Consider the following 144179-nt stretch of genomic DNA (forward strand, 5'->3'; position numbering starts at 1 on the left):
CAGCTTGGATCTACTCGACACTACTAATGAGTATTAAAGTCCGACGTGATCTGTATGTGACACCAACACTACAAGAGCAGAAAAACAATCTGCACCTTCAATCACAGTCTATGGTGGCATTTTCAATGTTCCCATTTTCCTTAAAGTTGTGAGTCTTCACAAATGGCAGGTCTGATTATTGGAAGGAAATCACTCTTGTAATGCAAACAGTGACTCCCCAGGGTTTCACCCAGTGTATTGTAGGCTAACAGGTTCACAGTTGATGTATTGAACTTGTGTTAAAGCCAGGAGCGCGGACCAATTGCATGGTTCCCGCTCCCTGTGGCTTGGCCTCCTGCTTAAAGTTTTTGTGCGGATCACGTGCGCCACCTTTCAATCAGAGGGCAACAGTCTTCTGATGTGTTTTTAGCGCGACTTCACACGCTTCGCATCCACAGCAAAGTAACTATTGAAAACAGGGTTGGTATCACGTAACCATTACCAGTGAAAAACCTAGTAGAACCGAGTTGAGTGTCACTGAGAAAGTGCTAGTGGAAAATGACCATTAGACTTCATTTTGATCCAGTAACCCTCCTAATTTGTTCTATGATGCATGCTCTGTGTCTGGTGACCTTCCATTGCTGTTTTGAACAGACATTCTGGTGACTAGAATAGTGATGCCACTCATCGCTTTTCTGCCTGTGCACCAAATTATGCCCAATAGGACCATCCCTTCAGAGCATTAAACAGCTAAAAACTCAACAATGGCAGCTACACAGTTCCTATGTTTAGTTATAGCAGTACAGTGTAGTGGCAGTGTAATGAGGCAGTAGTATCACTACTTCAGTAATAAGTTAAAGAAACCTCAATAGAAATGCACACACACAAAAAAAACACCCTACTTCAGTTTGTTAATACAAGGAAATCCCTCCAGATATGTTGTTTTCTGTTAGGAAAGGCACTATGATCCCAAGCTGACTACTTCTTTATTTTAACTTCATTTTGAAGTCGAGAACATGTTTAACTTTCCTCAGCATGAAGGCAGTGACCAGTGCACATCCAACCAGTGTGAGCACATACAATCCCACAAAGAGAGCAGCATCGCCGCTTTCATGCAGACGTAAATAAAGTTGCCTGCGGTGCACATAGTCCAAGTAGGAGGCGTGGATTTGACAGAAGGTGCAGCAAGAGAGCAAAACATGGAACACCTGGTGACTTTGGCCCACAAAATCACACCGTCCAGGGAGGAGGCGCTCCAGCAGCGGGAAGGTGAAGAAGAAAGAGCAGCTGAGAAAGAACGCCACCTGACCGAAGTGGTAGGCGACTGCCAGATCATCGATGGACCACAGCAAGAGTCTCTTAGCCACAGGGCTGCTATCCCACATATAGGCCAGCGCTGAGGGGATTACCTGGCACACTTTACGCACCCAACAAGGTCGGGTATGGTTGCAGTATTTCCCATAGCAACATCCTAGACAAGACAGACAGCTAAGGATGGTGACAGTAGGCATGAAGAGTCCTTGCATGCTTCTGTGCATGGTCTCATCTACTGCATAGTAAAAGTGAACCACAGCACTGCCGTACTGGTACTGTGCTACCCCAACATAGTCCAGAAAGTAGAACAAATAGTGACACAGCTCAGATTTTCCACCCAGCAGGTGAGCTAATACGCTGAATCCTGAGTAAGTTAGGGAAGACAGCACGAGGATGAGCAAGGGCCACGAATGATGGTCGCTGACAAAGTCCACCGTGACTGCAAGTTGGCGAAGCTTAACTAGAAGCAATAAAAAGGCAAGCAGGTGAGTCCAGACATTTAGGGTCTCGTTGTGGCGCTGGAACAGGGACAGGAAGTAGTAGCGCCAGCTCTGCTCGAGCGGTCTGTAACCCGTGGAGACGTAGCGTTCCCTGAAGTAGGCAGGAACCTCGGAGTCTGTTACGGTGCCGGGCATGGAGGGCGCCGCCTCGGTCAGCAGTCGGGGTACCTGCCGGATCTGCTGCCGGCTGATGAACACTCGCCCAATGCTTTCCATCACCATGGTGGCCATGGCTGCCTGTGCTGATCACAAAGGGTGAACCCTGCAGAAAAGGGAGTCAATGTCATTTAAATAAACACGCTGACGTCTGCAACTGGTGGCTCCGGAGTCACAAGTGGCTCTGAATAACTGGTTTAAAATGATAATCAGTTCTTGTTTTTAATCAAACTTTAATAACAAATACTGGTAAAAGGATATTTTTTTCACTTAAATGTGGAATGTTGGTATTTTTGTTTTGTTATTCAGTTAGAAACTCTGTCCTTTTTTTCATTTTTGGTTTTAATACATTTCAACATCCCACAGAAGGAAATGTACCCATCTTAAATTCTGCACATTTTTTAACTTTGCTTTATCTTATAATTTAAATCTAGAAATAAAATGGGGTACTATAGAAAGGACAAATTCCCTGAAGTAGACATTTATCAAGTAAAAATTAGGTTGTCTTTTAAAAACAAGTCTTATTTAGCTGCACCAAAGTCAAACATGGCTTCTGGAGTTGTAAAGGTGGCTGAGCCCTGCCCTAGAATTTATTTCCTGCCTCATATATTTCAAAAAGCTAATTACAATTTATGCTATTTATGACTTTATATTTGAAAGCTATTCTACCCTTTCAACTTAATCCAAATTATAATCACAGCCTTTTTATTGTAATTCTTGGTGATCGGCCAACACATGTTTGTGCAGTGGAATGGAAACGAGACATGGTTTTCAAATTTACTTACAGAGAAAAAAGTGAAACATGTGGCAAAAGTTTATCTTCAGTCCCGAGTCAACCCTTTGCCAAAGATTCTTGGTCTGGACTCTGGACACTGTTAGTGTCGATTTATCACATCAAGTTCCATTCAACGACAAACTGCAAAGTTTGTGGTTTGTGGTCAGAAAAAGGATGGTGTGAAAACTTTGGCGTAGCACTGCAATTGTCCAGCTTGAGTGCATAACGATAACACCATTGATGAATGCTGTCTAATGAGTATGCCAAGCATCCTGCGTATCTTCTGACGTCATTCCCCATTTCCCCCATCAGACACTCCGGAAACTGCCTGATAACCAGGTTACCTCTAATGCCACCACTTAACCCCTCCTAGAGACCCCAGCTGATGGAAGTCGATCACTTGCTTTCCCATCACTGCGGTCTCCATGGTTAGCGCTTCAGGTCAGACTTTCCTTCTGGGTGTTTGGTTATTTTTTTTTCTCATAGGATGATTTCGAGCATTTTGACAGAATTGTCTGTGGTAATAGCGGTTTTAGGGGTTGCTACTGTTGCACGCAAACACTTAGGTGTCACGGACTCCATATTTCTCAAAACTGGAACAGAAAATTGTTACATTTTTCAGCCTTGACAACCCGGCTGCCAACCGCTTCCAACTTTAAGCAAAAAAGAGAGTCGCATTCTCTTAGGAAATGTTGAAAATATAATAATTTCAGTTAAAGGAACAAGGCAATTGCAAACAAGCCCCTCCTTGTGGCCACCACTTCGCTTTTTGCCCATTTGTTTTCTTACTTTTCAGTCGGGAACAGGCTCGTGCGTGATATAACAGACCAAGTGAGAGCCATTAACCCGTGCGAGGTGTGCCATCACGTTAATGGCACTTTAATGACAGTCGAGTAAAGACCCGTGAAGTTCAGTCATAACCCACTCGGTAAATTATAACAGCTCCTGAAACGGCAGGTCCTGTTTAACAGAGCTCATTTAATAACGATGTTTTTACCTGGTTGCGCTTGTTTCCGCAGCAGACTCCTTTTTGCCGTCTTCGCCCAGCCGAGGACAGAAGACATTCAACAGATTAGGTCGTTAATGTGAGAATTGTGCGTCAAGCTGCTTTCAACCTACTCCCGGAAGTTTCGCGACCTTTCTGCAACAATAAAAGCACCCATTTCTCCCGTGGTTTTCTGTCATCGGTTCTCGGTCTGTTTGTGAAACAAGCTCGTCTTTTGGCGTTGTTATGCCACTTTAGCGTTTTTAAAACGGCGGAAGAGTAAATTTAGTTCAGCTGAGGATACTATGACACCCTCCTATATTTTTTTTCGAGAAAAGTTCGTTTGATTTTGAAAAACACACCGGAAAACGTAATCTACTTGAGTAGCGGGAGAAGCAGGAAGAAGGATACAAAATTAAATCACAACTTAAAAAACTCCAACTCAAGATAAAACGACCTCCTTCATTCATAAAAAAATATACATATACCAAAACATTCTACCTCTGAATTGACTATTTAGTGCTGTTTCTGAAGCTTAAAAATGATTTTGTTAGCATTTAAATGTTACCTAACCAACTAATTCAAGTTTTTAAATCTTCAGTAATATTACAATTAACATTCAAACTCAAAGTCCCAGCTAATGTCTGTGGTTCAGGGCATTTCTCCAAAGCAAGTGAAAACATCCAGTCTGTGTGGGTGTGGAGAGCTGCTAACATTCTTTGCAAGTGACTGTGTGCTGTGCTGTTGTTTACACATACATGAAATAGAGTACATCATACAGGCAGCAACACACAGACCTCTAAGACCACATTGCATAAACAGAATATGATATTGGTTTTGTTTATGTTTCTGAAGTCAGGAAATGGCTCAGAATTTTTCAGAATTTTGTGTGATATTGTTCCACCCCAGCACAGGTTTGATTTCCTCTCTGATGACATAATTCCAGTAGTTTGGAATCTCTCCAAACTACAAGAAAGGCTTGGTGGGTAAATATTTATGGCTGATGTAATTCTGAAATGAGGATCTACTGATTGAAGACAAGTGGAGGCATCCACTTGATAATTTACACAATAATGTTATGGCTATATATGTTGAGAGAGGACAGAGTAGGCTCTGATGGGATGCAACAATTATTTATTTAAAAATGCTTAGCTTTTGATGGTTTGGAACTTTTATGACTTGGCATAAAAGTCATAAAAGTACCAGTTTCCTACCTGGTACATTTTGTTTTCAAGGTTGACATTCCACCTGAAGAGACGAATTAGCTTGAACATGCCCTGGAGAGAGATCCAGACACTCGCTCTGAGCATGTGACTCACATATAAAGTTCTTCTAATGACATAAAAAAGTTGGCTGAAAAAGTAACAAATATACCTATGAATCAAAACACGATGGGCGTTTCAGTGGTTAACAAGTAATGGCAATCTCTGTAAAAGATTATTTCACGCCCTCCAGAAAATTCTACGCTTTCTGTTCAACAAGAAAACTTCTGAAGTAATAATTTTTTTTTTTTTTTTTTTAGCAGAAACACATTTTTAAGTTTAGGAAATCATTTCTGCTGTAACAATAATTCGTGGAAGGTGATCAACCAAGCTCCAACGTTAATTTTTGCAGTGTTCTCTTACTTAAATCACTCCACTTCATGCTCAAGTTGTTGTTGGTTTTTGCACAGAATGACATCAGATTGAAGTAATGGTTTTCAACCCTCAAAAACTTCTCAAAGACTCTTTAAAATAAGCTTTGTCCAGCCTCCCGACCCATTGGAAGGCTGGACAACTGGACATGACAAGTGTAATAGCATAAACTATGAGCTCACTGTAAAAACCATCATTGGTCTCTGTTTTAACCCGGAGCTTTAAGGTTTCAGTTCATCACTTCTTCCCTGTTTATGTCACTTAAACAGTTTGACACTTCCTGTCTTCAACTGCGCTTGCATAGCAAGATTGCACATTCACTAAAAATAGAGAAATGCATAGATGGAGCAGAAGTATTGAAATCACAGTAGTTGGAGTTCAGTATTTTCATTAGTTCATTACCTTAACTGATTCTGCTGAACCGTCTTCCAAAAGCAACGACTGATTTTCGCTGGTTCATTTTCAGCTGTTTTTGATTTGGATTGGTCCTTTTGTCAGTTTCAAGACTTTTCAGTGATCGTTGTCAGTTTTGTGGTCAATAGCAGAATGATACCAACAGTTATGTCCACAGCTTAGATCAGTAGTGTTCAAACATATTGCCACTTTGGCCAACATCTAAAGTGTTAGTTACTTCAGTGGCACAACTCTTAAATATTTTAATTGTGATTCTATGTTATTTTATTATATGTTCGTGCATAAAAAAGAACAAAATATGGAATATTTTAATCTGATTTTTGTAAAAAATGGGTCTGCAGCTCATGTTTGATCCAAAATGAAAGAAGGATCTCACACGTTTTGCTTTTTAGAAGAAAAGCTCACAATTTCTGTCAGTTTGAGTCGGTTAATATCAGCCACAAAAACAGGAAATGGGTGTTTGCTGCAGCTTATCAGCCATCCGTACTCGTTGGTCAAATTTGAACCTTTCTGAACAGCATTTCCAAAATGAGTGAATCTATCCTGAACCAAACACATACATACAGACTGAGAACATGCAGAACAGAAAGGTGGACATGTCAGAACAGGGAAATTGCATGAAGGTCTACATCCTATACTTGCTTAACCTGTTTTAAGGTCAATCTAATGTCATCTTCAGAGTGTCCACACAGGGGCAGTGCTTCCTCTTGCAAAAGCCTCAGTTTTAGTTGGACTCCATTTAACATAGTAATTGTGATAGCCGTAACTGGTATGTAGCAGTTTTTAATGATATATTTTTCTCTCGTGCTAAAGAATAGCACATGTTCACCTGGAGGGTAAAGATTCTTCTGGGATTGTCTTTGTTGCAAAACTTGTTTATTGCCAGGAGATGATTTAAGCAAACCATGGTGACAGTTTTGACAAATACAGTACAGACCTAAAGTTTGGACATACCTTTTCATTCAATGAGTTTCCTTTATTTTCATGACTATTGACATTGTAGATTCACACTGAAGGCATCAAACTACAAATTAACACATGTGGAAATATGTACTAAAATAAAAAAGTGTAAAACAACTGAAAATATGCCTTATATTGTAGTTTCTTCAAAATAGCAACCTTTTGCTGTGATTACTGCTTTGCACACACTGCATTCTCTTGATGAGCTTCAAGAGGTCGTCACCTGAAATGGTTTTTACTTCACAGGTGTGCCCTGTCAGATTAATAAGTGGGCTTTCTTGCCTTATAAATAGTCATGAAAATAAAGGAAACCCCATTGAATGAGAAGGTTGTGCCCAAACTTTTGGTCTGCACTGTATGTCAAACACATTTTGTTTTAAGTAAAAGTGTCATTCTGCAGTTTTAAAGCTGACACTGTCTTATTTAAATTTACACAGACTTTTTCTAATCTTTGCTTCCCAGCAGACACTCAGCAGATAAAAGACAAAAATAAATAAATAAATAAATAAATAAAAATGAAATAATAAAAAAAACAACTAAAGTGTTTTGCAAAGTGAAGATTGTGGTTGAGATGTTATTGATGTAAATTCACGACAAATACAAATCGCTAGCACAGAATGCCCGGCCTGGTCCACCACTCCTGAGATGGCTCCAAGAAACAGGGAAGAACTGCAAAGTGTTTTCAAATAGAGAAGAATCTGGTCAGACTGACTGGGGAAGAACTAATTAAACCCACTCCCATTGAGAATAGGCTATTGCCTACCCCTAAATACCTCACATAACCCCGTCTTTTAAATCAAGACTTAACATAAACCTCTTATTTTTTTCCAGATGGTCATATCATTAACTGGGTATAAATAACTGTAAAAATAAGTATTTGATACAATTCTATTTTTTTAAGTTATGAATTAATTATTTAACAACTATACAAAGTGATTCTTAGGATTCGTTCTTGATCTTACAGGTGAGGCGTACCTGTGATAAAAGTACCTCTGCATACTGCATAAGTGGTGAAGCGTGAAAAACTGATTGTGAGTTAAATTGTTTTATGACTGAGTCTTTAAAAGCCATAATGTTTTAAAATACCCAAGTGAATTTAATTCATTGACCATTTCTGTAAAAAAAATTATTGAACTGATATCAACAAAAAGATCTCCACATTTAAACAGATGAAGATTTTGTAATGCACTCCATTGTTTCTCTATTTCAGTTAAAACTTGTCCTCATCATTACAAAGGTGAGGATAAGGTTGGATCGGGAAGAAAATATGTAAATTCATTGGACATTATTGTATAAATTCTGTAAATATCTCAGCATATTTGTTCCTGTAGAAACGTTTGGCAGTGAAAGCTCTGCTCAGCTTTAAAGCAGTACTTCTGTTGGCTCCTTCTAACAACACAAACTGTAACTTTTCGACAATTAGGTTCGAGATATGTTTGCGAAAGTTCAGAATTCGACCCCTGTTCCACTCGCGAGGCTCAGTAACAACGGCGCCAAACCGGGGGCCCTACAGACACTTGGCATTTTGCTTTTCAAACCCCATTTGACTGAAAAGAAGAAGCTGTATCTAAGTTAGACTCCACAAAGCAGCCCATCCTCTGGCCTAATTGGTTTGGATGGCTCAGCAAGATATCGAGGTGGCATTTTGCCGGAGAATTCCCCCAGGTTCCTCGCCTGATGAGCTCGCCCCGACTTCGTTTATCAATGTCTCCCAACTTTTGCTGAGTGGTTTGTTTTTGCTCTTTGCACACTTTATCACCTGTCACATCTAATGGGGCCCACTGTGGAGTACATGGGGGCCACAGCAGATCCCACGGGTTCATCTCTGCTTCCAGTTTCCATTTGCCACAGATAGCTCGATAGCTGGAGATCCTCCACTTCGCTGCAGACTGCTCACTGTGCTGGCGTGAAAACACACTTTTGTGCCTTGCTGGGTGGGGATCCTGCTGGAGCTCTCCATGTTGAGGTTTTGATGGTAAAAATAGATCTGTGCAAACTCCAGCTAAAACGTTGGCAGAGACAGGTGGAAAAAAACCCGAGATGAATTGTTAAAATTTACTGTGGACTTGAGTTCTGACTTTCATCTAAAACCTATTATTTATTTTAATCAAGATAGTTTAAAAAGTCATCAGTAAATGATTATAAAATCTCCTGGGGGCGGGGGCATGTTACAGACAACCTTGGTGAAGATGGCACCGCAGCGCTGGTACTTTCTGCATCGGATGAGAAGGGCTTTCCTCCGTCCTCCACCTTCTTCACTGTTAAAAAGTCACTGTAGAATTTACAATAAATTACTGGCAGCAGGGTTGCTAGCCAGTTATTTAAAAAAATTTTTTTTACAGTAACCTTGCTGTAAATTTCCTACAGTTTCACTGTAATTTTATTGCTGTACATTTTTACGGTGCTTTTTATTACAATCTTACTGTCATTTTATTAGTTTTCCCGTAATTTCATTACAAGGGGACAGTAATTAAATTACACGGTTACCGCAATTTCATTATATTTTGAATATAATGGAATTACAGTAATCTTGTGGTAGGACTACAACAAGTTCTGCTATTTTACAGTACTTTAAGAGGCTCTGCATACTTTGCTAGCTGCTAAAGTTAAAATGTGAATGTGCAACTTAATTATCCAACTCTCAAAAATGCTATTATTTAACAAATATATATATATATATATAATATATATATATATATATATATATATATATATATATATATATAGTGATGTATTTAGAGGAGTGTTTTTTCTGCCTGAATTTGTACATTTATGCTTATAGATTTTGTCTATCTGATTACATCATTTTAAAATATTAAATCAGTTGCTCAGTACTTAAAAAGCACTTTAACAAATATTTTCATTGTTTTACTTAAGGTTTTTTTTTTTGGATGGCTATTTTTTACTTTAATTTGAGTGAGAACACATGTAAGTAACGCTACTCTTCTTAGAGTAAAATAACTATCCGCCTTTTGTTCTGTGCATTTAACAAAATGCGTGTTTCCTTTGGAATACACTTGCTAAATTAAATTTATATTATTTTAATTCCTCTTTTTTAAAAAACTCTTAAGCAAAAGAATAAATAGGGTGTGTTTACAGTGTAATGATATTGTTTAGTTGTCTGATGAATTGCTCGTGCGTCAAGCTTCGCTGAGTGAATGAAAGTATTCGGTCATTAGCTAACCTGACTGCGCCTTTCAGAATAAAACATTTTTGTACTTATTGTCATAGAAATATTAAAATACTTTCATGTAGACAATTGAAAATAAGCGAAATGTTATTTAAACTATTTAAGCTGTTAAAACATTTTAAAAAAATCAGCTCAAGCTGTGCTGTTTGCTTATGTGAACTATGGAAAACTTTTGTTGTGAAATCTTGAATGCCGTGTATTCCGGTCTCTGACCTGGACTTGGGCGGTAACTTGACACAGTTACTATGACACAAATGAAGTTCGTAGTCCACAGCTGGCTATGGCGGATGTTGTTGAAAATGACAGCATGAAGAATTATCAAATAGCGTCAGAAAAAGTCAGCCCGGAGATCAGCCGCTTTCCCTACTGCATTGTGTGGACGCCCATCCCCATGCTATCGTGAGTTCCGGTCGTCAGCGTCTGTGTCTGTTTTAACTGAAGGAAACCTCTGCACCTTGTAGGAAAGTGACGGCTTCATTAGCTTAGCCTGCTAACAAAACGGACAACAGCACCATCCTGTTGCTGTTTGTTGCACTTTTCTAATAAAGAAAGTCTCATTCCTGCCGCTTTGACCCTCCCTGCTGCCATGGGTGATGTGATGGGTCCAGCACATGAATAATTAAACGGTAAATTAGAAGTATGATATACAGGAAGCGAGCAACTTGGAAACCCGAAAGGCTTAAGCGGATTTTATGCTACTTTCTATTTGTACTCAGAAACGGCAGTTTGGAAGTTCTGGGTTGAAAAGGAAAAAAAAAATTAATTTCGGAAAATAAACTGTTTAAAGTTGGGCTCGGGGCCCCACCAAGGGCCACAAATATGTAAGTGTGTGGTCTTGAGAGAACCTCACACTTCACTGCACAGTTACTGTTTACACTGTTTACACTGGTATTCAGTTTATACCAAAAATGGCAACGGTAAAGCAGATGGGCTTTATAAAACAATAGCGTTTAAAGAAGAAGAAGAAAAGGCAGGACTTGAATAGATAAAAGCAAAATATGGTCTCTTGATCATTTTTGCTGGTCTAAAGCAAAAAGACATCATAGACATCAGTCCATCCATTTTCTGTACCCCTCTGAACCTTGAGGTATACTGGTGCCTATATCCAACTAACGTCATCATTCACATATTTCCAGTAAAGTTTATGTTTCACAAATTGGCTAAAATGGGATTGTTAACTCTGGAAATTAGAGTCTGGAATATGAAAAATGTATAGGAACCATGTAAGCTGTTGTTTTCCTCATCTAATGGCTTTTATTTTGCTAAAGAGTGTTGATACTGTCTCATCTGAAAATGTCCAAAAGCTTATTTTAATTGAAAGAGTTCAGGTTTTCATTATTATTGAATAAAGTATGGAAAGGTTTTCGGTATATGTTCTTTATTTCCTATTATTGTTAATTGCATTCCCAATATTGAGTCACTCAGACAATAATGTTTAAGCCGATTTTGTATAAATGTTGGACAAACCTGCTATAAAGCCACCATATCCATATTTTGTACGTTTCAGGCATAGCTCTGATGAGCATTTTAAGTTAATATTGTCTAATAAAGCTACAATGGCGTATTGCGGTCGTTGTAAATCAAGGGATAAAGAAAACTGCTACGTAGGAGTAAATCTCATGCTGAAAAAATATCTAGATTAATTTTACATATTTACAAGAAAGACAATGTGGATATTTTTGGTTGAATGGTCATAAATTTGCAACAAAAAAAAACCCTGATCATTTTCTATGACGAAAGAAAATTAGTCATAGAGGTTATTTAGAATCACCTCTGGATGTTTTTCCAAAGTGTAAGTGGAGCATCCGGGTTCTTTTCCTGTGTCAGAACAACATCCAGCTTCTTCCTCGGTGTCTCAGGCGTGTATTCCAGATCCGCTCTGTAAAATATCCATCCACAAATATCAATCTGCAAATAAATATACCTGTGGCTTTCTTTCCCCCACCCCCTGTTTCTCATCCAGATGGCTGTTTCCTTTCATTGGTCACATGGGAATCTGCACTTCCACCGGAGTGATCCGAGACTTTGCTGGACCGTACTTCGTCTCAGTGAGTAATGAAACAAAGATATATTTGTTTCAGGCAAAGATGCACCGATCTGATAATAAATAACTGTATCGGCTCCGATGTCAAAAAAAAAATCCAGATAGGTGTTCATGACAACGTGTCTGATCCATAAAGGCAGATCTACTGAGTCTAATTCTATGCTTGTTTTATAATTGATTTTATATTATATTTATAATCCCTAAAATCCTCCATCTGAACAATTTGATAGAAGGTTGGTTGCAGGGTTTTTTTTTTTTTTTACATGTTTGACCAAGTTAGTCTTATCTTTTGTCAGTTTCAGTTTCTTTATCATAGACTGTTATACTCCTATTTGCAATAACTGAACAAATAGGTGCATTTTGTGTATTTAAGTGTGCTGTACTGCAGTATAATTCACTACATTTATGTCTGCATTTAAAGAAAGAAAACCTTCAGCTGTTTTTCTGTATCGGATTGGTATTGACCGATACTAAACCTCAGATATCTCAGAAGTGACAGAGGTGGATTGGTGCATCTCTAATGTTAAGAGAGATAATGGACTTCTTCAACCTGTATTAAAATATTTGCATTTGTGAAATAAATACAACTGGAACCAGATTTGTACATGGACAGAATAAAAAGACACATACATGTTTCTTTTCCTCCTTGCCTGAAATCAAATCAAATCTTGTTTTATGTTCATTAGAATGACAAAAATTACTTTCATTTTCTAAATGCCTCAACACTTTTTTATTTTTTAAGATCGGTAAAAAGGGTAAAAGATGAATAATATTTATGTTTTGCAGGAAGACAACATGGCTTTTGGGAGACCTACAAAGTAAGTTGCCCTTCAGCAATATCTAACGCCTAATGGGAACGATGAAATCCAAACTCGCCTCTTTGCAGGTACTGGATGCTTGACGTGAGTAAAGTCTACGCCAGTGGCTCCAACGCTTGGGACACGGCCGTCCACGACGCCTCAGAGGAGTACAAGCACAGGATGGTAACTAAAGGCTGCTTTGCTGGCTCTAAGCTAATTTATGGATCGTTGGCAGGAATTTAAAATGGTGAAATGTTTTTCTTTCTCTAAAGCACAACCTGTGCTGTGACAACTGTCACTCCCATGTGGCCATGGCTCTGAATCTGATGCGATACGAGAACAGCACCTCATGGAACATGGTGAACCTCTGCCTTCTCTCATTCATCCACGGAAAATATGTCGGGTAAGGCGGAGGAACAAATAAACTCATCAGACAAATGCATATTAATCACAATCAATATCGTCATTGCAATTTACAGCAACTGAATCGTACCCTGAAATGTCACTAAATTAATTAAGGATTCCTGTCGTAACAGAAACTGATAATTGACAGAACAAAAGGAATATGAAGATATGATCTGCGTATAAGGCGATTGTTAAACACTTTGCATCTCTGTGCTGTCAAACTGGTTCCAACACTAAGGCAAAGAGGAGTGGGCTGAGAGGGCGTCCTTGGGGGACACCTCTTGCAATTGGGATCTCATTGGTGTCCATTTATTGGCGAATTGTTCAATGTTTGAATCATTCTAAGGAAAATTGTCCCCCAAATTAAATTTCCCTCGAACTACAAACAGGTCTCTGTAAATAAAGCCTGTCTGGTGATTAAACTCACCGGACAGCAATTGAATCTCAATCACGCTTTTGGATGTTGCGCAGCCCCATTTCCGTGCATCAAACTATCAACCAACATTTAAGTCAGAAGTCTGTGTTGGTTCACATGACAGACTAAAAACACCAGAACCTTTTTTTTTTCCACCCAAGAAGCCCACAATGTCCAGCTGGCATCTTTACATCCAGTAAGAAAAAATAAACGCTGTTCCTCAGTGGGATCCCGAGGGCCCAGGCATGATTTCACTGGGTCTGAACCTGCCGGGTCCCACGATACAAAGAGGAGAGGAAGGCGCCCTGATTCTATGGATGCATAATGAGTTATATAGGGCAAACCTTCGGAAGGCCGTTGAGTATTTCTACGAGAAACTGCTACACCTCTAGTAGAGTTCTGGTTTTAAAAAGAACTATGGTTCATAGCAACTTTTCCATACTGCAGCAACGCTAACAACCGAACAGCAAAGCTGTTTTTACTGCATATAATGGAGATGGAAGAAGATCTAAAAAGTAACATGAAGGGCAGTAATGTGCCTTATTAAAGGTGCGACCAAACAGAATGCATGACAACATCATCTAAAAACGATTTTCTGTTCATGCAACCTCCTTTTGTGTTTTTGAGTCAAAAGGTTATGTTTTGTTTTTGATTTTTAAGGTAAAATGTGTAACTTTACTTCCAAAATTCCAGATTATATTCGACTGTAGAGGACTCCGAAACCTTTTTCATTAATATCTAAAATTATAGCAGCATAAATATATATATATATATATATATATTTTTTTCAATGTACAAACTTAGCACAAATATTTGACAAATTTTGTTAGATTTGGCTAATTTGAGGGGGGGCTGACTGACCTTTTGACCCTGTCAGCTTCCAATCTTCAAAGCAAAAGCAAAATAATTTGCTTGTGCAGCAAGCACAATTCGATTGGAAGATCGAGTTGATCTTCCAATTTTTGTCTAATTGGAAGAAGGTGGAGGGGTTGTTTGACCTTTCATGACCTCTGGAAACATTTGCACATTTTCACATTTTAAAATGACAGCAGCACAAACAAAAATTTTGTAATACGTGGGTTCGAACAAGTTGACCTTCTAGCTTTGATTAACGTCTTCAAAGTAAAGCAGTAAAAATGGACAGTTTTGCTGCACAAATGTTTGACACCAATTTGTTTAGATTTGGAGAAGGCAGTGTGAAGACAACTTCACTCAGGTAACGGCGGAAGGCTTCATGATATCGACTCGTTAACATGAGAATTGAAACGAAAGCGCAGCGTGTCTATCAATCCTGGAAGCTTGTTATTGTTATAACTCTGTGTGATCTTTCGGCAGCAGCATAAACTCTGCTGTCCTCAGCTTGTTTTCTGTTCTCTGTCCAGCTGCGCGGGCGTGCTGAAGACCTGGCTGCCGTTCTTTTTGCTCGTGAGCGTCGTGCTCGCAGTTGCTCTCGCCATCAACATCCGATGACCGGGGTGGGGCCAGGTGAGGCGGCCGCCACGACCAAACACGAACCACCTTTTTGAAGAACGCCATCGCCGTGTCGAGCAACAGTAACTGAGGACTTAAAGCCTGCCTACCTCTCAGAGAGGACTTCCACAATGGAAACGTGTTTATTTTTTTCTCACTGCAGTGCCGAAGTTGTTATACCTCAACGCTTCATATCCATTCACACATATGCATTTTTATGAATTCCAGCTATTGTGCATCCGAAAATAACAGCTTCACACTAATTGCAAAGATGCTCTGGTGTAGTAAAATTCATGCCTTGCTTTCAGACTGATGGGGTTGTTTACCTGATATCTTCAGTGCTTCCGAAAGCCATTTTTATACATGGAGCACAAACGTCATTAGCTGCCTTATCGCGACTTTCTAGCATTTCATACTTGATCTATTGTAGCTCTTCCACAGCAATGTGAGCGCATTTTAACAACTGTACATGACACAGCGAGCAGTCGGCATCTTCTGAGAAAGATATTTTCTTAAAGATTCCTTGAACACGTCTAACCTCACGGTGCTGTTAGCAACAGCTCATCGTTGCGACGATTGTAGCGACCTTGGTGAATGTGGTTGTGATGGATATCCACGATCCCACTCGGATGTTTTCTTTCTGCTCATTACTGATTTTTCACACAGAAGTCAGAGTCGGTGCCTGATTCATGACCTGTATCGCAGATCTCTTCTGCGATACAGAAGAGATCACGTTGTGGCATTTTCAGCATTCTGCTTTTTTTTCTTTCTTTTTTTATATTAAATGTTCAATCCTCATGATGGTTGGCACTACAAATGGCTGTCGGAGTAGAGGGGGCAGACTCAAATCCTGCCATTGTTTGCAAGCAGAAACAAAGGAGCGTGGAGCTCTCTCTCTCTCTCTTCCAGCAGCAGCAGGGAGCCAGGATTCTCAGGTTTTTCACGCTCGCCAACCATCGCTCAGTGTTTCAGCGAGCGCCGCTGCTTCCTGCTGCTTTCCCGGCTCAGCGGTCCAGAGCCGAAAGTCGCTGGGATATATCCGCGCCGCCTGTTTTGAAGTTTAAATTCAACCCCACCGACATCCTGCACAGGTCGTCGGCAGACGTCGATAGAGGATCTTTGATTCATATGACAGAGTATTAGGGCCAGAAAACGTTTTTTTTTTTTTCATAACATTCTGACGATGAAGTCATAATAGTAGAATAAAGAGGCAATATTATCAGAAGGAAATCTTAAAATGACATGAAAAATGTAGTTTTTGGTTTCTTTGAAATGGACTCTGTTTACACAATTGTTTCAAAGTCCTGCTCCTGATGATGTTTAATGCTGATGTGTTCAGACATTAAGTATGTCGTCTTTGTACATTCGAATCCAAAGTATAACTTCACATGATTCCCAGCGTTACTCATTTAAATTTTTTTAAAAATTATTTTTCTTGTAGGAGTTATAACATTACTACTTCATTCTCATATGAAATTTTGACTTTTTCATATGAGATTTGTCTAATAGGACGATTTCTTTTTTTTTGTATTATTACAACTTCATACTCACATTCTACCTTTTTGTCATTTTTTATTCCCATATCACTCTGGTTTGCTTTTATCTCGTATTGCAACTTTCTTTTCGGGAAATTTAGACAATATTCTCACTTTATTCTGGTAATATCGCAAATCAATTTTTGTGCTGTTCTGACTTTTTTTCACATTGCGATCATATTCTCGTAATATTCTTCATTTGTCTTATTGCAACTTTATTTTTACATTATTCCGACTTGCTGTTGTGTGTCTTTATTCTTGCAATATTGTGACTTAGTTCTCATAATATTATGTGACTTTATATCATAAGTAGCATTTTTTTCTGTGCCTGGCCCTAACACTCTGTCCTACCTTCATGCGTACAGTTCGCCTCTCCTCCCTGTAAATATTTGACTCCCCATTTTAGTGGGCATTTTGTAAAAACATGACCTTGACTTTTTAAAATTTAGTCATTGACACTAAATTTGTACTTTGTATTCCATGTTTGTGTTTAACGTCTGCTGAGGGTTGTAGCAGAGCCGTGCCTAAAACAGAATGTGTGCTACTTTCTACATATTCTATCAGGAAGAGCATTCACTTGCATGGCTGCATGTGTGTGTCGCATGCATGCAGGAAAAAGGAAAGTCATAATTGTCTCTCTTCAACCTTGTGAAAAGTATTCACACCTCTTGAGCCTTTCCACAATCCAAGCAGGATCTTCATTTGGCCTACATGCAATAGTCAACACTAGAGAGGAGAAGCTCGGTGATGGCAGCATAGTGCTGCGGCGAGTCTTCTCATCATTTGGTCTGTTCAAGGAGTCGGCAACCTTTACAAACTAATGAACCGTTTTTGGCCCCAGTCCAACTAAAACTCATTTATAGCCACAAATGTAACTAATTATCTAAAAAATAATTCAGTATTACTGATATTTCCCTCATTCAGTCTGAAAAAAAGCCCCCTAAGTGCTCTATTTCCATTTGTTATATGTATATTTTTAAAGTTTTTTTGCTTATTTTTCACTTTTTTAGCCAAATTGTTGAGAGAAATTGTGAAAGGATCAAAAACTTCCAGACCCCCTGCTCTATCGAACAACATCCAACTAAACTCAGCCTTTTATGACTTTAATGTGGAAAATGTTCAAGGTGTGCAAATACTTTTGCAGAGCTTTTAATTTAGTGCTGTATATTTCTCATAGTTTCTTGCGGGTATGGAGTAGCTCATTATCTTTAATCAGAGTTGATGACAAATTTGAGATAATCATCCCCGCTTCAATCGAGACGGCAGTAATGTTTCATCATCTGCAGCTGCAGACCGTCTCCAGTAGTGGGGATGATTATCAAATCAAAACAGCAAAACGCAGAAAAAGAAACGCTGTTGTAGAGTCCATGTAGTCATATTCAGGATTTAATAAAAAAATGTGTTTGCCACTCTTAAAGCATTTATTGTGTTGCTTTAAGGCTGGCCAATAAGTTGATTTTATCAATTTGATTGAATTTTCTGGTTTTGAAGATGTAATTTATTTAAAATCCTTTTTTCACCTCAGGTTTCCATAGTTCAGAGTGATGTTTTTTGACAAACATGTTTTACAACTTCTGTTTATTTCAACTTTGAATTAAATATTGAGGGTTTTTTCTGTTCCTTAGCTCTCTTTAGTTTTTTTTTTTGTTTTTGTTTTTAGATATTTTCAAGATATCTGATGTCATTTCTTTTTATATGTATGTGGCAAAAAAAAACAAAAACAAAGGGAAAATAATTCAAATCGGAAGTCGAGTTTTGGATAAAAATATTAAATCGTGTTTTATTTTGAAGTCGTGTCGCTCAGAGACATCTTGCTTTCAGGGTCAGGTGGTTTTGGGAAACATTATTGAAAGAAATGTCACTTTTCAAAATACCCAACACTTTCATTTACGCTTAAGTGAGAATGTGGTTTCTTGTTTCTGTTAGCTGGATTAGAAAAGATGCTCATTCGTTGCTATTAGAGAAAATAAATATCCAGCTCTTTAGAGATCGCCTTATAACTGCCTGTCATATAGGGGCTTTCTTGTGGCTTCTTCGTAGGAAGTCCTGCGCAGGAATGCAGGGCTGTGTGGAGATCATTGAAGCGGTCTTAGGTGTTGCCTGCTGTGGTGCCTTCCCGTATCCAGGAGCCAGGTCCAGGAATGTGGGGACCTGCTGTCCTGCCGTTCTAGTCTGTGGACAAAAAAAAAAACAGTCGGGACGGCATCACTAGTGCCGCCATTCACTTGTTACGTACTGAACACGGGTCTGTTGACTCAAAACCCTTGTGTCATTCCGATCCTCCAGATATCTCTCTTGCTGCTGGGGGTTCTCCAAAATTCGGAAAGCGACTGTGTGAACAGCTATAACATTAATAAAGACGTCTATTATTCTATCAATGTGTGGGCCTTTTCTTTTTTCCTCCCCTCCTTTTAGCTTTCCATCATTGAATTATGAGCGCTGCGTTTCATCAGGGCTGTCGGCTTGAAGGATGACAGCTCCTCTTCCTCCTCTTCGAGTTTCTATTTATACGCTCCGGAGTGATTCCCGTCAAAAATGGTCAGAAGCTGTCAGAAGACACATCGGCCATGAGAAAGGCTGTAGGTCTGTGAGTGGCCAACAGTCCTGTTCAGAGGAGATGATCCTACATGTTGGGCCAGACTTTGGAAAGTTTTATTGAACGAAAAAAAAGTCAAATGAAAAAAAAAAGGGTTCTCGTACATATTAGTCAAAATTCTGTTTCCACATGAACAGCCAATCAGAGCCGGGAGGAGGACCTTACCGCTGTCAATCACTCTCACGCTCACCCCCTCCCACTTGCTCTTTGTTGAGCTACAGCTGGTTCACCACAGGATAGCCTGCCATGAATGCAAAAGCTAGTTAGCATAGCCAACAGGGACTGCGAGTGAACGGTTTTTCTTTCATGGCAAATTGTTTTTACGCCGTTAGTACACTGAGCAGCGAACATGAGGATGATTGGTAGCATTAAGACCCTCCTCCTGGCTCTGATTGGCAGTTTTAAATATGGGAAAACATTTTTATAAAAAAAATTACACACTGCAGCTTTAAAAGGGAAATATCCCAGGGTCACAATTTTAAAAGGACGCCAGTTAGATTTTTTTTTCTTCTTTTTTTAAATGTTTTGCATCATGTTTTATATAAATCTCAAAGATAAACTGCATTGATATGTATGGCACTACTCATGTATGAAGTTATTAGTAATGATTTGCATTCCAACATGGCAGATGTAATAAAAAATATTATATATTAATTCATACCCACTTATCTATAGAACCAATCATTGTTGCACTGAAATTTGTATCAGAGGGAGAATCTTTCTGTGGTGGGAAAGACACCAAATCTGGCTCCAGCCCAGGGCCCCACATGCTTGGAAATCCGGCCCTGCAAATTTTATGACAAAAGTCCACGTTTAAAAAAAATCCAGATTTAGGCTCGGGTCATCAAAACTGCTGGTAGAGAGAGAGAGAAAGAGAGAGAGACACCCGGAACCCTGGCATCTCCGACCCGCTCTCCTTCCTCGTGGATCCGGTCAGGCGGGAGGGGGAAAGGGAAGCCCCTCCCCTCTCCTCCCCGCAGATGATGATCCAGTCGATGGTTCTTTTAACTGCATTGTTGAGGGAAGAAGCGACGCCCCGCTCTGAGGATCAAACAGCCCCCCTCCCCTCCCCTCCTCTCCCCCTGTGATCGGCGCGACCCCCGGTTCTGTTTCAGTGGAAACCAGACCCAGCCCGCTGCGGACCGCACTTTCTGCAGACATGCGAAGTTGAAGGCGCGTTCCCGGCCGGGACAACTGACCGCGCGATGTTCGCGTCTCGGAGAAGCTGACTCCTTCCTCCCAGCGGTCTCTCCTCCTCGTTCGCTCCCGTTGACTTTCGGACTTCGCTCCAACATGCTGCACCTGACGAGCCGCTTTGTTTTCTGCGCGCTCCTCGCCTCCGTGGACGCGTCGTGCCCTCCGCGCTGCAAGTGCTCGGAAGCGGCACAGACAGTCAAGTGCGTCTCCAAAGACCTGAGGAGTATCCCGACCGGGATCCCGGGATACACCCGGAATCTGTTTATAATCGGGAATCAGATCAGCCGAATCGGTCCGGAGTCTTTCAGGGGTCTGGATAACGTGACCAACCTCTCACTGAGCAACAACAGGTAAGATACCGCTGGAAACGCCATGCATTCAATGCACATGGCTGAGATTTCTCACATTAAAAACTTTTAAGTTGGCATTATGAGTTGAATTCATCTGCATTGTCTGATTTGAGATGAGAAAAGGTTGTGGGCAATTTAATCTAATGTGTCTGTATGACTGGATTGGATCGGTATGAATCTGGACTGTGTATTTGTGCACAACTGAACATGTAATTGGCTTGAAAAGATCACATTTTCTGTCAGTTAGAACAATCTGTAAACATTTTATTGAACTGAGCAAGTAATCCAATGTAGTGGATTATAATTTTTCTCTGTGGCATCAGAACTCTTGACTCTTCACAAGATGAAGAGTCAAGAATCCATGACTCAGAGTACTTCTTTCATTCAGACCTCCTCTGGAACTGTGCTTTGAAGTCTGACCTAAACGTCATGCTTTTCTTCCGGCCCAGAATTTCAGAGATGGAATTCCACACCTTCTCCGGACTTCTCCGCCTTCGCTTTCTGGATCTGAGCAACAACCAGCTGACCGTCATTCACCCCGAAGCCTTCAGCAACATCAGCCAGTCCCTGCAGGAGCTCAACCTCAGCCGATCCCTCTACAACTACTCGTCTGTGATGGACCTGGCCGCCTCCCTCCAGACGGTCTCCCTGGCGAACCTACAGGTCCTGGACTTGTCTGACAACAGCCTCATCTACCTGCCCTCGCACACCTTCTCCCGCATGCACGGCCTGCGCCGCCTCCAGCTCTCCAACAACTCTCTGGTGGCCATCCGCAGCCTCGCCCTGTCAGGTCTGGAGAGCCTGGAGGAGCTTGACCTCACGCTCAACGCCCTGAAAACCTTCACCGACGAAGGCTTGCAAGAGTTGGACTCCCTTCCCCGAGCCTCTCTGCTTCTGGGGAAGAACCCGTTCACATGCACCTGCGGCATTGAACCCTTTGCGCAGTGGCTCAACAGATCCCAGGATCGCGTCCGGGATGCCGAGGGCCTCCTGTGCGCCTTCCCTCCCAGCATGAGGAACACATCCATCCTCGCAGTGGGCATGCTGACTCTGGAATGCCAGCAGAGGGACGTTGGGGCAGACCTCGCTTTGCAGACCTCTTATGTCTTCTTGGGAATCGTTCTGGGCTTCATTGGCCTCATTTTCCTCTTAGTACTTTATCTCAACCGCAAGGGAATCAAGAAGCGTGTGTATGACATGCGGGACGCCTGCAGGGAGGTCTGGGAGGGCTACCACTACCGTTTCGAGATAGACTCCGACCCCAGGTTATCACAAGTCTCCACAAGCGCTGACGCATGAGAAGACGATCGCTGCGGAGCGTCCGCAAGAAACTCTTTCTCTTACTTTGTTTATCAGTTGCAGAATGTAAAGAAATGTGATAAAATAGTGTACAGACATTCCTGTAAATATATCTTAAAACTACAAGACTTTGATTGAAGCATGCACTCATCAGTCAAATGAAGATGTTTGACACTTTCAAGGAGCAAAACGTAAGTGCCTCAAGTGAGCTCAGTATTGTTTTTTGTTTTTTTAAATTTGTGAATCAAACAGATCTCATGGAACAAGAAGGGAAGAGGGAGGCGGGGATAACAGAACTGCCATAAAATTCTGACACTATGAAAACAAACCTTTGGGAATTTAAAGCACAATCACTCATTCATCTTTGATCCCTTTCAAGCCCTTTGGTCCCTCCGGCCTCTTGCCCCAGGGTGCCAGAGAGGAATTAAGCCACCAAAAGCTTTTTCTCCCCCGCCGTCCCCCGAAGCTCCTCTTAAAATCACCACTCCGCTCCTCTTTGGCTGTTGGATTAGAAACGGAGAAGACAATTCAGCACAGGCCAGCGGAAATCTCCCTGCCCCTTCGCCTCCCTCCGTCCCCCCCTTTTTCTCTTTTCCGTGAAACTTTGCTTTGTTTCAACTCTTTGAGTTTTATTGTCAAAATGATGAGAACCAGCCCCGAGCTGAAGCCGCTGAAAGTAACCCCCCGCCCCACTCCTCTTTCTTCCCCTCCTCCTTAAAGACAACAGCCCTCGCTCTGGAGGCGCTTTGAAGGGGTAAAAAAGGAGGAGAAGAAAAAAAGTTCTGGCTTTCCACGTTTTTCTGTTTAAGGGGCTTTTCCTCCCTGCAATGATAAGACACAGATGATTCTGAAGCACCAGCCACATTGTTTCATTCACGAGGTCTTTTCGAGCGGCTTGGTGAAGAAAGAACAATATGCGCTCGAAGTTTAGATTTCGTGAAAAGCGAGGTTCTATGAGGTTGTCGTGAGCGACGGCGTTCTCAGCGATCACAGCAAAGATTTCATATTGCAGCCAGTTTGGAGAGAGGAAATTACATCCTCAGAGTGACAGAACGATAACAACTGGTCAGATGGATCAGCAAAGTCAGGGCTTCACATGCTTCAATGGGGGACCACAGAGTATTGTGTTTGGTTTTGTTTCTTTTTGAAGCCGTGTTGCAAGTAGAGAGCATCTTCACAACAGCATGCAGCACTTAGAAGGATTTTCTGTCTGGACGATCAAGAAAACAAACGATCATAATATGGTAAAGCTGGCAGGTCATTGTTTAAAATCCCATATTGTATGAATTGAATGCTATTTATTCCAATAAATAATATCATTTTTGTGTGATATCACATTCAGGTTGGAGCTCTGCAGAACCTGTTCATCACTTTGGAAAAAAATATGTAGATAAAATGAAAATATTACTTTAGACCTGCAGTATGCACATTTAAAACATATATATGTTTTTACATCTTTGTTAAAACTGTAACCTTATTATGTTTGTGTAGAGATAATCTGAGAAAAGATTGACGTGACCCCTATTGCTGAATGAAGAAAATGTACCGCTCCCAGGCAAAAAACAACCAATCGGAGATGGGAGGCGGGTCTTAGCGCTGTCAGTCATCCTCGTGTACTTGCCGCTCAGTGGGCTAATGCCTTCGCATTCTCTACAGGATCTGCTATCAGGAAGATGCTGTATCATAGCAGAGAGAAAGGAAGGGAGGGGAATCAAGGGATGAGCAGCGCCACACTATGAGAGATTGACAGCGCTAAGACCAACCTTCTGCCTCTGATTGATTGTTACTTGTTAGCGCTTGGAGAAGGCAGAGAGGCTTGATTTTTCACAGTCTCATAGCATACTGCGATAACACAGTTTCAACAAATATGTTTTTATGAAAGTTACATACTGCACCTTTAAGCATGTACTATATTCATCACTGATTTCACAACAGTCATCACACATGCAAAAACACAAACTGGGACTGCAGCAGTGTATCAAACTTGCATGCACAAATAATGTGCATGCAATGAGATTTATTGGACAAGATTTTGTGCACAAAGCATAAAGTTTGTGCTCACAGCAAACAGTAAGTATGAAAATTCAACCTGCAATTGAGCAAAGTCAGTCAGCCGTCTTGAAATACTTCACTTACAATTTACTACCACATATTTCATTCAAGCAGTCTTTTTATTGCGATGATGATTATTTGTATTTACTTCGCTGGCTGCTTCAACAGTGGCAACATGGCTAAATCTTTCATGTGGGCCGACGTAGCTCTGTGTTCTACAGATTCCTGGCGAGCTGGAAGCCCATCTGACTCTCCTGTGACTTTTATTCCCTTTTCTACTTGCTGCAATATGACATTTTTCTGCTACACGTAACTACAGGAACTTCCCTGCTGCCGCTGCCTTTTACAACTGGAGTAATGTTAACCTATTTGTACTTGGAGATCAGATTTTTTTTCCAGTTTCCAGCTGGAAATCTGTGGAGAATCCAACCTAAAGTTGGAAAAACGGGAAAAAGTCCAAGTTTAGCACTAAGGATGGTTGCTGAGTGAAAAAAACAAAAATGTCAGAAATGTGGCAAATATGAACTTTCTGTGATATCTCCTGGTGTTAGGAACTTTATTAAACCAGTGGGGTTCATAGCATTGTGCATTATTTATTTGTAAACATGCTATTGTAAGAGCTTGAATGGACATTGCTGTGTTATCTTGTGTTTGTTAAAGTGCCACGACATAGTGTCCTGTATTGCCATGTATGTTAGCGCATTAAAAAAAAACAAAAACAAAAAACCCAGTGTTATGCAGATTTAAGCATCAGAACATGAAGTGGATTTTGTGATAGTTGGTCATGCTGTCAGTTTCACTTTCACTTTCAGTCATCCCAAAAAGAGGGAATCTTTATCAGCACAAAGTTTGTCTAATGTAGCATAATGATTAAAGAATGTATTTATTTGGTCCTTTCAGACATATGTTGGCATTTGTGTTAATGCTAAATCGGTGTGTATTATTATAGGATTCATGGTGCAGATTGTAAGATGTCCAAAAAGCCGTGGTGGCTTAACCGCCAACTGTAACTGTAATTGCATTTCCATTACAAATGGGCACAGAAAATTGTCGATATTCCGCTAATGTCGAAAAAACACAATTCAGCTATGTTTCATGTTTCCTTGAAATAAGAACTACTTCCTGTCGCCCACTGCTTCCGGGGCAACCTCTGCTTGTTGGTCACATGAAAAACAAGGTTTCTGTTGCAGTTTTGCAAAATAAACCAATTTCGCTCATCCTAGCAAAGTTTTGGCGCGTTTCCATGCAGCAAATTTATGTTCGAAATGTCAAACCGCGCAGTCCTATAATCAGTGGAAATGCTGATTGCGTAAATTGCATAACTGTTGCCGAGGTTTGTTTACCTGGGGCAGCGTGCCTTCCTTTGGAAGTACGAAGAAAGTGTGCAACAATAAGCTGGGAGAAAAAACAATTAGCACCGCAGCCATTAGCAGTTCCTTGTGATTTGGGCTCCCAATTGGAACAGCTGTGCTTTGACTTCCGAAACAAATCAGACGCGGCCTAAGAAACCTGTGTGATTACAGAGCCGTTTTTACCCGACTCCTTCAGCCCCATTGAAACCGAAAAGTACCAAATGCGATCCACATGTTCAGACTGAAAGCAGAGAATGAATTCCAGACGGCGTCATGTGTGTCATCCTTGTTTTTCCAAATGACAAAAGCAATTCTCTGTGGCCTTCTGATGCTCCCAACTCAAACCAGAAGAAGAAATGGCAAGCTGCCATTCATCAATGTGTTTATTGTCCAAACTGCCAACTACCAAGGTATTTAGAATAGGCAGAGAGAGCGAGAAGGCCTGGAATCAAGTGAAACAGCCTCCCTTTGTTCGAAGCCAGATCAGCATCTTCATCCTATCAATATGTCCAAACTTCTCCGGCGGCGATCCCAAACTGTTTACGCCACGAAGCCTTTTTAGTGGATGTGGAACGACAAGAAAAGAAACACAAGGAGCTCTTGATGTCTGTGCACACTCATTTAGCCCAAAATGTAATCTCGCGTGTTTAGAAAAGCAACACAAACCAGCGTAATCTTAATGCTCGGGGCCGAGGCCGGGGTATCATTTCCCCCCGAGCCGCAGCGCCACATTGAGCCGGACATTTAGTCACCGAAGGAGAAAACAATTGAGCTCCGCGGGCCGACACAAAGGGCCGGCTCGGATGGCGAGACGGTTCAAAGAAGCTTTGTTTTCCAGCGCAAATAAAAAAAATAAAAAAAGGGAGAGAGAGAAAGAGAAGAAAAGGATGCCTTATGATACTCATTGTCTCCGATTCCTGCAGTGCAACAGGATTAATTCATAATGACAAAGTTAAGCAGCTCTGCTCCGGCTATTGTTAAACTGGCATCATTTTTAATAATTGCATTTGGAAGGAAAATCCCAAGACGAGCTTTTTCATTGGCCCGCTCCACGACAAGTCACACCCACGACATGAAGCCCACCGCGGGTCATTGGTGTCAATTTGCGGAGCAGAAAGACGAAAAATGTTCCCTGCATGTCATTACTTCCCTTTTTTTTCACTCATTAAAGTGTGTATTGAAACCATGCCTTTCCTTGTGTTTTTATGAGTGGGGCTGCAGGAGGGGGGGTGTTTGCTACAGGCTGTGAGGAAACAATGAAATACAAGCAGACACTCCATTACTCCCTGTGTAAAAGATATGCTTGTTAAAAGCAAAAGCGATTCCTTGAATCACCCTCCACTATTTGGCTGCTTTGTTGCTCGTTTATTGAGTGAAAGATTTCGTCTTTATCTCTGGTTTTCTCTCCGCTCTTTTTCCTTTGGAGCCATTTGTTCGGCCCAGGGTTCGTCCCCAGAAAGGAATTTTTAAAAACTCCCCAACAGCTTGACGTCGCTGTTTTTGTGTGCAACATGTGGTTTTGTGCAAAACACACACACACACACACACACACACACACACACACACACACACACACACACACACACACACACACACACACGGAGAGCGTGTGTCTTTTCCCAGCTTCGCTCTGCAGCGCAGCAGGCTTTTGATTTTATGTGCCTCTCCGTCTCTGGGAACATCTTGGCGCCATTACACGGATTTAATGGCTAAGATAGGAAATATGACTTAAAAGTCAGCGCTACATCTGCGAGGAATTGTACATGTTAAAAGGAGACCGCAGCAGTCAGCGGCATGACGACAGAGACAAAGTGGCATCGCCCCCCTCTCCCCTCACCTCCCTGGGCCCCCCAGAGCCCCCCTCCACCCCGCCGCTGACAGTTTATGACAAATACAGCTGTCTCTGCCTCCAGCTAACGACTCATGTCATCGTTCACATCTGCTATTGCTTCACATACTTCTTTCTTTAATTTAGTGATAAAACCCAAACTGTACGCACTGCAGACCCTTCATTCTTAACTTGCCTTATTTACACAGTAGAGGGAACATGTCTGCCTTGTTAAAACATTCTTTACCCTTGACTGTTTGGGGTTTTTTCCTCCCCAACATTTTGTCAAACATAAACCTGGATGAACATCGGAAAATGAAGTGAATTTTGTGAGGATTCCAGGGACGTCACATGCTTGACGTCTGTGTCTTGTCATGGGTGAACAGTGGACGCGTGTTGGGATCAACGGCGTGGATTTTAAATGCGTTTGGTTTCACTTTCGTTTTCAGATACCCGCCATCCCCAAAGGGTGGAATCTTCACACAAACCTCCACGTATGTATTCTAAGTGGGAGACATACAGGGTAGAGCCCAGTGGTGAACCAGAAAGAAAATAATCAATTATTTTCAGCAGAATTCCAAAAATATAAATTTTTGAAGAATCACTTTTCTAAGTGATTGTTGTTTAAGGGTGAAGTGAAGGAGTTAGTTAGTTAGTTAGTTAGTTAGTTAGTTAGTTAGTTAGTTAGTTAGTTAGTTAGTTAGTTAGTTAGTTAGTTAGTCCCATCACTAACAGAGTGATACAAACAATTTGATCAAAATCTACGCCATCTTTGAGTCATTCCATTTTAGCTCAGCCCGCATTTTCAAGCTACTTTCTGCCACCAGCTCTCATCTGACCAGAACACTTTTGTCTTTGTCCCCCACATGTCCTGCAAACAAGGCAGAATTCTTTGATTTACTTTTTTTCCTTTTACCAATGGATTTCTTCTTGCCAGCCTTTGAAAATGTCCAGATTTGTGGAATGCACCACCCTTTTAGTTGCCATATCGACAGATTGCAGCTCCACCAGATATACCAAAGGTCGCTTGGCTGCTTCTCTGATTACTGCTGTCCTCGCTCTGCCTGTCAGTCTAAGGGGGATTTGTTATTGCTCTTCAGACTAACCCTGCAATAAATGTCTACACCAAACTGTCCACTGCGCCCCTTGGTCTCCGTGATACTGTTTGAAGACAATTGGTGCCCCAGTCTCAACAAATTGGTTCAAATGATTGGTCTGAGGACAACAGATTTTAATCAACATAAAGTGGAACGAATGCAAACACACACACACACACATGTACCACACCAACATATTTAGCTTTTGATTTTGAAGAACTTTGGGAAGCATTTACCATTTTCCTTCCACTTCAACTCTCTACGTTCGGTAAAATCCGTGGAGTTGCGGACGTAATGTCTGGAAAAAGGTGCGAGTACTTCTGCGAAGCACTGTGGTTCAGTTGCTCCCCTGTCTTTTATCCATCATCTCTAACAAGTCTGGCTCAGTGAAGGAGGGGAGGCTTAACAGCAGACGGGACCCCAGTGGGGCAGTAGCCATTGTTCTGCTGCTCACTTGATCAATGTGACCAATTGTGTTTGCCACTGGATGCAAGTGAATGGGAGTTGGTCCAGCTGGCCCAGTCGGCCGTTAAAGCCAGCCGGCCTCTCATTCATCACTTCCATAATGGTGGGAGCCAAACTAAACACCTGAACACACCTTCAGCGTACACACACACGCGCGCACACACACATGGCTGAATTTCTCTGATCGTTAGCACTAGGCACGCGCTCAGAGTTTAGTCTGATTAAAGCAGCAACAATTAAAGTTTATTATTATTTCAAATAAAAAGAATGTAAAAAGAATCACTATTTTTCAAAGTGCTGAAATGACAGAAAACATTTGGTATTTTTTTAAGCCTTTTTTTCCTTCACCTGGAAACGGAACATGAGCAGGTAAGAGTTTATCAGGACCGAGCAGGAACCTCCACCTCAAAACTGATCCCGCTCTCACTGGCTTACTGTCTGTAAATCAGACTTTCTGTCATAAATTTTGTTATTCAAATTGCCTAAAAACAATACTGGAGGGAATAACGATGTCCAGCTGTGGACTGCAAAGTTTTGAACGTGAAAACTTTATGAATTTTAAGTGAGACTTCCCGTCACGCAGGAGGTTTGGAGAACCTGATTGCAAAAGGACAGCCACAAAAACGGCTTTTTCTCGCACTGTTTTCCAGCAGGGGAAATACTACTGTGAGAAATAATTGTTTCTAACAAATTCAGTGGTGTCAAACCTATCGGTGCTACTCCTGCTTTCTACGCCTGGTCGTCATCCGAGAACATTTCTCAGGGTTCGCCGCAAGGATCTCTGATTATTTGTCTTTGCACGACATATAAAAATCACCCAGCGGTGATTGAGTTTGTTGAAAGTCGACAACATTTGAATTCTAAACCTTCATCTTTCCAAGTCTGAGGAGGTGCTGAGTAAACTGGGCGTCTGCATCACGCCTGATTTTAGATGAAAACAGGAAGCAATGAAATACTGTTTAAAACTTTTATGATCAGTGTCAAAATTAAAGTGTTAGTGTTATTTGTTTATGTAATTTAAGACTTGTAATGAGTGTCATTAAATGTGCCACAGCAGTCTTGCACTGAACAATCAGTTATTATTCTGGGATTTTCTGTTGCTCAATACAAATTAAAGGGTGGACTTTTATTTACAGTGTGGTAAAAAAAAATCATTTTAAGAGTTTTTACTCATAAAATGTGGAGGGTGCTGTAAACGTTGTTATTTTTCTGCCCCTCAGCATTTCCAGCATCACATTAGGCAGACCGTTTGCATAATACATTTTCAGAAACATAAGAACTTTGCACAGGATGAAAATCCTGACAATTGTGCGCTTGGAAAGAATAAAACTTTCAGTTACTGAGGCGACCCTTTGTCCGGTAACTTCATGGCATGATTGAATGATTTTAATGTTTCAGTGTCAGTCATGAGTTCTTAAGTATTAATTGAATTTTTCCACGTTTGTCCAGTTCTGACAAGGATGGTGCTCTGTGGGAGAATTTATGTCACAGACCAACACAAAGCAGTGCATGACTGTGAAGTGGAAGGAAAATCACGCAATTTTCATTTTTTTTGTAAGAGTGTTCAACAAAACACGGATATCCATGCAATGTTCCCTCTAATTTTTCATGTGTCTGGGTGTACACACAAGCTTCCTGGGCACACTGAGGACCACTGTGAGCATCATCAGTGTACACGGCGTGGCCACGCACAAGTATCATAAATCTGGGATCATAGAAAGTTGCATAGCTTATTAAAAAAATCAAATTACATCAGCAATTTTCATTCGTTTGCTTTTAAGTGATTTGCTCAATTAAAATAAAAAAAAGAAAACATTGCTGTTCATGAGATGCATGCTATAAGTAAGAGTCCTGCTTCAGCCAGGGTGAGAAATGAGACATTACCCCTTTCAGACATAAATTTGTTCATATTAAAACATTCACATTTTGCACAATGAAATGTTTTCTGTAGCTTGTGATGCAGTATAAATTCTTGTAAAATATTTAATTACAGTTTTTTTCACGTCTGCCCTTCTCACTTCTTCTCACTTCTCCAGTGGTTGTTCACTTAGCCCAGGTTGATGGTCAGTCTGCTTCTTGCTTTATGTACTTGAATTCAGCATATTGAATGTTAATGGCCTCCATAATCTGTGGGTGGAGGAGAATGGCCTCATACTTCTTTGCCAGTGTACGAATGTCTGCTTATCCATAGTCAAAAGTCTGAACTCAACATTTCAATATAAAATGCAGACCATTCCTTTCATTTGATTTGATTCCATTTGGTCTTAGAAGAAGTGCATTTCTTTTTTTTTTACTTTGGCTTGGTGAGGATGTCCCACTGTCCTGGCCTCGCTAAGCACTGTGACTTTTAACACTAACTCAGCTATACAGGTAGCTAAACACTTTCCCATCCGTCCACCAAGAAGCACTCCATTTGGTTCTTTAGCAGGGTTTAATGAGAATCGTGTAAAACTGTAACACACAAAGCTACAGAAAATGAATGCCAGCTAGGCTAACGCGTCGGGCTAACACGAGTAAAAAATATATCTACCGTCACATAAAACATGTCAACGGGTTACAAATTATGATTTATATGACAAGCAAATTAGAACAGCATTTACAGACGATGCCGTTTCTGCACTTAGATTAAAGAAAACACAACAAAGAGGGCCCCTTTCGGACTACATGGGCCGACGGCTTTCTTCCTTTCTGGTAAACAAGTCGTAGTAATAAAAGTAACCACAAGATGGCGTCAGTAAGCCAGTAATAGACAAAATTATAACATTTGCCACTAGATAGCCTCAGTAGATTAACTTAACATTGAATGACATTAAATTAAACAGGTTTCACTACACCCACGTAGACATGATAAGGTGATGGCTTTCACGTTTCTTAACTCTACCGCACTATTCTCACCTGCACGGCCATATGACCAAGGCATGTAACTCACGTACACACAGCCTGCGCTGATTGGCTGCGTAGCGAAAGTGAACCGTATCGTATCATTGGCTGGATTCCTGTCACTCACTGAGTTCAATCGCAAAGTAGTACGGAATTTTTTTTTTATTGGTCCATACTCAAAACTGATGTCTGAGCTCAATGTCCACTTTACGTTGGACTTTATTTTATGCGCTACATAGATTTTGTTGTGCGCTGAGAATATGTGAGCAGTGCGCGATTGCGCAGGCGCGCAGCTTAGAGGGAACATTGTATCCATGTGAACCAACGGGCTGAATGAGTTACGAGTTAGCATGAGCCATTAGCCCCATGCGAGCTACCACTGGAGGAGCTGTAGAGATGCACGGCACAGGTGGGAGAATGAATCTGGCATCCGTGGAAGATTGGCAAAAATGAATATGCGACGCTTCGAGATGGCTTTGCACAAATGCGGTCTGACTAACGTTGAGCGCAAATTGCAATCTTTAGATGTCTTTGGTGGAAGAAACGTTTGCTAAAGACCTGCTGAAAAATGCAGCTCAACTGAAAGGCTTTTATTTTTTAAGAAAAAAAGAAAGAAAAAAACCTCAAAATGTGTCATTTTATTCCGCATTATAACTAGAACATCCCTTCACTGCAAAACGCAACATTACCAAATATTTTTGGTCTTGTTACTAGTGCAGGTATCTTAGAACACTTAAAATAAGACAAAAAAAAACTTACAAGGAACTTTTCAGCTAGATATATAAGTCAATAAGTCCTTCATATTGATGAAAACTCATTAATTCTACTGGCAGATTAAATGTCTTGTTAAGGGAGAATCCATTGAGACCATAAAATGCTTAGTATTGTTTTGTTTGTTTTTGTGGTGGAGTGAATATGCTGGAGTTTGTGAGCATCCTGTGACAAGATGTGAAAAAACGGAATGGGTGTGAATACTTACAATCTAAATCAGTTTTTTTGCGCCTGATTTTCCAGACTATCCGTCTCAAAGGACACGCCCACCGAGGAATGTGAGCAACATGTCGGCCCAGTGTCGTAATGACTTTTTGTTTTTGTTGTTGTTTTAAGCCTGAAATTTACACAAAAACCCCTTTTGGTGCTTGACCGCAGAGGGTTCCACGGAGTTGTGGAAAATGGGAAACAAATGGCTTCAAACAAAGCTCCATCTCATACGACCGACAAGCCCTCCTGTAAAACACATCGCCACAACAATGCAGCTTGGCCCAGGGAGTCTTTGCGGCCGTGTTATTGTGGATCTCTGACTGGACGCCAACTGGAAGAAGCTCAGCCACGCCGGGCCGTTTATACACCCACCGTTCAGCCCCCGTCCCGCTCGGCCCCCGTCCCGCTCGGCCCCGTCCCGCTCGGCCCCCGTCCCGCTCGGCCCCCGTCCTTCCAGGCTGCTGAGCGGAGAGCTGCGAGTCCTGTTGCCTTGTTGTGGGATCCCTTGTCCTCCAGCTGGCGACAAGTCGGTCTCTCTGTCCTTGTGGCCGTTCAGAAGTTGTTGGGTTTTGTTTTTTTTTTCTTGTTTGTTTTGTTGTTGCTGTGGTTGTTGTAGGAGAAATGAGGTCAGGGGCTTTTCAGTTGAAGAGACGTATTTCCCTGTGAGTCCCGTCCAGCCTCATTATCCCCGCGTCTGAACGATCTTCTGCGGCTGAGGCTCGTTTCACGTTGGGCGAGTTTAAAAGGAGGAGAAGACGAGAGTGCTTTCCAGACTGGAAAAAGGATCCCCAAGGATCCACCGACAAAACATTGTGGTATGAAGATGAATCGTCTCAGCGGCGCCCATTCTTAATCAATCGGTTCGATTGATTAGGCTTAGCAAGTGGAGTACGCTTCACTATGATTCATGGAAGCTCCACTCCTCTCCAAATAAGGCCCTGTGATATGGGTTGATTATAAATGGCCTTGACCCATTTTATAGAAAGGACGAGGTACTCGCCACTCCAGTGCTACTTCATCATTTATTTCACGCACTAGTGAGCTCAATGAGAGCTGGAACTGAGCAGAACAGGGTAAATACTGTCCACTGGTACCGGGGAACAGCCTTATTTTTAACGCGGTTTATTTACATAGGGCCGATTCATGACAAAATGTCACCTCATATAAAAACAATTATATCAAGAAAAAAAGTCATTTCAGTTCAATCACACCTGCATCCCAATTCATCCTGGTTCCCAAGCTAAGTACAGTTAATTATGTAAATTAGTTTCATGGGTTTTCTACTTCCTGTCTTCCAGGAAGTAGCCTCCAGCTACTTCCTGTCATCTTCTTTGTTTTTTGCACCAGTGGTAACGCCATGTGACGAGTGTTTTTCTAAAAAATATAATAATTTAAAAAAGCGTTTTCATTGCAGTTTGCAAATAAACCACTTTTGATTTGAACAACAAAAACTACCCCATTGTGCCAAAAGCGTATCGAAAAACTAGTTGTTTTCATTACCGTGTTCCCGTTAAACAAATTTATTTTCAAAATGTCAAATTGCACAATCATGTGATCAATGGAAGTACAGAATTTTTGCGACATTGACTTTATGGCAACCCCTCATACCAGGCATGCCCATAGTGACAGTGGAAAGGAAAAACTCCCCTTTAACAGAAAGAAACCTCCAGTAGAACCAGAACCTGCCGCAGTACGAGCGGCCATCTGCCACAGCCGACTGCTGAATATTTATGCAACTAGTTATTTTTATATAACCCTTTGTTATTGTTTTTTGTTAGAAATGCCAAATTTTATTGATCATGACTCATAGAAAAGCAATAAAAATGGTAGGTCTCCCAAAGGGGTGAACACTTTTATAGGCACATTCAAACAGCACCACACACACGTGTGTGTTCATGTACAGTACAGATCTGACCGAGTTTAAAAATCTATTTTCAAGAGAGAAAAAATATATTTGAAAGTAGACAATTATAAATCATAAAACCACAGATACCAAAACTTTTTCAAAATACAGCAGTTATGGTAAATTGAAGGAAGGCAAAAAAATTGAGCAAACAGACCCAGAAAAGTAACAAAATGCTAATAGTTACAAACAAATGCCTTATTAACCAGTGATCTAGAAACATTTCAAGTGTTTCTGCGCCGGATTCCAGTCTGAATCAGCAGCAAACTGGGAGGATTATCTGAGCGGACCTCATGGTGTCTGCATCATCTACAAACAAGATCAGAGAGCAGCTTCTGTATTCCTCCAAGCTGCTGGAGGAATGTGCTGGGTGTAAACTCTCAACAGGCCCTTTGACCTCTCACCCTCCCCGAAGAGAGGAGACTTAAGCTCATTATTATTGCCTCCGTTTTTTTTTTCTAATTCTGGACCAGATGCCTAAGCAGGAGGGGGCATCGCCCACCCTATGGGAAACGGAGCCGCTTGATTGGTCAGGGAGGGAGGAAAAGTTCAGAGGCCAAAGGGAAGATACTTCCTGAGAGGAGATGCCATCTGCTTATTCTTTATGTCGGATTAGATCATTTTAACTATGTTATGGACGTCGACAAAGACATTTTCTACAGCCTCTTCTGCGGCGCCTTAAAGGGGCGGCATTACGCAAAATTGACTTTTTTGATATTGTTCCCTCATCAAAAACACACCTGGACTGTTCCCCTGATTCTCTCATGCATGTTTGAGAAGCCCTTTAACCTCCATGGCAACCACTGAACTGTGCAAAGTGCCTGGTCGGGACTGACCACCTGCAGGACACAGCTCCTCCTCGGAGCTTCTGCCTCACTGCAGCGGTCCACCAGGACGTCTCGGAGCATTCCAGCTTTCCATCTGCTGACGAGCTTCATGGAGATGCTGATTTCATTTCCCAGCAGGACTTGGCCCCTGCCCACACTGTCCAGGGTACAAAAAGCTGCTTCGATGACCGTGTTGCTTCTGCGCTGACCGTGTTGCTTCTGCGTTCGATTGGCAATGGAATACTGTCAAGAGGAAGACGAGAGATATAAGGACATGGAAGACCTGAACGGATCTGTCATGCCAACCTGAACCTCAGGCCCTCCTGCCACGCTGCATGGATGCAGGAGTTCTTGCAAGCCATGAATTGAGTACATAGAAATGGACACACTTTTCAGAAGCCTGACGTTACAGTTTAAAATATCCTTTTAAAATAATCTTCTGTAATATTCACTGAATTTGGGGTTATCCGTAGATCTGTGTTAAGGGTCTCGTCATACTTGACGCATGACCGGGTTAGCAAGATGACCCAGACTGGGTTGCTTTTCCCCGTACAAGAATGAGTCACAGAAATGTCTATAACACCTCGATCCGGGTAACTTTACTCAAAAACTCACTAACCCTAAACAAATGAATACCTAAGCTGCAAAAAAAAAACAGATGCTTTGTCAGCTGGTGCTGTGGGATCTCACCACACACACAAATCCTTAAATAGGATAGGCTCTTCCATGTCACGGATCTGTGCATGTAGAACGATCTGTTTCTCCTGCAGGAAAACTTCTGCTGAACTCAACACAGAGGCAGAACACCAAGCTAATAAGAAAGAAACATGATGCAGGTATAATTGGAATATAAATGAGGGTTTTTTTTTCACTCCAAAAAGGAAATGTTCCACCCTCTGTAATGAGTTTAATTTAGCACTCTGCTGCCTCACACGATGCCAGTGTCCTGTGGAGATTCCAGAGGAGGCTGGCGTAAAGGTCGATCGGCTGAGATGGAAATAATTCAGAAAGGTGGATAAATAATTCCTTCTGACGGGAAATTGTGTCTTTGATCTAAACCACGACACTGATCTGGTTATTGTGGGAGAGCTGCCACTCCTTCCTCCAACAGAGAGAATATCTTCTGTTATCAATCAGAGTAGCCTCGTCTGAAGGAGGGGAAATAGTACAACGGCGAATTTGAGTAACCCGGGTTTAGGAGACTTACGAGGAAGGGAAACAGTTTGCAAAGCTGGATCAAGCGACACGGTTATCCGGATGTCACGTCGCACGTCGTGGCTCCTCTGCAGGGGAACTTTCATAATAGAACACGACTGACCAGGCACAGTCAGGGACAAAACCTCACACCTGTCAGAAAACCGGGGAGTGTGTTCTCTTAGTGTGTGTGTGTGTGCTACTTACACAAGAGGTGGAAAAGTTCATCTCCCTGTGGAGAGTCCCACATGGCCACAGACTGGTCACAGGAAGGTGACGCCACGCTCATAAGCCGACATAAAGTCACGTCTCTGACTCCCGTCAGTGGCAGCTGGGTCTGATCAGGCTCAGATATTACATCATGGCCGACGTCTGCCAGAAAATCATGACTACTGTGAGCCAGAGTAATGTCTTAGCTGGACGAGCAAATTCTCCTTTCAGTCGCATTCTCGGATTTTGACTTTGCTGTTGCACCTGAGGACATTCAGTTCCTCCAGCAGCGATTGATTACAGGCTGCAATAAACACCAGCTTCAACCACCATGAAGAAATTGAAAAATTAGTTGTGGATTGGTTTTTGGGGTGAATGTTTGAGCCTGACATCCAAGAACAGCAACATACACGCACACACACACACACACACACACACACACACACACACACACACACACAGATGAAGCAAGTTCAGCAGCCTTTGTTTCTCCACATTCAGCTGACCCTGCAGTGGACAGCGGTTATGATCAGACTCTCTGCTTCCAGGTACACACAACCTCTGTCACTCCTCTGAAATTCGAAAACATTATGTATTTCCATTTTAAAGAAGACAATTTTAAACGTATTATGTGTTTCTCCATGGGCGTCAGTAAAGTGATTTACGGAACGTTAAACATGGCGTCTGTTTGTGTTTCTGTTTTTGTGCATTTTTGTTTCCACTTGACTGATTTTGTTTGGACTTGCGATGACAGAAAGCAACAGAAAGGGGCAGTTAAGCATGCTCATTTTTTTTTTTTTTTTTTTTGTTGAGCTCCCACAAAGGAAAAGGAAAAAGAAATTCTACCAAAATTAATGGGTGAAGCGCCACTATGAGGAAACATTTACTGTAAATGTGAACATATTTATGTTTTTTTATGACTAAAATTGATGGAAAAAAAAACTGAAAGGATCTGAGAGTTAGACGGGAAAGGCATTCGGGGGAAAAAAAACAGACAGGAAGATTTTTGTTCTCGTCTGTTGGAGTAAAAATGCATCAAAATGTTGCAGGACGGTAGCTCTGGAGGCCTGGACTTGAGCCTTAAGGCCTTAAGGTGACACATTAACCGAAAAGAGAATTTAAAGCGGACAAGAGGTGCATGCTAACTCTGTAGGAACGTCAGAGATCCACAACAAGTTCTATTGGTCACGGAAACAGAAAAGGCCACAAAAAAAGCCAGTTGGCACGACTCAATGTTCAGCTTTCGTAGACCTTGTGCTGATATAAGTGTTTAGAACCTAAATGTAGCTATTAATGCTAGCTTAGAGTCGATTGGCTTTGCCCAATGAATCCACAGTCCTCAACACTTCAGACCAATTCTGGTCCTCAGGCCTCACTGGCAAATGTTTTACGCGTTTCCCTTCATACACTTCTGGAGCACTTGATGGCTACAGAGGAGGTCAGGCGTTCTTGAACAGACCCGTCTAAAACTTACAGGGCAGGGGTCCGTGAGGGCCGGAACAGAGAAACCCAGGTCCGTTCTCACCGGTCTCTGCAGGAGCTTTGTGGTTGGTGCCTATCACCAGCGATCGTTTGGGTGAAACCAACCCTGAAAAAGATGCTGGTATCGTCGAAGTGAAACGGGTCAAAGCGAATGCACGTCTCGGAACGGCCCAAAAGTCCACTTCACTGTTGCTTGCTGCTTTGGGACGGTCTATCACAAAATTCCAATAAATTATTTAGATGGCACCAGTTGACAAGAAATGTGCAGTCAGTCACTTAACCAAAAGAAAACATTTCAGTTGATCACACAGAGATGATAACAGATTCTAGTGAGTGATAGGATTTTATCCTCAATGACTAGATTTTAAAGAGAAGAGACCATCAGTGACAGACAGATGGTTTTCTGTTCTTACAGGACTGAATGGAAAGAAAGTCATTAGAAAGTGTGTTGCGCCCCCTTGTGGTTGATCTGATTTCATCTTGGGGGGTCATTACATGGAAGCAGTGCTCTATCTGTTGTATTTTCCAACACGATTTGTAAAGATTCATTAGTGGAAAAAATCCCATGTGCAACATAGCAGGCCTTTAGTCTTGTATACATTAAAATACAGCAGAATGACATAAAACTGCATCTGTCATCACAATCAGAGATTACAGTATAAATATCAAAGTCTTTTGTTTTCTGGAAGATTTCTGAAATCTAAAACAATTTTTTTTTGTCTGAAATTTACTCTATTTCTATCTACAAAGGCCGTAATACTCTGTGTGTGATGACAAGCAACCGGACCGGCTTCAGTTGAGACTGTGAACGTCAAACGTCTGCTGCCACCGTGTTGCCAGACCAAGAAATGAAATGACAAACGTTGCCGCGCTCCCCCAGGGAGGATTTAAACAAACAGCTTAAAGACCACATTGACCTCATTGTGTCCTTCGTGAATCACAGATCTGTTTGTAAGTGTGACTGATGCAACCAATCACCGATTGGAGACAAAGACATAAGACATGTAATTGCTAGAAGATAAAATATCAGCCCCCACTGTGGTACAGAAAATAAAATATATATAAAACAAAAAAAGGGGACAAAGATCAGAATGAGGGAAAAATTAAAATACCTATTGCTTGTTAATATTGCAGTTTGTAGAGAGATGATTAAATGTGGCAAGGAACAGCAGCTTGTAGCAGTGAACATCCAGTAACATGACAACAGAGATGGATTAGTGTAACCTGAGCCACTCTCACCAAAAAGCAACATTTTAATTCCAGTCTTAAAGGCATCCAGGGTGTCTGTCTGCATCAAGGACTCAAACTGGGAGCCTGATGACTAAAGGATCTGCCTCCCATTCTACCTTTAGAGCATCTATTAGGCACATCTGGAACAATCAGTTCTCCAATTTCTTTAAATATGAGGAGAATTTTCAATTCCACGTTGAATTGAACTGGAAATCAATGAAGGGAAGCTAAACGATCAAAAACGATCTATTCTTTTAATTCTCATCAGGATTCCTGCTGAAGCTGCAGGCTTTTTACCCTCAAAAAAGTTTTACCTCCTGACAGTGAAGAATTAGTAAAGAATCCAGTCTTGGCATCAAAAATTCAGACTAGTGTTTCAGGATCACTTTGAGATAGAGAGAGGATATTTCTAAATGTTTCCTCAGTGATGTTGCTGAGGTTAAAGAAGGAAATTCTAACAAACTGTTTTAATAAAAGATGAATGACATGTCCTTGTGAAAGACAGAAAGCTTCTTTACTTTATTTATGCTTTTTCTCATTTTCTACATTGTCTCATTCCTAAAATAATGGGCTTAGCCATTTTTTTGCCAATAGTGATTTTGGAAACACAGATTTTTTTTTTAACCCTCCACCCCTTTTTTTTGGTCCAAATAGGATTCAGGCAACAAAGAAGGCACAAAAAAATGACTTGGGCCATTTTTTATTTGAAGAAGATTGTGACATTTTTGTGTCGGGTCCAAGCTGTGAATTATTTTGACAACAGCCAAGCAGTTTCCTGAAGAGCTCGAGGGCAGCTTAAGTTTATGGTTAATAAAATAATTGAAACAAAGTGCGTCGCTTGTTCTCCCAACACTTCTGAGGTCAGCGTTAGAGCAAAACAGAAATGTTGCATGTTTTCCAGGCGCTGATTAGCAGAGGCGATTGGAATGCATGCTCAAGGCCCCGTTACCGGAGCGAGGCCGAAAAACAATCTATTTTTCTGCTAAACTGTTTCAGTTTCCATTTGAGAGGAGACTGAATTCCATAACATAGATAAAACTGTTTCCAACTGAAGGTTACTGGCATCCGGAGAGGGAGTTTGTTCGTTTTAACAGAGTAAAAGTTACGGCTGATCTTCATCTGCTTTCACACTAACAGATGAAGATCTCACTGAGCATTCATCAAAATGTGTCGAAATAAACAGTACTTTGTAAATATTGCATTTTACAATTTGACAATCTAGTGATCGGCATCAGCATTTTTCTGTGAAGTAAAAGATTACTTGATCTTCACCTCATGTCAAGTCGAAGGCCTTTTGCCCAAGTGCTGGCCGGAGAGCGATATGTTTGCCAAATCTCTGATTTCTCAATGATTCTCACGTAAAAGATGACCAGCGACTTGTTCTGCTGCTTCAAGTCGTGCAATGTGGCTTCTCCCATTTCATAGTGACAAGTTGCTTCCCTATCGCTTTCACACTTCTTCAAATACTGAATCAATATTTAAATAATAGGTACAGTATGTGTGGGGATTTAGATGATGAGCATTTAGTGAACCCTTCTGTTAACTAGAAAGCCCAATGAGAATGTGACAAAGAAGATAGGATGCAAGTTGATCTGTGGTGATAACTTCCAGAATATTATTTTACTTGAAGTATTCATGAGTGGTTCTGGGCCAGGTCAGTGCATGACGTAGAACACAGTCTTTTGAGTATCTGTAGTGGTCATCAGAACACATCCAGTCACAACGACAACAACTCAGGAGGTAGAAGTTCACCCTGCAACTGGTGGGTTGCTGATTCCAACCCGCGCTCCGTCCGCCCATCTCAGCTGCTGTGTACTTGGGCGAGAGGCTGCAACCGCCCTGCCTGCTGGCGGCGGTGAGAGGACCGGGTCTAACCCTACCCGGGTCTCACCCTACCCGGGTCTCACCCTACCCGGGTCTCACCCTACCCGGGTCTCACCCTACCCGGGTCTCACCCTACCCGGGTCTCACCCTACCCGGGTCTCACCCTACCCGGGTCAGGGCAGTAGCTGTTTGTTGAATAAAATAAAATTTTGCAATTGGGATTTTTAAGAAATTCAATTAAAATCACATGTGAATAAATATGTTCACACTGCAAGTCATTAAAAATTGTGACAGCAACGGATGTAAACATGGTTTTAGATGAGCCAGAGCTCATCATCTATCAGAGGAGACGTCGGCGTCAAATTCTGGTGTTTGGAGCGGCTACTTATGCAGCGTTTCTGGGAAATTGTAGTTTATGATTTAACAAATTAGCTTTGATTCCAGCCCTTAAGAACGACACACAACGTTTTATGAACTGCGATGCTGTGAGAGCTCTGGTGGAGCCAGCTGAACGCTGTCTGAAAAAAATAAACACAAACCGTCATCCTCCTACCACTTCCTGTCGTCTTCTTCATCTTTTCCACCAGCAGTAACATCCGGCTGTTGATTATGCGACTCGTGTGATGAGAAGAAAGTATTTTCATTGTCGTTTTGCAAATTACGTCTATTTCAATACGAGCTCATTCCAGAGGAAAAAAAAAACATTTTTTAGTAAAAAAACTTGAGATTCCAATAAACAAAATTTTTCAGACGCAGCTGTGAAGGACAAGAATCACACAGTGATTCCTGTTGGTAGTGTGATGCTCTGAGCCTATTTTGCAGCTTAAGGAAGACTGGCTGTGATCAATGGAACCATAAAAACTGGTACTGATCAAAACATCCTGAAGGAGAACAGCTGGTCATCTTTCGGTGCCCTCCAGATGAAACCAACTCGGGTCATGCAGCAGGGCAAAGGTCCAAAACACACCAGCAAGTCTACCTCTGAATGACTTAAGAGCCACAAAATAAAGTCTTGGGAGCGGCCCAGATAAAGTCCAGACCTAAATCCTATTGAGATACTGCGACCTTAAACTCTCCAACAATAAATCTACAAAGACGAGTGGCCAAAACCTCACTACAAGTTATCACAAACATCTTTTTCACGCATGTGGGTTTTGACGTTTTCCTCCCTCAATAGAAAAAACACTTCCATTGAAAAACTGCTCTTTGTGTTTACTTGTGTTGTCTCTTAAAATGGTTTGATGTTCTGAAACACTGGAGTGTGACAAACATTTTTCACACTTGTGTATTTCTCTTCTCGGCGTTTTAACTGTTCAGCCAGACTGTTCAGCCAGAGATTTAAAGAGGAACAGCAAAAGCAAACGAGATGGATCAGTAGTGCTTGCTGTCCTGGGTATTATGTCCTGGGCGGATGCTGTCACCCAGGACATAATACTGTGAAATATTGCCTTTGCTTATTGGACTGACTAAAGGCACTAGGGTTTATCACTGGATATAAACAGCTGTAGTTAAATGGCCATCTCATTCCACATACAGTTTCTCAGTGGTACATTTTTATTTCTAAATCCATTCTTGGCTTGTTGCCCTCATATTTCTCTTCCTGTGTGTCACCCGAATCCAGGATGTCATCACTCAGTTCGTACAGATTTAGGGACAGCAACCTCCTCTTACTCTGCACCATCACAGTGGAATCAGAACTGAACTCTAATATAATTCCTTAGGGTGAATTTAACCTGAGTCAAAAATGTGGAGAAAATGGCAGCAGGGTTGTTGATCTATTCTTTTATGAAATCTTGATATTTCATATTTATTATCTTAAATATTCTGAGACTGTACTTTAAAAATGTAGCAAGTAGCTTATACATTTTTACATGAATGTGAAACTGTCACCGTGTTGTGACAAGAAATTAGACAGATAATCTGTGAAAACAAAAATTAAGCTAACAATTAATAACCAATCAGAGCCAAGAGGAGGGTGTTGGTGCTGTCAATCACCCTCTGAGTGACACTTCTTCCCCTCCCCCTTTACTCTCTGCTACTTTGTCGCCAGCAGAGCCCGCTGTGAATGCTAAAGCTAGTTAGCATGACCACCGATAAACAGTTTTTTCTGTAACAATGAGTTGTTTCTCTGCCAATGGCACATCAAACAGCACATTTATGAGATTGATTGACGGCGACAAGCCCCTCCTCCTGGCTCTGATTGGTTGTTTCTGACAGCGAACGCTGCATTTCTTCAGAGGACAACAGCAGCTCAGGGAGGAGGTAGAGATCGATCATTTCACAGATTATCTGTCTCATACTGTCAGACATGGTGACAATTTTCACAAATATGTCAGACAATTTAAAAAAAAAAAAAAAAAGTTACATAATTGCAGCTTTTATGGTTTTCTGTAATGTTGGAACATGTGAATGGGGTCACGTTAGTCCAGACACGAGAAAAAAAAAATTTCATTCTCATCAGTTGAAAAAAATCTGTTAAACATGAAGTGGCACAAGTTTTATTTTGATTATATGTGGCTGGCATGATGCAGCCGTTAAACATTATTCTTCTCTGCTTCTTTATTCTCCAAAACAATTGCAGAAAATTCCACAATTTTTATGAGCGATATATTATTTTTAGACGCATTCAGTCATCAGTGCAGAGGAAGACAAGAAAGCACAAATCAGAGGAGATGAGCTGTGTGACTCCTCCACCGCAGCTACAATAGATAATCAGTTCATCATGCTGTGATTGGCTGAAGGCTACAATAAATACTAACTCACCGCAGCGTACATGCAGAGCAGGCAGTTTCTGAGGAGTTGGGCTGCTTTTGCTTTGACTGAAGAGGCATGAAAATGACTTGTGGACTTGGTTTTGGGTGAGTGAACTATTTTTTTCTGCGACAGACTGGCGACATGTCCAGGATGTATCCCGGCTCTTGCCCAAAACGTTCACTGGAGATCGGCACCAGCACCCCTCCTGACCCCACTGGGGACAAGGGTGTTAGAAAATGAATGGATGGAACAATTTTATTTTTTTCTTTTAATCAAAGTTTACAGATAAAAGTTTTCTTTTTCATATTAATTTCTTCAATGTTTTTTCCCTGAACAGGATCTTGCTGATTTGCTTCGTTCAAGCAGAACTTGCGGGGTGTTATTGGATTCAGGAAGGTAAGAATCGCAAATCAGTCACACTTTGCCCTGACTCTCTCCATCTCTCTGAATGAAATTTGACTCTCTGTTCTGCAGCACATAGACCCCAGAACAGCAACACAAACTCTGGCTTTCCTCCACCAGATGGCATACTGAGAAAATCCACCAACAATTTCCCCAACCTACCCAAACCAGACTTCTTCCCTCCTCCCTCAGTCCAGGTCCAGACCAATAGTTACAACACTAAGCCTGCAGTGAAAAGTGATTACGATAGGAAGCCCTCCACCGGAGGCCCAACGCAGACCCACTCTCAACCGGTTCAAAGGTCAAGGAGGCTGGTGAAGAACATTGTTCGGTCAAAACCCAAGAGCCAGAGCACTTTGGGTTCTCAGCAGAGTCCAAGGGTAAGCCAAAGGGAAGGCTACTCCTCCAGGCCAGCTTCCTACAGGGACCCTTCCTTTCATGGGCAAAAGGTCTCATCTGCCACCTTGTTCAGTCCGGTTGGTCCTGGTCCACGTAGTTCTATTCGGATGCAGACATTTGCTCGGGGCCGTGCAAGAAAAGTCCCATCAGGCCTTGCATCTCAGGGTGCCAACATCAAGAGTGTCTTGCCTCACGCTGCAGCTGGGAGGTCTTATCCCAGCCCACAGTTCGCTCTAAAGACTGGAGGCTACAGGCCAAGGAGTCGCCTCAGTGGCCTGGCTGGTCCCACAAGTGGCAGAGAGGGAGAGTCTGCTCTGGGGTTTGCTCCAGTGATGGTGTATAACCTTCCAGAAGCCTTCGGCGGCTCAGCCATCAGACGGCTGAAGAGACCTATGGAGCAGGAGACGGTACCTGACCAGAAGCCAGAGTTTCTGGACAGGTACACACCTCCACAGAGGGTACCACTTTACAAACCTGAACGAACAAACAGGCATTCAGGATATGACTGGAGCAGGATGAAGCAGAACAAAGAGCCAGTCTGGTCCCCATATTGGATCACCACACCATGACCTCAGAGGGCAACGGCATCCAATCCTGACCTCCCCAGTGTTCATTCAGCCTCCATTCAGGTCAAGCTCCCCTATAGACCCGAAATCTAGTGTCTTTAATTTCAAAAATACTGTACTGAAATAAAACAACAGTTTTTTTTAAGCTTGTGTGTGTGTGTCTTTAATTCCAGTTCAATCTTTTGTTGTATATATTCCTTTATTTACACCAGGAACAATCTCTTAGGTTTAAACTTACATTTTTAAAATCTAAATAAGATGCTAAAAAAAACTATTTAAGTAGACATCATCCATGACCAAATGTATGTAAAATTCTGAAAGTTAGAAAAAAAGAAATCATGCAAAAAATTTTCCAGAACATGTAAATACGTAGCTTCGTGTCGACGTTGGATGAATCGTCTTTTCAGTTCGGCTGAAAAGACGACCCCTGACTCTGCCGGACTTGTCTTCCTCTACTCAGCTCTGAGAGATTGCAAACGTCAACACAGTGGGGTGTATTTAGGGGACAGTCACATTATCATGGCCACATGGAATCCAGTATTCTTTCATATCTCGTTGTTTCAGCTTCACAGGGACAAAACTCGAGAATTATCCACTCAAGGTCATGAACACAAAGTCTTTGTTCGGTTCAGTAAGTTAAAATTAACAATAAGAGACAATTTTTTTAATGCATTTGAAACGGACAAAAAACAAATGAATAAAGAAATTAAATATTGATATATTAAAACTTAACAATAAAGTACTTTGTAAAATTTTAATTAAATTTTTTTTTTCTTTTGGATAGGAATGTGTATATCAGACCCAGAATATTAAAAGGATTTTGCAGGTTTGCCTCATTAAAGGAAGAGGTTTATGTTGCAATTTTTTGTTTTAAAAAGGTGTTGTCTTTAAAAAAAAATAAAACATTCTGTTGAATCTGAGCAATAAAACAAGATTTATGTCACTTTTATGGAAAAGTATGTAGACAAGTTGAATAAATTTCACTAACAGCAGATCTGGAGGAATGAAAGTCAGAGAGACGTCATACATCTATCACCATAACTTTGTGTTACAGTCAACATTTATATTGAGGTTTTAATTTGCTTCCTCCCAGTGTGACTCAGCCTGAAGTTGACAGCTGTGAAACTGGTTTGATACAAATAAAGCAGGCGAAAATATGACCAAAAACACTTCCATCTACACGAGAAAACCATAAACAAACAAACAAACAAAAAACATCGATGCATCTCTAAAGCAGACATGACGCAGCGGTTCTGACTGAAAACTATCCATTCATTTTCCAACAGAACTCATCTCGTTTCCGGTCGTTCTCCGCGAACTGCTGCGTTTCGTGTTCTAACCAGACGAGGGCGCCACAACGTCAGACACAGAATAAGAGCCAGCTGGTATGAAAGGTGACGTCTGGAAGTTCCCCAGAAATTCAGCAAGTTTTGCTTTTTTTTTTTGCGCATATATAATCAGCCTGTTGGAAGCGTGTGCGGATGAGTGGGACTGAGCTGTGAGGGATTTGTTCAGTACTCTCTTGATGGGATTAGAACAGCTTGACAATCTCTTTACAGAGCCGGGGAAAGCTCTGGCAGCGCGTGTTTACCGCTCACTGCCACGATTGTTTGTCATGGCTCAATACAGAATCCATGACAGATGTCCTTAGCGCTCTCTATTCTTCAAGTGACAGGTTTGAGGGAAGTTTCAAAGCATGGACGGGTTGGCAGCCGTTTCCATTGCATCGCGTTGTTTCAGTTGCGGTCTGGTCCTTCCAGCGGTCACTGCTGACCCTGTGCAACTGCGTCCCTTATGAGGCGCCATGATGGACGTTGGAAGTGAGGGACGGGAGTCCCGAATAGAGCGACTTGAACCGTTTTCCCAAGTTGTTTTTGCCGGTTTCTTCGAGCTAACGTAGCTGAACGTCACACAGCTGGTTAGGGTTTACAGAACCTTGGAAAGGCTAGCTTAGAAACCGACCCGTAGCTCCTCCCACTGACGTGTCCAATCAAATGACATTTACGTCACTACGTCATGAACGTTAATCTTCTTACGTGGTAAAAAGTGCAAATCCGCGGTTACACCGAGGGCTGCCAGCCGCTATGACTGCCGGCTGCTAGCTAACTAAAGCTGCCTTAACCTCCCTCATTAAAAGTTATACAATAAAACGAAAAGTTTGGTTTGTGTCCTTGTCTGTTTGTGCCACCGACCGCGCAGCACCCTATGACCATTTTTAATGCTAAATGAAAGCAACATCAGGCTGCCAGACGTGCGGGGTTTTTTTTGGACAGGCTTTACGGGTTGTTTTGACGTCAGTCACGGAGGAGCGGGCCGAGTTTCAAAGAGAGTGACGTCACGTGCAAAGGGCCAATAGGATGAGTCGCAAACCGCGGTAGCTCTTCAAGCCTCTTGATCCTTGCTACAGCTACAAAATGTTATTGTGTTGTGCTGGGGATTCACGAGATTGATCAAAATTGATTGGAAAAGTACCCAAGAGGCTCAAGGGAACTCTGGAGGCGCTGCAGGGGCCTCCTGCTCAGGTGGATCTGTTGACAGGACGGCTGTCAAAAGAAATCTATGTAAATTGACGTAAGCCCTTGTATCTTAGTTTTGTCTTATTTCAAGTGTACGAGGATATTAGAAGCTAAACCAAAAACACTTGCTAAGATTTTAACTTTTAACTCTGAAAATATTTAAAACCATTTATCATAGTCCTTCCGGTTCCCAGTTATGTGCTATTTTGTGTCTTTCGCTCACATAAAAACCCAACAGAATTTCCTGAGGTTTCTGGTGTCCAGTTATTTCCGTCTCACTGACACACTTCACAGAGTCTCGCTCTTTCAGACAAAATCCTGGCAACTAAAACAAGGACTTCACTTAGTGGTTTTCTTTTTTTCCTGAGGGCTTCTTGATCTCAGTGAGACTTCCTAAATGAACAGAACTTCAGTGGAGCCACATGAAGAAGACGCAGGTGCCTTTGAACACCGAGCTGGTGCTACATTTAGCTCATGCTGACCGTTTTTGCTCTAATAGATGCTGTTTTGTTCCTTTCCTTTCCTTGAGGACCACAATGGAAATAAATATTTGCAAAATTTTTAATGCCATTTGTTGGTGCGTTGTTTCCTCTAGCAGTGCATGTTCTAAGTGAAACCTCCTGTCATATTTCCAATGGGTTATTTTACAGGCGTCATCTGTCAAGACTTCAAGTAGGAACAATTTTTCCACAGTTGTATCAGTGTGTGTGTCTGTGTGTGTGCGGGGGGTGAGGGGTGGGGGGAAATCCTATGTATGACAGGATCAGCAGTGTTTGATCCAGGTACAAAGACAGCGGTGCATCGTTGTGTTGGCATGTCAATCATGTCATGCGCAGCAAACTCCACTGAGTGGTGTGCTGCAGTGGTTTGATTTCTGAAATGTAAGCAAAAAGAAAAAAAAAACAAAAACAAAAATACATCAGTGCCTGAGATGCACAAGCAGCACGAAGAATGTAGTTTGTTCAGCTTCTCCAACCAAAGATTGTGATGTAGAAAACGCTTCATAGTTCATGAATGAGTTTCCAAAGTTTTTTAAGTGATTTGAGCTGCTAGCATGTCATCAGTCCTCTTTGGTCAGAGGCCTCTTCTGACTTGTTTCAAGACTTCCTGACCCACAGCATCACCTTCCATGACAACTTGGAAAATATTTGAATGATTCGAGTTATGGCAACATTTAATTTCTTTTTTGGATAAAGTTTTTTCTTTTTTAAATTCAACCTTATGAAGACCAAATTTTCAGAGTTCACAACTAGTACGTGTCCTGTGGAGCTGTCAACATCTGCAGCTCCTCAATAGTTGTCTTGGGTGCGTCTCGTAACACATTTCTGTCCAAACCCTGGGAAGACTGAGTTGCCTCTGGTTGTTCACAAGCCACACAGAGGTTTCAAAAATCAAGCCAGAACCAGAGGAAGCGCGGACATCAACATATGTAGAAAACTCTTGAAAGGTTAAACAGACATGTGATGTAAAAACCTCTCATTTTTGTTGTATTTCAAGTGTAACTGATGCTAAAGTAACTCCTCTTGGCAGAAGCCCAGTAAGAGTCATCTAGTGGCGTTGACGTGCATCAAACACACACAACCCACAGGAGGACCCCGAGTGTTATTACTCTAAATTTCATGCAAAGACCGTCTGTAATCATTACAGTATAGTTTACCTCAACACAAAATGGGCCTGCCTCCTCTGGTGAGTCATGGACATTAACGGTGGGTTGACTTCAATCTGCATCACCACAGGGGGCTTTCAGAGACACAGCGAAGTGTCTCTGTTTACAACTGCTGCATGTAACTTTTATAAATATGTTTTTTTAAATATATCATTTAAAACTGTCACTATATCAGAAGTCAGTTGTAATACGAGTCAGATAATCTGTGAAAAACTTGAGTTCTGCATCCAACCTGTCTGTGGTTTCTGTCTTTTTAATTGCAGACAACAGGCAATGTTTTGGCGCATTACCGCCACCTGCTGGAATTTGATGCCAAATATCAGCAAATTTGTAAAATAAACAAAAAAGATAATGAAAAAAACAAAAACACTATATTCTCTCCATTAATTTTCTTCTTAAGGTATCCTCACAACAACAAAAACGAGATTCAGAAAACTTTGTCCAAATGATGAGATGCAATTTGTCCTGCCCTCCCGGTGGTCCTACAGTTAGAAATACAGTCAACTGGAGGAAGTGCAACACAAAACAAGGGGCTGGTTTTTACCAGGCTACTATAAACACAAAGTCTGTTAATACCTCTTCAGAGCAAATCAGAAATAAAAGCACAGCAAACATCTTATGAAGATTTAATGTACATTTATTCTTAACACGTGGAACATATAGTATAAAGATTTCATACTGAATAAATGATATTCATTAAGCCAAAAAAGGGGAAAAAAGGAATTTACATCAAGTCTTTAGCTACATCATCTGAGATACAAATATGCAGAATCCGCATCACTGGAAAATAAAAATAAAAATAAACGAAAAGAAAACTGGTTTCTTCATCAAGGTTTAGCTTGTCTTTATGAGGGAGCTCTAATGACACTGCAGACATTTCTTGTTAATAAGCTCTACACTCGCCCCGGAGACAAACTGAAACTTGACGTTTGTTTAGATGTGGCATCGGACAGCAGCTGAACACCCTCCCTGGAGCGCTGAATGGAGCGGGGATCGGGGCGCCGAAATAACGGCGCGCGGGGGGCAGGCCATCAAGTAAATCACATGGCATACTTGATGAGAGAAGAGGGATGGTGGGGCGCGGGGGAACTCCATAAAGGATTAAAAACGATGAAGAGCAACAGAAGCTGAGAAAGAGAGAAGTGTAATGTACAAGGTGATATTTACACTGCAGCCTGGACTGCGTCTAGCGTTGAGGACCAGTCCTATAGGTGACTTTTTAATATAAGAGGGTCAGGTCATACAATCAAGGGACAAAGAGAAGAGGTCGGGGTGTTGTAGGTTCACCATACTTTGGGGGGAAAGCCTTTTTCTCTCGACATGAACTAAAACTGTTTTTAAAAACTACAGTTTGCTGCCAAGCCAGCATATCTCAGTGTGAAACAGTATTATTACAGTATGTTTACAGTTTTTAAGGTGTACAGTACAGAAAAAAGTCCTACAATCTACTGCACAGGCCTCCCATGACAGACGTCTGTTCACAGCCAATAATGTGGTTCCTGTGAGGCTGAGTATATAGCATCCAAAATTACAGCAATTATACCACACCACAGTCCATGAGTCTACGTAGCCTCCAAACATGAACCATAATATTGTTTCCTTTGCGCCCTGCAGACCCCTCCGAGGGAGAACGCAAGCACAAGTATCCCCCAAACTCACTGTAAACGAGACAGCAACTTTGGTTACAGTTTTTTTCTTCTGCTTTTTTTTTTATTTTATTTTTTTTTCTGAATGGAGTTTTTCTTTTTCATTAAAAAACAAGTCCAGTCCGCAGGGCAGTGCACTCTGTCCTATGCCTGGGTCCCGATCTGCTCTTTCCTGCCGGCATCGCTCCATGTGAGACGGTTAAAATCCACAACTACTTCATGATATTCCTTCCTTTTAGTGAGAAGCAGGGCTAAAAAGACAGCAGAGTCCGAGGTGATTCTTGCATAAATTAAAAACAAAGGACAGTCAGTTTTTACTCATTTCACTCACGCGCATACGACACATACATACGCACACACAAAAAAAAGGAGGTCTGGGGGTAGAGGGGTGGGGAACAGAAAGAGGCAGAGCTGAAAGCCCCTGGCGGCTGTCATGACTGGCCAATCAGAAAGAGTACGTCACAGATGACTTGGGACACCAGAGGGTTCATAAGTGGAGACACGGAGATGTCTAGTAGGCGCGACTCGTACAAAGTGAACTCTGAGTGGTTCTCCTCCACTTTGGCCAAGGCATGCAGCGCCCGGGCTGCTCGTCGCATCATGTCCACGCTCGTAGGCTCAAAATGGGGACCGCCCTGCATTTGAAGCAAGGAGCTTTGGCTCTGTTGGTACTGTGTGGCGGCTAGACTGTCCTCCAGGAAACCCAGCAGGTTGCCCACGCTGCCTTTCTGGACAGCGATGGCCCGCGCTGCTAAGCTGTCGCCCTGAGCTAAGTTAGCTAGCAAAACGACCGCCATTTCCCGGCAGACGGCCACCTTGCGTTCACCGACAAGGCGTACGAGCGAGCCGTAGAGCTTCTCCAAGCGGCTGAATGGTGGCGTGGCCAAAATGAGGTCAACGTTGTTGTCTTGGATGCTGAGCTTGCTGAGGGTCTCTAGGACCAGTCTCTGGGGAGAAAGTGAGCTGTGTGGGCCAAGTGTGGGGAAGGGATCCAAGGCCTCTGCCGAGGGGCACACCGCCCAATGGAGCAGACCGTCCAGCAGTGGTAAGCATATACTCTCTGGGTAGATAGAAAGGTCCAGCTGGCCTGAGATGTTGGCCAGAGTGACCAAGCAGTTCTCCCTCAACACCTCGAGGCAGTCCCACCACCACTCGTCTCGGTCGCAGCTCACTCCCTCGTCTTCTTCTTCCTCCTTCTCATAGGTGACTGGCGCCTGTTTGCGCTCAGGGTGTCTGTGGTGGAGCAGCACCAGATGGCCCAAAAGCAGGAGGAGGCCTGGGTGTTTAGACATTTCCAGGTCGTTGCCGGGGACAAAGGAGAGGCTCCTAATGATGTTGGAAACACAGATGCAGCGGCGGGCCAATGAGTCCTGCCAGTCTGACAGAGTGCTGAGAGGAGTTTCATCCTTGCTGTGGGGCTCGTCTTCCAGGATTTTGACGTTGCGTCGACTCTGAGGATCAGGGTTGATGCTAAATAGATATTTGCCATTCTCTTTCTGCTCCTCTGCACCTCCACGGACCACTTCCATCGTGACCGACCCCGGTCGGGCCGATAGTACGTCATCAATGGTGGCAGTGACTGGTGCACAGAGGGGAAGAGAGGAAGGACTCTTCTCTGTTGAGGCCTTGTTGGGATCAGAACACTGGGCCTGCTGCTGCTGAACCTTCTCTTCCAAACAGAACTTAGATTTCTGTGGATTTTCCGTCGTCCCAAGCAGCTTGACCTTCTTGCGGCCTTCAGTGGCGGGTAGCATGCGTTTCCGCTGCTTAAGGAGATCCATCTGACTTTCGAAGTGGGTCTGGATGTGTTCAGTAGTGTCGCCACCGCCAATACTCCAGTGTATCAGGCCACTGTCAAAACTCTGTCGCTGCCCAAGCTTGGATAAGTGGTTTAAGCGGAAGGGGTTCTTCTTGCGCACTACCTTGATAGGGAGTTTATCAAACTTGCTAGCCTGCTTTGGCTTTTCCAAGTGGACGTTGGGGTCCTGAGAAGACCCTGAGGTAGAGCTACTAGCTTCCTTGGTAGAAGACTCCTTTTTCTCTTCCTCCTCGTCTTCTGAGGACTTGTCTTTCATTGAGCTTTCTTCTTCCTCTTCTTTAACCTTCATCTGTGACGAGGCATCATGATTGGTCTTTTTCTCTTCGTTCACCTCATCTTCATCCTCTTCCTCATCGGTGTCCATGTCTTCACACTCAGGTATGGGAATTTCATCATCGGAGTCCTCAGCTGCGTTGGGATCTATCAGGGTGCGCTGACCAGGGTCTCCCACTTCGTACTCCTTTAGGATGCCAAAGATCTCAATGAGGCAGCGTCTGAAGTACTCCACTATCAGCTCCAGGAACCCAGGAAGCTGCAAAACCAAAGAAAAAACTTAAATTAATATGACCGCTCCAAGACACAAGACCACTTAGTTAACGTGTGTAGCTGATAGGCGGTGGCTCCTGCCAGAGGAGAGGTACTTTATTTACCTGGCAAAGATTAAAAGTAGTAATGCTGCCATCATCATACAGTAAAATGTTAATGGTGTCCAAGGCCCAGGTGCTTTCAGCCAATAACCCTGACTTTAGGGACATCATAACTCTCCAAGCCTCAGGAGTGCCTTTAAAGAGAAAAAATAAAAACAAATCGCTCATGAGTCAAAATGACCTAAACCTTACATGCCGATATGTGATTTTAATTTATGGAGCCTAAGACATAAGAAGTTATTTACCAATGTCTTTCATGGTGAGCCGCCTTCTGGGTTTAAGGTGGGGCTGGGTAGCTTCCACAGAGCCGGGAGGGAAGGCCACATCTCGTCGAATCATGGGTTGCTGCACAGGGGCCTGGCCGATATGCGAAGCGGGAACTGGAGGGCCGGCTTTCTGCACCTTAATGCCAGGGTGCATGTAGGGGGACTTGCTGGGGGATGTCCTGGTTTCCAAGGATCGGGGCATGGGAGCTGGGCTTGACACCTGAGGAATGTGGTTCTGAGAAGTCTGGTAAGTCGAAGGTAAAGGTCTGGTCATAGGTGGTCCAGAACTAGCAGGTCCAAATGGAGGCTGCCTCTGGTTTACGTGGCTGGGCCACTGCCCCTCATGGTTAATGCGTTGGTCTGATGGCATCATCTCCTCTCCTGAACGGTTCATACCGTGGTACCCGGGGCCCTGGCCTGGTACAGGAGGTCCCTGTCGGTTGGGGTAATTGGGATAGCCCATCTCATTGCGGCCCTGCCATACTGGGCCCTGGGGGCCGTCAGGACCAGAAGGCATTGAGCTTGTCATCATCTGAGGAGGCATGTGAGACTGGGAGTTTGGCCCTGCAGCTGAAGGTCCTCTATCTCTCCCAAAAGGGAAGGGGAACTGGCCCTGTGGGCCTGGTGGTCTCCGCTCTCCTCCTGGATATGTGTTGTACTGGTTATACATGTCTTGCTGGCCCTGATGCCCAGAGGACTGGGGTCCAGGCTGCTGCTGACCACTGTAGGGAACGTTGTACATTTCCCCCTCATGGCGCTTGGCTGGAGGGCCGTACCCTGCATCTACAGGCCGCTTGTAGTTCTGTCAGAAGAAAACAATGAGCACCATTTATTTCTGCTCTCACATCTGTATATACCATAGTGTTCTATTTGAACAACACAAACATAAAGAGAACACCCAGTAGTAACACATGATTGACTATTGATTTGACAAAACAGTAAAAAAGCTGGAACTGCTAAACAAAATGTCCTTACAGGTTGCTGCTGTGGATACATTCCTGGCTGTTGATTTGGGTAAGGGCCACCAGGGGGAGCCCCTTGGCCAGGGTATTGATTTGTGTAGGAATCATGCCTGAAAACAAGAATAAAATTTTATAAAATTGCGTTTCATGTCCACAGTAAATCCATAACCTGGGATGTTAAAGAGATTGATATTGCAGTCATGATCACAAATGCCTTAAAGGAAAAATCTATGTTTTCTATTGGCTGTAAGACAGGCCAATTTGCGCTCAACAGTACTGACCGTTGCTGAGGTGGGGGACGGCTGGGTGAGTACATCCCAGCATCAGAACCAGAAGGCATCATACTGGGCTGAGGCGCTGCGGGCCCCATGTTGCCTTCAGGGCCCATGCCTGGTTCCTGCCTGTAAAAACGAAGTAGCACCCGTCATCAGCTTTCATAAAGATACAGAAAATGACTGAAGATAAACAGCTTCTAGTGTTCTTACCTTCGGTCATATCCATAAGGATACTGCTGCCTTTGACCCATTGGCATGTTACCCATGGGACCTGGTGGTCCTCTGTTGTACTGTTCGCCCATTCCGCTGTTAGGGTTAGGGGGCATGAACTGTTCTCCAGCTTAGATACACAGGGAAAATTAACATTTTGTTACTTTACATCCCCAACACCTGCGGTCTGGGAATGAGTGCCTGTCAGTTCGCCCACTTGGAGATTTGTTGGAGTTTATTTTTACGTTTGACCAAATTTATGAAGCTATTGGTGAATTTAAGTGTGGTGCACTGGTGAAGAATTAGCAAATAAAAGTGTAGGTTAGTTCAATTAGGTCTGTTTAAATGCTTTTCTGTACTGGATTTGTATCAGTTGGTATTAAATCCCAGATATCCATTTGCATTGGAGGTTAAAAATGTGAATTGGATCATCCCTAGTTATTATTGTTCCTACCTTTCCTCATGCCCCCGAATGGGTCTTTGTTCGACTCGTAGGGAGCCATGCGACTCATCATCTCTGGACCGCCCATGCCCGGCTGGTAGCCCTGAGAGTTGGGAGTCATGGTGTTCCTTCTGGAAAACGCTGGGTCTCCACCATCAGCAAACGGATCCTGTAGATTCACACTGCTCCTGCAATATGACAAAAATTGTCATAATGTTCATTGAAATTGCTAAATCTTATTGCCACAGCCAATGAATAACACTCCTGGACTGGCTGCTTCATAAGTACCAGTCAATTGTGGGTCAAGTATCATTGCATATTTTAGATACGTTTTAGAAAAGAAAAATCTGCGACTGGTGAACCGCAAATAGGCGAGCGTCCACCTAAATTCTCTGATTACTGCATTGTAGTTGTTGATGTAATGCTGCAATTTCACCACAAGGGGGTAGATTTAATGTTATGGGGGCTTCCAGACAAAATTAGCTTTCCCAAAGATATCAGGTTTCCCAAATATGATCTTTGACATCATACCTGACACCAGGCATCGGAGGCATCTGTGAGTGCGGGGTGGAGGCTGGGGTGGGAGGCTTCAGGTCTCCTCCTTCTGCCATTGAACTGGTGGTAGATTGGGGAGTTTGGGGCCCTTGAAGGGACCCTGAACCAGCTGAAAGAACAACAATACAACAACAATCAGCACTTTCGCAGCAATAAAGACTTTCTGGAAAAATCTGTGAATTTTATTGCAGCAGTGGGAATCAACTGCATAGATTCTAATGCATAAAAAAATCCAGCCCCAGAACCTTTACTACGCGCGTCAGTGTTGTAGTCAAGACCACCTAACCCGAGACCAAGACAAGACCAAGACCGGAGTGTATCGAGATCGAGATAAGACCAAGACTTTTAGGGACCGAGTCTAGACCAAGACCCGTGCCCCGTGCAACATCACACAATAAAATGTGAAATATGATCAAAATTACTAAACAAATTGATCTAAAAGATTCACATTCCCCCCAAAAAACACCTAGATATTAAATACTTAGAGCTGAAATAAATTAAACCAATATTAAATTATCTAAAAAGATAACGCCCTGGGCATTTGCCCACATCATTCATGTCAGAAATCACACTGTCTGCACCATTAAATATAGCAACTGAGGCAATGCCCTGACTGTAAACAACGCTCAACTATGAACACTGACCAAAGAGCAACAAGCAAGAAGAAACCAAGCACAAGGCGCTCACCATGACTGTTCTTACCCTCCCTCCCACTGCATGAAGACAGGCAGCACAATTCTGTAATGTCTACCATCATGGCAGACACTACAACTACCACTTTGAATGAAAACAATCAATGAGGAATGCGCATGCTCTGCGTGCTCTTTCGTTACTGTCTTTTATTTATTTGCTAATTAAATAATCCACAGTTGCGGTCTTAAAATAAAATCCCAAGTCCTCAGCGCCCGAGACCCAAAACCAGACAAGACCAAGACCATCCAAAAATGGCCTTGAGACCAGGACCTGCCTCAAGAACTGCAACACTGACGCGTGTCTGGTATGCCCTTAAATCTGATGAACAAGCAACATCCTCTAACAACAGCGATCGACAGCAAATAAAAGCCAACTGGGATTTTATTTTTGCTCCAAAAAAACAATCTGTTGGGACGCTGGAAAAGACTTCTGTGTTCAAGTTGTGCAAACGTGAGTTAGCCTATGAGTGAAGTTATTCAAGTCCAAAATAGCATCTCAACGTTAAACATGTAGCAGCAGCAGCACAGACGTCCCCAACGCTAATGTTGGCGTCCAAAGTCCACACTTCTAAAGAAGTTCCCTGAATGATCAGGAGTTTCTGGAACACTGGAAAGCTGAGTGATAGAATAACACTTTGTTCCAATCTGATGGTTAAGGAATCTCCATAACAGATTAAAAACAAGAAATATATTTGATGCTGAGCTAACATGTCTATAATCCATAATTTGGCAGCAAAAAGAGTTTTTGAATTAAAAATGTTGCTTATTGTGTCCATGTATAGTTTTCGATTAAAATGTGATTAATTAACTAGCGATGCTGCAATTCACTGTTCTGCCTCCTGACTCTGACCCGTTACTGATCCTGAGTGTAGAAGACGGCAGTCTGCCATCTGACACAGAGTGTGTGTGTGTGTGCATGCATGGATGCGTGAGTGAGTGATGGCTTGTTTGTGTTGTGAGTGTGTGTGACATGGCGTCGCTCATCCTTAACTTGAGCCCAGGACTTCTCACTATTAACACGGCAGTCTGATGAGTCACAGGTTCCCATTCATTAAATTGGCTGGCACACACACACACACACACGCACACACACACACACCCACACACACACACAGCCGGGGTCACTGGCAGGTCGCATTTATTCACATTTTCTCACATCAGCCTCTTCAGTTCTCACACTGCCTCTCCACCCCTCCCCCCTCCCCCTGGGCAGGGATTTCCCTCCACTAAAGATGTAGGGGGAGGGGGGTTCTGGAAAGGATATAAAAAATGTAGCATGGCAGAAACAGAAAGAAAGACACTGAACTGTGTGACTTTTCCACATATAAACACACAAAACACACAAAGCGCTGAGACCTCATTCATCACCGTCCTGATCTCCAGGGAGTGTTACTCTGCTGCAGTGGCTCTGGGCCAATCACAGAGCAATCACAGGCTATCACCAGATCACCTAACGGCCCCCACGTGGTGCCCCTGCATCCCCAACCACTGTGCCCACATCTCTCTCATGGTGCCAGCTGATCATCCCTCCTTCCCCCCCACCCCCGTTGCCTTTTTTGCTGATTCGGAGCAGAAGTTCCGACGGGCCTGGGTTCCCGCCAAACCGAGGCAACGGCAGCACGCGGTCACTCCTGGTGGTGTTGCTCCTGGCAGTTACGACGCATATCCATCCAAAACAAACAGCTCCGGGGCGACACGCCACGCCCCAGAACTGAGCGCTGCCCTTTCTGACCCGACTTCGACCCAACACAGACACAGTATGGAGGCATTTACAGTCAGATAACACAGAAGAACTCTAATGTCAGTCCAGACCTCATTCAGGAGAAAAAGCACTACAAAGAAGCTACTGGTTGTTGCGTATGAACCACAAGCATTCTCTGTGCTGGAGCAGGGAACTTCAAAGTGTGAGGGACGAGAAAAACTAAACAAGAGAACACAACTGTGGACATTTAGCTAACTTCACCAAGACTGTAACCTGTTCATTTCACCAGCTGCACTGTTACAACAGAACTAGATGTAGTGCAGGAGTGAACCCTTCCTTCTTTACATCCCAAAACTCAATGAAAACTTGAGTTACCTAATTCAGTGGTGAGTCGCTCAACATTCAGATGGTTTGTTCTTTTGTTTAAGGTTGTTCATTTTATGCTAGGATCGGCTTTCAGGTCCTATTTTTTCTATTTCATCATATCTCCGTTCGTAGATTGGAACACCACAGTGGAGTTTGGTTATTTGTGAAAAGGATCCAAACAATAACCACATAACTACTGGTTGTAGTTATGTTAGGTTAATGTCCTAAGATTTCTTAGGCTAAACTGCCATTGACCCACTTAATTATTTTCATGGCGTTTCTGAAATCTGATGAAATGCTAATTCTTGTAGAGTTGTTAGTAATGCCTGGGGCTATTTTAGGCTAACGGTAACAAGAGTATTGAATGTATGTTTTTTTATTTGTTAATGACTTGATTGTTTGTTGTGTACCGTGTGATTGTTGAATTATTAAAAGCATGCAGTTGGTTCCACAAAAGAAAAGGAATGAAAGTTTGTCGATGTCACATGAAAAATGTGAATAATTTCATCCTGTGTGGAATAGCCTGACAGCAGGTCTCACCTGGGCTTGGAGGCTGGATCTTGGGCTGGTTCTTCTTTGTGTCCGTGTTGAAGAAGTCCGGGGGCGGGTCCTCGCCGCGCTCGATCTTACACTCAAAGGCGTACAGACACTGAATGTACTGCTTCTTGAGCGAGCTGGCCGCACTGCTCGACGTGCCCACGTTCAGACTGGTGGCCAGCTCCCTCCACTTCTTGTTCTTGTTTACCTGGAGTGAGAGAAAGAACGAAGGGAAGATGAAAACGCACCAACTTAGATTTACAGAGGTGGTTTGACCAAACCGATACGTTCTAGCAAAACTGCTGGCTGACCTGGGTGAGGCCGCCGATCTCTTTGACGGACACGTAGAGGCGGAAGAGGTCGAGAGGCTTGCGGCCCACGGCGGGCAGGTTGCTCATCCCCATGGCCTTCTCCTCGGCAAAAGCCAGGTACCGGTCCACCCACATCTTCCTCTCTGGCTCCGGGCCTAGCTCATACAGCCGGGTGATCTTCTCATTGGTGATGGTGGAAGAGCTCGACTTCTAAAGGGCGACGCAGATAACCAGTAAGACGGAAGATAAAATAAAAACAAAAATGAAAAACCAAAAACTTTTCAGATGATGACTTTTACCTTTTTGGATTCAGGTTTTGGAGTCCCATCAACTTTGTTGTTGATCTTTTGGGCAGGGTTAATTTTGTCCATACCAAACTCAGAACCAGGTGCCATACCTTAGTGTTTGGGAGAGAAAAACCCCAGCCGTATGAGAGGAAGTCTTACAGCAGCGGTGGTACCATCAGCGTATGCTGGACTCACCGGGGGTGTTGTTGGCCATGTTTCCACCCACTGGGTAAGGTCCTGGTGCTCCCTGGTTCATCACACTGTGCATGCTGTTCATGCCTGGGCCATAAGGAGGCGCTGATCCTATCATACCTTGGTTCATGTTAGGATAACCTGGTGGTCTGGAGGAAGAAAAATGGCTTTTTCTTTAGAAAGGACCAGTTTGCTCATTACTAAAACTACATGTAGAACACTTCAGACTGGCATTATCAACAAATCCCTCCTCCATTGTTACTTTCATAGAGTTTATGGCTTATTTTCCTGGAAAGGACAGTTTACCCTATCAGGTTTTCATGGTCTTAAGACTTTTTAATTATTTAATATTTACATAAAAGTAAAAGTAAAGGGAATGGATGGGGAATTATGGTGCATTACAATCAAACAACAAACAAAAAAAATGGAGTTAATTGTCCAAGCGTGACTGCAAAGATATACTCCGACCTTAGAAAAAATATAAAATAAATAAAAGGAAAGTAAAAAAAAAAGCACAAACCTGTTGTGTATGGAGTTTGCAGGGCCATGGTGCATGGCGGGCCCCCCATCCTTCCTGTTCATACCTGGAGGGGGGCACATGCCGGACCCCACCTGAGGAGGCATGCTTCCCATGTTGGGGCCCATGCCAGGACCGTAGGGCCGAGTACCCATCTGCCCCGGGCCTATCCTGCCGGGTGGCATGCTTCCATACGGACCCCCGCTGGCCTGAGCCGGCATGGGGTTCATGGAGCTGCCCATTCCGGGGCCGCTGGGGTAGTTAGTGTTGGGCATCCCTGTGTAGCCCGGTTGCCTGGGATAGCCTAGAAGAATCAGAGATCTCATAGTTAGTGTTTTTTTTGTAAAAAAAAAAAAAAAAAGTTATCTTCTACAAAAAAAATAAATAAAAAAAATTCGGTGATGGGATAGTGTCTCCGATTCGGCTGAATTTAAATCTGTGCTGCCTGTTCCGACCGGCCGTCTGACTGTAGCGGCTTCTATCCGGCCTCCTCTGCCTGCTGCTGTGACTCATGGCAGAACTTCTTCAGACTTCAAAGTGAAGCGATATCTCATAATTTACATCAAGTAGGAAGGAGTTTCACAGTGTTTTTTTTTTTTTGGGGGGGGATGTTGCCAGTCACAGAAAAACACTGCAGCTGCTCTATGATGACTGGAAATCAGTTTTTATGAAAACACAAAAGAAGTCCTGCAAAGCCTCACCTTGTGGGCCATACTGGCCGCCCTGAGGCCCATAGTTTCCCATAGTATTGTTCTGGGGATATGGTCCCATTCCACTATGTATCTGGCCTCCTGTAGACTGGCGTGGGGATAAGGCAGAGCCAGGCTGTCCAGGGGACCCATAAGGAGGCATCTGAGGGTTTCGCATGTACACTGGAAGAGATTCAGAGGGACCACTCGTCCATGAAACAACTTCAAGCAGCATCAAAACGCCAGTCTGCGTTTGGTGTAGCATCAAAACCTCCACAGGAACAGGGAGGGACAGAACCAGTTTATTGAAGCCAAGAATGACAGCAAATTAGGATTGCAGCTAACAATTATTTTAGCAAGCAATAATTCTATCAGACATTCTGACTGTCAATTGATTATTACGGCAATTAATTGATCATCTCAGCGGTTAATCGATTATCCTGGTGATTAATCGGATAAAGAAATTAGGTATCTTCTGTTGACGCTTCAGTTAACCGATTAATCTCAATTTATGCAATATTAGAAGTACATAAGAAAATGCAAATGAACAAATAATTCAATTCTTTCTTTAAATAAGAAAATCAATATGTCTTTGCCTAAAGAGTAACAACAAAACACGGTAGCTATAGTTGCATCTGTCGCTACATAAATATTTCTAACATCAAAGCCAACATCAAACAAAGTTTGAGAAGATCTGGGCAGTACATATGTACAGAAAAAGAAGGTTTTTGTTCATCTTTAATGCAAAATGTATATATTTTTGTTTAGTTTTGGCTTAATTAGTCCTCTGACTGTGTTAGTCTTTCTTTGAGTCTGCACACTCTTAGTTAATAAGACATCAATTACCAAATTAAGTGACGATTATTCCAATAATCATCATGATTAATCATTTCAGCCCTGGTGCAAATGCATCCAGTGACCAAAATAAGATACCACAAGCTTAGCCAAGCACCAATTAAGACCACTCAACATCCAATCAATTGAAAGAATAAAGAAAAGAAGCATGGTGCAAGATTTTTGCACAGGAGGGTTCGGAGGTCACAGTGTGGCTTAGCCAATCTCTTCCCTCAGACTATACACAAACTAATAATGTGTCTGCTACCCTCAATTAACCTGGCAAGGGACAACAAACAGTCCCATTTAAAGGAACAGTCCACAATTATTTTGTTCGTGTAAGCAGAGGTTTAGCTGGACTGAAACTGCAAGGCGAGCGTTTCAAAGCCAGATGATTAAATCCAGCTAATTTAGATCAAAGTCTATATAGATCCAACAGAGTAGACTCAAACTAGCCTCTGCTCTCTGTGCTTCGCCCACAGACCGTCACTGTTGGATCTGACTCTGAGGTAAATCATGAAGGTGGTATCTAATGCTCAGTAACAAGATATTTCTACAGAGCAACGCATTTCCAAACGCCTTCAGCGTTTCTAATAAACAACATTATAAAGCGTTCCCATGAACAGCTGGACATGATGGCTTCTGTGAAATTACTCATTAATAGTTTCGGTCTGAAGGCTCCCGCACATTTCCCCTTTTGACCAACTGACAAATTCTCTGTTGATTTTCGGCCAATTTTGGATGTTTAACCTGTTTTGGTTTATTTGTTCTGAATTATTTTTGTGCAGGGACTTTGGGGTTAGGCTTTAAAAGCACCAAAAACAAGAAGAAAACTCATTTTAACACCTGAGCCACAGCATTATGGATAGATGTCAGAGCAAAGCAAGTTGGAGTTTTCAATGTACAGCAAGAGTTCAGGCATGTCTTGATGTTTATGTTATCTCATCTTGAGATAACGAGATGTTTATGATGTAACGACACAAAACCATGTCGAGATGACTGGACGTCAATATATCTACTTTCAGATAACATAAGTTTATTCACTAGAAAATCATTTTTTTTGTCTTGATATGTGGATACGTAATTGTAACACGACAATATCTCTTGACTATTTTAGTCATCAAAGCTGAAATTCTTTGTATTTTGGTGTAAATACGATGAATTTAATCAAGAAATGTGGACAGCGATGCTTGCAGCTTGTTTACTTTCAAATTATCACAGATCAATCCATTATTGTTATGAAATAGCAGTAATGAAGTACTGTATATCACAAGAATGAAGTGTATCACAAATAGAGCTGCAACTATTGATTATTTTAGTATTCAATCATTCTGACAACTGCTACTGGATCACAAAAGAAGCTTAAAACATTTTTATTTTCACAGAAGTTGAGTTAGACGAAGCTACAACTGCCACCTGAGTTATAGATAAAACATATTTATGTACAAAAGATTGTTTTCTTATCTTAAATGCAAACTGTATATATGTTTTGTACAATTTTTGCTTAATTTCCTGTCTGGATGTGTTGTTCTTCCAGCAAATGGCCCGTTTCACAGAGCTTATACTTCAGTTTTCCATTCATCAATTACTACCTCAGTTTACTTCAATAATCGATTAATCATGATTAATCGTTTCAGCCCTAACCGCAAAATAACTATCTTAGAAAAATATGTTCAGTAAGTTGATGTTGCAGCTTTTCTCACATTTTGTACAATAGGCCTGAAAATTCTTCCATCATTCTAGAAAAGTGAAGAGTTGAAAAACACCAGGATTTTTTCCAAGACATTTGCTTGTAACTTGCAGTCTCAGGTTAAAGGTTAACACACTGTCCCCTATTTTTAGTTTAAAGTCATAATTCATCAATAAATAAATTCTCCCTCATTGCTTATATAATGTGAAAATACTAAAGGACTTTTGTAGCTCAGTGTGTTCACAGATACAAACTGATGCTGAACAATTAACAGTTTGTCCTTCCAGAGGCGCTCACCTCTGTCTGGGCCCATGGGTGACTGGTTCATGGAAGAATGCATCATGCTGTCCGACTGGACGCTGGGCGGCCGTGGCGGCATCTGATTACCTGGGCAACAGCAGAGACACACCGGCTCAACAAACAAAACAAAACAAAATTTCAGTCTGCAAAGCTTCTTGCTCCTAAGACGGCAGCAGCGTCTACCTGGCACAGCAGCGGGGGACAAGGGGCCGCTGCGGGACGGGGTCACGCTGGCCGGGGAGCCCACGGGGGATGGCGAGGGTCCACGGATGCCTGGCAGGTGGGGCGGGGTGTGTGGGGAAAAGGGCGACTGGGCCGGGTTGCTCTGCTCTCCCTGACTGCTGGACACACCGGAGGTGCTGACGCCCGGACTCAGGACGGCCTCGGTGCCGGTGGGCAGGTCATCGATGGAGCCGGACAGATCCTGGGAGGACGAGAGAGCGCTGCGGTTCAGGAGGGGGTGCAGAGGCAAATCACTTCTGTCACACAGTTCTGCTTTTAAGACTTAATGGATAATAAGCCAAAAAATATGACACAAAGAGGAAAAAAAACATAAATGCAGAGGAGCAAAAGTCTGATGCAATCTCAATATTAACATAAGTTCACTCATTCACAAATTTTGCCTAGATTCTCACTGGTCATTGTAAGTTTTCCATAAATCAAAAAGGTGCTTCAAATTTGTCATTTGCACTTTCAAGATTAAATAGGTTAAAATCATGAATTTTTTGTTCGGTTTCCTGCTTTTCAACTTCCTTTAATCTCAGGCTTAGCTGTATTTGTGCACGCAGACAGTAATGTTTAACCCTCACTTCACGTCCGTCTATATGAATGAACATTTAACGCACCAATCGAAAACATCTGTCACGAAGAGAAAAACCATGTAAGCTGCTCTAAATAACAGTTCACAGAATCAGCCAAATTATGAAGAAAAAAAGCAAGAACGACATTTCAACTACGTACAACTATTCTTTTAAGATTGCTCAAATATTACATCTAAATATAATATTTTAACAATCTTAAAAATCTTAACATCTTAAAAACACAAATATATAGTCATAAAACACACGGTCAACAATTGAAACATTACATTTTGTTGTCAGACATGTCAGATCATATTCAATGTTCCATTGATTATGATCTGACCTGAGGTCAGGTGCCTTTTTTATTCACCAGAACACCACAACCACTTCCTGTCTTTTCCGCTCGACAACTTCAGCAAATAAAGTGACAAGGACCAAAAAATGTGAACACTTTAGTTAGGATGAAACAAATACGTTTTTTTTTTTATTATTATTTTTATTGCATTTAATGTTAATGACTATAGCTGGTGTTTAGGGATGTTCCAATAACATAATTACCTAGTAATATTTTCAAATTTAAACATTTTTAAAGTCAAAAAGTACAGCGTGTCACTGGATGACAGCTGGAACATCCCTAACACCGGGCTCAGCAGGTTTTCTGGGGGAAACCCAGATCACCTGACCCGACGTTGCAGTTTTTGCTCAAACCTCAAGCAACACACACATTACATCTACTTTTACTGGAGAGAAACTTAAGCAAACCCAGCGGATCACAATAAAAAGCACAGACAACTGAGTTTTGACGTGCTAAAATATCAGCAGCATCTCTCGTTTCCATTAAAAAAAAAAGCTCCACATTCCTCCTGGAAGCCTGATAATGATCCACGTTGGCAAAGAGAACCGCGTCTGTACGAAACATGGAGGTTTGGGGGGATGTGGGGGGGAGGGTTTCGAAGCAAGTCATCTCAGGAGGCAGCAGAAATAAGTGGTGCTGGCCACAGACTCTGCTGCCATGTGGTGTTGTTATTGAGCCTCGCTGGCTGGGACGCAGAAACAGGGAGGGAGGCGGGGAAGGAGGGAAGGCAGCCGGCGGTGATTGTGTTAGCGGGAAGGTGAGTGTTTACACATCGGCCCGTCACGTGGAGAACATGTGCTCGCTCTGAAATGCAAGCTCATCTGCCAGTCACACCAGAGGAGGAGAGAGGGGGGAGGCGGGGTGGAGGGAGAAATCCGACAGCGGAAGGAAGGGAGGAAAAAAAAAAAAAAAGAAGCATGCTTTGGAAAGTGGCCAAGTATTCCCATAGAAATCTCACACTCGCATGCTGGCTGCAGCCCTGAAGCCGGCGGTTTTGCACTTGAAACGGCGCCCGTTGCTATTTTTGGGATGTGACCTGATGGAGGAACCCCAGAGGGAGTGACAGGAGGAGAACGCTGATTCAGAATACACCCTCCTCATCCCCACCACCACCACCCCGTTGCCTCTGCCCTCCCTCCTTTCTAAGAAAGCACAAGCTCATGGTTTCCTGGTCTGAGCCGGGAATGTGGCTCCTGTAAAACCCAGGAGAATAACACAGTGGGGGGATTAAAGGAGCAGTCGCACTCCAAGGTGGTTCCAGCAAATCTTCATGAGGGGATAAAAAAAAAAAGAAAAACAAGAGTTTTCTGTGTAGCAGGAGAACTGATCCCACTTTGCAGCAGCAGCAGCCTGGTCAGCTGACTCCCACCCACCCCTCAGTTTGTTTCCATCCAGCACCCATCCACCTCTAAGGAGACATCACAAGACCGGTCATCTGACGGAGGCCTCCACCTCCTCAGTCTGGGCCCGCCACCTCTTCAGCTGCAAAGCCCACTTTCTTACAAGAGCTGGGGCGACACGGCTTCGAAAAAAGTAAAATAAATAAAGCCATACCCGATCTGATTTTAACTGCTTTTTACATTTTTTTTGGCTCGCTGCTCAAATCAAAAGGCAGGTTTTAGCTCCACGAGGTGTTTGACGGAGTAATAAAGACCAGGTTACGAGAAGCTTTGGTTCAATTTTGTGAATATACTCATAGAATTAGCAGAAAAAAAGTTACAATTTTACCAGAAAAACATTTCTTAGAATTAGGAGAAAGAAAGTAGTTATCGGAATCTGGCGTAAGCAGCTCAAACAGCGTGGTTTTTTTTCCCCCTCAAAATGGACTCACTTGTTTCACTCTATTGTATAAAAGTCCAGCTACTGATAATAATTTGATGCTGATGTTTTAAAAGATTATTTCCAGATCTGTAAAACTTACGGCACAGCATAACTTCACAACATGCCCAACAGTAATTGGGAGTTTTTATAAAATTACTACATTATTCTTCTAATATTACGACTTCATTCTCAAAAATATTATTAATGAATGAATTCTTAGCCTGGATCTAACAGAGTAAATTGTAGTAAGCCTTTATAGTGAAGTATAACTTCAAGAGATGCTCAACATTCCTCATATTTTGCTTTTTGTGTTGAAGTTCTGGTGAAATGACACCTTTATTTTCCTGATGTTACAACTTTATTCTTCTAATATTGTGATTTTAACTTCCTAATTTGAAAAAAAAAAAGGATTTGCACTGATACTCCGTTGTAGGGTGGATCTGAATGTGAAGTCTAAATAAAAAAAGACTTTCCAAAAATGTAATTTCCAAAAATGAGAAATTCAACTATTGGACCAAACCGTGACGCCACCCAGATTCACAACCGGTTTAACGCTACGTCTGCAGCAGCTCAGAAGACCAGAAAAACACTTTTACAAACTCTAAAATTAGCATTTTAGAGTCTTTTGTGTTTCAACAAAACCCTTAGAAAGTGAAATGATGGCATTTGGAGAAAAGAATGTCTGTAAAATTGCTTTTCAGGGAATTTCTCAGTTGTCAGTTTCAGTTGTGGTCAACGTAGCTGCCGACACTAACAACTTTTGTTTCTCTCGTGCTTTGACAGTGACTGAACGAACACTTCCGAATGGTGTTTCCACAGTTCATCCAAACGTTGTTTTAGATGTACTGCGTTGTTTGACGGTAAGGATGAGGACTTACTAAAAGCAAGTAGTTAGAACTCAGTAGCTCAGTATGCAGAGCTGCTTTGACTGAAGTCAGAACCGGGCAGATTCTCAATATAAAATGACAGACTTGGTAAGTTGGCAGTTTGGACGGTAAACAAATTCAGTGAGAAATCAAGAAGAGAGTATGAAAGTCTGAGAAAAAAAAAACAAATAATCTGCTGATCATCCACCATCAGTTATATAATAATCTGCACAACAACACAAACATAAATGAGGAGGAATAAAATTAAGACATTGAAAATGTTGCTGAATTTCAGACAAATATAAAGTTTTTAATCAGACTTTGAATCAGATGGAGAAAATGGTCATCATAGAAAATCATGTAGTTGAATAATAAAAGGCTTTTTTCTCTTTAGCTTTGTTGTTGTTTTTTTTTTTTTTTTCGGTTGCTTGCTTGTTTGTGCTTTTGGAAATGTCTCAAAACAATGTGCTGCTGAGTTTTGTGGTAACTTTTTAAAGAACAAATTCTGAGTTCACCTCAGAGATGACAAACCTGCAGGCATCAATAAACCTCCCTGTTAGCCTTAAAAAGAGCTTCTAAAAGGAATGCAGGAACTGAGACAGCCCAGATTAGCAGTGCGCTTAACGAGCCTGGCTAACGGCTGTTAACCAGGAAATATGAACCCAATGGCTTTAGCAGTGTCATAAGAAACGACAGAACAACTTTAGATGCCACGTACTTGTCAACACTATGACAACCAGATGACCAGGTCAGAAAAAGTTTTGAGTAAGAAAAAAAAAATGTGAAGGAGAGGGAAGTAGTTCAGTTATGCTAACTTGACTTTGACAATCTTAACACGTAGCTGTGATGCAGAATTCGGTGTTTCGGTTCAGTTACAACATATTTTTAAAAAAGGCGACCCACACGCCAATTCTGACAGATGTAGAGCATGTGTTTAAGTTAGCCAATCTGCCACCATAGTGTTAGAGTAGCTCTTAGCAGCGGCAGCTAATCTACAACAATCACTTTTGAATCATCGCAAAATAAACATCAAGTCTAAAAATTGCAATGTTTGAGTGTTTAGGTGCTGAATCCTGAAACAAAGTGGTGCTACTGTCAGTTGCTAAAAAAAAAAAAAAAAAAAAAAAACATAAAACAAGTGTGTTTTTGAGTTATTCCTCAACGTTATTCCTTTGCTGTGGTGTGTAGCAATAAATGAAAAATACCTGAATTAATGGAATTATTCTACCACTGCAGCGCGGTTAAGGGTGGTATACAAAAGAATCGTCTATTTGCCCTCCTGCGTTGGGCGCATGCGTGAAATTTCCAGACGTAAACACTAACATGGGGCCATATGGATGTGATTTTTTGGGTTCATGAAAAGATTGCAATTGGTCCGTTCAGACCGTCATGAAGAAGTCGGATATGGATCGCAGCCGCCTGCTGTGTGAACATAGCCTAAAGCAACATATAGAGAACTTCATAAAGGATTTAAAAAGGTGAGAGTCAAGAAAACCTTTCTATCCAAAGGTTTTCACTTGACTTCACCTTTTAGATTTGACTCAGAAGAAGAAGCAGCAGCAGCAGCAGCTAGTGAGAACTTTTCACGAGGGACCAGAATCGGATCATGGACACCGACTGAGAAGTCTGGCCTCTCCTGTTTAATGCAAACATGAAGGTTTTATAGGAATAGCAATACATAATTCAACGATGACACAACTAAATCTAATCCCACGCCCTCCAAAATAAAAAAAAAAAGGTGGGGGTTTCTTTCTTCAATGTGAAAACAACAGCTACCAACAAACCTATCTAAGAGCCTACAGCAGCACATATCATATGCATGGCTTACAAAGTGAGCTCTCTTGACATTCTGTAAATATCTGACAGCTCCGATTCCTCAGCCTGGCTTGGCAGAAGCATTGTATAGTGTACACACACACACACACACACACACACACACACACACACACACACACACACACACACACACACACACACACACACACACACACACGCTCCTACCTACTCCCACTCTGCAGTCATTGATTTTTCCTAACTCAATACTGCACAGCACCAGCCTGTTCTGCTGACTGCACAAGCTGGACAGCGAGCGAGCGACGGGGGAGAGGGAGAGGGAGGTGGAGTGGTGGTGGAGGTGGGGGGCTGGCAGTTGATGCTGTTGCTGAGGCTCTGCTATTCAACAGTCATTATTAAAAGGTAAATGATGAGGAAAACGTGGAGCAGGCATGAGCTGAGGGCTGGATAAGTAGGACTGATGCATATACATATATATTAATGTGTGTGTGTGTGTGTGTGTGTGTGTGTGGTAATAATGAGCTTGGAGGACGGTCACAGCATCATCATCTAACAACTGATGATGTGAGTTCAGTCTGAAAACGAGGATTTTTATTTTTTTTTATATATATATTCAGGGAAAATGTGGAAGCTGAGTTGTGGAGAGAAGGAGAGAGCTGCAGGAGGCTCACTCTATGGCAGCCATTTTGTGCCTTTCCCAGCACTGCCTAACATGGAACTACAGGGCTGAGAACTGCTAAGCAGGATCCATCATCTCTCAACATCTGAGAACCCCGCTCCAAAAGACGATGCCTGCGTGCTGAAGACGTAATAAAAACTAAAAGGTGTCGGTGAAACGTCCTGGGAAGGCGGTTCGTCAGTGAAATTTTGGAGAACAGCAGATGGTATTTAGTGTTTCCCACTATTCCGACATTCTCCGCTGCTCCTTCTCAGCGAGCCTGTGCCGTCTCTGAGTCATCTCCTCAGCTCTCCGCCGTCCTAATGTATTCCATTTGCAGATTACTTCACTGAATCAATCAAGCCTGAACAGAGCCATTAGTCTGCCCTGCCTACCCTCCACTCCACCCCCACCCTTTTTTCTCCATTCCAAAGTGTGAGAAGCAGAAAGTAGGAGCAAAGAGGCAGTAATGGAACGTATCTTGAACGTGTGACTGTGCCCAGAGGGGGTGCTGCTGGTGGCGTTCGCGTTCCGATGTCAGGGTTTCAACAGAAGCTCGACAAAAAGCCAAACATTTTCATATTTGTCGTGTTGCAACCACAGACTGCAAGACGTTTTATTCGGATTTTGCGCTTCACAGGTCAAGTTATAGTTACAAAAAAGAAAGAAATTGTACATGCTGTTTTAGCATTTGTTGGGCTTTAAAAAAAACCAAAAATGTGTGTATCACACTTTTAGGGTTCATTCACACCAGCTCCGTTTAACTGAACTTTAGTTTTGTTTGGTGAGGTGTGAATGCATAAGCAAAGTCTGGTCTGGTTGCTGTTGGAATGAACTTTGCTGCGGTTCAAATGCATATGTGAATGCCAAATGCACCAGGAAGCACTCCAAAAGCAGGAAGAGGACTACAGCGCAAGGCATTCTGGGTAGACACAACCACAACAAAGGTGGGAGTCCAGCGCAAGCGGAAGAAATGGCTCATGGTCTTTTATCGGCCGCTAAACTCTGTCACCACTCCATTTTTGTTTACATTTTGTGAAGAAGGAAGTTTGACTCAGCCTCTTCGTCAAAGCTATTTGTGTTGTTTTCTTTGGTGGTTCTTGGTGCAGCGCCCTCCACAGGCAAGGAGTTGAACAGGCTGCTCAAAGGGTTTCTTTGGTTGGCAAGTTGCAGTGGGAAAGTGAACTGCAGTAACTGGACATGGAGCAAATGATGCCATTTTGGTCCCCAATCAAACTGAGCCTACTGGACTATAAGTTGTGAAAACAACCTTATATTCAACCCTTTTACTCTGATACCACCAACAAAATGTAGGAGAAACAACTATCTTCGGAGGCTAGCATGTTACAGAAACATGGCTTGGAGACACTTCCTCTGGCAGGGACACAGAAGATGATGGATACAATCTGATGCAGCTCCAGCCATTTTGAAAAAGTTGTTAGAGACACACTGAAGCAAAGATTTCTACTGAGAACAAATGCAGGGGTCTTAATACAAGACCCCATTTTCAAATTGTGCAAAAAAAAAAAGTCAAATAAAATCTAACAAAAAGCACATTAAGGTTTGTGGTTGTCGATGGGAATCCTTCAGTGAGGCCCTGTGTACATTAAAGCCTGAACTCACTCCCTTCATTGTAGACACATGCCTTATTAAGGGAGGGGAAAAAACCTGGCTGCATCTCAAGTGCTACCATGGTTACTGTGATCCATGTGGTTGACACATTAGAGCCCCCCCGCCCCTGTCTGTCTGTCTGTCTCTGTGAGGCCTCCCTGCGTGCCTGGCAGGGTCACGGTGCAGTCAGCGACTACAAAAGAAGAAGCCTGTCATTGTTACAGAAAACGCAGAAGCACCAAAGTGGCGCTGCTGCTCCTCTTCCTCCTCCTCCACCGTCATCATCGTCACTGCCTGCACTTTAATTACACACACAGCCGCTGGTCCTCTTAGGCTCAGGAGGCCTGAGACAATCAGTGGACAAACATGAGACACCAAAACATCCAGCATCCCTGTTTATTTCCTGACTGGCTTTTCCTGCTCAGGGTCGGCTTTTGAAATCAGAGACGGGTCACTGGAAGAGTCGCCTCTTCTTCTCTGGTAAGCACAACGTCAAATGAGACTCCACGCTCCAGGAGGGGAAAGTGCTGATGTGACACATTATCATCAGAGCGTGATCGGAGGAGAGCCCGCTTGGTCCTGAAGCAACTCTGTGACTCTGGTGTCAAAAGTCAATAGGGACAAAATCCAGAGTCCGGATGGGAAAAGTGGACCTGTATGCGCCTCGGCCAGCTGACCTGCTGACGCACAAAGGCCTTGCAAGTCCACCGAGGGATCGGCGGAGGAGGGAGGCAGCTCTAACCCAACCCAACACCCCCCACCCCCACCACCATCAACACCATAGCTCAAGATTTGCAGGTTTGAGCACAACCATAAGGGGGCACTCCCACCCCTACTATGAGGGAAAGAAATTGAGGAAGGAGCCGAGGCAAGGCAGTCCCCCTGCCTGGAACAGCAGCAGCAGCCATTACAGACATTCACACAGGATGTAGAGGGACTCCTCTGTCCATCAGGGGTCTCCAACAACGACTGAAATGATGTCAAACATGACGACCGGCGGGTAGTCCTGAGGAGGAGGACGACATCCACCAGAAACCAGAAATGTATAAAAGCAGAAACTGAATTCAGCTTACTGTGCTTAGATTTCTACCTGGGAGAGAAAACCTGAAGGATATGAAGTATGACTCTTGATCAATGAGGAGGGAGGGATTTTTTTTAAAGCTTCTCATTTGCTTAATTGAGCTTCTCTGTGTGGGGGAGAAAAAAAAGTGGGGAAACACTTCAGCAGAGATGGTGAAGAAGAGGAGGGTGGAGGGGTTGATGGCTGTGAATAATGAGGAGACTGTGTATGTGTGTGTATTGTGGTGGGGGCCTTTTGTGGAGATGACAATAGTAGTAAGGAGTCCCAGGGCAGCGCACAGATGCCCCGAGTGAGGCAGGCAGCTGCCCAGCCCGAGGTGAAGGCTGCTGGGATACGGAGGACCAAGCAGAGGAGGAGGAAGGTGGTCTGTGGGGAGGCTCCAGACCCCTAGAGCCAGACTGACTGCTTCCCTGGACCGACAGGGCCCCTCCCCTCTTACTCTAACACAAACAACCCGATGTGAAAGTGGGAGCTATACCGAAAGCACATGACTGTTGGTGAACTAACTAGGAAGAGATTCTTCTATACATAGAAAGATTTTTCTATGTATACAACATGAGCGAGTAGAGTTAGGAGATTAGGGTTAAGGTATTAGGGGTAGGATACTAGACGTAGAATATTTGGGGTAGGATATTAGGGTTAAGATGTTAGGAGTAGAGTTTAGGGTAGGGTTACAAATTAGAGTAATGATATTAGGGTTAGGGGTAGCACGAGTTGATTTCATCATGAAGCTGCTTTCATCCATCCAACCTCAGCAGCTTTTTTTCCAGCTCACACAGGAGAAAGCAGAGGACAGACAGTGCTGCAGTCAGCCACAGTCTTTGTGCTGCAAAACTAGCTCAGCCCAGCAGAAATGGAGGAAGAGGGGAGGGGCATGTGAGTGTGTGTGTGTGAAAGGGAGAGAAAGAGAGAGAGAGCGAGCGAGAGAGTGAACGCAGAGAACTAAACGAAAAGAGTATGTTCTAGGTGTGTGGAGTATCTTGCAGAGAGCGAAGCGCGGTTTTCTGCAGCCAAGAAACAGTCCGAAACGCCGCACTCCCGTCAGCAGATTGAATTTCCTCAAGCACGTTAATTAAAAATCATACAGAGGAAAGAAGAGAGAGGGCAAGGGGAAGGAGGGGGGAGAAAGAGAAAGAGAGAGAAGGGGAGGGAGCAAGAGGCACCCTGGAACCTGAATGAGACACGTCCACACAGGAAGTCAGGGCCCCAGAATAGCAACAGGAAGCTGGCCCCGGACTCTGAATTCTGTCAGTGTCAGAGGCTTCGCAAAGCAGGGCTGTGCTGCACGGCGTTATGAAAGCTGATTTACTGAGAGAGGAGAGGGAAAGAGAGAGCGAGAGGAGGGAGGGGAGGAGGCGGTCGGCAGAGGGCACGGGCGAGGAAGAGAGAAAATGAGAATTTAAGACTGAAAGAGGAATGAGGGAGAGAAGGGATATAGGTGTGTTAAACGTGGAGAGAAAGAGAAACGCAGGAAAAATAAGATGATGGTAATGTAGGGAAAGCTACAGAGGGGGCAGGGGCTGGAAGGAAAAGGAACACGAGGAGGGAGAAAAAAAAAATCAAAGTGGGCCGGGCCTTGTCGGGCTGATTGCTCCAGAGCTATGTCGCAAAAACAAGCTTAGCTGCCGCAGGAGAGCCGAACTGGGCTGGGCTGAGCGGGGAGAGCAGGATGGAGAAGGGGGTTGGGGCTGGGGGGTTTAAAAGTGTAACAGGAAAAATAGAAGATCATTTAGTTTCACATCAGGAGGCTTGGTACATAAAATTAAAGGTCATTAAGGCAGGGGGAGCTGCTGCTGGGAAGTAGGTGGTCTATTGCAACTGCACAGAATAACAGCGTTTCTCTGGAGGGGCAAATGGTAAATGATCCAGTCAGAAAATTAAAGGGAACAATCTACATTAACCCAACACGTGTTTGGTCTTTAACTTATCAAAATAAAAATGAACCAAAAGCTGAACCTGCTTTTTTACCTCCCTAATGTTCACAAGAAACTCAATAACTCAAATACTGTAGGAAAGTTTGGATCATATTTATACTTACAGGAGAGGTATAGAAGTTATTAACCGCCAGCAGGCATCAAACACTTTTGCTTTCTAGTCCAGTAACTGAATTAGAGTCTTTATTCAGATTCACAATCAAAAGCCGTATTTCCTATGCTCTTGAATGCAAACTATTATTAGCCTCTAGAAGTTTGAAAATGAAAAGGACAAACTCAATATGTAATGAAAATTTGAGATGCAACAACAAATCGTCTGGTTAGGAAATCCAATAATTCTTTTTATTTTCTTCTTTGTTTTTGGAAAGTGAATGCACCATGACTTGGTGCCCACTACTCACAATAACTTTAGAAATGTTTGAGATGCAAATGTACCTGGAGAAAAACACCTAGCATCGTCTCCTTCAGGGAACTTTTTAACCTTAATTACTCTGAGCTCAGCTTGATCAGCTCATCATAAACTCAAACTTCTTCATTGTTAAACCTCTTTGGTGCGGAAGTTGTTTAAGAGGAAACAACAGCCTCAATAAGCTTTTTAAAGGAAACTATATTTTCTATTAAAGAATGTTGGCTTTTATCTCTTTGTGTAATTTTTTGTGAAGCGCATCTAAAATACTTGGGGAAAAAAATTCAGCTTGAGAGGCTGACATATATATCTAAGTGCAACACTATTTGACATAATATTGGTTAGCCTTTGTAAAGCCACCAAACCAGGAATATGACTTATTTTCCTTGGTGCTGATTGGCTGGACTCTAAAGAGTAGAGAGGGACAGTAACTGCGTTTCCATTACAAATGAGTGCAAATCTTTGTCTATATTCTACTAATGCCAGAAAAACCCCAAACAAAAAAACAAAAACAAAAAGAATGCAATTTTACAATTGTGGTGTTTCCATTAAATGTAATATGTAACGATGTATTGTTTATTCCATGATGCATGACTTTGTATTTTTGTTTTTATGATGTAAAGCACTTTGAAATGTCTTGCTGCTGAAATGTGCTATACAAATAAAATTTGATTGATTGATTAAATCTTTTATTATTATTATTATTATTTACTTTGCATTGACTATTCCTAATTGCACTGACTTAACAAATTAAAGTTGTGTTGTTTTCACATATTTGATCAAGCTTGTGAAGCTATTGGTGGATTTAAGTGCGCTGTGCTGAGGCAGAGATGGCAAATAAGTTTGTAATTCAGTAATTTATAACTATGGTTTAAGAACAGGGAGGAAATGTTTTCAGTGAACTCACATGACTTTCTGTATCTGTATCGGAGCGGCTGATACTAAACTTCATCCGTATTGGTATCGAAAGTGGATTGTTGCATCCCTAACAGAGGCCAGAGATCAGACAACATACTGAATTCTAACTACTACGTCTTCATTACTGATTGTTTGGTGATTACATACAAATAGCTAAAATTATTAAAAATAGAACAGTTTTCTTTGTGACAAAGTTGAATGTCAGAGCTCTTACGACAGGCATTATTAGATGGCCCTAATACTGTAACTGTGTTCGATTCTGATGAAATTGTGTAAAAATGTCTGCTTCAGAGCTGGTGAAGGGAGAAAACTGGATGAATGAACTGCTGCAGCACAACTACAAATGTAGGAAGTCAACTGGCGATACATCAGTTGGATGAGGTGTTGGTCCATCATTAGTCAGACAGAAGTGTAAAATCTATACAAAAACACTAGACTTAAAAAAAAGTTAAAACCCTGTCACGATAAAGCTCATGTCTTGTTAAGATCAGAGTAATCCCGAGAAACGAATGGCAGGACCAAAAAACCAACTTTGGCCTGAGAGTGTGACCAACATGTGACCTTCCTCTCAAATCTGAAGCACTTTCAGGCATGTCAGAAGAGCGGAGCGCGACAAGAAGAGGGCGGTGCTGCCTGGGATTAGCCCCTCAGGGTGCACAAAAGACCAGAGAGACGACAAGAAGGAAATTTTGTAAGGGGGTGAGTGGTGGAGCACAGAGGGAAGGAGTGAAAAGAAGTTAATGGTGGTCTGGTAGTTGGTTCCCTTCCTATAGGCTGACAGCAAGCGGAAGTGTCACATCCAGCGAGTTGAAAAGCCCGACGGTGACGACAAAAGGCTGCTCTGCTTTCCATCTGCTCCGTCCGGGTCTGCCTCAGAGACCTACAAAACAACTCACACCCCTTAAACATTTACACAGTTTGCTCTGGACACAGACTTCAATGGACTTAATGAAACTCAACTGAAATAATATCAAAGTAGCAGCTGCTCCGGAGTTTGAGTTGAGCAACAATTACTCAAAATTCAAGTCAAATTCAAAAATACTTATTTTCTCTCTCTCTCTCTGTATATATAAGTTTCATCCAAATGTGTTTAAAAGTCATTGCGGATGGTGATGCTGTCTCTGGTAGCAGTAAGACTTGCAACGGTTTGGAAGAAGCCTCTGACTGAAGACCTGCGGCAGGCTGACAGCTCAGTTTTCGGCCAGTAGAAACAATATTCCACAGCAACATGTCCGGGATGATACAAAAGGTTTTCGGCCAGCACCGCTAATCCTCCTCATCTGCTTTTACCTCTTAAAACCTCTGTCTGGTCGCTTGGTCAGAAAATAGGGCAGCATTGCCGGCTCTGACACATGGTTGAAACTTCTTCCCTTTCTCGCTGCTCTTTGGTCCTTTTCTTCATCCATGAAGCCTCTTCAGCTGCTCGGGGATCTGGGGGCATAGCTAAAGTTTTACTTTACCTTTTCATGCTCGCAGCTGTGCTATAACGCTTCCACTTTGCCAACTTTTAAAAGATTTCTGTGAGGTAAGACTGCAAATTATTTTAACTGTTGATTAATCTGTCAATTATTCTAACGATTAAAAGATTGCTCTGACGATTAATCAATTGTTTTGATGATTAATCAATTTTTCTGGCAATTAATGGCACATTCTGCAGATTTTTTATTTATTTCATTAGAAATAAAATAAAATGTGCAAATAAACAAAACTTCTATTCCTTTCCAAATTAGAAAGCAAGCATTTTAGAGCCTAAAATGCAACAACAGTGTTTCTGTCATTTGTACAAAGGATAACTCTGAAGCTAAATAAATACTTCTAACATCAACATATGAATAGGTCGCCTCTTTCTGCTTGACTTAACATCAGTGTTGGATTGATCTGATGATTATCCGTTGGATTAACAGATTAATTTGGATTTCAAAAGGTGCTTGAGATCTTTTTTTAAACAGTATTTGAACCAGGTGAAGCTAAAGCTACATCACTTGAGGAGTTCTGGGTAGCACATATTTGTAGACAAAGGTTTATTTATATATATCTTTAATGCACAATTTATACGTTTTTGGCTTAATTACTGCTCTGGCTGTGTTGTCCTTTCAACAGTTGGCCTTTTTTTTAAAAGACTGTATGTCCTAGTTAAGAATTAATCAAATTAGCTGACGATTATTCCAAGAATTGATTCCTCATGATTAATCTGATTAATCGAGTCAGTTCTGTTTTGAGGAGAATAAAAAAAAAAAACACCAAGAAGTCATCTCTCACCTGAATACAGAGTTCAGTTTTAGAAGTTTTGTTATTCCTGACAGCTAAATGATCCACACTGACAAAACAGCAGATCCCTCCTCACTGTACATCTCAAAAACAAAAAACAAAAGAAAAAACATCAATGTTGTTTTTCTTCTTTGGCTCATGATTTCATTTAACCCCGATTCTCCTGCTTCCACTCTTCTATTGACAACAGGCTGTACTGACTTTTATTTATAAGTGTCTGAGTTAAGGGGACTGAACAAAGACATAAGCCATCCATTTCAGATCTTTATTTGTAAATTGTGTGTATGTCGTTCTTTTTTTTTTTTTTTTTTTTTTTTTTTTTTCCGCCACCTCGCCATTTTGTGTTACTTTGTGTTGGTTCATCACATGGACTCCAAACAGATTACACTGTAAGTCTTTTGGGTTGTGACGTTACAAAAAGTGTGAAAAAGTTCAAGGTTTTCATTATCAGTTCCTGTAAAGTTATGAAATATAGTTTCAGAAAAGAAAGAAAGGCCATTTCTACGTTCACAACAGCTTTCAGAGAATATTTGTTGAAAACACGGCTGATTGCGCTGAAAGCTCCCACCGGACCTGCAGGAGATATTAACCAACTGTTTTCACAAGCTGTGCAGCACTCCTTGTGAAGAGCAAAACCCTTCATGAGTAAAACTGGTGGAGAGCCCTTTTAATCAGCAACTAGGGTTATTCATTACAGACTAAGTCAATAATGTGACTCATTCAAGAGGACAAAAATGTCCTTTTTTTTCCCCTCCTTGCAGCACTGTATTCACTTTCTTTCCTAGAAACAGCGTAAACGTTTGTAGGTCACAAGAAGATCTGGAAACCACAAGCACTTCAACCATCGAGCCGCCTGCTTTGGGTCCAGGCTTCGTTCCGTGTTGTTCTATGTTAGCTTAATGCATTGTAGTGACTTGTTGTGGTGGTGGGGGGGGGAGGAAAAAAAAAACGTAAAAAGATTATAGTTCACACAACAGCAGCTCTGTGTGGGAAACAGTCAACAGTTAGACTGTACAAGTGTCCCAGTACCAAGGTGCAAACAAACCAGGAACCAGTTCAGCCTGCTCAGCTAGTTCCACGACTGCTTTTGTTGTTGTTGTTTTTACTTCCTCGTCCTCTTTCCCTCTCTACTCTCCCTTTCTCCACTGCTCTTCTGCCAGACTCGGTTCGTTTTCCTAACCTGCAACTTCTAGAAAACACCGAACTCTTCCACAGCCTATGTGATGCTAGCTTTCTCTGCTAGCCGACCTGCCTGGACGAGGCTATGCAGAAGCTAAATGCTATTTACCCCATTTAAGCAACAATCTGAAACGTTTCCATGCCTTGGTGGATATTTGTCCTTCAATATTGTGATCAAAAACAGGGGGAAAAAAAAAATTAGACTTAATATTTGAATGTGGTTTTAATCTATTGATCACCAGGCTTCCTGTAGGAGGAAGTTTCCATTTCTTTAACTTTCTCAGTGGAAGCTGCTAATGAACACAGAGGTCAGGTAGGAAAGAATAAAGCAAAGATGTGAAATAGGAACCAAGATAATCAACTATATTCTAAGTAGCGTTTCAGCAAAAAACACCTAAAGAAGCAGTTTCTCATTCAAACAGTGGAATCTTAGGAGCATTATATTGATTCAACTAGATAAAACATCTGCTAAGAAACAAAGTAAAATGCTTCCTATAAAGCTATAATTTTAGACATTTTTTTTTTTAAAGTGGTTTACGGTTACCATCTCAAGGGATTCAATGTAAAAGGCAGAGTACACCACAGACAGATACTGGTCCCACGAGACAATGACAGGAGCCTGAAAGATTTTAAAGGTTAGGACCATACACAGCTCTGGAAGAACATTAGAGTCCGCTGCACTGCACCCCATTGAAAACCTCCCGGTTATTTCACCAAATATTGATTCCCGAACTCTTCCTGAGTTCAAACATTAGTATTCTTGTTTCTAAATAAATTTGAACTTGTTTTCTTTGCATTATTTGAGGTCTGAAAACACTGAATCTCTGTTGTTATTTTGACCGTTTTTCATTTTCTTACTCAAACATATACCTATAAAAAGTGAAATCAGAGAAACCGATCAGTTTTCACCAGTCTCTTCATTTTTTCCAGCGCTGAAGACACGCTGCATGTTATCATTTACACCCGGAGATTTTGTGCATTCACACAACGCAGGAGGACAAAAAGACGGTTCTGGTACAGGCCGTAGCCACGCTTCTGCCATGGAACAATCCTGTTAAAATGAAACTTGGAGCTGTTATCCAGACAAGTGCTCCACAGCAAATGGAAAATAACGCAAAAAACCATAAAAAAACCCAAAATCTAAAACCACTCATATTAGTCTTTTCTCTCATTTCAGTTACACGACATTAAGTTGTCATTGTGTCCAACTCAATGGTCACTAATGAATTATCTGAATGAAACTGTTACTTTTTTTAGATAAACATTTTCTTTACCGTTTTCAAAAAATTTGTTTCAGTTCAATGAACCTTGCATCTACCCTTCAGAAATATCTGCAGATTTCACATTCCTGACAGCGTTCCTGAATCAGTTGAATGCCAGGTGCAGCACATATCCCAGGTGAACATGAACTGAAAACACCTGTAGGAATCACCCCAGCTGTTTTCTTTTTAAATCAAGGCCGTCAGGGGTCCGTTCCCAGGGACCACGCTCTAATCTGCACCCAAATGTGTTCGCTCCGCAGGGATGGATGGAAGGAGGAGAGGAAAAGGGATTGGTTTACATCTTCCTTAGGAAGATTAATGCCTCTCTCAGCCAATCACACGGCACTAATAGGGAATCCCTGAGAAGTCAGAAGGGTGGGGGAAAACAGAGAAAAGCTAAATAAAAATAGCACTAGACCAATGAGCTTGGCCCACAGAGAGATGTATAAATAAATAAGAGAAATAAATAAAAGAGAAGGGAAACACATCCTGAGGGCATCCCCTAATGGCGTAGACAGCGCTGCCTCCCTCCCTCCGTCTCCAACATCTCCGACTCCGACCAATCATTCACACTATTTAAAGTTATTTGCCTGCAGTCCCTCAAGCCCCCCACAACCCCGTCTTTCCTCCCCGCTCACTTTCATTCTCTCGCATTAATGATCTCATTTCTCACTCTCCTTCCCCGAGGCCCAGAATGAGGTTAGCGCCACAGTCTGACCTATAAACACTGCCATGGAAACTGCAGCGTGTCCCAGCGAGGGAGGGAGAGAGGGAAGGCTGGGGGCTTCTCTCACCTTTATCTCGGCCAGAGGGCCGTCGCTAAACGCTTCCTCTTTACTTTGGGTTCGCGCTCCGAGTATTTTGTCCCTGGAAGTCGAGCGAACACCTGCGAGCTCGTCGTCACGTCAATCACTTCTCGGCGACGGCGCTCTCTATTCTCTCTGTTTTGATCCGAACCAGATCTGGTACCGCAGAGTTAATTCTAGAAAGATCCACCGGCTCTACTGCCACCTCACCATGTTATCTGTGCGCATCGCGCCGTTTCTTTGACATTTTGACACAAAAACGTTTGAGCAGTGGCTCGAGTCGTGGCTGGTGGTACGACCAGAAAGACTTGGAGAAAGCATCTTTGGATGAGAGGAATGGTGTTGTTCAAGTCAAAGTGTGTCAAAACAAGCATTCGAATGTCTGATTTTAAAATCCACCTCACTCCTGTCTGGAAATTAGCAAGCATGTCAACTAGGGATGCATCGATCCACTTTTTTCACCTGCGAACATGTAAAATCAACAACTTTAATTTGTTCAGTATAACAGCCAATACAAACAAATAGTAAAGAAACTGAAACTGACAAAAATAATAGGTTGACTGCCTTGGTCGAATATGCAAACATAAACTGCCACAAACTTTCTTTCAAATAGTTCAGAAAGTGCAATTAGGAATTCTAAATGTAATGTAAAATAAAGCATGGCAAATCACAGCACAAAGTATAGAATTAGACTGAGTAGATCTGCCCTCATGGATTGGGAACATTGTCATTTTTGTTACAATACCAATCCGATATATATCGGATCGGTGCATCATTAAACAACAAACGTCAACAAACATGGTTAACTGATGCATATTGAAGACAGATTAACTACTAAACATGGAACAGGGAAATGGTTGGATCTAAAAAGGGAACAGTGTTGTCGACATATGTATGTCCCTTCAGGTTGTTGAGACATAGCAATTCCAAATATTAACGTAAATTGAGTCATAATTTGCAAATTTTGCACCAACTTGCAATTTTCATCAAATTTCCGATACAGGATTTTGTTTGTTCCAAAGGTCACTGTTTGATGAAGGTACTTAAAAATGCTGCTTGCACTTAAAATAATCATCATGTTAAAATACTTTTTTTAAGGAAAGTTATGTGGAGCAATTTCAACATTTCCCTCTTGTGGCAAGAATAATAGTGTAAAAAAAAAATAAAAAAATTATACGTTGGCAGCCACTTTTTTATAAAAGGTGCCACAAAATCAGCCATTTTACAATAACAACAAATATTATGACATCCAAAGATGACTGATATCTGTTATTAGAGAGACTGCAGATATCTGAGACACAGAGACAACTAAACTTCCAACAAAATAAGCAACCCATCATCAACTAAAGCTGTGTGCTGCTCAAGAAAGTGTCTAGGTAGGTAAAAAATGGGAAAAAAAAACAAACCCATTGGGTAAACACATCCAGATTCTACACCAGGGCTCAGGTCACAGCTTATTTCAGGTTAATACTCCAATCCAGGCATTTTTAAATCACTGTCATGACTAAACCCTGACTAAACTCAACCCGCTTCTTTTCTGCCATCTGTGGTTGTGTCAGCCGGAACCCCAAGTGAGATGTGAAGCGGCAATTTGCAACTAAATTCCTAAAAATCACAGCTTGCAAAACAGTTCTAGGTACAGCTCATTTTAGAGCAAACAGATTAAAGTTTTGGTAAACGTGCAGAAAGCAGCTGAAACACAGCGTTCAGACCAAAGTGTAAATAAGCAACCTTATTCCAGTAAATGTACTTTGCACACAATTAACAAGTCAAATGACCAAAGAATATGCTAGTGCTGGTCCAGCGCTTCAAAACCCATAAAAGCTAAAGAGTGGGGGGGCTCACCGGCAGACTGGACGGCCGGCCCTGCATGCTGTCTTCCTGACCGCTCTTGTTGGGCTGGTTAGAAGGAGGAGCACTGGACTGGGAGCTGAAGGAATCCTGGGAAAGCTCCTGGTTAGAGAAACAGGAAACAGATGAGCTGTTATTTACAGTGTTTATTTATGTGTTTTCCAGGAACATAGTGCTATCTTATAGAACAATGAGGTAAGTGTTTTAACTTTAAACAGGAATCTATCCATACTAAATATATTTATAATTTAACGCCTTGAAATTTAGTCACTGTCTCTTAAAGAAACTCCTGCTCTTTACACTTTATATTTTTCCCAGTATTGCACTGAGAAGTAGCTCCAATAATGAGCTCAGCAGATGTGCAGTTGTACCACGTGTTTGCTAATTGCTGCCGCTAGTCTGAAGGAGTTGGAAACTGTGGGGAGAACTGCTCTGTGAGGTGGAAACTTGGAAACTCCAGCTTAGAGAAGGGACTTCATCCTTGAAGGCGGGGCCAGGTCCAACCAGCTGTTTTGTACATCTTTTAACCTCTATAGGAGATTAAAATATTTCTCAAGCATGCATAAAAGAATTAAAGCAACATAATGTAAAACACAAAAAAGTTGATGTTACATAATACTGCCCCTTTAAACATTCAAAAGAGCAAAGCTATACTCTCATGTCCTGAAGGTGAAGGTCGTACCTGTGGAGGAGGCGGGAACCTCTGATATGGCGACTGTTGTTGTTGCTGCTGTGGTTGTTGCTGCTGTTGCTGCGGTGGTTGCTGCAGCGGGGGTGTCTGGGAGTAAGGTGACTGTTGGCTCTGCTGGCCGTGACCTGGGGGCTGCTGGGCTTGGGGGGGAGGACCTCCTGATTGTTGCGGTGGTCCTTGCTGCTGCGGCGGGGTCTGCTGCTGGGGTGTCTGCCCTGGTCCGGTGGCTTGTTGGTACCCAGGTTGGCCCTGAGGCCCCTGCTGACTCTGGGGACCAGGACCCTGTTGCTGCTGTTGTTGAGTCTGCTGCTGCTGAGGAGAGACGTATGGCGGCTGTCCTGAATGGGACTGTGGGGGCTGGCTGTAGGAAGACTGTCCTGCAGCAGGTCCATGGGGCCCTTGGGTTTGTTGGTATGGGGGCCCAGACTGGGCGTGTTGGCCCGGTGGTTGCGAAGGATGACCCTGCTGAGAGTAGGGAGCAGCAGAGCTGCTCTGGGTCTGGCCAGAGTATGGAGGCTGCTGCTGGCCGGGGTGGGGCGGTGGGCCATGTTGGCTGTAATAGCCCTGGTTCTGCTGGCCGTAGCCTCCTGGACCCTGCTGTCCATACGCAGACATCTAGACAGGAAACAGTTCAGATCCGGTTAGGCTCAATAAGTGTTTAAATGCAAACTTCTAACTATTCATTACAATACAAGATGTAAAGTAAGCCGTTTAGCAGTGTACTCATAATCTACGTTACATTTATCGTATCGGACAGCATTTATCGCAATTTCTGAGTATAAGAATTCAGATTTATTGTTGTTAGGCCTGTCGCAGTGACAAATGTTTTATTACCATAAATTGTCCTAATAATATTGGATAATTGTTAATATTGTTGTTGTGAGACCATTTTCAACTAATAGACTGATACTGGCATAATAGTGATAGGTCTCTCCCTCAAAGAAAAATGAATTTTAATTGTGTAAAAACACTTAACACTGAAACTGGAAGATGTTTTAATAATATCCATAATGGAACACAACAAAAATAAATTAAACAAAAATAAAAACAACCAAAACCATAAATGAAGTGGGTTAGGATATTTCTGAAAACAAAATTGACCTTCAAAAAATATTAATCATCACAATGGAAATTATCAAGATCATTCTAAATTATGTAGCCAGATTAATTCGCCTGTAACAAAATATTATAAGTGAAATAATGTGCCAGCGGGACCAGAAACTGTTCATCAATATTAAGGAATTATTGACTTATAACAACCATGTTTTGCTGAAAAGTTACTTTTAAATAATTTAGCTTTTTTTTTTCAAGTGTACTAAGATATTTACACTACAAACTAGACTAAATTTACTTGGTGAGATTTTGTGTTTTTACAATATAATTCTCATTTTTAAGGTTATCTTTCATGTATCTTGTAGTTAACTGACTGAAATTAATTTCAGGAGATCAACGCTTTTGAAATCAGTGCATCTGTTAAAACTTGGGAGATTTTGAAGGCTGTTCTATACTATATCCTGATGTGTGATATAACCAAACTCATATTAAATCAGAATTTTTGCTAAAAAGGAATTTCTGCTGAAATGGGACTAGTAATAGAACAGAAGTTATGCTAAACCAACACTGATGCTAAATCAACGTTTTTCCTAAAGAGGAATTTATACAACAAGAACAGTTATGATAAGCTAGCTAGCATAACTCCAGCTTTAGCATTACGTCCACTGTGGACGTTATGCTAAAGCATTAAAAGACACTAAAGCATTCCAGGTGTTTTCTGGTCACTTTTGGATAGGTCTTTTCACATATTGTATATATATATATATATTACAAAAAAAATTCAGTTTTAGTATAAATTTCTCTGTTAGCAAAAATTATTTTAGTATACCTTTGGTTTTAGCACAAGTTCTGTTTTAGGATAAATTCTGATTTATGAAAAAATGTGATGTTTTAGCTTAACTTCAGTTTTAGCACAAGTTCTGTTTTAGCTAATTTAATTTACATTGTGACTGTTTTCCATTGTTGAAGCATTTTGTTTACCTTTCTGGGCCACCGTACATGAAAAGCATGAGTTTGTAGCCAGATGACAGGTTGCAGCAAAGCAATCTAGTTGTACAGAGTGAGGTGCTCCACATTAAAGCACTGTATCATTATAACAATGCTTCTTCAGACTTTGATAGTCAGAAGCTGTTTATATGGCAGAGTGTGTTGTAAGCAACTCACACAGGTGAGAATTGTCAAAACATTTCAAGTGTGCCGTTTTAAATTAGTGCCAGGAAAATAAAAACTGCATGTGGACTTCATCTCTTCCAACTATAAAATGAACCTTTTTATATTCTGCATTTTTTATTTCATCACGCTCAAAAAGCAGGCACTGAGAAAACTCTGACCTTGTGAGGAAACACTTGCATATAAAAAAAAAGGCGAAAGAGAAAAAGAGGCTTGTCTGCTTTGTGAGACGGATGAGGGATGGTGGAACTAAACTACTCAGGGATTCAAAGAAAATAGAAGATGGTAATAAAGAATTTGCGGCGCGTTAAAACAACATCAAGTGGCTGTATTGTATCACACCGACAGAGGCAGGGAGGCTGTTTTCTTCTCTGCAGGGCACTTATCGAGTTCATGGTCAGACACCAGCCAGGCCAGTATGAGATAATCACAGCGCACAATGGGCACGAGACCACCGGCGGCGTACGTAGAAGAAAAGCCTTCGCTCGGCGGGATTCCCTGAATGCGTTTCTCTGTTCAGACGACTGTCTGGCTGGGCAGAGTTCAACGAGGGTCTGTTTCCTGGCTATGTGAAAGTAGCAAGTGCAAACTGGATGTTTACAGTGTTCAATTGGATGAAGGTGCTGCCCCACTGTGCCTGGCAGCACAGCAGGAATGTTCTCCAGTTTTTTTTTCTTTGGTTTCATGCGTGAAAATAGAGTTGACTGTAAAAAAACAAACAAAAAAAAAGTGATTGCATCCTGAATTTTCAGGTGTTCTCTGGTCACTTTCAGGTTGGTCTTTACACACATTGTACATAGGTTAGAAAAAAAATGCTAGAGCTGTAAAATATATCTCAAATTTATTATCATCCCAATATCAATATTGCAAAAAACCAAAAAAAAAAAGAAAATTTGCAGGCATTGCAATAAACACTGCCTAGTTATTGGAGCTCAATACAATCAAGACATTTATGCTGGTAGTATCTTTGGTGAGGCTTGTTGTTTATTGCGGAATAAAAATGTTTTAGAAGGTGGACAACATGTTGTGTATATTTGCATTGACTTTAGTATATTACAAGTTATATTGTTATATTTGGTATTCCCTCAAACAAATGTGTGCAGAGTTGACTCCCAGGATTTGTGGGGCTTGTGGACCAGAGTCCTCCACGAAAAGACAGCGTCACTCTTAAAAACACTTGTAGCTACTTATTTTAACAGTTCAACCACCAAATATATGTGTTAATGTTCATGGTGGAGACTGCATTAGCAAGTAACATATGAGGTAATATCAACAGTTTTTTATATTTCCACTTTTGGGGCATCAGCCAATCGGAGCCAAGGAAAATAAATGGGGTTCCTGGATTTGGCTGTTTTTAAAAAAAAAAAAAAATTCTCAAGTAGCATTGCTCAGCTTCCTGAGCTGAATTTTCTTTAGGATTTATTAGATACACTATGAAATTATTCATAAATCCTCCAACTTTCTACTAGTTATTTGGAGTTATGTTCCACAAAAAAATATGCAAATCCACTAATCAATTTTTATGCAAGTGGTTTTCATAAAAGAGCAACCACTGTCAGCAGGACAGGATTAAACTCTCAAACTGTATTCCGAGAATCTAATCTCAAATTCTGCAAACTGTCCATTAAATGACCCAGAATACTTTCTTTTTTTGGAGATAAAAGTTTACAGAGACTTTTTTAACATCACCTTGCCTAATCACTGGTTCCAAAAGCGGTCCGGCGACATTATGACCATCATTTAATCTTCCTCATTAAGTTCTAAACAAACAGTTCATAGGAATTCTTCCTACAAACCCAAACGTTAGTTTGGGCTGCACTGGAACAAATCAAATTAATTTATATTGAATTTAGACCAAATTGGATTCTATATAATTGGATATATATTTAGAGCAGTTTGTCTTGTAAAACGCTTTGAGATGACATTAGTTGAGTTTAAAATATAACAGATATTTGTGCCGTTTCAAAAAAGATGGTTTTGGTGCAATACTGACCTGCTGCCCATACTGCATACCACCCATAGTGCCCGGTGTGCGGCTCTGCATCCCCATTGGGTACCTCTGGGGACCTGGAGGTCCGTAGCTCTGGGCTGGGTAGGAGCCTCCCTGCTGAGGTCCCGGACCAGAGGAAGGGCCCTGCTGATGCTGGGAGTAGGGGTTAGGCCCTCCGTATGGCTGGCCTCGCATCTTCCCTACCTGGTCCATTGGGCTGGGAGGCTGGAGGACATATGAAGAAAACATGTTACTATGGCGTTGAGTATAAAGAAAAAACTTATTGGAGTGGATGGTGTTTACAGTCACCAATCAGACTTCACAGCGTCTAGTGTCACTACCAGACTTTACAGCGTCTACTGTAACTATCACACTTAACAGCATCTACTGTTACTGTCAGACTTTGCAGTGTCTATTGTCACCATCAGACTTTACATCGTCTATTGTCTCTATCAGTCTTTACATTGTCTACTGTCACTATCGGTCTTTATAGCGTCTACAGTTACCATCAGACTTTACAATCATATCAACAAGCATTGATACAACAGACCCTGAAAATGAGGTTCTAAAGCCTACTTCTGGAACCATTTCCATTTCGCATTCTTAAAACTCCTCATTGACAAATACAGACAATGGCATGACAAGCAAATGTCTTGTGAGGATCATCTCATAAACCCGTCACAGTATAATCAAACAAAAATAGAACAAAATGCCGAAGGGGAAGAAAAAAAAAAAAACACGAGTGGATTTACTTTCCCAGTAGAAAGGGGAAAAAAAAACTGGCTAAGAATGAATGAACGAGCCCACTACATCCGCCAGGAGCATTTTCCTGCCCAGGAGATCATTGTGCCAGTGGGTGGATACTGTTACAGCAGACACGTTGGGGAGAGTTTCTGTGAAAATATTGTTAGGGAAGTGGAAGTTGTCTGCGGCGTCTGGAGTCGGGCCTGCCGACTCTCAGCTGGACCCGGGTCGGGTTGGAGCGCCGTGAAGTTTTGGGAGCCAGCGTGACTGAGCTGGATGACGCAACCTCTCATCTGTAAACGGAGGAAAGGACCATAAAGTGTGTACGTTTGAGGGACTTTAAAGAAATGCCTCAAAAAGAAAAAAAAGACAACACCCCCCTCCTCCAGCAGACGCAAAAGTACCAAAGACCCTTGAAGTTCTCGTGAAAATGAACCAGGAATCTGAAATCTAATGTCAACTCATCACATCCCTGGCAGCCGCTACATGTTCCCATCAAACCCACCACAGAACCATCTGAAGCTACAGGCCACAAAGGGAGGCTTTGAAGTAGCGACACCTCCCGGCACGCTGACCTCGGGTAGCAGACACAAAGCTTTCATTGCTTCCCACGGTTATTAATCTGTGAGTGTTTTTTCCTCCTCCTTCTCTTTTCCCCCCAAAAAACCCTCTTTGCCTCAGTTGAGGGAGACAACCGCAGTTGCTATTTATAGCTGGGGGGTGTGTGGGGATGGGGGTGGGTGAAGAGAGGGCAGCCTGCCGAAAATGTAACAGGTCCCAGCTGCGCTGCTGTTTGAACCCGGGCCAGGCCCTGCTCTTCCTGGGCTTTCAGAAAGCAGCAGGCCTTGGCATCTTATGAATGAGCAGCGATGAGAGGGGGGAAGTGGAGTTGGATGGGAGGGGTGGACGGGATAGCAGCAGGAGAACCGTGTGTTGGGAAACACTCTAGGTGTTGGCATAAATCAACAAGCTGTAAGTGCGGTCAACCAACATTATCCAAGATAACGTATTCCACTCCGCATTTTCCCTCTAGCCTGCCCCAGGCCACACTCTCCTGAGCTCCTCCAGGTTCAGAAGAATGTGTGTGTGTATGTGTGCATGTGTGTGTGTATATCCAGGACAGAGAAGGCTTGGGGTGTGTGTATATGTGTTACTATGGTCCCTGGGGTCATTACGGACCACTCTGTGGGGGGTAAAGGGGAGGAGAAAGAGGTAGCAGGCCCTGCTAGGAAATCTCCTGTGACCTCTGTTGCACTTTTCACCCCAGTCTGGAAGGAAGGACACCATAACCTCCCATCACACACACACACCCCACATCTGACACCATGCCAAACAATACAGCAGCTCAGCTGAGCGCTGGAGAGCAGCGTGTATTTCAGACAGGTGCACGTGTCCAACTGAGGCAACGATCGCCTCACACTCTAAAGCAACTTTTTTTTTTCTTCTTAACTGAACAGAAACACACAATCAGTCTTTCGTAATGAGCAGCTTGGACAAAGCCTCTGGTGTCATTGGTAAAATGTGGCACAGAGCCACAGATCAGCTGTGTAGCGTTCTCTAATGCCATGTGAAAAAGCAGGCAGTACGCAAACTACATATCTTTATCTTTATAAACGATGAAAAAAAAGAAAATTGGGGAGAGGAATCAGAAAATAAATCTAGTTCTCATTCAAACAAAACCTCCTGGAGATCATATGATTTCCAAATGCCCTCCCTAAATACAACTTGGATCGATATTCTTCTGGCAGAGAGAATATTTTCATAGCAGCTTTATGTACCTGTCGCGGTGTTGAGGCTCAGCAGGGAAAGAGTCCGACACACATCTACTGCCAGGGTTTGGAAGTTTGCATTTAAACAGGAAGGAATCGCAAATGTTATTCCCAAACATAAAATGTGAGTTTAGTCCTGTGCAGCGGAAACTTCTACGCTGTTACAGCGGGAGGTATTCATAACTGCAACACATTTTGCCATCTACACAAACTATAAACCCAACTATACGTGACACAAACACAACGAAGCTGAAAAATATAATATCGGACATCGCATATTCTGTCAAAAATAATTCGCCATTTTAAAGTTTTTCTTAGATGACAAACTAGTGACAAAGATGCCTGCAGTATATATTTGTTATATTGGATATTTCAAATGTTTCGATTTGAAATGTTTGTTAGAATCTAAAGCTTGTGAGAATGTGTTTCTGCACTGTTACACCACTATCACTATACAAGGTGAAAATTGTCTCCAAGACAACAATGTTATCATTCATCATTATTTCTGGGACAATTTATCAGTCAGTAAAATTTGTCATCGTAAGTGAGATGTCAAGGGAAAAACATTTTATTTTTATTTTAAAAGCTTTATTTTTAAAAGTCGAACATGACCTCAAATATTACGCATCTGCTTTTGATAAATAGCAGGAATGTTTTCAGCTGAAATCGTCAAGCATTACAGGAGAACCGAACAGAAATGATCAACTTTTATTGAGGTGAAGCAAATAAAATACAATTAGATAGGAATTGAAATATCAATTCTCAAATTCTCTCCTTTGTCTAACTCACTGTAAAAAAGAAAAAAAATATACATATAGCTCAGTGAAAATTTAAGGAAAAGAAAAACCCAATGCATTATTTTCTTTCTATGCTCAGAAAGCAAATACATTTCAGTTCTTTATATCCTCTCCAAACATCAGCAGCTTCCAAATACATTAATTAAATGAATAAAATAGACATTGTGTTCACTCAAGAAAGAAAAAATTCCCAATTCTGTGAGCACCGTCTCTGTTCCGCTGCACAGGCGTAGGACTCACTGGTCTGGGATATGAAGCTTTACGTTCTTGAAGCGTTTTTGGACAAACTTTAAAGGGCTGAACTGTTCGGTTTCTTCTCGTCAACGATGTCAGTCACTGTGTTTCCATTTTTTCTTCCTGGGGTGCTTATTCCCCCTCCTGCCCCCTCATGTCTGAAGCTTAATGAAGTGATCACAACTTCCTGGATGGACAGGAAGTTGTGATCACACCAGTTACTGGGGGTAAACAAACAAAAGATTGTTTGGTTACCACCAGTAACCAACAATGGAGAATACAGACTCCAAATGAAACCATGCTATTTTTTGAAACAACAAGGCAGAAGGAGAGACATTATCTCCTGTAACTAAGCCAAAACAGTAGAAAAATATATGCATCTTGCATTTATGTACATTTGGACAAGTGGCAGTTTGAGCTTCACCTGGTGAAATAAACAAAAAAACAAACAAAAAAAACTATTAAGACCCCTCACTGTTAATTGGTTAATCAAAAAAAAATAGTCAACAGATCAAGCGTATGCCAAAGAAATATTAAATTTATGCAATAAAAATTTTGTCTGATTAGTTTTGGATTATTGAGCATTTATATAAACACACAACAAAGGGAAATAAGCATTAAGTGCATTTCTAATATTGTATAAAGTGGGTAAAGAAGTAATCTGTTTTTATCCAATTAAATCACCAGAATAATCGAAAGAATACTTGATTGCTAAATTAATCGCTAGCTGCAGCCCAATTATTAACATGTTGAACGTCTAAGCTGGTATTGAACAGGAAGCCAGAGATCACAGAGAAATGTTGGAGGCTGGAGGTGAGTAGCTCACTCATCTCCCTTCAGGAATACAACAATCAGACTCAGACAAAAAAAAAAAAACTCTCCAAGCTGTGAGAAACTCTGATAAGACAAACAATCTGCCTATTGGTCCTGCTGCTACTTTTGAAAAGTCTGCGGTGTTGTAGAGTTTGTTCTTTTACAGTCAAATTACACTTTTACTATTTTGCGTCTCATCCAAATAAGTAAACAAGAAGTTTCTCATTTCAAACTTGATTCAAAATAAAGTTCAAGACATACTTTTTAGAGGAAATGATGCTGATCCACTGAGGAAGCAGTCATATAAACACACAAGAAAGGCAATAAATCTCATCCAACTCCAGTTTGCTATGGCTAATTGAAACTGTTTTATATTCAAAAAGCAGAACGATAACACTTTGAACACACTGTGAAACTTGGTAGTGGCAGCATCATGCTCTGGGGACGCGTCAGTGAGTTTTTGACGAATTGCGGTTGAAAACTCACAGATTTTTCTGTGGACTGCAACTCTGAATTATTCAGGGTAAATTCACCTATTCACTGTTTTTCTTTTTTCTGTAAAGCATATCTCAAGTATTTGAAAAACAAAATTACAGTCTGCAAAACTGGGCACAACGCTACTTGACACACTACTTACATTTACAAAGCAGCAGATGAAGTCTGAAATGCCCTGGACAGAAACAACCTTGTTCTAGATCTTGCAGCCTTAATGAACAAAAACATTTCCCTGTTCTTGTAGAAAATGTCATCACCTTTAGCATTCAGGTGGAGTTCCAAAGAAAGGCTTCAGATCAAAGCATATTTGTATAGTAGAATGGCTCAGTCAAAGTCCAGGCCTATCATTCAGAATCTCCAAGTCTGAAGTTGCTTGAGACCTCAGAAACTTGCTGCTTTAAATCCAGTCAAAGGTGAACTGCAAACAAATACACAACGCTCAACTGAAATAATCCTTTCAGCTTTCACACTGACAACTATCCATCACTCCATCTTGATTTATCAGATAAGTCCAAATAAAAAGGTCACTGTTGGTGACTGTGGCAAAACATTAAAAACGTTTGACATGAAAGTATGTTGTAGTGTTGTTGATACAACTCCTCTGTTTCAAAATGCAAATTAAAAAAGGACTTCTAAGGACTGGACTTCTAATCCGGAGTCTTTCTGTGCACAGAACAGTGTTTCTGCCCAGCCAGCCATCAGTCACTTCAAGACAAATCTCTCCTCTCTTTTTTGCTCTGCTCCTCTTCCTCCTTAGTTAAACAATAAATAAATGACCAAAATTAGCACATGGCTAATCTGCATAAAGGGAAGCCTGCTGGCAGAGGATGCTGAGCTGAGTATGTTGTGTCATGGCCCGGGCCAACGGTGGATACCGCGACGAATCAGAGGGGCGTGCGCACGCGCGCGCGAGCGTCAGACGCAACACATCGACGGAAGGTGAGGGTCAGGAGGATGGAGCGGGAAGGCGGCGCCTGACGGAAAAGCTCGAGTCGGCAGGGCCGAGAGCAGCAGATGGACCACGAGGAGAGAGACGATAAACAACTGCTGCCAATTTAATCCGCCACATGGCCTCGGCTTGACGCGCACGCGCGCCGCAGCTCTGCCTGGGAGCCCCACAAACACAAACACGCAACTCGACACACCGGCCACAGCGCGAGCCGTCTAAGACCGCAGGTGGAGTCATCCGCACCGCGTCACTGTGACCTGGGATATCCCGCTGTCTGGAAGCCCCCCAGATACCGACTGCACCTCAACACCGGCTACCGACTGCACCTCAACACCGGCTACCGACTGGACCTCAACACCGGCTACCGACTGGACCTCAACACCGGCTACCGACTGCACCTCAACACCGGCTACCGACTGGACCTTAACACCGGCTACCGACTGCACCTCAACACCGGCTACCGACTGCACCTCAACACCGGCTACCGACTGCACCTCAACACCGGCTACCGACTGGACCTTAACACCGGCTACCGACTGGACCTCAACACCGGCTACCGACTGCACCTCAACACCGGCTACCGACTGCACCTCAACACCGGGGCCTCTCTCTCTCTCTCTCTGTCTCTCTCAGCAGCAGCCGAACTGCAGTCCTATGAAATAATTTCAATATTAGTTCCCTACATTTTGTTTTGCTTTTCCCCAAATTCCACCTTTTTAAATTGTTTCCATTTTTCCGAATTCCATTTTAACCTGATTTATTAATTCAAGAAATATGCGATTGTAGCGTGACTGAATGTGTTTTGTAACAAATCTCTGGCTGCAGGTCCAGATTTCCTTTTGTGCTGCACCACAAATGAAGCAGATTGCTGTGGTTTCAGGTGTTAAAAAGAGCTTCCACCTCATTTTTTTGAAGATCTCAAACATTGTGTGCAGAACTGATAGCCTTGTTTGTAACATAAGAGAAAATCTACCTTTTAACAATTCTAACACCAAAATAATACTTGTAGCTCCAACTTGGTATAAACGTTCGTTTAACTCGGCTAAATACAGAGGTTATTGCTGAAAACCACAAAAAAAAAAAAAAAAAAAACGTATATATCCATGTTCAGTTCAAAGCTATTTTGATCTATTATTATTTTAATACCAAGCCAGGTTCTGGTTCTGCTGGAAGTTTTGCCTTGTTAAAGAGGAGTTTGTTTGGTTTTTTTCTCTCTACTGTTGCTACATGCATGCTATGCATGACAGATTGCTGTAGAGTCAACGGCACAATGCTAGTGACTTGCTCATCCAGGAGGAGTGAATGCTGCAAGTCAATGACTTGATGCAACCTTAGATAGAAAACATTCTAACCAGTTTCTATTTAGGATGTGTATGATTGCATTGAAATGACTCCTAAAACGCCTTGAGACAACATTTTGAACAGCCTTAGTGGAATACATCACTTTAACAGTGTATACATTGACATTTTGGAACAGTGAAATACCTGAAAATAAAACAGCAGAACAGTAACACTTGTGCTCAATTAAGAGTACGAAGGTTAAAACATGTACGTACTGGTATAAAGCTGAAGTAACGTGGTCTCGTTTTGACTGGAGTTTGCCCTTCTGTCAAATAAAAACTGCAGAAAAGGTGAGAACAGGTCAACTGTTTTTTATACTTTCTGCATAAAAAAAGAGTTGAATCAAAACCCCGACATTAACTTCTAGCAGTTGGCTGAGTTTCAATCTGATTTTAATCTGGAGGTCCACCAGTTGGCGGCCTCTGTCCTACCTGATGAATAAAAGCGCCTGATTGCAGCATATGGTAATTGGCAACATGGACGACTGAAGATGTGAAAATAATGTGAGCAGAGGCACCTCACATTTCTGAATGTATTTATGTCTTTTAAAGAAAATCAACTAAAAGAACCAAGTCCAAATCGTGTTTCCTGGCTGTGGAGCGGAGACAGTTAGCAGCAGCAGCTTCATCCTTTCCATTCATCATGGCTCAGCTCGCCGCTCTGCAGTGCGGTTGGAAGGCTGATATGAATCAAGATTTTGTTCAGCTGATATAATCAGTTGTACTTTCACAGAAATGCACTCCAAACTCTCGCGGTGGCGACTGTTCAATAAGCTTTAACAGGAACAACTGCTGCGGTGGATGTGGATGTTTAAGGTCTAAAGACAACAATATCACAAGAAAAAAAATTACATTTGTCTCACTGTTATGTCCAAACTGTGAGCCTGAAATGGCTGTCTGCAATAAGCAAGACAAATAAAATGTTATGTTCTTAATTAAGAGATTAATCTGAACTGATTAAACAAAACAAAAAAATCTCCACTTCCCTTCTGACTGCTCCATGACTCGGGAGTAAAAGTGAAGATTATGGCGGTACAGTGTAGTGGAGGTGGTGCCGCCGACGTCATCCACGCAGAGCAGAGTCACCTCACTCACGCAGATGTTCACCCAGCTGTTCACACAACTTCTAGAGATGCTCGGTGGAGAGAGACGGATGGGATCTGACACGCTGGGATGAGAACACCAAAAACTAAAATACAAACAACTGCAATTCAGGGCTTTCGAGTGCGCTACAAGCCTGGCAGCCCGCCAGGATTGAGTTGCCCTCCACCAGGCTAAGTTTCATTTGTTTCTTACTTTTAAATAAGATTTTTTTTTCACACACCAGTAACAGTGATAGTGAAGATAGTTGACGCATTGAACCTGGCGTGAGGAGGTGCAGGCATATGCAAATTTCTTCATTATCCACAACTAGGGCACTATAATTTCCACGATACGGAAAATACAAATGGACTCATGGAATTTAATAAACAAAATGGAATTTACAGTAAAATGTGGAAATTTACGACATTAGATGAAATCTGATAGGTAGTTTCTATAGTGTTTTGGCCTCTGCAGCTCCTGTAGTTACCTGGCTACGTGGGGCTTGGCATCTGCTCAGCTAACAACTTAGCCATGGTGGAAAAAAGACTCTGAAACAACAATTTCTACCTTTGTAAATAAACCAAAATGAATAACTTGAAGCTTGGCGTAAGGTTCAAGATCAGCAGGTTTTATGAAACACAAGAACACTTTCTGTCCACCGACTGGACAACAACTCACAGACACAGAGCAGAAGCTAGCTAGCTGCAGCTAGTCACGTCTGCTAACTCTTGGACTTCAAAATAAATCAGTAGAAGCAAGAGTTGCTATGTGTCTAGAATCAGATATTCTGTTAGGAAAAGAATTTAACAAACTGCTCATTTTTAGTAAAGCAGAGCAGAAACACACTAATAGCAGAGTTGTCGTCTTGCAATCGGAAGGTTGTAGGTTCGATTCCAGCTTCGTCCTGCCATATGTCGATGTGCCTCTGGGCAAGGCACTTAACCCCAAATTGCCTACCGGTCTGCGTATCGGTATATGAATGTGTGTGTGAATGGGTGAATGTGACTCTAGTGTAAAGCGCTTTGAGTGGTCAAAATGACTGGAAAAGCGCTATATAAGTTCAGTCCATTTACCATTTTACCATTTAATACCTTGTAGAACAACTGTTCTGTTGAACCACAGCAGCTCGCTATGTTTGTCAAACAGATTCTCAGTAAATGTCCACTTCTGGCTATGGATTTGTTTCGCTTTTTTAATTCTCGCCACAGTTACATACTTTTGGATGAATAAATATGGTTAAAACAGAAAAAAATTTAATTAAAACCATAAAAACGGAAAAAGGTGGAATTTGGAAGATGAAACAAGTTTCAAATGGCCGTACAATATGACAAAATTCAAGGCGCAAAAGCAGCAAAGTGACTATCACAGCAAATAGGTTCACACAAAGATGGCCTTTATAAAAAAAATCTCGCCGTTCCCGCTATTGTGGCATCTTGGCGCAGATCGTAAACCCCACCTATCACTCAAAACAGACGATTGGGAAGGTGGTCTTTAATCAAAGTTCACCTGTGTCAGTTTTTATAAAATCCATCTATTGGGGCTCATTTTCATAGAATAACGCACCAATTTTACGCATCAAGTAAAAGCCACACTGCTTGATCTCTCAGCCTTTAAGAGCAACCCTCTGTATATAATGTTATATTTGTGCTAAAAACCAGGCTGATGTGAGCACATTTATATTTGTAAAAGAATCATGTAAAGGCGAAAACACCATCAGATTTGTTTAATTTTAGGCTGACAGCAAAACATCTGGATGAACCCGCCAAGTTTTTTTTCTAAAGCTTCAATTTCATAGAGAAATCTAACAACAACAGGGAGAAATACAAACCAGAAAAACATTCTTATGGGTTAGGAAGCCACACAAGAATTAAAAACAACATCCTCGTGTAAAGGATAAAATAAATAAATAAATAAATAAAATCAATTCAAACATCCTTCCATTAAAAGGAACTCATCTTACTTTCAATTTAACAGCTCTGGCTGGCGCACAACACTGCCTGGTGGATAATAATAAACATATCAGTACCAGCTGAAAGATTCTGTGGACTGAGTGGGAAATAAGGCAGAAGAACAGTCCTATCAGGCAGATCAAAACAGCTCACCGAGGCCATCCAATAAAAATAAAAGCAGGTTCCCTGCTGCCAGGCCTGTCAGTTCAATATTACAGCTGCACACGCCAAAGACTGAACATCCACCCAGACTGCCAGCTGTCAAGCCGTCAGCCTAAACTTCTATTTCCAGGTGACAGCGGCTGATTCCAAGGAGTGAGTGGAGGTGGCTGCTGTTTTATTTGGAGTTACCTGAAGGGCTCTGAGTAGGACCAGCATGTAGAGTATGTCTTTAATAAATAAGTACTAAAACACAAGGTTAGTTTAGATAGCTGTAACTAACAAAATTAGTTACTGAAATGAAATAAAATACTTTTGTTAAATGAAATAAATAAAAACTGTAAGTAATGGGAGAAAACTATTGCTAACTGGAATGATATTGTGTATAATATGCTGAAATTGTAGATATTATGTTCTTCAGTTTGGTTTATTTTTTTTAGCCTTTTGAACTGATATGTCATGTATTTATTCCCTCCCGCCCAGCAGTTTGATTTCTGTTATCCTGGAAAACTTTGAGTTTTTAAGGAGAAAGCTCGTGAAATCAAAGCAGGCTTCTGAATTTATCCAGTTTGCTGTTGGGCAGGCGACAGCGGTTACATCATGGCAACGCGTTGCTGGGAAGAATGCTTATTCAGGATGACCACTGGCACCCTGGACGACCCATTACCGAAAGTGTGTCACTCACTAAGATGCCAAAAATACACGCACTGCTGAATGAGGCAGAACCACTTAAGGACCTGGCTCCGACACTGACTGTCTCATGGTGAGAGACACAACACTGATAACGCACGCGCACACACACACACACACACACACACACACACACACACACACACACACACACACACACACCATCTGAAGGAAACGAATCTAAAGCTGACTGTCATAACTGTATCTAGGAGTAATACGGTTAACGCCGTTAGAATCAACATTAGCGGCCGTGTGACGGATGAATTGACCAGGACTGTTAGAACCAGTGAGGTCGGTTATTTGCATACTGCAGAACACCTGCCCATTCTGATGCAAATCTGCAAATCAGAAGAGAGGAGACATACCAGCACACTTCAGATACAAACTCTCCCCTTACAGCTTTATCGCGATACTTTGTGGTGCTATTGTGATAACGATAAAAGTGGCGATAAGAACCGTTTATTCCTCCTTTTCCGGGTAACTCTACGGCTGCTACCACATGGCACTTGAAAAACGCTCCCATTTATAATTCGCTTTAAGACACCAGTCATTTAATAAAAGTGTGACTGTTATCACTAAGCTGCATCCAGTGACTGCATTTAACTCTACTTTCAAATTCACTAATATTAATAGTTTCATTTTCCAAACAATGGAGAAAATAGTGAGAAAAAAAATAGTCCAGACAATGCTGACAGTTTTGAGGGACTTTAACCATCATCACTGAAATTTGTTGCGACAAAAGAAAAAAAATATTATTATGATAAATGAGAAACAATAAACAACCAATCCTAGTCTTTCAGTAGCCGATTTTTTCAATCTGCATCTAAACTCTAAGTATAACACTAGCAGCACTCCGCTCCATCAACTAGTCCATCCCACAATTTTTAACCAGCTATGCTTATATCCTCCTGGGAGACCCATTGGTTAGTGAGAAATGTCTCAGTTGTTCTCAAACCAATTGTTGTTACTATTTTTCTCTGAGTAACATCACCTGATGAAGCCATTTCTAACATCCCACTCCACAAAATAAGTAGGAAAACTATGTATGATTTGTGCTAATTTCGTAGTCATCAATGTCATCAAGTTACCTACTGATAAATCAAAGCTGCGATATCCGTATCGTATTGTTGGTGAAAAGGTGGCATCAGGACACACCTCATAATGTTTTAAAATAATGTGTTAAGACCATTTTCATAATGTTAACGGGCATAATAATGCAAGCACACGCTCTCAAAAATAAAACTTTAATTTCTAACATTTAACACTGGAACTGGAAGACACTTTAAATATTCAACATAAATAAACAACAGAAACATCTAATAAAATGGACGTCTCTAAACAAAACTGTCTTTCAAAGCAGGACTGGTTGAGACCAAAACACCAGTCTTTTTTTTTCCATTCAGGCTTCGACAGAAAGAGACACTAGAAAAACAAACTATCATGCAAATGGAAATTAGTTGGCTTTAGGTTACAAAGTTTATTCCCTCAGAATGATCAGAAACCTGTCAAATATTCTCCAGATTTAACTAAAGTGCGTGAAACAAAAAAACAGCTGAAAACTTGTTACAGCTCAATCAGTTAGTTTTACACAACTGAAACAAAATTTTATGCACCCTGTCAGACAATTGCTCACTTGTTTCTACAAAATCCATTTCAAAAGACTTGAAGAATCACCCAAGGGTATTCGAGGAAAAGCTCTGATTTCCAGTTAGTCGTCTTGCTTAAACATCCAGGAAATGTTCAGCCAGTCTTTTAGAACACCCTAAAACTGTCAATGTTTTGAAAGAATGTATTGGGGGTGAACAACACCCATTGAAAAGTCAGTGGAAAATGTTTTAAAACTAAAGCAACCGAAGTCCCAAAAGGCTAACCTAACTCAAGATTCACCAAAAACCAACGTTCCCATGTGCAGCATACTCCATGGCAGACGGAGGTTAAAAGCTGTGGTCATCCATTGAGGATTCTTCACGTTAGTCCCAAACTAATCACTCCTGTAGGTGAGAAGGAGATGACCGGTCCATCACAGGTCAGCACCACAACTGAACTGCTGAAAAAAACAAAAAAAAAAACTTCTAAAACTTGGCACTTAGCTCAATGTTCATGATTATGAATTAGGGGAAAACGTTTCGCCATTTTTTCGGTTGACAAGAGGCGCAAGAATAAACGAGAAAACGACTTATAGATTAGAGTCACATCAGAATCATGGAGAAGTCAGCTAACATGAGCCGTTAACGCATATTAACTCTTAAAATCTGAACTAAAATCAGTCAAATAGAGCTGAGAGTCTAGTGGAGATTTTGTTGAACTACTTCAATATTTAAGATGAGAGGATATGTATAAAAACTTTGAACTTTGGTTGAGCAACACAAAGGGAGGATATGTCTGCAATTTCTCTGGAACAACTATTTCTGTGAAGTTCAACTCAAACATTTTTAAAAGGTAGATTTTTCTTTTAAATGTAATTTTTTTATGAGATGTTTAGTTTTAATGATGGTGAAATACTTCAAAAACATTCTGTGAAAAACTCAAAGTTCTGCTGAAGCAACTTGAACAGCAGCAAATGTGCATCTATTTGGCTGCTGACTTGTTGAATTGTTTCCGTTCCCTCTACACATTTTTGGGGTTGATGATATGGTTGGACGGGAAAAGGAGGAATTATTAAAAAGAGAAAAATGGAAAAAGTGAGATTTTGGCAGGGAAAAAAAAATAATACAAAAAGTAAAACAAATTTATATGGCCTACTGATGTGGAGAAGATGGACATTCGTGTGAAATCCTTTAGAGCTGAACTCAGCAAAACAAGACAAAGAAAAAGAAAAACGCAAAGTAAAACATTGTGCACTCAAAAGAACAGAAGCTTTGTTTTTATTTCTTCCATCAGTCACACACATCTCCACCGAAGGAACGTTCTGGTGTTGCAAGGAGCCTGTCCAGCATCACTAATCTTTATTTTCTGTCTTTATCAACAAGGAAGTCAAGATAACCCCGACCAAACCAGCTAACGGCAGGTTCAGGAAGATGCAGTGGTCGAAATACCTCAGAAACTACCACTTTGTTGTGGAACCCTTTTCATTTGATTAAATTTTGCGATTCTGTCCGTTTTCCTCTTTTCAGAAATCATAAGGCCCTAGAACTGGCACTGTATGACTTAAGGAAATGTTATGGTCTAAACTATACGAGTGAAAAACCTGAAGCCGCTCCTGCATTGCTCATGTCGCTGTCTTTCTGCTCGATATTTAAGCCATTAGCCTTTTCCTGTGCAGATCAAAGGTGAAATGTGTATAAGAGGAGGAAAGGAGCATCAGTCTCTACCTTTGGAGTATCAACAACTGCACCTATTTAAAGGTTAACCACTTTATTCCATAACCCCCCCCCCAGAACCCTCATACGTCATGTAAATGAGCCAGTCGTCCCGCACAGGCTCGGAGGAGGATATTACTATGCTAATCTGGAGCATTTTCGAAGGTAAATGTCAAAAGAAATAAATTACTTTTACATTCCAGCGTGCCCTGGTGCAATAGCCCGAGTCTGACATTTGTCCATGAGGTGCTTGGTTCTGCCACTATACAGTCAGATGCAACGCAGAGCGTACAATTATTCAGATCACGGCCTTTTCACTATCTGGATGTGTTTATTAACTTCTCTGGGTTTATTCACATCAGCCCTGCTTAGTTCGCTCTAATCCAACTCCAGTTGGTTTTCTCAAAAAGTCCCGTTGGTTTGGGAAAGTGACTCTGGTCCCCTCCAAAAGCAGAAAGTGGACTACAACGCAGGGCATTCTGGGTAGCTATAACCAAAACAAATAAGCTCATCTTGAGACAGAACGTTTTCCTTTGATAAAAGACAAAAAAGAAATCCTACAACTTGGCTTGCAACAATTATTTTAGTTGATCAGCCGATTATTAAACGATTAGCCGGATGAAAAAAGTTGTCCCATTCTGCAGCTTTTTTTATTTAACCACATCGCACTTTTTAAAACAATATTAGAAATGCTTTAAAAATTAACAAATATTTTAATTCCATTTTATGGTCTAAAATGCAATCACATAGAATTCCTTCGATGAATTTGAACTGAGTGACGCTAAAACTAAGCCAGTTGAGGATTTTTAGGTATTGACTGACAAATGTGTTTTCAGCATAAAAACAAAGTGTATGTGTATTTAGTACAGTTTTGGTTTAAAAACATGTGTTTTTTTTCATCAAATAGCTTTTTTTTTTGAGTCAATTACTTTTACTTCAATAATAAATTTATCACAGTAAAATGGATTAAAAATTTCTTCTATAGCTAAAACCACAGAAAAAAAAAACACTTCAGAAGAAGGAAGTTGTGCTTAGTGACTATCAGCAGGGTTTCTGCAGGTTTTAGCAAGACAAATTTGAGACTCTTCAAGACCTCGTTAATAAAATTTAAGACAAAAAGTATATATATATATATATATATATATATATATATATATATATATATATATATATATATATATATATATATATATATATCAGCTCCCAGGCCTCTGGTAGAGGACCTGAGCTCAGAGGATAAGAACCACCCGCGGTGGGTGAGAAGGGAATTTTTTTTTTTTTATATATATATATACACACAACAAATGTTGTCCTGTTAACTGGTGATACTATATTAGATGTAAAAAAAATGGCTAGCTATCAAGGGCATGTTAGCAGGTAGCTACTGCTAACATGCCCTTGAATCACAGAATGCAATGACAGAAAATATAAAAAACAGTACATACAAGATTGAACTGTCTTGCTAAGACAAAATGTAAAACCTTGATTGCAGTATTTAAGGCCAAATAATTTTTTTTTGAATGACTAAAATATTTTAAAGCCTTAACTATAGATATTATTTTAGATCTAACTTTAGAATACAAGACATTTTAAGGCGTTGATTTTAGATACATAAATATAAGACTTTTAAAGGATGCGTGAGCGCCCTGTATCAGCCGTGAAAACAATGATAATTTCTGAAGGTTTTCAACCGTTCTGAAAACCCAGCCAATGTGGAGGTGCTCCTCTTCACTCCTTTTTGTTTTAATATTTGAGATAAAAACATTTCCCCCAGCGAACTGTTCGTGAAAACAACAACAGCAGCGAGAGGGGGGCTCTGAAAGCGTGACTGTGCCTTGTGGTTGTCAGCGGCGTGAAAAAGGCTGATGTTAGTACACAAAGACGGATGGCTGGTGACACGTGGAGTAAGAGCAGGTCAGAGAGGAGAGGCTCCTGAGGCGGCACACACACACGCACGCACACACACACACAAACCACAAAGTAACTGCCGTACTTTATACACAAATACACACAGCTGTCAGAGGCAGACGAAGATCATTCACAAAACACCCCCCGCCCCTCCACCATCCCCTGGGTATCACTGACACCGTTTCTCCCTCTTCCGCAAACACTACCACAGTATCTCGCACACACAGCCACACACACACGAACAGTTGCCAGGAGGCAGCGTGCTGTCCATGTGGCCTGTGGAGAATCATTACTCAGCAGTGAAGACTTAAAAGTCGAAAGTAACCTTCCCCCTTTTTAACTCTTTCACATCTGAACTCCTCTTTGTGTTTTGCTGGAACTTTGCGGTGCGTTCGCTGAACACAAATTATTTGGAAAAATGCTGTTCTGGGTGTCAGGACAACTGAACTGGCAGTAGCAGATTATTTAGGTTTTCCTAATGTGCAATATATCATTTTTGCACATTAAATAGATGATACTGCAGAAAATATCCGTCAATTACTAGAATAAATAGATGGAAGCAGGAGATTCATATGGACATTTAAAGCAAAAATCTAAAACATGATCTATTTCATTTATTTGAAGCTAATAGTCTTTGATCAAATTGGGATGAAATTATTGACTGAAAGACTGCTCTGTCACCATGAAAACAACAAAACATAAAATTGAAATTTTTCACCAAGCACAAGGTGTGTCGTTTTCCTGGAGAAGGTCTATTGCATACAATCTTTAACTGAAGGTATATCCTAGAAAGTCAAGCTCAAAGTCTTCTTAGAATCCACCAATTTGGTCCTAGTCAAAGCCTGGTTTCAGTTCTCTGACATTTCACCTGGCTTCCGATTTTTGACCGTATTTCCAAACTTGGGAATAAAACGCATACATAAATGTGTTGCAGTAGCTGTAGAGGTATGTGGTTGCAACTCTTTGTCATGTTTACTAAAGCTGAAACAAAATGTGTCAGAGGTTGCTGGTGAATTTACAGCTTGACAGATATGAGCAATTAACAATTTTAATTTGAGATACTATCAAGTATTCTCAACAACATCTTGCAACAACAGGTCATGTTATTGCATGTCCTGTAAACTTTTAACTGTTTTAACACAAAATGCACCAGCACCCTTAGCCTGAGCAGATTTTATGGGGGGAATTTCCAATGCTAACGTCGCTAATCCTGCTAACACAAACGCCCAACATAAATCATAAAAATCAGTTTACAATTTCAATATCTTTTCCAAAACTGATCAAAAAGTCCTGCTACAAACTATCTTTTCTCCTTAATACTTTGATTTCACCTTGAAATGTGAATAATTAATAACTACTCAAAGCGGGGGAAGCTCGAAATAAATATTCAGAACAGTTAATTATTCTTAGAGAAGCCACAGGATTATGCATTTGGCGATCAAAGCTTGACAGAACCGGAGATCAAAAATTAATAAATAAATAAATCACCACCATCATCTGATCAGAGTCACTTTACCTTTCGTTTCAATCAAAAGTCAGAATCAGTTCATAGGAAACGATGGTCGTGGTTACAAACTGATCTCCTAAACTGGTTTTTAAGCCAACAGAATGAAGCAAAGATGAATAGTAAAATTTTCCTTTGAGCTTTTCAAATGATTTCTTTAGCTAATTTATCAATCAATAGAAAACCGGATAAAGAAATAATTAACTGAATCCAAAATCTTCTCTTAGTAAGCGATCCCTGATCATATCTTCACAGATTCCCCTACAACATGTAGAACTTTGTATGTTAAAAGTTCAGACCCTAATTAAATATACATTAAAATGCACAGCTTAGCACTAGCACAGAAGCTAAAAGCCAATCAGCGCCAAGGAAAACAACTGCACCTGGATTGGCTGCTTTGGAAACAGCCAAAATTGTGTCTCATAGTTGTGTCACGAGAGCATCTGCTCTCCACCATACAGGGTAACTCAGCTTCCCAAGCTGAATTTTCTTTGAAATATTTTATTCTTTATATCAAATAAAACTGAATCTGCAGATTTCCAGAGAATATTTTTGCAATAATGTTCCACAGAAAGATCTACAAATACTGATTATATATTATGCATGCACAAAAAAGTTATTGTTTCTATAAATTAATCTGTTTAGCAATTAAGGAATTGTTAGCATTTTAAGGCTCTTTCCGCAAATAATAGTCCTGTTTCAACATTTGTTCCATTTTCAGCTGCTGTGGTTTTCGGTGTCAAATGAACCAAACTCTTTGGAAAAACTTGTTCCCCTCCTTCGCCTGTGGTGGCGCTGCACCAAGAACCACTGAAAGAAACAGCACAAAAACCTCTGAAGAAGACATAAGAACAGCTTCCTTCTTCATAAAACGGAAACAAAACCAGATTTTAGTGGTTGTAGGATTTCTCTTTTCTCTTTGGCAAAAGACCACAAGCTATTTCTCAAGTTTGAAATTTTTTTGGTTGTATTTACGCAGAGTGTCCTACACTCTCCTGCTTTTGGAGCGGTATCCGGTCCGCTTGGTGTTCATACGTACATTGGAACCACACCACAGTTCACATCACCCAATCCCAGAAGGTTTTCAGGCAGACCAGAGTTTTGATTCAAGTCTTCCCAAACGAACTGGACTTTGTAGACAAACTAATCAGAGTTCGATTAAAGTTGACTAAACATGCACCCTAAAAATGACAAACCAGAGCCTGGTCTATAATCAGGTAAACCAAATTTAACTACATAAAGCTTCCATAACAGGTGTTTCCGCACCTGTTGTGTGGTAGAACTCCTCTGTTGGTTGCATATGAACCAAGGGAGTCCACCGTTTCCTTTCAAACCTTCGACCGCAGGGATTTCTTTGACAGGTACACCACTGCTTCAATTCATGCTCGGTGTGGGACGGGGGCATCCCTGACGACTCACTTCCCGCCGTATGTTGAGCCGGGGGAACCACCTGGCGCACCGCCATCCAAAGCAACTCTCACAACCGCCGTCTGTCAGGAACCCGTTTATGTGCCCGTCATGATAAAAACCCACAATATTAGCCCCTCCGCACCCACTCAATTAACACATTAATCCATCGATCGCGTGGCCCAAGGCAGGTGAGAGGCACAATAAAAACATCCTCTGTGGGATTATTACAGGAGATATATCTGCAGAAATTAAAAGGCCAATCATGCTGATGAATGAGAAGCTAAAGCATTTAATAAAGCGCACAATGCAACCAGGAGCACTTACTAGTAGTCAAAATAAAAAAGCCGCCACTTAAATTGAAGCCACTACGTTTAACAAAGGCATGGTATGAAGCATTGTCCACATCTAGATGTAGTTTTGTGCAGCATCTCTACTAAATGGAATTTTTGTTTTTTTACTAAATGGAATTTTTTGTTTTTAAACACTGCTTAAGATAGCAGTGAAGATAATGCGTCCTCCCCCCTGCAGTTCAGATGTGTAGGAAAACACTCAAATCGACAGTCACCGTGGGAAACTAGAGATTGACACTGCCTTTTCGCCTTCGTCTAAATTTCAGCCTCTGCCACCTTTTAGCAAGCTTAACAGGATCAAATAGTAAAATTACCATCCTACGCTTCTGTCACCCATATGAGTGTCTTAGAATATTTAAGCAGGAAGTGTTTGAAAGGTAGTTAGCACATGTGAAGAACTTAGGGGGAAATTCCAGAGTCTCACATTGGATTTTATTGCTTGACAGTATAGAGTTAACAAAGTAGGCATTGGCCGCTACGAGGTTCTCACGTTATGCAAGCTAGACCGTTGTAATAAGCAATAAATCGCATGATCATTTAAAACAATCTCAATCATTTCTCTTTTTGCTCTGTTGTTTTACCAAAGCTGGATGACAAAGTCATCTCAACTAGTCTTTTTTTTTTCAAGGATAATTTTGTTTACAGACTTTGTCATTCGTTTGATTTGTTGTTTCTTCTGTTTTGCTTATTTTGTTTATTTAGAATGTCTTCCAGTTCCAGTGTTAAATGTTTATTCGAATTTATAGTTTATTGATGATAATGTGCTTTTGCATTATGAAACCATTGCAAATACATGAGTTGAAAATGGTCCCAAAACAACAATGTTATTGGTTATCATAATGACTTGTGAGGCAATTTATCATACAGGAAATTTTGTTGTTATAGTAACAGTGCTAATGCTAGCCTCTGGTAAAAATAAAATACAATAATATCATGATATAACAAAATAAATTCTAGATCACTGTCTGTCATTCGAAACCAGAAGTACTTCCAAACAATAACATTTGAGGTTCCTGACAGCAATACAAAAGTGTATTGATATTCTTTCAGTTGACTGTATGGGCCCATACTTCCAAAACAATTCCTTCAAAGAAGTTAGAGGCAGCAATGAGTTTTTCATTTGGTCTTCAGATATCAGAACCACAAGAGTAATGGCCCCATTGGTTACAAACTAAGCTTTATTCACGCAGAGTACTGGATGGTAATCCTTCAAATTCGCTGAATTAATAAAAGATTTCCAGTTTTTGTTCATGACATCCAAGGGCTGGGCCCCATCTGTAGCAGTCACTGGGCGAGGCAGAGTACACACCCTGCATACTTCACCAGTCTACCTTTAACAGACACAGAGAGGACGAAACAACAATCCACATAATTAGTTGATGCTTTCTTTCCCTCCCCTTCAATAAAGTTTCAACACCGTAAAGGAAAAGTCTTTAAATCCAGTCCTTGAGAGCCACCATCAGTGTTGGAGCAGGGATGCATCTAGGATTCTGTTTCCACAGAGCCAACTTTTGGAGGATGGTCACATGCAAAAATGTTGTCTCTTATTTTGGTAATGGCGTTCTGATCCACCATTACATATCCATTTAAATGGATTTTGTCATCCGGTTTATATAATAACGTTTTAGCATGTCGTTTACACTGTAATAATGTTTTGGCATCTTGATTACACGAGAACAGCTTTGTGGCCGCTCGCTTACACCGATACGATGTTTTGGTCGCTCGTTTACGCGGCAATGGCTTTTTGGGTAGACAAAAATGCAAATGTTTGACAAAGGACTCCAGAGCAAAACTTGTTACAAACAATGCGAATTACATCCATGTAACAACAAACCAAAAACAGTTGGAAACTGTATCTCCAGTCACACCATGAATAATGGCGGACCTCCACCTTCTATGTGCTGCTACTCCCCTTCCCCTTCAGGTTGTTGATGCTAAATCTGCTGACCGTTGAACATTTATGCCATCAGCGATGGTGCATAGCTTGCATGCGCCAGATCATATTTCCATGTACGTACAAGAGGCTTGTGGAAACACCCTCTCAATCAGAAAGTTTCCAATGTTTCGCTGCCTTCCACATCTCTTCCAATGTCATCTGCGTTTTCATTAGGTTGTCCACATGCAATTTTGTTTTTCCTGACTTAACTGGAAGTGGCCACTAGGATTTTGGTAAAATGCCCTTAAATTAAACTATAAACAGCCTTAATACTGTTATCAAAATGGCAAAAATCTGAAGCCGCCACAATGCTTCTTAATGACATATACTTATTTATATTTCGGCTCTTTTTTGTTTTGCAACCGTGTTCGTCAATTAGCTCAAGTTCAGCTTCCACACAGTCATCCAGGCAGGTAAAACCGGAGAAAACCAAGCGTAGCTGAATCGATTGCTCTCGGTACAAACATAATGACCCGACCAGCGGTGAAAACAAACAGAAACTTGACCTCTGGTGCATTTTTGTCAACATAAAGTTGCAAAAGGAACAGAAAAGATAAGAAATTTGATTCCACTATCATTTCAAACTGAATCCATGTCCCAGAGTTAAAAGTTATAACTGCAAATGCGTAACTCTAAACTACACTGATGATTTTTGGGGAAATACCCACTGCTTTGTCTTCGCCATCAAACAGTGACCTGGAAAACATTTTAACTGATACTTTACAGACAAACTGATTTGAATGATGACATAATTTAAAATCCGTAAAACTTTTATGACTCATCAATCCAGGAAATCAATAAATCATTACGCAGTGTGGCGTTTCTCGTCGCTTCTGGCAAGAACACAACCCGAGTATTTGCCTATCTGGTTTAAATTATTGTGAGGTGAATGCCTTTACAGCCATTTAAACGGCAATGAAAAAGGGCAGCATAGTGCTGCAAGTGGAGGCTATTTACCTTGCTGTGATTCAGGAAAGCAGTAAAAATCCCTCATCTACATTGTTAGAAATTAATCACCTGGAGACAGGATGAGTCTGGCAGAGTTCCCAACATACCAAGACATGGATGTGCACCTAACACAAATGTACATGGAGGAAGGTGTTCTGGTCATTTGAGACCAAGTCTTCCTGTTTGTGATGCAACACACTGGGCTTAGAAGACAGCTGACACTTTAAAGACATGATTCCAACTGTGAAATACGGTGGTGGAAGCATCATGTTGTGGGCACAAGAAGACAGAGACGCTGGCTTACTGGAAAGAGAAACACCAGGAAGGAGATCTGTCAGGGTGTTCTCACATCTGGCATACTTGATTCGGTTGGGGAGCAAAACTGAAACATTTGTTTCGTAAAACCATTTTTAGCTGGTGTGGTTTTCTTTCATGCAGCACTGTGTCAAACAAACCAAACCCTTTGAAAAACCTGTTCTCCTCCTCGCCTGTGGTGGCACTGCACCAAGAACCGCTGAAAGAAACAACATAAAAACCTCTGAGTGCAACTTCCTTTTTTATGAAAGTCTTAAACTTTATACGTATCTTAAGGACTTCTCTCAAAATGCCAGCGAAGTTGTTAGAAAACCAACAGAAAAATAAAAACTAATTTTGGCACTAGAGATTACAGAGCAGAGGTTTGGCATTCAGTACTATATATGTTGTAATTTTCTGACTTTGAACAGTGATTGTATAATAGGATATATGGGATTATACAATGTATGTTTTATGATAGACGGCTTTATTAACTCAACAGACAGAAACTAGCTTATGCTAAATCAGGTGCCAGGCATCTTTAATTAATGTGCTCTACTCATAACCCTGTTATAAATAGACTAATAAACTAAACTAAATGAAGCACAATCAAATTTCAGCTGTACTAGAATTTCTTTATTATTTGTTATGGATTCATTTTACCCAGAATCCCCCGCACTCGAGTCCGTTTCCTGCTTCAGGGTGTTTGATATTCGCATATGCAATAGACAACATGCACCAGAGTTCACTTCAACCAAACGGAGACCTGGATTTTTAGGCAGACCAGAGTTCACTTTTTTTTGGAGTTCAATTGTGCGTTCACACCTTCCTGAACTTTTATGGCAGACAAACTGGAGTTTGATTAAAACCGATTGAACACCAACGCGATCTGCTGAGCTGGGATCCAGAATGGAGGTTTGCCTTCAAACTAGATAACAATTGTAAAAGCAGCATGCTAAAATATTGCCTGAACAATACACAATAAATCCAATCAAGACATGTTACATAGATTGAGGAAAAACGTCCGCTTCTCGATGTGTAAAGCTGGTAAACACGTAACCCAACTGACTTGCTTTAAATGAAGGGTAATTCCACTCAGCTTTGAATTCAAAAGCACACCACACTATTCAGATTTTTTGTTTTTCTAGAAGATCCTGAAAGTATGCCTCACTTTATTCCATTACAAAACATATATTGATGTTTCTAGTTGTGACATGACCAAATATGGAATAGGGTAAGAAGGGCCTTTGATGCAAATATAAGGACAACCTAATGGAACAGAATCCCACATCAATCTGTGCTTTAATCAGTTTTATTCCACAGATATTCTAACAAAAACATCATACAGAGCACTGGGATCTGCCCTATGACACATGAGGTAGAGTGAAAACACCACACGTGCGCTGAGGTGCAGGTAATCACCGGGGACATGGAAACTCTGCCAGTAAAAGTAAATTAGGCAATTGAAACCTACAGTTAAAAGGAAAAGAAAGAGGGGAAAAAAGAAAGCTGTGACACTTGGCTGACACCTGGGGGTTTGCTTGTAAACAGAACCGCTGCCAGTTCAAGTGTCACATGGCAGAGGAGAAGACATCCAAGCTCCTGGGCCTCCTTCTGCACACCTGATCTGGAAACAGCGGAGAGCAACGCTGCAAACGGTGGCTACGTGACCACACCTACCCCATCTGCTGAGCTGGAGTCGGTAGACTTGGAAGGGCAAAAACCAACCAAAACAAAACATAAAAAATAGATAAAACAAGAAAACTCCTTGTGTCCTGAAAATGATAGCAATGACTTAGGAGAAGAGAGAGGGAGGGTTGAGTTAAACACATGAATAAAAACAAAAATAACGTAAGACTCACAACACTACAGTCAGCATGCAAATTACTGCAGTGGGAGGAAGTGGGCAAAATAATGCTTGAAAATAAATTGAACCAAATCAATTTGCACTGTTTCTGGTGTTTATACAGCAGGTAATATTAGAAGATTTCTAAATAAATATAACATGCAATTAATGTAAAAAAATAAAAAAGGGTGGGTTAATATTGTTCAAATGATACTAAAAAGACGCCAAATGAGACCCAACGAATGTGGAGGAACACATTACCAGGGCAGAAAGGAGGTTGGAGGGGGGTGCTGTTTTTCTGCAGCCCTTCCATTACAGGCAATTATAAATGGCCAAGAGCGGAGGAGCAGGGAGCCAATCAGATCTCAGCTCGCATGTCAACTCAAGACCAACTGTCTCCTGGCTCTGACAGCAGGATTTTTACCTCCATAATTCAAATCCCAAAGCAAAGGCAATCTGCACTTTGCCAACTCGAAAGCGAGCGGGGCCACGTGAAAGGCGGCGGGGAGAAGCCGAACCGAGTCCGACCGAGCCGCGATCCCGGTCGGGATGAGTCATTAGCGGGTCACCGATCGCAATTTTGTGACGAGTGCGCACGGATTTAGTTGGAAAAAGAAACGGTCGTCTTTTTTTTCTTTAGATTTATTTTTTTCCCTCTCCCATTATGCAAATGCTTTTTAACGGTCATCGCTGTCATTTGCATCCTGTTTGAAGCCCTGACAGCCGCGGAGACAACTTTATCCACCCCCCTTCCCTCCTTCACAGACAAGCGGTTTGACCGCAGATCCTCACAGTAAAAAAATAATAATCAAAAAAATACACAGCAGGAGCTGCACTGATGTCAACACGGAAAGCTAGAGGAGATTTGAGAGGGAAGATCACCTCATCCCTTCCTCTGTTCACACGCGCGCGCACACATACACACACACACACACACACCGCAATACACACAAGTTTTCCTCGCTAACTCTTGATCTACTTAGTCAAACTCCTGCCTCGCACCGAGCACACAACCCCGCGTTGACTTTCCCGGAATGTGCACCACGATTCTCCCTTTAAACAACCATTGCAGGGCTGGTGTAGAGAGAAACAGAGAGGCAGCCATTTTATAGAGCTCTTGCTTTACAGACAATGGCTGATCCAATGCAAAATGCAGCTCAACGTTGCCTCTTCTCAACCACTTGCCCTGTCAAAGTGAGGCGAGAGCGGCAGGTGGGGTTTACCTGGTTCCTGCTGCCTGGTTGTCCAGTGTTTCCCGGGCTCATGGGAGAGGGGTGGTGGGTCCTTTGTTGCCAACCCGGATGGACCCCACCAAACTGACTGCTGCTCATATCTCCTACTCCCTTGTTGGCCCCTTCTTGATTGTTGTAGTCTCCTTGGGGGAAGCTGGAGTAGCTCCTGGCGGAGCTGGGGGATGTCAGGAGCTGGTTCAAAGTTGGTGTGGATGTAGGCTGCTGGTTCCCCATGTTGTACCTCTGGGTGCTGTAGGAGGCAGCCATAGCGGTGGTTCCTCCTGCTGGCTGCTGCTGCTGCTGCTGCTGCTTGCCTGGCTGCCCCCCAGCCGCCGGAGGCTGGTTGTTCCGCGGGGAGCTCATGGGCCCGTATCCCTGGCCCTGGTACGAAGTCCTGTTTTGGAACGGGGTGTAGCTGTTGTAGTTGTTGTGGTAGCCGTGTTCGTGTGAGTTAGCGGGGTAAGGGTCCATCATGCCCGGCCCCGATGCAGCTGCCATGCCAGGGCTTTGTTGTCCGCCATGTTGAGGAAAAGGGCCCCGGCTGTAGGGCTGGTTGTAGCCGTAAGGAGGTGGAGGAAAGGGTCCGGGGTGGTGGTGGCCCATCCCGGGCAGGTTATTTCCTTCGGCCCGCCTGTATCATTCTGATTGCTGCTGTTATTATTTACCCTGGGTAGATTCCCGTTGCCGTTCTTCATGTCAGGATCCCCTCCTCCCCCAGTGTTCCCATCATCGCTCCCGTCCTGCAGCTCCTTCTGAACCGGAGATCCCGCGTCAGGTCCCGTGTCCCTGTTTTCATGCTGCTTCTCGCCCGGTACCGACTCGTCCTGTGGGTCCCGGTCCGGCTTTTTGAGTTCGGATGGCGGGCTAGTGTTGAGAGCAGCGACGCTGGCGACCTGAGCGGCCATGATATCCCTCTCTCTCTCGCCTCCACTCTTTCTTTACCTCTCTTTCAGCACGGCGACTCGCTCGCAGTTAAACTCCGAAGAAGCATTGGATAATAATAAAATTACATTTGTAACAACATACCCGTCGTCCCGGTTCATTCCCCCCTTGTTCCTCCGGTCGCACCGGTGTCCGGTAATCCACAGCGACCGCGTTTGAACTTCAAAACACAGAGGGTAAACTTTGTGAAAGAAAGAATGTATAAATACAGAGCCAGGGAAATGAATTTCACCGACACCAGTCACTGTGCCTTTCTGTGCGTGCGTGCGTGCGTGTGTGTGTGTGTGTGTGGGAGGGGGGTAGGGGGGTCTGTTACAGAACGAGAGCGCGAGCTAGAAATCAACCAGACCAGCACGAGGCTCCGCGAGACACAGCCATCTTACTGACCTGTCGCGAGAAAACTAAAACCCGGAGTGGAGCACAGAGCGAGATCTGGATCTGGATCGTGCTGGCTTCCGTGTTTACGCTGTCGTGGAGTAAACAGGAGGGAGAAGGCTCACTGGAACGGTGCGGGAACATGTTGCCTTCGTGAAAAAGTTGAACACTGATTTTTTTTTCATTACAAATCACTTTAAATATTATATATATATATATATATATATATATATATATATATATATATATATATATAATATATATATATATATATATATATATATATATTTGTATAAACAAAGTTAATAGTATGCCAGTTAATCTGAAGCTGAATTTGTAAATGTATGAATTCTAACTAGCATGTTCTGAAAGACTCAACAAAAGTGGATCAATAAATTTTAACCAACGGCTATGAATATTCATGTAAATGTGATTTCTTGCTTTTTTTTGGGGGGGGGGGGTTATTGCAAAGCACGCAAAGAAAATCCCATATTGTCATAAAGTTGTGTGTAGAAATTTGAAGAAAGAGATAAATTTAAGACAGTTTGGAATAAGGTTGTGACGTAGAAAAAGGGGAAGCGCTGCCAATGCTTTCCGAATGGACTTGGACTAATAGTTCCAGATTTTCTTTGAACTTGGCAACTTGTAGGCATATCATAATTTTGTTAGTGTTGATGATTTACTGCTGCTGGCAGTTTCTCTTCTCCTCCACAAAAGTAATTAGTTTGAAAGCACTACTTAGACTGAAGACAATTCAGAATGATGGCAAAGAATGCAGAGATGATCTGAGAAAGAAAAATAGAGAAGCATACCATGGGGAAATCTCGTGGCCCTCTACAAACCTTCTAAGACAAGTTCAGCAACTTTGCCGAGAAGAATGCTTGGAGGAGTCAAACCGAGGCTTTGCAAAACTAGGATCAGTGGAGCAACTGTCAAACATGTTGGTGGTGGTATCGTATCCATCGTAAAAAGGATGAGTCCTAATCTTCAAATTTGTCACCAAAATTCAGTAACTGAGACTGTAGAAACTGTCAGGCATGGTAGTGGCAGTTTCATGCTGTGGGGCTTACCTGCACAAAGGGGATTCACTAAAGAAAGAAGGATTACTTCATAATTCCTCAACTTGGTCTGAAATAAACATTTAGATGGTTGAAATGTGTTGAAATGAGTCACACCAAATCTTGTTTTGGGACAGATAAAGCAGGCTATAAAGGAAACTTCTAGATTTGTGTTCAGAATGGACCAACCAAAGCCCGACGTAAAAGGACGCTCTTTACCAGGAACCACCCAATTTAAATGAATCCTGCTAGTTCTGCTCAGCACAGCGGTCAAATATCCAAATCGTACTTTTTAAAAACTCATCTAAGTTGATTGTTGTGCAACCAATCTTTATTACCCTGGAAAAAAAACATTCAAATATATCACTGAAGCCCAAAAATAAACATGACACACATGGTTGGTGTGTAAAGCTGACTGTAATGGTTTTATGTACAGCAAGGCTTTTGCTTTTCATAAGATCTTAGTTTTGTGCTAATCACTAATTTAAATGCCTTTTCCTCCACTGTCCTGCCTTTAAGTTGACCATGTGAGCTCCTTTTGAGTGAATAAAATAAAAAAATAGAAAAAGGCGATTGTGTCCTGGCTTACATTCGTCCAATCACTGCGCATCCAGGATTGTTACTATCTTATCTTATGAAAAGAGTGAAACAAAATAGGTTACAGTGTCATCTTCTATGAGAGTGGGCTAATGGGTGGAAATGACTGCCTCCATGTGTCTGCAGCTGCAAATGAGAAGAGTGAGCACAGCGCAGGAGAGTGGAGAAAAGCATGAAATTACAACCTGTGTGTGCCTGTGAAATGTGTGTGTGTGTGTGTGTATGTGTGTGAGTGAGAGAGAGAGTGACAGAGAGAGAAGAAGAGAGCGAGAGAGCAGAGAGAAGGATGGGGGATGTACCGAGCCAGTAATAGAGCAGGAAGTGAAGACAGAAAAAGAGAAACAGAGCTGGTGGAAAAGTGACAGGGTATGGGTCACCAAAATATAACGTGCAACACAATGTTTGCTGAGACGCAAATCTCCCCCCCAGCACACGTGAGAGTGAGAGGAGATTTGGAGGAAGCATAAATTCTCTCTGTATGGTTGATACAGAAAAGGATTCTAAAGCTCTTCAGCAGCCTCTCCCTCCCCACCCCCTTTTTCTTCATGTTCTCTGCCTGCCTGCCTGCCTTGCGCTCTCCTAGCAGCAGCCCTCATGCGTACTTCATGTGCTGTGGGGATTTTCTAAATCGCTTGATCTGCGACATAAAATACCATTTATCTTAGGCTAAGAAAGAAAAGAGACATGCCAGTTGATCCCCATTTAAAGGTGCGCATGTCCTAGTAGGACGTGTGATTATCCAGTGTCTGAAATCTATCAAGAATAAACAGCTGCCAACAATAGTTGACCTGGCCTGTGAGCGGGCCCCTCCAAGAATTACATTAGAAGACTGATCTCTAAGATAAATGGGGCATAGAAAGAGATTTTCCAAATGGTACCCGTTTCAAAGAAACAACGGTTAACAGGAAATATGCGGCGTAAATAGACAAATCGACTAATCATTTGAAAAGTTAGTCAAAGAGGTCACGAGAGGAACTGACCTAACTCTTACGCTAAACAACATCCAGTGACGGAAGACTGTTACCACAATTTAGAAAACAATACAAGCTAAAAAGAAAAACGGATTGGTTAAATTCAGGGCTGGTGATGTTATACCTGGATACGTCTATGAATTCACACAAACCAGTCAAATCAATTCCTGAACAGGAAGCTGAAAGCTCTAACTCACTCGGAAAGCTAACAGTTAATCTGAAATGGGTCAAAATCAAAGCAAAACTCACAGCTTAGACAACTTGCTTTATAGACCAAAGTTAAACAGTTAAACTGTCACAGTTACATTTTATTGTCTTTTACATACATGATTTTCATGGTAAATAACCTCAAATTTATATTTAAACAACCAGTATGGTAGTTTAAAGGTTTATCAGATTGCATTTCTGTGAGCTGTTTGGAATCTAGAGATATTGCAAAATGGTGGAAATACATGAGGGGAGCGTCTGGTATGCTAGCTGCTGGTTAGCATTAAGATCATTTCTTTCTTTCTTCTTAAGGTCTGTGCATGTGATGTCCTTTGGGGCTGTGGAAAAAAAAGAATTGCATTACTCTTCTCTGATGTGTAGTATCATTTATTGCTCATAAACTGATTGTTTTGGGGGTTTTGGGGAAAAGCTGTGATGTTGTCGTCCTCAGGTTCCCATTGGAATTGGATTTCTCAGGAAAGTTTCTGGCCAGAACTGACCTTCTTTCTAGTTCTCACCATGTCAAGCAGGTCAACAAATTTCTTGGTTCTTGTGGAATATGTAGACGGAACCTGCTGAAATGAGTAGCTTTTAAATTCCATACATTTCCCATCCAATGGGGATTGATTTTTCTAAAACAGTAGAGATTTAGCTGTTTGGAAGCAGCATTTCAGTGGAACCTAAATGATTTACTGTTTCAATGGGTTCCAGAGTGAAAACTTCTCCTCATGTGCACAGCAAAAACGCATCTTTTGTGAGAGTCCTTACGTGTTAGCTCGACATCTTGCCTGACCTATAGGCTCAAAAGCATCGTACATAACAACATCAATGACGACACGAGAAGAAAAGAGGCTCGACTTCGTTGTCACTACTCAAAGACTCCGCTCACGCTTTGCTGTCACCGTTCTTATTTTGCTGTTGCGTTTACCGCTAACCTTGTAGCTACAATGTCAAACACCTTGTTTGGCGCCTCTTGCAGGTCTGGAGGAGTAACAGTAGCACTTCCTGGTTCGTTTGCCGCTCTTGGTGATTCCGTGTGAGTGAAAATACTTCTGGAAACTGTCCTGTGTGGACGCAGGTGTTTTTGAAACTAACGACCCGTTTTAGACAATAAAGCGTTCCCATGTAAACTGGGAATGTCTGGATAGATCTTCACAGAAGACTGCTGAGCTGTAGCAGTCGTGAAGATTGCTTCATTTGTCATCTGTCATAGCTTTGAAGCCTTTATTCTATTTGCTACTTACTATAAAAAAGCACAAAAGAGACAATCAGAAAAGCTAATCTAAGTAAAACGATTTTGAGGTATTAGTGTTGAAACTGCAAATGTGTAAAAAATGCTTTTTTCACATATTTGTTGAGACATACCATACTGTCAGTATGGTATCCTCCGACTTCTCCTAGTGCTTTCAGTGCTAACTAGAATCAACTAATCAGATTATCTAAATAAACAGATTTCGTGAGTTGTTTTTCTTCCATCAGCACATTTAGCAGCACGTTCACAAGGGTGATTGACAGCACCAAGCCTTTCCTCCTGGCTCTGATTGGTTGTTTTTGACCAGGAGCGACACATTTCGTCAGACAGCAGTAGCAGCACTGGAGGAGGAGGAGGAGTTTGGTCTTTTCAGAGATGATCTGTCTCATATAGTACTGCCAGGACATGGTGACAGTTTGAACAAATATGTAAAAACTTTTTTTAAAACGAAAGTTGCATACTGCAGCTTTATTGCCTTAAAATTGAGATAGTCAAGCTTTAAAAAAGCATGTCAGCCAAAACCAGAGATCTTTTTTGGGGACTATCATGTTCACCACTTTTATATTTAGTCACCATTGGGGAACTGCAATTTCTGATCATTTCAAACAAGCGCTCATAAATGGGATGTTCAGTTTGCATCTGTCAGCAAAAGCAACATGAGCGCCTGAAGGCGTGACTTGAGCAGAAACACAACCAAAACGCCTGCGACGCGAGTTTTATTTCAGATTCCGGTGACTTATTTCACACTGCTTCCCGCGCTATTTCACTTATTTCATTTCTTCTGCACACTGAAAACTCCAGCCGCGCTCCTGCCCGCCTCCTCTCCGAGAGAAACCTGAGTGCTGCAAAAACCGAGCCTCCGGTGGAGCACGCGAAGGCAGCACCGCCGCTTGCAAAAGCAGCAGAACTTTGCTATGTGAATGTGGGGGATGGGAGGCAGCAGCTCTCTGCGCGGCTCAGCCTTTTCTCTCCACGTTGCAGAGCCTTGCTGCGTGCGCCGCTCACTCTGTCAGGAGCGAAAACTGCTCATCTTTTTCGTTTTGCCTAAAAAGTTGCACCCAGAAACCAGCAGAAATGTCCTGGCGTGTTTAAAAAGCTGCACACGTAGCTTTTGTATGTTTAAGTGAAGGAAGAGAATGCAGGGCGGAGGGGGCCAGCTCAGCTGCTGTCTGCTTATGTAGGCTAAGGGAGGAGAGTGTGTGTGCGTGTGTGTGTGCGCGTGTGCGTGAGTGTGTTAGCAGATAGAAGGTCGTAAGAGAGGAGGGGGGTAGGGAGCTTCTTTTTTCATTTTAGCATAAACTTGCTCTTTATTATCAAGGGGTGCAGTCTGTTTTCCTCTCCCTTTCATGCATTTAAAAAGAGCAGCAAAAATCTTTCTGTGCTTCTGTTGTTCTCTGGCTTATTTTGGAGGAGGCATCAAAATGTGCTTTTATTTTCAGAGCTCACCTTGAAGAAGAGTTTTTTTTCCCTTAAAGATGTCTGCATGACTTCCTAGTGCAGAGTGATTTAAAAGTGTAAAGTACATATGTTAAATATCAGTGGGAGTGCAAGAACACGATGATGAAGACCTCCCATGCAGCAAAGAGCACCATGCATTTATTTATGCGATTCTGGTTCCTGCTAACAGTTCGTCAGCAGCCACGCAGCCCGAAATAACATCACTCCTGGAGCCGAGAGCTGGAAATCAAAACCTGGCATTGGGAGTTGCAAAAGTACTCACTTTTCACAATTTTTCATACGGTGACAGCAAACTGGTTGTCATAATATTTTTTGTTTGTTTGTTTGTTTGTTTTTTTGTGACAGACCAACACAAAGTAGTGCACAACTGAGATGTGACAGAAAAGTCATGTGGTGTGTGTTTGCATTCTGCCTTAGTTTACTGCGATACCCCCAAATAAAAAGAGTATGACACAACTTTTTGTATCATTATTTTTTTGGGGACATCATGCAAAATGGTTTGTGCAGCAGCAAGACCAACCCAACACAATCCCCACTGTCAAACACAGTGGTGGCAGTAGCATGCTACGGGGTTGATTTTCTTCTCAGACGTTCACCAGCATCACCCTGCTTCTGAACACACAGGCGGAACTACAATGGAGTGGCTTCAAGTAATGTCAGGTGGCCCAGTCAAAGTCCAGACCTAAAGCAATTGAGAACCTGTGGCAAGACTCTAAAATAAAATACAGTCCATCCAGACTGACACAGGTTGATGAACTTTAGTATCAAATAATGCCAGAAGAAGTCCCACAAAGCTGGCGGAAAAGAACCCCAAAATAAAACTGAAATTTGAATTGGTGCAAAATCAGTTTTTAATTGGTGCTGCTTTGGCGAAGAAAGTGTGGCAGACTGTTCAGATTATAATTTACAAGGAATAAAAACTTTCCTTCCAAATCAAAGTTATATCCAACTTCACTGTGGGTTGGTCTGTCATAAATCACCACTTTTGTGGCTTGTAGAGTGATAAAACACACAAAAACAGAGGATGAACACTTGATGTTGGAAGTGTTTGTTACCAATAGATTAAAAAAATAAGTACAAAATGGCCGGATGAGAAAAATGGTCCAACCTTATGACAACAGCTCCTTTACACGTTGTCGGTCTGCTGTCACATTTGTCCCCTCTCTCCGACCGTTGATGGTTTGTTTTGATGGAGGAGGCCATGGGGGAGTCATGTGACAGGCCCCTCCCCTCTGCCCCCATCTGTCCCAGGATGATGATTTAGGAGCGTTTACTTGTGCCTCACCACCGCCTCCCTGCGAGGATGGCTGTGATGTATCACCCTCTGCTTAGGCGCTGCAGCTTCCTTTGCCATCACTAAGGCATCTGCTGGAACTTCATCCACCCTTCCCTCCCCCACAACCCCTTTGCTCTGGAATCCTTTCTAAATTGGAAGGATTGATTAAAAGAAGGGGACAGGAATTTCGAATTGGATCTAGATGAATACGTTTGTCCCAGCCAAGTCAGTGAAAAGGCCCCAGGAATTATCAAAAGCAAATTGTTAGCCTTGTGATAGTCCTAATTTCTCAGCTCCAGATAGTTAAAGACGTCACTCTCGTTACCCAACAGGTGACTGATTTATTTCTTTTTTTTTGGGGGGGGGGGGTTGTCTTTTGTAATCCCTCGGGATCCAGTCTGGGAATGAAGCCACGCCGTCACCAAGACTACCCAATAATGTGGCGTGGAATTTCCTAACAAGAGTGCTGTTGAATTCAGACACACCAGCATGGCGCACACCCATGTGCACAATAGCCAAACACAAGCCGAACCTGACAATAATGTACACAGCGAGAATTTATGGCCGTCAAGAGTCTGTCGTCAGCGCAAGCTAGAGCCAAACGTGAGTGTCAATCCTGCACTGAAGCTGTCCCACTAACACACACACACACACACACACACACACACACACACACACACACACACACACACACACACACACACACACACACACACACACACACACACACACACAAAACTGTTGGGTCCTGTCCAGATGGTTGCCAGGCAGCAGTTCAACGCATAGTCCGGAGTGTGTTGAGGAAGGAAGTGCCACTTTACGAAGTGCAGTGGGCATCCGGCTAGTTCCCAGACACGCTATGTGTTCACCTTCCAACCTCACGCCCACAGAGGGAGAATAAATGGAGCATCGTGGAGACAATCGATTGGGCTTCATCGGTTCATATTTAGGCACAAATGTCTGATTGCTTGTAATGACCGTAGTGAATCAGCCAATCACGTAGCAGTGAGTCAATGCTTGTAGGCATCTAGAACCTTGCAGAAATTTCCAGAAAACTGCAAACCAGCTGAATCACCGGATTCCTTTAAACCAATATGAAAAACCCACCTGTTGCTTTTGACCTGTAATAACTGGAGCACTGACCAACATATTTGATGCGCATTGATTATTTTATAGATGTTACTGGACAGAATGTAATATCAGCTGCTGGTTTTCACAACAGTATGATGTATTTATGATCTTTTTGAAAGCACTTTGAACTACCTTGTTGCTTAAATGTGCTTTACTATTAAACTCGTACTGTTTCCAACGACAATGACATGCTGGACTGTAACAAGAACGCTGGAAAAATGAGAAGGCGGAAACTGTTTGCCGTCTGCTGCTTTAATTAATTCCAAGAGAAGTCTGAGAAGTCAATTGACCACATCTGAGTAACCAATCAACATGGGACCTTTCAAAAAGAAACTCCGGTTAGGGTTAGCAGGGCCAGGGGCTACACTGATGCTTTTGGAAAAAAGAAAATTCATCATTCCAGAAAAAATAACAACCAAACAAAACAAACAAAAAGACATGCGTCTGTACCTCAGAAACAGGATAGATGCTCATGATGAAGGTAAAGGCCTAAACAGTGTTTTCCAGACATTTCATGTCTGTAGAACAGCCGTACGTCGCATCATTGCAAAACACCACGAGACAAATTCTGGATGTGGCTGTAAGCACCAGATCTCAAAAACTTTGGAGACAAAAAAAAAATAAACAAAAAAACAATCAGAGTTGCCAAAATGTATCCTGCCATGGTCATTGTTCCTCAGTTGGGTTCTACTGGACCTGAAGTCCAGTAAAAGAAAGGTTGTGAGACCTCTTCATTGTGGAGGATTTTGAGCAGAGGTCAGAGTTCAAGAAAATTTCCTGTGCTGAAACATCAACTTAAGTTTGCCAAAGAATGAAATACAGTAATTTGTCTGATCTGTAGTTTGAAGAGTCTCGCTTAAAGTTCTTTGGACACAGGGATGCTGCTTTTGTTTGGAGAAGAAGGAAGGGAGAGGCCTTCAACAAAATAATGCAGTTCTCACTTTAGAGGGACACCAATGGACTTTGGAGTGGCCCTCAAAGAGCCCATTGAGAATCTTTGGCAGGTTCTTAATGTCACTGGTCATTTTTGAAGGCCACGCAACCAAGATGAGCTGGAACAGGTTACCATGGAAGAGTCGGCTTATATACCTCAAGAGACATGTGCCAGCCTCGTGTCATTTGGCCTAGTTATTGTTCAGTTTACTTGCTGCAATTCAGCGACATTTTTGTCTGTGTTCTTTTGGAAGTAATACAATATCACCGGTTTTTGTTACGGTCACTTCTATGGAGATATTAAGAATTTTGTGTGATGTCATCAAGGAGTCTGTTGATTCTGACTTCAACTCTAAGTGACCGAAAGTAGGCTGGTTGTTGGTGCCAAACGGGCCGGTCTGTTTGAGAAACTGCTAAACCATGCGGGGTTTCATGTGAGACCATCTCTAGAGAATGGAGAAAAAAAAAACAGAAAATACTTTCCGAATGTCAGCTATGTGTAGAAAAACACGTCACGTCGATAGAAAATGTAGCAGAAATTCAAAGCCCTTGCTACCACCAAGATGAGCAGAACACAGAAGCAGAAGATTACACCAGGAGCTCCTCCTGACAGCTCCGAGCAGAACTGAGGCACAGTTTGCACATACAATAACAGATTGAAAAAATGTTGCTTGGACCAATGACTCTCAGTGTCAACATGAGCCCGGTCAGATTCCACCAAAATACCAGTTCAAGAGCAAACGCCGTCACTGTCGGACTCTGACAAGACGGAGAGGGGAAAGAGAAAAAGAGGATTGCTCTTAGTTGGCGAAGAATGGAATTGTGGGTCCGCGCAGCTGAATGACAAAAGGAGACCAATTCAACCTCATGACAGGTTTTCCCATAATTCCTTCATCGAACACCCAGTAGGTTCCCGTCTTCTCATGGCTGCTTCCAGAACAGAAACATTTATCAGATTTTTGTTTGATAGAGAAACTTAGGGATGTCATGAAATGATAAATGTTCATCACAGATGTGCAGCTGACAAAGCCGCAGCAAGTGCACAACTTTATTATGTCAGTACAACGAGGGCCAGAGTTTTTTTCCCCCCGAAATTTATTTTTGTACTTTCAATTTGCGCAAATTTACGGTTGATGGAAACGCAGCTCGTTTGTAAATATGTAAGGACTTTATGGTCATCTTACGCATTTCTTAATCGGTAGTGTCACTTTGTGGTTTTTCTATTTCTGTGTTTCAACATCATCTGCCAATGTGACCAGATGGAACTTAAAAATCAGGTCTTGTTTCGTTTGTCTCATTAACTTGTTCGTTTTGCAGGAACGTGGAGACTTTTGAGAGCTGTTGCTGCATGAACCAACGAAGGAAACACGAGTTCACGCCAAACGTGATTGACGTCTCCAGTTTCAGTGAGGATGTATTCAAACGCGTTGCTCCTCTCGCTGAACCCTCTGCTCTCTCTACCTCCTTTTTAAAGTCACGCAACAACATTTTAATGAACAAGTTGGTCATAATTTCTCCTCAGCTGTTTGAGAAAATTACAAGGTCAGTTATATGAGAGATATTTACTTGGAAAACATCAGAGAACTTGTTCTTTTTATTACGTCCTGGTGTAGAAAACAATAAAAACAATTGCAAGCTTTACTTCTTTCCAACCCTGACTGCTTTTGTCACCTTGCAAATATTTTGGTTATGTGGCACAAATACAGTTTGTTTCCCCATTTCTCCTCTCACTGGGCTTTTGGCGGTATTGAAAACACGTCCCTCTTGCTGTTTCCTCATAGACTCCAGCATCCATCTCACATCAGACCGCCGTGGTAACGCCATCTCGTCTTTTTTCTTTTTCTTTCTTCTTCTCCTTCTTTCCGTTTTACGTCCCCTTCGCCCGTTATGAGCCGGAGCAGTCATGCTTGAAACAGCGTCCACATTAGCCCCCATAAGAGGGGAGATGGAAGGCATAACAAATCGCGCATCAGTAAACAATAGGCTGGAAAAAGTGGGACAGGAAAATGATTCAGGTAGGCTGAAATGCATCCCATCTTGTTGTGTGAAAAGATGGGTCTCCTGGGCATCTCAGAGGCCCTAAACGCGCCTCACACGAGTCACTTTTCATCACAGTTCCCGCGCATTAACGCATCAAATTTACATGTTGAAATATTTTTAAGGGGACCGCAGTGACGGTGGCTGCAGACTTGTTTTAAAAATTGTTGCGGAAGAAACAGCGACCTGCAATTCTGATGCAACGCGACGTTTCCCTACTCTTAGCTGTTGAATTCATCGCTTTGCGGCCTGACACAGTTTGCGCTGATTTATGCTCGTGTGAATGATAACATGTAAAATCGTTCCGTCTTCAGCAACGTGACGTTGTACAGTTTAGAATGTGTGGAATTTTATTCTACTGCTTTCTCTCAAAATGAACACAGATCACACCCCACACACCCACACACACACACACACACACACACACACACACACACACACACACACACACACACACACACACACACACACACACACACACAGTGCCTGGTTCCTTCAGTGAAATGTGTGTTTTCGGGTTAATTAAAGTTCTGAATAATCAGAAGGTATTACTCACTCCACAAATGACTTTTTAAAGATTTACTTTAAGTTTTTGGATGTTTTATTACTTCTACATGTTTACAACACTCGGAATACAGAATCGTTAATATATCTGTTGAAAACTCATCTTTTTTTCCTGGTTTTATATCTGACATGTTGTGTGATACGTTGAGTAGTTCTAGGAATCCTACCTCTAAACTGGATATTGACATTGTTCAAAGTATTTGTAGAAATTCATAAAATAAAGAAGTTTATAAATTCTAAAAAATATAGATTTTGTAGAGTTTATAACACATGAATTCCATAAGGTATAATTTTATAAAATTTCAATTGTTGACCCAAACTGATTGTAAAGTAGGACAAAGTTTTAAATTTTAAATTAAAATCTCCTACAGAACAAAGTCGTCATCTTTTCCAATCTTTCTGGTTTCCGCATATTTTTATGTTAACCAGAACCACATCTAGTCATTGATGTGTTCTGTAAAGTAACCTTGGTGGACCCAAATATGATTTAAATTGCCGCATTAAAACAGCTAAATACAGTAGGTGTTTTCAAAATGAAGAGTGACCTAGATTCAGTTTTACTGCTGTGAATAGGCAAAATATTTTTCTTCGTTTTCTTCAACGAAAATAAAAAGTGAACTGCTTACCTTTTATTTAACAAGGACAGAATATCAGAACCGTTTCAAGTTTTGGGTCCATGATCTCGTTCTTGCATGAAAATCTGATTATTATGTGTGTTTAAATAAAATAGTTCATGCCTTGTTTTGACCCACTTGCCAAGGAGTTTGGACATCTCGGATTTAAAGTGATTGCTCAGAATGCATTTTTTTTTTTTTTTTTGACGTGCGTTTCCTTTTTTGGATACTTTAAGATCGTTTGTGAATACTGTAACTTTTAGAGATTTTTCAGCAGAATTTTGTCCCTATTGTGTGTGTGCCTTTTAGAAATCAGAACCTGAGTTCAAAGTAATAATAATCCGTAATAGTCCCTGCGGTGCCTCTGTCAGATCGTTTTTTCCCCTCTGCCAACTTCAACCCTAAAGTCCAGGATGATTTCCATGCCTTGTGAAACTTTGTGAAGACTGCAAAAATAAACTGTGTATTTGCCCTCCTGACATTTTGTCTCTGAGTAAATCTTCTTTTTTGGCATAACATAAAGCATCTCATCACTAGGATATGAACATGACGATGAGACACATTATGGACTTTTTGCCCTCTGCTAATGGCCACCGCACAGGAAAAGCAACGTGCCATTTGTAGGAATGGGCTGCTCTTCAACCCAGGTGGGCTTCCTAGGTTCTGCGACCAGCTGTAAATGCTTTCCCCAGTACGTTCTCAGAGCTGCCTTTCCTCACTAGGAGACCCCCCACGTGGTTTCTTGTCATCCTCACTGAAATGAGAGCAATCACTTCGCTGTCCTTGCAGGGTGAGGAGCTGTAGTTTGTTGTGCTCTCAACCTTACCAGGTCTCACCGTGATCCAGGCTCTTTTCCTTTTCCCTAAATGCTCAGTAGAAAAACTCAATGCTTGGAATTCAGCTCCACTGCCTCTGTGGATATTTTGTAGAGTGATTTTGGGTCATTTATAACCCAACACACAAGTAGGGGGTGGGGGGGTGGAGTTTAGAACATGCTGAAGTTTTTCAGCATTTTATTTAAAACAACACAGAATGATGGCTGTCAAAAAAAAGAGAAAAGAAAAATGGCAACACTTCGGTAAATACTAAGGATTCGAAGGTCCCACGCAGATTTAGTCCGGGAGGCGGAAAGCTGGTCTATGCGATCAAAAACCTTCCAGTTTGATCAACCTTACATTATAAAGAACTATATTTATATTTACGCTGCTATACGTTAAATCTGCTGGAGGACGTAATGGCTCCACATTTTCCTACTACGTTCCAGTTCAGCATTATTTTCTGTAATTTCAACTTTTAACTGTATTCTGGCATTCTGTTCAGCTCACTGTATCCAAAACTGCCTCGCCGTTGATCTGTTCAGCTGTGTTTCTCCACGAAGCCGGTAAAAAGAGCTACTATTGCCGTTAACGTTCTACTTTTCATGGCAGCGACGGATGTGAACAGTTACAGGAGGTAAATTTGTGAGTCATGAAACTATCGGCCAATCAGAGGAGACATGAAGGCCAACCTAAACCGCACCATCAGAGTCCGGTTTTTGCAGCGTAAAGAGACTTTATTACTGTTTACTCTTGACTCAGCATGTTCTAGCATTTTAGAACTTGGTGGATGTGCCTCACTTCAGGAATCAACTTTTGAAGATCAGGGTGGCACTGGGTGGGGGAGGGGTCAGATGTCAAATCTGACCCCCCCCCCTGTAATGCTGATGAAAAGGGAGAACATTCAGATTTAATTGCTCTTTTTGCCATCATCCGAGGCGACACACCTCAGCGCTTGAAAGACTGGAGAAACAAACCGCCGGGGCTGATGTGCTGCAGCTGCTACCTCCTTGTTTTGCTGGCAGGGGAGGACGACTCCGGGATTAGGAGACAAAAATGCTCTGTAATGTGTGACAATAAAGTAAAAATGAGGCCGTGCATATGACTTTCCATTTTTCTTTTTTCTCTCCGTCTGTTGCCAGTCGAGTTGATAAAACATAATCCGCTGTTTCCTCCGAATGTGATACGAGAGCTTACAATTTGGAACGCATCATTTGGATCGTTTAGGACTTGGAACGGGTTCACATTTGAAGAGGGTGTTTGAACTAGAACCTTAAGAGACACTGCAAGGCTCATCTTATGCCAAATAGGGCATTTATAAAAGGTTGGCACAGGCTCTTTGGAGCGAAGGCTGGCAAAGGCATGACGTCTGCATCTCGGTGCCAACCAAGGGGTTTTGTTTGGCATGTGTCTCTGTAGTATGGCTTGTCTTCTTCACAAAAAAAAAAAAAAACTGGAACACAGCTCTAGCATTGGGCTGCTGAAGCATTGCAAAACTGAAAATGATTAATTAAAAAGCTCTCAGCTTCTGTTTGAGTCAAGGCACAAGAATTAGAATCAATAAATAACAGGGTAGGTGCCTGTTTAACCTCGGCAGGGTTGGGGGGTTCTGGCTGTGCAGACTTATTTAAGATGAGAACAAAATAAATACACAAATTAATTAATTTAACACACATCTTTTAATGTGCAGGGATACTAAAAAGCTGAGGTAAGTGCTAAGCGATTTGCTGTTTATTCAGCTTTTGCCACCACAAAACTCATGCTTGATTGGGATTTCATGAGACTGACTGACTGGTCCGTTGTGGAAAAGAACCCTTCACAAGTCCCATTAGCTATTTGTTATTAGCCACTCGGAGGAACAGGCGCAATTTTAAGTCGCTAAATTACAAAGTAAAATTTTGTTTAAGTCATATTTGGTATATGTAGCATTTTTATTACATCTCGTGTTAACATAATTCACTGATTCTCCTCTAAAATGGTTTAGATCACAGGATTTATGTGTCTCTACCCAAATCTGACTGAGAACTTGTGGCAGTTGTAGAATTATTTTTTTTTCCACCTCACAGGCACGCACTGCTTCTGCATCAGTACATCACACACAATCACAACCAAACACATCACCGTTTATGGAACGGTGAAAATATTCAAAAAGTGTCCCTGCTGTTTATTACCTTAAAAAAATAAAAATAAAGGTGTCTGTCTGCCTTTTCAAGAGATTGTGAGAAATGCTGAATTCGATAAAAGCCGGCGCCACATGTGCAGTCCCAAACGAGACCATCAGAGCTCCAGCAACACGTTCAGGGGCATCAGAAATGTTTAGTTGTTGTCAGCAGAGGGTGGTTCAGGATGGCTGAAAAGCTTAAGTTACTCACTGCTCCCCATTTCAACCTGGCAGAAAGGCCCACTTTAAGAGGAAATAAAAAACAGGAGGAGGAGGAGGAGAAGGTGGAGAAAACAATGCATTTAAAGGCAGCTCTCCCCCAGCGAGCCTTTATCTGTCACTCAGAGCCAGCAACGTAAACACATACTATGGGGCAGTGGGGTTTCCATAGCCACAGTTTTAAATGGCACAAAACACAAAACCTTCTCCTTCCTATGAGTGTGTGTGTGTGTGTGTGTGTGTGTGTGTGTGTGTGTGTGTGTGTGTGTGTGTGTGTGTGTGAGAAAGAGACAAGGGGAAGAAGACACTTTTTGTTGTTGTTATGCATTTCTGTTTATTTGCTGTTGGGGGGATTCATATTATGTAGATAGCTGTCGCTATCTGGCGCTGCTTCCACTGAGAACTAAAGAAATAACAGAGGAAAAGAAAAGAAGATAGAAAGAGCACCTAGTAGACGAAGAGGGGGGGAGAAAACGCAGGCACACAGTAAGGCCGGTTATGCAGAAACACAGATTTAATGTAAGGCTTGGCTCTCTGGTTATCAGCAGGGGGAGAGAGGAAAAAGCTGGTCTGGACTTTGAAGGGAAATTCACGGGGTGGAGGTGGAAGCAGAGTTTCATCCAAAGACGTCTGGGCTGCGTCGACATGAGACCGACGTCTGGAAACTGCCAGGATTTCCAGACGCCGATTGAGGAAAAGTCCCAGGTTTAGAGGAGACCGGCAAAACACTTTGAATCTGCTGTAGTTGTTATGCCAGGGCGCTACGCGGCGTTGTGATTTTAGCGATTCTGTTTCGCCTCACAAGTCCTTCCGGTACCGGCCTTAAACAAAAAGTCCATATTCGTCTGATGAACCAATTTCTCATCTATGTATGCTCCGTGTGAATAGATGTGCCTTTAAGAGTAAACAATGCTACGGTCCGTTGAATCAACATAAAAGGCTCTTGGGAAATCAAGTCTCCACACAGTAAAAATTGACAGCCTAGCCACCCTTGACGTCTGATGTTAATGGTTTAAGCTAAATTACAGTGGAAACACACACAGTCATCACGACAAAGATTCTAAACATTCATGATCTCCGCTTTAGGGAAATTGCTATGTGTGCTCCATCTGTCAAAAAGGAAAGATTTGAGCCTATAGTCTTAAAAGTAGACACCACAATCAGCGGTCTGCCTCACAGACTAAAACTGGGATCTGGCTCCACAGGAGAGGAACTAAAAGATCCGCCCACTGTTCTACTGCTACAAATTCTAGGAACCACCAGCAGTTCCTTAACGCTTGCTCATAAAATGTGGGGCCTACTTACCCTAACCTCCACCTTGAAGCTTGCCCATTTTCTAGGGCAGCACCCTCTGCCCTAGAAAATGGATGGATGGTGAACGACGTCTGTGATGGACCAGCAACCTGCCTAGGGTGTACCCTGTCTGTCACCCGATGACAGACAGGAGATTAGGACCGGAAACCCTCGCTATCCTGCAAGGATAAGTGTACAAGACAATGGATGGAACAAAGTTGGTTCAGCTGAATTGTGGCTGCGGATCCAGTTCAGCGTCTCCCTTGGAGGTCTTCACTTTGGCATTCTTCAAAGCATACAGGTTTTAAGTATGAGCAGCGTTTTGCCAGCGCTATGCGCAATGTGTAAAGGAGATATGATTGTTGTTGAGCAACATTAAAGCCCTCTCCGATCCCCTCTGATTCTGTTTCGTCTGTCATCTCTGCTGGAGACCAGGTAGGAACCCTTAACTGCGGCTTCTCACCCGCCGCTTAATCTTGCCCACAATCACATTCAGTGACAGGCACACAAAGCCATCCGGCGAGCCCAACAAGTCTCTGCTATTATGTAACCGCTGACAGCTGGGCCTTTCAAAAGGAGGGGTGAAACCCCCCATCCGTGTGGCAGCACTTTGTGTCAACCAGACGTGACAGTCAAGAAAAGGGCCTGGGTATAGGAAGGGAATTATCAGGCCAGCCAGGGGAATCCAGCGGGGGGGGAACCCAGCGCCAATAAAACATGTGCTAAGTGACGGAGTTCACATCAAAACTGCAGCATCTAACATTTCCTTTACATCAAACGTCTTAAAAGTTGTGGTGTCACTTGATAAGAAGTGGGTGGCCAGCAGTAAAACCTGTGAAAATACGTGCACACAATTCTCAGTAAATTTGTTTTGATTGGATGATTCACCAGGGTCTTTGCAGATCATCTCTTTTGGAAAATGACTGGATCTTTCTCTCTGCTGATATGCTAAAAAAGTTTTAACTGAACACAAATGTTCTTGGTTGTATTTCAACCAAATTCACCTCAAGGGAAGTTTTCAAAAATGTTTTTTTTTTTCACAAGAAATAGATAAAAGGTGGGAATAAATGGATATCTGCTGGTTTGAAGCCTTAAAGGGGTGATGTCTCCTGATTGTTTTTGCTAATATGTCAATCCTTTGAAACCCCTGGCAAGTGACACCGAACACAGAGGCACCAGAGTGTTTGATTTAACTGCGGATCATCTCCCTTCAGGCCCTCCAAACGGTGCTTTGATGCTACAAATGCACAGCGGAGCCAAAGGAACCTGGAATAGCAGGGGGATAATCAACAGACGGCGCGTTTCTTTAGCCACTCTTCCTGAATAGTTCCATGCTGTTCAGAGAGAAAAATACCATCGTTTCAGGGGAGGCTGTAAAATATTAGGGCTCTGTCCACGTTAACATGGCTGTTCACCCAATCAGAGGTTTTCTGTTGTGTTTCTACCTCCAAAGGAGATGAAGTCTATGGTCAGAGTTTGCACACTGACTTTATGTGGTTGAAACAGCGTTAGAAATATTTTACATAGGTTATTTGGAATGGGCTAGCTAGCCTTTTCTCCAGTTTAATACACTGCCTGCACAAAACCACATTTTAATGTTTTGCAGGCTGTTTAGATTATTCTATTTTTTTCAATTCCATTTTTTTTCAGGTTTTTATTATCAGTTGTGAGAAGACTCCCTTTAGTCTAGTCAAAACCTTCCGTGACACATGGCTCCTTTTGGTTTCTAAAAATGTTGCATCCAAGGCAACCAAAACTACTTAGAAATCTATGCTGCATAAAGAGTAAAACTGATTTCACTCACAATAAAATTTATATTTTTTCACATAATTAATGTTGACATTATGCCACCTGCTGGTACAGTGAAGGTGTTACAGAGTTTTAAATGAAATCAAGCAGACTGCTTTGTTTGTAAAGGATCAAAGGGAAATTGTGTATTAAAAATATCCTGAAGAGTGTTGATCAATCAGTTTACCTTTACCATTTGATATTTCATCCCTTCCTTTTTTAATTTTGTCATGGTAATCAACTATTCTTATTTTTGTCAATCTTGCTTTTTTTTAAAGTGTTTGTTTTCATTTGCCTGTCAATGAAACTCTGAAATTGAATAATTCTTGTCTTGTTCTCTCATATAAACGGGCATGAATCGTAAAGAATGTTCCAAGGCAGATGGTCAATGCCAGACTTCAGCAAGGGCTAACAAGGGCAGTAGCCCAGGGCTGTACGTTTTTGGGGGTGTGAAGGTCCAATCTCAAGGTTTGTTTTACAAAAATTAAAGACAAACACTTATTTCATGTGTGGCGTTCTACTAAAATATTGTTGGACTTTAATTAATTTAAACTGCTCTCAAGTTAGTAATTTTTATGGTACCAACTTGGAGCCATTTGACAGACATTTTAAACCAGCCCTCCATTAATTCACACCTGCAGCCCTACCTATTAATGTTCTACAATTAGCATGAAATAGTTTTTGTGGGGGCCACCAAAACTGACTCAATTCCTGGGGCCCTTATGATTGCATATCCAGCCCTGAAGATGACTCTTACCACAACCCCTCCCCCCTAAAATAAACAAAATAAAACAACAACAACAACAACAAAAAAGTTAGGAATGGGCAGAAAAGCTTTTAAAGAAGAAAACAAAACAAAAACTAGAGCTATTCTAAGGGTAAACACAAGCTACAATACTATTGTTTGAGGATAATCCTTAGCCTAGAACTGCTTTAGCCATGCTATGGAATTTGTTCTGAATTGTGTTGCATGGTAACTGCCACCAGCTGGCACACAGCATATAATGTTTAAATTTGTACGACCGTATCTGGGTCCAAAGACAGCAGAGACGTAAACACGCGTTATTACACGTATGGCCTTCCTCAACGCTATTTAGCCAAACTGCGTGCAGATACTAAAGTCATTGATTGTCTTGGGCCATTTTGTTAGCTCCTACAATGTTTCACCACGTCCGACTCGGTCACTGCAGGCTTCAAAGCCGCCACGCCTCATGGACAGTTTTCATGGGCAACAATCAAATTGTGTTCTCGCCAAGCAGGAACCCCACTTTACCAGCCACCAATATCACCAGTTTCTTTTCCTCTGTAAAAGACTCACTACTGAGCCACACTCTGTCAAGTCTCCATAGAGGTCATAGTACAGCAACTATTCCTTCCATCCACAGGCAGCTTATTAAAAACAACCAGAAGCCAGAAATGACAAACTGTGAAGCTGAGTGAGACTTTCTACCCCAGTGTTTCTTTAAAATGCATTTCGAAGACCAGGGATTATTTTATAGACTCCATCTCTTTGTTTTCCTACTTATAAAATGTGCTTTGGCTTCAGATTAGAATCAGGCTCCAGTCCGCGTTTTCCACGCAGCCGAAGCCTCAATTTACTGTGTGCTTTCAGCTCCGCAGCACTCACTGGCAACCTTCGGGATCCCTCCGCGGCTCACTTGTGTGCGAGTGTATGTGACTGTTGTTTTACAGCACGAAGCAGCGAAGTTTCCACCGCCGTGTCGAAAACAGCCCGAACCCCCCACCGCAATTATTTTTTCACTTCTGCTGACGACACTGTGAAGAGAACGGTTTTAAATAGCCCCCTGCCGGACTCGGGGAACTTGACGCACTATTTCGTCCCAGCTGTCCTGTCTTTGCAACGCATACAATACATTCCTGTGTTGCTCCGCGGTGTGACGAGGCTCTGCCTGCCTGCTGTTCCTGTAAACTCCCGCCTTGACTCAACGAGCGAGAGAGACAGACGCAGCCGGGGAACAGAGAGGAAAAGCCCTATAAAACACGCAGGCCCGCAGCACAGCGCCCACATTATTCTGTTAGAGAGCGCATCACACTGGCAGAGAGGAGAAGAAGAAGAAGGAGAAGAAGAAGAGTGCAATATTAGTAGACAATAACCACTCACACATCTCATTGAACAAGATACTTATTTGTACATTCCACATGACACACATTGTTAACCAATGAGGTTATTTTAACGTTTGAAAGGAGTAGTTTAAGATGGAATTAAATTTGCGTTAGGGATTTTTTTTTTCATGACCAACCATTTCTTAAAATAAGGTTACAAGCAGTTAATATCTATAATAACTCTTTGGTGTTTTTGTTCAGGATACATCCAGATTTGCTAAGGGGCAGTATAATGAAAATTTAACTTTTCTGAGCTTTTTCTTATGTCAACGTACCAGGAGTGTTGCTTTGAGTTTTCTTTCTTTTTTGAGAAATCCTGTAATCTGTCGTAGCAACCGTTCAGCTGTGCAAAACGTTTCCGAGCTCCCACCTCACAGAGGAGCACTCCTCCACTCAGCTCCTTCAGACTAGTCAGCACCAATCAGCAAACACTTGGTGGAACTGCAAACCTTAGAGGAGCTCATTCTCAGTGTAAAATGTTGCTAAAGGGTTCAATGGAGGAGCCATGTTGTGATGACTTCCTGAACATGGTGCATTTCTATAATGAAAATAGTATCAATGAGTACATGTGTTCGACCAGCCTAGTCAAAGTCCAGGCCTTGGTCCAACTGAAAATCGCTGGCAGAAAAACTGCGGTCCAGATGTTCTCAATCCAGCCAATTAAATCTGTTCCCCAAAGAACGCATTCCAAATGATTCGACTTATTAAACAGTTTGTTAAGTTTAGTTTATTATTAAAATTAGCTGCAACAAAACTTCTTTCAAGTAGTTCAGAAAGTGCAATTCTGAACCACTAAAAATATGTCAAATAAATAATAAAGCCGTCCCCATACTCTGCGTCGCATGGCTGCCCCACTACACTGGGCAAACGTCACACCACACTTTTCAGATTCTCATGAGTTTGCACTACTAACCAATGGGCTATAATATTCCATGTGCTGACCTCATTCTTTACTGGATGCTTGGATGTCATCAGCTGTGCATCTCAACCCCACAACTCATCCAGCGTCAACATGTTGGAACCTAATGACCAGTGTGTCAGGAACTGGTCAGAAGGCGCGCAGAACCAGATTCCGCTGCCCCTAAGTAACGCTTTATGAGCGCTGATTTGGTTAGGCCAGAGCATTGCCTGGCAACAGAACTTTACCGAGTCCTGAATAAAACCAGCCGTCTGTTCCCCCTACGCGGGATAACTGAATTCATTTAACACATGGCCTAACCCGGGAATCAGATTGATTTTTATTTTATTTTGAATCAGAATGAACACAATGACAACTTAGTAATAAGAGTGACTGAAGGCGAATTCACTTCAAGAGGATTTGAGGTTCCTATTGCTACACTTGGACTAGCTAGCATAGGAAAACTTTCCTGTCAGTGGGAGACAAGACATCCTAATCCCCTTTGTCTGGGATGCTGCACAATAGCTTCTGACCACATACAGTGCCTTGCAAAAGTATTTACGCCTTTTAAAGGGGCAGTGCTACAAAAAAAAATTACTTTTCTTCCAGCTTTACATCATGTTATAATGTAACCCCTCATCATAATCATACCTGGAGTGTTGGTTTGATTCATTCATGCATGTTTCATCTGTTGCCATGGGACCAAGCTCCGCCTTCATGATGCAGCTCCTCCTCCTCAGCTGCAGTTTCCATGTTTCCAAGCGCCCACTCAGATTAGCTCCTTTAGACTAGCCAGCAGCAATTAGCAAACACGTGGAGGAACTGCGAGCATTTCTATACGAGCTACGTCTCAGTGAAAAGCTGGTCAAAATGTTATTAAAAGGTTAATAGAGGAGCCATTTAGTGAAGACTTCCTGAAGGCGGAATTTCAGAGAGAGTTTTTAAAGCGACAGAGGCCCAATTTCAAGCCAATAAGTTAATAGCAAAACTTATCTTAAGTCCTACTTGATATTCATAGCAGGTTCTTAGCAACTGAAGTTAGCATACTTACTTTAAAATAGCACTAAGTGCCTGGAAAACACATAACACTGCCCCTTTAAACTTTTCCACATTTTGTCATCTTACAAACAGAAAGGTCAGAACATAAATGTGAAACGGAAGGAAACCTGCATGTTTTTACAACGTTGGCCATTCATTGCAAAACAGCTCAAGCTCAGTGAGGCTGGATACATATTTGTATCTCAGATACAAAAATCTAAAAAAAAACACTTTTGTAAAAGTTTCATACTGTAACTAATGGGGCAAAATGTAACAAAGTTTGGTGAGACTTCATCTAAAACGGATTGTAAAACTGGACATGACCTAAATACAGTCAGGGAGTAAAGTTAGCATAAAGAAACCCTGTTCATTTTTCCACAGTACTGCAGTAACTCTTTTTGTAACCTAAGTGACATAATTCATTGATGAATTCTTCTGGTCTCTCCTCCAAACACAAACAATCATAAAAATGAAGCACCATGCGTGACAGAAACCCAGGCCTGTCCTGCACTCGGTGGTGGCAGCATCATGCTGGGTGCTTTCCCCCCCGCCTTTCGTCTTAAGATGGAGGGAGGAAAACTCAGGACATCCACGGGGAACGCAAAGAACCCGTGACGGGTTCTTTGTTGACCCGGTCAAACTGTTGGCGGTTTTGAGACCATAATCAGCCTGTTGCATGCGACGCACTTTACAAAAAGTAATGAAAATAAACAAACTGATTGCGTTTGGTTTGGGGATATTAATCTCTGGAAGACCAACTGGCAAAAAGAGAGAGAGAGAGGAAAAAAAGAAAGAGTCAGAAGAAGGGGATACAGTTATTGTTTTATTCTTTAAATATTTCTCTCAGATCTTTTTCCTGTTTTGACAGCAAGACAAGAAGAAGCTCTGTATCTCAGTGTGAGGACGGAGTGAGGAGAAAGCAGAACAAACAGCACCCTGAGAGCAGCAGTGGGTGGCTGAATGTGGGAAAGGAAGCAGGGGGAGAGCAGCGGCGGCTCAGGACTGACACCCAGTGGAGAGCAGAGCGCAGTGCGGGACAGTTGAGGACTCCTTTGAAACGTCTTACTTTTTCTTTTTTAAGGCGACTCTTTTCATCCCAGCACGCCATCCAGTAATGTCGCACCCGGAAGACACTGTCTCTCAGAAAATCCAGTCACCTCCCATGAACCGTCTGCATTGGGAACGAACCAGAATCTCCAGGATCTTTCATCATCCAGTCGGCCATGAATGGCTGAGATAATTGAAAAGGGTGACCTGCAGTTGAAGTGGAAGATAGATTCTGATCCCTGTAATAAGTAGGGCTCAATAAGCGCAGCAGGAAGCCCCCAGCAGCAGAAAGGCACGGTCAGATTAAGGTTGAGGAGTTTAATTATGAACAAGGAAATGAAGTTCTCCAAACCTCTGTCTCACAGGGTCATTTTTAGCTCGCAGACGGTGGCAGGGTGATTCGGGCTGTCTTTTTTTTTTTTGCGTCCTTTCTCTCAGTCTTTCTTTCTCTCTCTCTCTCTCAAGTCTGCACGCTTAAACTGAAGCATCCTCTTCCACTTGACAATCAGAAGCCTTGTGAGGGATGAGGAGGTGAGATGCAGGGAGGCGGGTGCTGGAGAAGGAGACAGGGATGAAGTGCCACTTAGGATATTGCTTCAAGGACTGCTCTCCTCGTTAAACTCATTGCTGTGGGCATAAATACAGCCAAGCATCAGATGATTTATTGACACACGCTTCCCTTTCCTCCGTCCTCCCGGCTAACAAGCCTGTGGTCAGATGAATTGTTGAACTGGAGGAATTTCTTTTTGATTTACGCTCAGTTCACAGGGGGGCTGTGGGAAAATTGTGGGCACAGAGCAGGGTGAATTTGTATGAGAAAGGTTTAAACTCCACTGGTGAGACAAAAGTGTGGAAAGATTAGGTCAACACTTCCAACCATAAAAAAAAAAAAAATCAAAATCAAAGGTTTCAGCAATTTTAATCAATGAGGGGCAAAATGTTTCACACGTACAGTCTAAAGCGGCACCCCATACATGTAACATCAGTTTGACCAAATATTTGTGAATGCTTCATTTCGTTCAGAGGTTGCTTGAGGAAAACATGAGAGTATCTGTGAAATCTGGACCCTGCAACATGATAATGACCCCAGACATTCCTGTTAATCCACCAAGAACTTCACAGAGAATGGAAAAAGCTACTAAAGCCCGTATGCTGAGCTCATTGAGATGTTGTGGAGTAACTTGAAACAGGCTGAGGATGCAAGAAAAATCTCAAATGTCTTAAAACTGAAAGTGAGGAGTGGGACGAGCTCAGTCCAGACTAAAGTGGGAGGCTGGTGAATGGGAGTGATGTCAGTACTGCCAATTCTGTTGTACTGCAGTCTGTTCTTCAACGAGTTGATCAAATTAGGCATTTTTAAATTCTATTAGGCATAAGAATAAGCCATTGTTTCCCTACTATATTCATTTCGAGAAACCTAGTGAAATTAACCAAAAAGGTTGAATATGCTGTGTTAAAGCTATAGTACGCAACTTTTATGAATAATATGTTTTTACATATTTATTAAAATGGTCAGGACAGTATAACGAGATTCAGGGAGTGTGTGAAAAACTTAATTGCCTTCTCCCTGTATTCCTACTGCCACCTGCAGAAACTGAACCACATGTATGGGGAGTCCATGCAGAAAGGCCCCTGGCTGGGTTTCAAACCTTAGGAACTGGTTCTGCAAAAATTGCAGTTCATACTTGGTCTAAACCGGTTTATCTCCACGGGGGCTGATGCCTATCATCAGTGGTTACTGGGACTATATGGACAGGGCATCACAAAACATACACAGAACAATCAATCATGCATGCCAACACTCAGAGCACTATAAGGGCAACTCAAAGTAACAAAATGACCTAACATTTAGGTGTGTAACCTAAGCATGGATTGGCAGAACATCCAGACCCCACGCAAGAATTCCAATGCAGGACCTTCTTGACGCAAGGCAACATTGCGATCAACTGTATCACTCTGGTGGTTATGATCTTTATTCCCTTGCTAAAAACATGAGAGACCAATGGCTCAACTGACCCACTGCAAATCTTGAAGGCTGACTGCAGCAGGAGGGAATACACTGACTGCATGACTCTGTTCCTCAAAGACTTGCTGCTGGTATCTGTTTCTATGGAGGCGTCTCGTCCCGCGGCATGTCAGTACTGCCAATTCTGTTGAAGCTAGCAGACATAAGCATTGACTAGGCTGAGCCAACAGGAGTACAAAACGATAGAACAGAACATTGACTTAAAGAATTTGTGAAAGACTGATAAAGGATTTACTGGACGCAGTCCCACCGAGTGGTCTCTTAATTGTTTCCACATTGATCATAAAGTAAGACAAGTGTTTGAAAAATGCTCAACGGCTAAAGCAAAGAGACTAATCCTCATTAAATATTGGGGAAGCACACGCCAAGCCTTGTCCAGGTCTTCATCAGTAACGCTGCAGTGGATCCCAGGCTGCCAAAAAGCAAAAACAAAACATGGAAAATGAAGAGAAATTGCTGCCGCCTGCTTTTTTTGCCACACAAATCTGCCTCACTGGTTGAAGACAGTAATTGTACATCTCATAAGCTGTCAGCCTCATGTGGCCACATGTAATTTCTTTGTCCCCGTTCCTCCTCCCTTTTCCCTCGCTCAGATTTTTGCCCTCCCTGCTCATCCTTCCGTCCTCGCAGCGCCGCTTTTAACTCAGCGGTTTGGAGGGCAGCACGTCAGCACTGATTCGCTCTGACAATGAGCCACTCGCGCTAATTTACTCATTAATGCTAATATGATTGACATTTCATTTCAGCACGCTCCCCTCCCCTGTCACTGATAGGGCCGGCCGAGGCAGCAAGTAATCACTGACAGGGCCATTAAAAGGAGATTGCATGCAATTATCTCCCTAATTCAGAGGGTTCTTTTAATTTGCCGGCGTAAAATTGTCAATCTTGGAAGTGTAATCGCTCTCATTCCCATTTGAGAACGGGACTAAAAATAAATAAGAGTAGGGTATGTTTCCCCTCTCTATGTTTTGATGCCAAAGCAGATGCAGATAGATAGAAGAGAGACCCTGATGAGGGGGCCTTCCTGTGACAGGAACCAGGGCTGAAACGATTCCTCGAGTGATTCGAATATCTCGACTGTCAAAATTCCTCGAGGAAAATGTATCTGCCTCGAAGCTTCGTTAAGTTATATTTTATTATTCAGCGCACCGGGTTCCAAACGGGTTATTACTTTGCGTTGCCTCACTTTCGTCTGAGTTGTCGACGAAAGCTAAGTGTTAGCAGCATAAGGTCCAGTTTAAGTTCGTCCTGGGAGGATTTTACTGATTGATGATCATGTCTGGATGTTTGTCGTTTTTCAGGGGACCAATAAGCATCTTTAAAGTGACTGGCGCGACGCCTGGCGTACTGCAGTCCTCCTGGAGCTGCTGCATGTTTCAGCTGAAGAAGAGCTCTGCAGGTATATTTATACAGGTGAGCAGACAGACTGAACACTGCAGGCGGCGGCACATTAGATAATTAATGGAAGTGTAACTTTACGGACAAACCGGAGAAATAAATTTCACATGATCCCGGTCTGAGCTGCATGGCGCTCATCATGGCGCTCATCATGGCGCCGTGCAGCTGGTAGATGTTTCCGTGTGACGAAAGAAGGTGTTAAATCCCGTCGCTGACATAAACACAAAAACTATGAATGTCTGGGAAAGGTGAGAGTTCATCTACTAATCTGACTGAAGATGAATACAGAAGCTGGAGGATTGACATTTTTTTTATAAGCGTATTTGTGAGCCTGCCTCTTTAGTATTGAATTGAATATAATTTGAGATTTTTGTAGAACTTTTGTTCAGGTTAACTTGGAAAGTGAGATATTGTTGTTACAGGTTAATGTTTTACCTTAATCTTTTAAAATCCAATTACTCGATTATGAATAATCGTAAGCATAATCGATAGATTACTCGATTAGTAAAATATTCATTCACAACAGCCTTAATAGGAACAGGAGTCGGAAAATACATATAACATTGTTTTGTTTACACTTGTATTGAGGTAAGAAACCCTTTCCCAAAAAATGTGTCTTGGCCTAAATAATGCATACTTTGTCAAAAAATAATAATCAAAAAACAAAACCAAAAACTTTTTTTGTTCATGTTTTTGGAAAGACCTTATAAATGATTCTGGAATCTGACGGAAAGCTCCATAGGCAGTGAGATCTTCTTTTTATCCCAAAATGGAAAACGATAGGATGAGAAGTGGAGTAGAGGAAGATAAATCTTAGAATAAAGTAAAACTCAAACTGGAATAAAAGATAAAACTCATAAGAGAAGCGCTAATTATTCCTCTTTGTTTTAGATCAGTGTGTTTCAAAGTGGGGGCCAGCTGGGGGCGCTAGAGGGGCCTTTCAGAAAGCTGGAGGGGAGATAACAGAATACACAAAACATTTATTGAATTCGACACATTTTTCTCTCAATAACCTGTTTTTAATCATTATTATGAAATGCGAATTCAAATAACATTGAAATCCTATTTGCCACGCCCATCTCTCTGATTGGCTGCTTTTGTCATCAAGC

General features: G+C 42.0%; 5 protein-coding genes across 5 annotated transcripts in view; 3 read left to right on the plus strand and 2 right to left on the minus strand.

Moving 5' to 3' along the window:
• The window catches only part of paqr7a (progestin and adipoQ receptor family member VII, a), a 5344-nt gene extending 1331 nt beyond the window's left edge, over positions 1-4013 (minus strand). The window contains exons 1-2 of the mRNA XM_055055959.1: positions 3722-4013; positions 1-2055 (exon numbers count right to left, since the gene is read on the minus strand). The exon at positions 1-2055 is cut by the window's left edge and continues 1331 nt beyond it. Coding sequence (XP_054911934.1) covers positions 966-2024 — 1059 coding nt within the window. The 5' untranslated portion in view covers positions 2025-2055; positions 3722-4013 and the 3' untranslated portion in view covers positions 1-965. The remainder of the gene's footprint in view (positions 2056-3721) is intronic.
• Positions 4014-10121: 6108 nt separating this feature from the next.
• Positions 10122-18950, plus strand: tmem222b (transmembrane protein 222b). The gene is made up of 6 exons (XM_055055964.1): positions 10122-10306; positions 11871-11955; positions 12738-12769; positions 12838-12934; positions 13024-13154; positions 14954-18950. The coding sequence occupies exons 1-6, from the start codon at positions 10188-10190 to the stop codon at positions 15039-15041; spliced, it is 552 nt and encodes a 183-aa protein (XP_054911939.1). The 5' UTR covers positions 10122-10187; the 3' UTR covers positions 15042-18950.
• A 1285-nt stretch (positions 18951-20235) lies between these two features.
• On the plus strand, positions 20236-24969 carry tpbga (trophoblast glycoprotein a). The gene is made up of 2 exons (XM_055055955.1): positions 20236-20719; positions 21169-24969. Exons 1-2 carry the CDS (start codon positions 20466-20468, stop codon positions 22016-22018), a joined length of 1104 nt encoding a protein of 367 aa, XP_054911930.1. The 5' UTR covers positions 20236-20465; the 3' UTR covers positions 22019-24969.
• Positions 24970-44103: 19134 nt separating this feature from the next.
• On the plus strand, positions 44104-45609 carry LOC129376349 (uncharacterized). Its single transcript, XM_055055962.1, has 3 exons — positions 44104-44201; positions 44435-44493; positions 44572-45609. The coding sequence occupies exons 1-3, from the start codon at positions 44173-44175 to the stop codon at positions 45465-45467; spliced, it is 984 nt and encodes a 327-aa protein (XP_054911937.1). The 5' UTR covers positions 44104-44172; the 3' UTR covers positions 45468-45609.
• A 4653-nt stretch (positions 45610-50262) lies between these two features.
• arid1ab (AT rich interactive domain 1Ab (SWI-like)) lies at positions 50263-116154 on the minus strand. Its single transcript, XM_055055939.1, is given in 21 exon segments — positions 50263-53643; positions 53762-53892; positions 54004-54826; positions 55000-55096; positions 55268-55387; positions 55472-55601; positions 55926-56101; positions 56445-56577; positions 59769-59973; positions 60077-60286; positions 60376-60473; positions 60559-60704; positions 61076-61376; positions 61774-61944; positions 64583-64672; positions 64769-65009; positions 84190-84297; positions 84878-85501; positions 89103-89324; positions 114840-115474; positions 115477-116154. Coding segments are annotated over 21 exon segments (6858 nt in total). The 5' UTR covers positions 115754-116154; the 3' UTR covers positions 50263-51723.
• Between the last annotated feature and the right edge of the window lie 28025 nt (positions 116155-144179).

This window comes from Poeciliopsis prolifica, unplaced genomic scaffold, assembly GCF_027474105.1.
Source record: "Poeciliopsis prolifica strain line A6 unplaced genomic scaffold, Auburn_PproV2 SCAFFOLD043, whole genome shotgun sequence".
Lineage (NCBI taxonomy): Eukaryota > Metazoa > Chordata > Actinopteri > Cyprinodontiformes > Poeciliidae > Poeciliopsis > Poeciliopsis prolifica.

Excerpts from the sequence above, each read along its gene's own strand:
- tpbga (XM_055055955.1), top strand. The coding sequence starts at position 20,466 with ATGCTGCACCTGACGAGCCGCTTTGTTTTCTGCGCGCTCCTCGCCTCC. Across the intron at positions 20,720-21,168 it reads CTCTCACTGAGCAACAACAG|AATTTCAGAGATGGAATTCC; the intron begins GTAAGATACCGC and ends CTTCCGGCCCAG.
- tmem222b (XM_055055964.1), top strand. The coding sequence starts at position 10,188 with ATGGCGGATGTTGTTGAAAATGACAGCATGAAGAATTATCAAATAGCG. Across the intron at positions 12,770-12,837 it reads GCTTTTGGGAGACCTACAAA|GTACTGGATGCTTGACGTGA; the intron begins GTAAGTTGCCCT and ends GCCTCTTTGCAG. Across the intron at positions 12,935-13,023 it reads AGGAGTACAAGCACAGGATG|CACAACCTGTGCTGTGACAA; the intron begins GTAACTAAAGGC and ends CTTTCTCTAAAG.
- LOC129376349 (XM_055055962.1), top strand. The coding sequence starts at position 44,173 with ATGAAAATGACTTGTGGACTTGGTTTTGG. Across the intron at positions 44,202-44,434 it reads ACTTGTGGACTTGGTTTTGG|GATCTTGCTGATTTGCTTCG; the intron begins GTGAGTGAACTA and ends TTCCCTGAACAG. Across the intron at positions 44,494-44,571 it reads GTGTTATTGGATTCAGGAAG|CACATAGACCCCAGAACAGC; the intron begins GTAAGAATCGCA and ends TCTGTTCTGCAG.